Source organism: Pelobates fuscus, chromosome 1, assembly GCF_036172605.1.
Source record: "Pelobates fuscus isolate aPelFus1 chromosome 1, aPelFus1.pri, whole genome shotgun sequence".
NCBI lineage: Eukaryota > Metazoa > Chordata > Amphibia > Anura > Pelobatidae > Pelobates > Pelobates fuscus.
This window is the reverse complement of record NC_086317.1, coordinates 153,204,897-153,349,075: the sequence shown is the minus strand read 5'-3', so window position 1 is coordinate 153,349,075 and position 144,179 is coordinate 153,204,897. Positions and strand designations below refer to the sequence as shown.

Genomic DNA, 144,179 nt, shown 5'->3' with positions numbered 1-144,179 from the left:
CCCCCCCCCGTACACCCTACTACCACCTATACTTGACTCCGGACAACCCTACCGACTGCGACACACGTACTACTACTACACCTCCCATACAAAAGAGACCAGGAACTAGACGAGACGCTCACCCGATACACACATGACGAGAGAAATGGCCCTGACACCTGCACCTCTACACGTTATCACTATCAACGCAAAGGGACTAAACAAACCGGAGAAAAGATCCGGAGCGCTAAGGGACTTTCACAAGCAGAGAGCCTCAATAGTTATGATACAGGAAACACATTTTAAAAAGGGAACCAGACCCAAACTTACTAACCACCAATACACACAAGGCTACTACAGTGACTATCACGGGGGTAAAGCTAGGGGAACAGCGATCCTACTACATAAAAGCGTGCCGTTCCAGGGGGGAACAAGCATGACGGATGAGGAGGGCAGATACTTGTTCCTTAAGGGGAAAATAGCTGAGCGCCAATACACATTCGCGACAATTTATGTCCCCAACACGCGACACTACCGCTTCCTCAAGCAAACACTCCGCAAACTCATGGAGTTCAGAGAGGGGACCCTCGTACTGGGAGGGGACTTCAACATCGCACTAGACCCGACATGGGACACATCATCAGGCTCCTCCCATATTCCCACGCAACAACGGCAAAACATTAAAACCTTACTCCGCAGCCACCGCCTGGTTGACTGCTGGAGAGCACACCACCCAGATACAAAGGATTTCACCTTCTTCTCCCACCCACACAACTCATACTCCCGGATAGACCACATATACACCACACAATATGACCTCTCCCTAGTCACCGAAGCCAAGATTGGAACGGCGACTTGGTCAGATCACGCACCTGTCACCCTTAAATTAAAATCACCACTTTTTCGCCCCACTACCCCGAAATGGAGACTAAACGAATACCTACTCACTAACACGGAGGTCGTAACCCATATAGGCGACAAAATTAGAGACTACTTATCCCTTAACACTGCCGAACACACATCCCCGACAATACGTTGGGAAGCGCACAAATCCGTGATACGGGGACATTACATTCAACAAGGGGCGATCATAAAAAAGAGAACCGAAATGAGACAGGCGAGCCTCCTCGAAGAAATCCACAACACAGATGACCAAAACAAACTCAACCCAGACCACACACTCCAAACCCGACTCTTACAACTCAGAAGAGAATTAGCTACGCTAATCCACTCTAAACACCACAGAGACGCCACGAGACATAAAGCTTTCTTTACCCTACACGGGAATAAGAGCGGCAAGCTTCTGGCTGCTATGCTACGGAAAAAGAGGCTACACACATACATAGACAGGATCAGGGACAAAACGGGGACCCTACACCGACTCCCGTCGGACATCATGAACACAATCCGCGCATATTATACGGACCTATATACCCTCCCGCAACCACAGACCGAACCGGCGAAGGCCCGCCTTCGCCACGCGATCCAAACATACCTGACGAGGTACCCAATGCCGACTTTAGACGCAGAAATCGCCGAAACGCTAGACGAGCCCATCACTATAGAGGAGCTATCGATAGCAGTCAAGAACACCAAACCCGGTAAAAGCCCAGGGCCAGACGGCCTGCCGGTGAAATACTATAAGACATACGCAGAAGAGCTACTTCCACCAATGGTGGAGGCGTTCAATGCGGTACGAGACGGGGAACGTATCCCCAAGCAGGCCCTGACAGCCCACATAACTGTTATACCCAAAGAGGGCAAAGACAGGGAACATTGTGGGAACTATAGACCCATTTCGTTAATTAACTGCGACGTCAAACTCTTGGCGAAGGTCCTCGCCACGCGCCTCACGAAGCACATCCCATCACTGATCCACCCTGATCAGGTGGGGTTTGTAACGGGACGCGAGGCCCGAGACAACACCATCAGGGCACTCACCCTCATGCACGGCGGCGGAAAGGCCGAAGGAGGCCTCCTCCTGCTGTCCACGGACGCGGAGAAGGCCTTCGACAGAGTACGCTGGGAATACCTTTTTGAGACGCTTGCACACATGGGACTGGGCCCCCACCTAAGGAAATGGATAGAAGCCCTGTACAGCGAGCCCACTGCCCAGGTTCTAGTCAATGGGGCACTGACTAACGCCTTCACCATCCATAACGGCACCAGACAGGGGTGCCCCCTGTCGCCGCTCCTGTTCGCTCTAGCACTGGAGCCGTTTCTCACACACATCAGACACAACGCAGACGTGACCGGCCTGACGACAGGCCCAGTACACCATAAAGTAGCGGCCTACGCGGACGACCTACTATTTGTGGTGACCAACCCTACCATCACACTACCAAACATCATGAGAGAACTACAGGCATTCGGGGACCTATCAAACATGAAAATTAACTACGGAAAATCGTATATCCTAAACGTTAGCGTACCCCACACGAGAACGGAAACCCTAAGGAGTAGCTTCCCCTTTCAATGGGCAGAGGACAAGATTAAATATCTTGGTATTTGGCTATCCAAACACTCAGAAGACCTGTTTAGGGACAACTTTGCGGTCATTTTACAGACATTTCAGAGAGACATGCGGGAATGGTCATACCCCCATATCTCGTGGCTAGGGCGAGTACAGGTCATAAAAATGAACCTCCTCCCGCGACTTTTGTACCTTTTTCAAGCCATCCCCACTGTAATCCCGAGACCCTTCTTCATCACGCTCAAGAAAGAAATGACCAGATACATATGGGGCGGGGGGAAACCTAGAGCAAAATTCTCCATACTGACCAGACCCAAAGACAAAGGGGGACTGGCCCTCCCAGATTTTCGACTTTATTATATGGCCACACACCTACAGAGAGTTGTAGAATGGTCCAAGGAAGGGGTCCACAAGCTGTGGAAAACGGTAGAAGAGACGGAGGCAGGTAGACCGATCGCGGGACTTCCATGGAGACGCGAACAGACGGACGGACACACCATGTCCGTATATACGAAAAACACCCTGGGAGTATGGCGGAAGGCCAAACGACAGGGGAACTTGTCACCATACCCCTCCCCCCTTATGCCTCTGACACATAACGAAGATTTTCCCCCAGGTCTAGACCCACGGGCTCTCAGAAACATCATCCCGAGCACATCCCCGCGCCTACATCACACTCTACAGAGTGGGGTTTGCAAACAGCTTACAGATATGCTAGAAGACACGCCCCCCACCTTCATGCACCGCTTTCGCTATGCCCAACTCCTAGCCTACATTCACACCCTACCACAGGGGTCAGCGCTTGGCAGGGAATATACCACAATAGAAAGAATCAGCGCACAACCGGACCCACTCCCACACGGGATATCCTCTCTGTACTCCATGCTACAGTCGGAACTCCTGACCGATCCACCCCGTTTCATGGGTAAATGGGAAACAGCCCTAGGAATCACACTCACGGAAGGGGAATGGGAATCGATATGTTACCTAACACACCACTGCTCCACACATAGTAAAACGCAGGAAACGGCCTACAAACTCCTGACGTACTGGTATAAAACACCGCATCTCCTACACCGAATGAACCCAAGCCTATCCAGTCTGTGCTGGAGATGCGAAAGAGAGGAAGGCACACTGAAACATATCTGGTGGGACTGCGCACTGATCACCCCATACTGGCAGGGCATACACAAAATGCTAGGGAAGTTCACAGAACGACCACCCCCCCTGGAACCGGCCGCGATGCTCCTACACCATACACCAGTTCCCCACTCAAAATATAAAAAATCCATGACCATCAGGATACTAAATGTAGCCAAACGAGTACTCCCCCAATTCTGGAAGAAACCTGTGACACCACCACTGCTGTCCTGGTTCAACCAAATGGAGGAACTAAGGATAATAGAGGAACTCACACTGACGATGAACAATGCCCCGACGACATACACTGACATATGGACATACTGGATCCTAGAGACAGCGAAACCGAAATTCCAACGAGACCTCAGGATAACCACCGACGCTCACCTCCAGCACCCAACCTAAAAACGGGAATTAAACACCCAGGGAGACGGAGGACTGATGACTGACGACGGACCGGACCACCCCCACCCCCACCTACCCATCCTTCCCCCCAATCCTACAGAGAAAACACCGACAGACCCCACTTAACAGTATGCACACACCGAAGGTCAATGCTACCCGACACAAAGACACCCCCGAGACCACCAGCAACGCCATGGACACTTAGTGACTGCACCCTTAGAGACTCAGAGAAAGGGACGGGGGACTTCCCTGGACGAACCGAAGGCCCGATCTGACGGAGACAAACAGACCGTCCTAGACAGGGAAACCCAACCTCCCGTACTCAGCTACACCCCCACAACACCAAGACACGAAACCGACCCAGGGACGTACAATAGCCCGACGACAGCACTATCACACATAACCAAGATAGGGTGCTGTATGGCACATTTAAGGATGCATATCAGTGGAGGGTATCAAACACACCACGGCTCACCATGAAGACGTAGGCCACCAACGCCACGCTAACATGGCGAGGTGGAACACGGACACCAACCGCTAAGACAAGGCTGAAAACACATTAAACACACGATAGAGAAAATGGACAGAGACACCCCCCACACCTACAAAATGAGACACACGGGTCAGTCACGGAAGTGGACTAACGAGCTTGGACTAAGGGTATGCCATAAAGTGGAACTCACCCGGCTAACCCAGCTGAGACATGACCTACTAGATACAACTATCTACTGTTAAGGAAGAAGGGGGTAGAACCTTAGAATGCTAGGATGTAAAAGATCACGACAGAAAGCTACACTAACCAAGTGCCCCAGGGCTCTTGTACATTATACATACCTGAAGCTGTAATTGTCACCAACTGGATCTGCGCATCCACGAACGTCTAGTACAGTGAGAGACCTGCGAGTCTCACCATCGAGGCAACTAATGAAAAACGACTCTAAACATGTCGATCAAAAAAGTAAGAGACCTGCGAGTCTCTATAGTACTATTGGGGACTACGAGCCCACCAGCGATTATTATTTGTTACTGTTTCCAGGGACCTGCGAGTCCTGTTCCCTCTTGCATACCTCGTATTGTAAAATCATTGAAAATACGTTAATAAAAATTATATTTACAAAAAAAAAAAAAAAAAGGTTTAAATGCACATAACCACTTTAGCTTAATGAAGAGGATTTTGTGTATAGACCATGCCTCTGAAGTTTCACTGCTCAATTCACCGTCAGGGAAACAAAATGGTTTCATTTTTAATCAGATGTAACTTACTTTAAAAGTTTTTATCTCCTGCTCTGTAAGTTGAACTTTAATTACATACAGTGAAGGGAAATAAGTATTTGATCAGCCACGGAGACCCCAATACTCCCTGAGGGCGCGAAAAGCTTCCCACAGACGAGCACAGCATAAGCGGCACATCTACGCCCAGGGAGGGGGAAAAACAAGGCGACCAGAGGGTGGCGACCTGACCCACTTACTTACTTCAGGGAATGCACTGCAAACGCTCCCTACATGCAGGCAATCACCCACAAATATCTCCCGCAGGCCGCATCCCCGGGACGCATGGAAACAGCTCCCATCGGCACCATCGACGGACCTGCTGGTACCGGCCTCACGCAAGGGCATCGGCTAAATAGGATCACCTGGACTTTCCATACAGCCCCAAGCATACCATACACGGACACAAACGTTTATAATTAAACAACAACATGCGACTAAGCTTGAACTAACAGACCCTGAAATTTAACATGGAGGGACTTTGCTCAATCCCTGCAGGGAACTGGCTGCATTAAGTGAGGGGTCCAGGACTTAACCTCTGGTATAACCATCATCTCACATGCTAATACCTATTGAGTCTTGCTTTATTATTATTAACATAATTGTATGCTTTCAATTACTGAGTTTTATTCTGCAGATTATTTTTGTATCCTGCAAGGGTCTTAGCTTAACTAGCCCTGGCATCTCTGGGCTACCTATTTAGGCCACGAGGCCTCCCGGTGGACATTTCTTGAGTCTCGCCGCTATAATTACCTAAGTTGTCATCTATGACTCACTTCAGAAGGCATATTACTAGTTTTTGGTGATTCAGATTACTGCTGTCTCCTACACTCACGATGACTCTAAACAGACATAAGTGGATAAATCTCCTTAGATGTGTTACTGCTGTGACGAAATATCCCTCTGTTCCCATGGTTAATTTACTAAAGACATTAGGTGAGGCATAGTTGAGCAGTTTACGCCACGTCATGCCACCCTCATATCTATTCTTACTGTGCTGACGCATGTTTACGCTTACAGAATATACAATCTTATACATGTCTCCAGGAAAAACTGATAGACAAATCTCTATGTATAACGTTAATTCACATCTTCTTGTTTCACGTACAAAACCTACACATTAGCTACTCGAAATAGGAACGATCTCCTATATTAATATAAAATTGTGCAAGTATTACCATGTACCCAACTGTTAATACTGTTATTGAAAAGCATGTGGATTGCCGTTGGGGTACCACATGCGCGTTGTGATATATATGTGCACTGCAAAAATTAAGAATTCAAAAAATATATATATTTGATCCCCTGCTTTAAGTTTGCCCACTGATTGGGAAATGATCAGTTATTACTTTTAATGGTAGGTGTATTTTAACAGTGAGAGAGAGAATAATTTATTTATTTTTTAAATCCAGAAAAACGCATGTCAAAAAAGTTATAAATTGATTTGCAAATCAATGAGTGAAATAAGTATTTGACCACTTTGACTTAGTACTTGGTGGCAAACCCCTTGCTGGCAATCACAGAGGTCAGACGTTTCTTGTAGTTGGCCACCAAGTTTGCACACATCACAGCATTTTGTCCCATTCCTCTTTGCAGATCCTCTCCAAGTCATTAAGGTTTTGAGGCTGACGTTTGGCAACTTGAACCTTCAGCTCCCTCCACAGATGGGATTAAGGTCTGGAGACTGGCCAGGCCACTCCAGGACCTTAATGTGCTTCTTCTTGCCACCGCTTTGTTGCCTTGGCTGTGTATTTTGGGTCATTGTCATGCTGGTATACCCATCCAAAACCCATTTCCAATGCCCTGGCTCCCTGGCTGAGGGAAGGAGGTTCTCACCCAAGATTTGACGGTACATGTCTCTGTCGGTCATCCCTTTGATGCAGTACAGTTGTCCTGTCCCCTTAGCAGAAAATCACCCCCAAAGCATAATGTTTCCACCTCCATGTTTGACAGTGGGGATGGTGTTCTTGGGGTCATAGGCAGCATTCCTCCTCTTCCAAACACGGAGAGCTGTGTTGATGCCAAAGAGCTTGATTTTTGTCTCATCTGACCACAACACTTTCACCCAGTTATCCTTTTGAATATTTTAGATGTTCATTGGCTTTCTTAATCAGGGGAACCTTGCGGGCGCTGCAAGATTTCAGTCCTTCACAGCGTAGTGTGTTACCAATTGTTTTCTTGGTGACTATGGTCCCAGCTGCCTTGAGATCATTAACAAGATCATCCCGTGTAGTTCTGGGTTGATTCCTCACCGTTCTCATGATCATTGAAACCCCACAAGGTAAGATCTTGCATGGAGCACCAGACCGAGGAAGACTGACAGTTATGTTGCGTTTCTTCCATTTGTGAATAATCGCACCGTTGTCACCAAACTGCTTGGCAGTGGTCTTGTAGCCCATTCCAGCCTTGTGTAGGTCTACAATGTTGTCCCTGACATCCTTGGACAGCTCTTTGGTATTGGCCATGGTGGAGAGTTTGGAATCTGATTGATTGTTTCTGTGGACAGGTGTCTTTTATACAGGTAATGCGCTGAGATTAGGAGCACTCCTTTTAAGAGAGTGCTCCTAATCTTAGCTCATTACCTGTATAAAAGACACCTGGGAGCCAGAAATCTTGCTATTTGATAGGGGATCAAATACTTATTTCACTCATTGACATGCAAATCAATTTATAACTTTTTTGACATGCGTTTTTTTTAATTTCTGTTTGCTATTCTGTCTCTCACTGTTAAACTATACATACCATTAAAATTATAGACTGATCATTTCTTCGTCAGTTGGCAAATGTTCAAAATCAGCAGGAGATCAAATACTTATTTCCCTCACTGTACAGGAGGCTCCTACAGTGTCTAGCAAGCTATTATCAGAATCTTTAAATTAAACAGAATTTGCAGTAAAGGAAGTGTAAACATTAGATGACTCTTTACAGGAAGTGTTTAAGAATGTTGTGTAAGTCACATGCAGGGAGGGCTGCAAAAACAATGTGATTTAACTCCTAAATGATAGAGAATTGAACAGTGAGACTGCAGGAGCATGATCTATACACAAAAACTGTGTCACTAAGCTTAAGTTGTTTTAGTGACTATAGTGCCCCTTTACATTTTGAAAATGAACTGAATGTTAATAAACACAGACTTTATAACCAACCATTGTTAAAGGACCACTACAGACACCCAGACCACTTCAGCTCAATTAAGTGCTCTGGGTGCCAGGTCCATCTAGTTTCAGAGAAACTGCTATCTTTACAATAGGGTTAATCCAGCCTTTAGTGGCTGTCTCACTGACAGCCAATAGAGGCTCTTCTAACTGTGAAAATCACAGTGAGAAGACGCTGACGTCCATAGGAAAGCATTGAGAAATGCTTTCCCATGAATGCGTGCGCGGCTCAAAGCTGACGTCGGGAGAGGGAAGAGAGATTCCCAGCGCCGAGGGAGCCCGGCGCTGGAGAAAGGCAAGAGTTTAACACCTTCAGCCCGGCGGGAGGGGTGCCATGAGGGTGAGGGGGACCTAAAGACCCTATAGTGCCAGGAAAACAAGTTGGTTTTCCTTGCACTATAGTGGTCCTTTAACAGGAGTAGTCCCAGAAGATTGGAATTTAGTGAATGTTGTGCCCATTCACAAGAAAGGTAGTAGGGAGGAGTCAGGCCAGTAAGCCTGACTTCAGTAGTGGGGAAAGTAATGGAAACCATGTTAAAGGATAGGATTGTTGAACATCTAAAATCACATGGATTTCAAGATCAGAGACAGCATGGGTTTACTTCAGGGAGATCATGCCAAATTAATCTTATTGATTTTTTTGATTGGGTAACTAAAATAATAGATCAGGGTGGTGCAGTAGACATTGCTTACCTAGATTTCAGTAAGGCTTTTGACACTGTTGCACATAGAAGGCTTATCATCTTGATGGTAAGGTATGTCTTTTTGCTGATGATACTAAGATATGTAACAGGGTTGATGTTCCAGGAGGGATAAGCCAAATGGCTAATGATTTAGGTAAACTAGAAAAATGGTCAGAGTTGTGGCAACTGACATTTAATGTGGATAAGTGCAAGATAATGCATCTTGGACGTAAAAACCCAAGGGCAGAGTACAGAATATTTGATGGAGTCCTAACCTCAACATCTGAGGAAAGGGATTTAGGGGTGAATATTTCTGATGACTTAAAAGTAGGCAGACAATGTAATAGAGCAGCAGGAAATGCTAGCAGAATGCTTGGTATTAGCAGTAGAAAGAGGGAAGTGCTCATGCCATTGTACAGAACACTGGTGAGACCTCACTTGGAGTATTGTACGCTGTACTGGAGACCGTATCTTCAGAAGGATATTGATACCTTAGAGAGAGTTCAGAGAAGGGCTACTAAACTGGTTCATGGATTGCAGGATAAAACCTACCAGGAAAGGTTAAAGGATCTTAACATGTATACCTTGGAGGAAAGAAGAGACAGGGGGGATATGATAGAAACATTTAAATACTTAAAGGGAATCAACACAGTAAAGGAGGAGACTATATTTAAAAGAAGAAAAACTACCACAACAAGAGGACATAGTCTTAAATTAGAGGGACAAATGTTTAAAAATAATATCAGGAAGTATTACTTTACTGAGAGGGTAGTGGATGCATGGAATAGCCTTCCAGCTGAAGTGGTAGAGGTTAACACAGTAAAGGAGTTTAAGCATGCGTGGGATAGGCATAAGGCTATCCTAATTATAAGATAAGGCCAGAGACTAATGAAAGTATTTAGAAAATTGGGCAGACTAGATGGGCCGAATGGTTCTTATCTGCCGTCACATTCTATGTTTCTATTTAGGTAAAGTAGAAAAATGGCCAGAGTTGTGGCAACTGACATTTAATGTGGATAAATGCAAGATAATGCATTTTGGATGTAAAAACCCAAGGGAAGAGTACAGAATATTTGATAGAGTCCTAACCTCAACATCTGAGGAAAGGCATTTAGGGGTGATTATTTCTGATGACTTCAAGGTAGGCAGACAATGTAATAGAGCACCAGGAAATGCTATCAGAATGCTTGGTTGTCTGGGGAGAGGTATTAGCAGTAGAAAGAGGGAACACCGGTGAGACCTCACTTGGAGTATTGTATGCAATACTGGAGACCGTATCTCCAGAAGGATATTGATACTTTAGAGAGAGTTCAGATAAGTGCTACTCAACTGGTTCATGGATTGCAGGATAACACTTACAAGGAAAGGTTAAAGGAACTTAACATGTATAGCTTGGAGGAAAGAAGAGACAGGGGGGATATGATAGAAACATTTAAGTACATAAAAGGAATCAACACAGTAAAGGAGGAGACTATATTTAGAAGAAGAAAAACTACCACAACAATAGGACAGTCTTAAATTAGAGGGGGCAAATGTTTAAAAATAATATCAGGTGAGGGCGGAGCCAGCAGCCATACCGAGAGGACGCATCCACCTCGAGCTCCGAAAGAAACTCGCCCAAACACCCTGAAAAAGGAAGAAAACTTGTGTTTTAAACACAAAAATCAGTCACAGGATCGCCAGATAAACATGGGGCGGCGAAATAAAAAAGCAAAGCCAGACAAACCCCCCTATGCGGCTGACATTGGGGAACTACTGCGGAGGTCCCAAAACTCCCAGAGGCCTGACATGGCGCCGCAAATCGAGGGCCTGTACCAATCGTACAGTGAGGCCACCGAGTCCGAAGAAGAAGACTATGGTATGGGAGCGGCGAGCAGACCGACCCTTTCACCCCCGAAACCTAGCCTCACAGAAGAGAGACTTACAGTTATGCTGGGAGAGCTGCGCCGTAATATAGCAGCCGACATCGGAATTTTCCGTGATGAGATCAGCGGAGTGATGGCCCGACTGCAAAACGCGGTGCTAAACACCGCCGCACAAGAATCCCGCCTAACGACGGTCGAACAACAAATTGCCACCCTGCAAAAATCACAGAAACAACACCAAATCAACATGGCGGCACTCGAGGATAAAAGGCGCGCAAACAATGTCAAAATCCGAGGCCTACCGGGAGAAGTAGAGCCTACAGAGCTGCCGCACCTACTCCGCAGACTGCTCAACACATTACTCACGCCCAAGAAGGCCAAAGAGATGCCGCTAGATAGCTGCTTCCGCATCCCTGGTCAGCACACCGGCGCACCGGAGACAGGGAACGATGTAATCGTTCGATTTCAGCATGGAAGAGATCGCTTAGCATTCATGGTGGCCGTGCGCAGTAAGTCACCTTTACACTTCGAAAACCACTCACTGACATTTTACCCAGACTTGTCCAAAGCCACCATGGACTGGAGAAGATCCTTGCGACCCCTGACTACAGAACTCATAGCACACAAAATACCCTATAGTTGGGGCTCCCCCAGGGCCCTGATCATAACCAGAGACAGTGGAACCTATAAAATATATGAAGCAACCGAAATACAAGATGTCCTACGACAACTAGCACTGGGAAGACAAAGGCCGGGTCCCACGGATTCCAATACGCAGACGACACCTACAACCTGGAATCCCGCCACAGCACGACCCTTCATACCAGCGGCCCAACAAGGAGAACCGGCATCTGCCTCGGTGCCTTGAACTCCCTGACACCGCCAAGGCCGCAAACCTTCGGCTCAGGCTCTCATCTCGAGCCCACACAAGAAGCGTTCCATGCTTATGTTTTATGTTCCACGTTTAATGTTTTGTTTATTCATGTATTTTTTACACGACTTTAAATTGATTACCGACGACCGCTGACAGCGACATATGTCCTCTCGAAAGCTGCAAGTACCTGCTACTGTATCACTACATGTTCTCCCCCTCACCCCACCCCCTTATGTATTATCAGATATTACGACAAACGACCGACTTTGCAGTCCTCAGAGACAGGGAAAAGGGGTGCAGGTCTCTCTGACCCACTACTAATCTCACAACCTTAGTCTCATCCTATTGACCAAGTGGCGACAGATGTGCCCTACCCCATCAACGCTTAGAGCAGGCACCCAAAGTCACACTTACACAGGGGTGGCACACTTGTCACTCAACACCTATAACTTACAACAGTCACTCCACAGTTCAAATGTATTATGCATATACCTATATATAAAAAGTGCTGAGTTATTGAAGTTACCACTGTATACCTATGCCTGAAAGAAATTACTTGTTTCAGCTGTTGTGGCTTGACAAGAATGTTTGTACCAACTGTGCACAAATGAAAATAAAGAATTAAAAAAAATAATAATAATAATATCAGTTAGTAATACTTTTCCGAGAGGGTAGTGGATGCACGGAATAGCCTTCCAGCTGAATTGGTAGAGATTAGCACAGTGAGGGAGTTTAAGCATGCCTGGGATAGACATAAAGCTATCCTAGACTTAAGATAAGGCCAGAGACTAATTAAAAGTATTTTGAAAAATTGGGCAGACTAGATGGGCCAAATGGTTCTTATCTGCTGTCACATTCTATGTGTATACATTTGTTGGGACAGCCTGAATATATAAATAATTTAATTCTAAGTGTATTATAGTAATATATATATAATTTTAACTTTTTTTTATATTATATGATCTTTTTTTTATTGTATTAAAATCTAGTTCTATCTGGACTAGAAAAAAACAAAACACCATAATATCTAGATTTGTTTAACCCCTTAAGGACACATGACATGTGTGACATGTCATGATTCCCTTTTATTCCAGAAGCTTGGTCCTTAAGGTGTTAAGGGACACTATAGGCACCCTGACCACTTCAGCTCATTAAAGTGGTCTGGGTGCACTGCCCCAGGTTCCTCAACCCTGAGTATGTAATGATTGCAGTTTTAAAAAATCTGAAGTAATTACCTGCTAGGGTTAACGCTACCAGACAGCCCCTAGATAGAGTGACTTCCAGGCTGTTAGTCACCTAACTGATGCTGGACGTCCTCACGTTATGCATGTGGATGTCCAGCGTCACCCAATGCTTTCCTATGGGAAAATCCTAATGCGAGCGTGGCCATTGCGCGCATGTACATTAGATCTCCCCCGCCAAGAGAAAGCGGACCTAAGCCAGCAACAAGCGACAGAAGGAGTTTTTGACGGAGGCGCAAGCTATAGTGCCAGGAGAACTAGTTTGTTTTCCTGTCACTATAGTTTCCCTTTAAGGTAACATACTGGTACAAAATTGGCCTGGCCTCCAATCACACCAGCACTCAAAAGGTGAAAGGATACTTATCCCTATTAGGGAATAAAAATATCAGGTTATTTCCAATTCAAGGTATCACAAGAACCAATGCAATGCAGTTACCATTGCTACATAATTGTAGCCCAACCAACCTCTCCCTCCCACTAAGTCAGAGAGGATAACCCAGTTATATACTATTCCTGATATGCTATAATGGCCCCTGAACCCGGTGTTTACATTATTTCCATACTTATCCCTTCTAGGACCAGGAATAAAATAAATAACGTGCCTATGACCCAATCTCCCTCAGCCGTCCCTCCCTCCCTCACACACCGCCCTTCCCTTCATGTAAGGTGTCTATCAGAAATGCGACAAAAAAAACCACCCTGATTTTCTTTTGTCTCCGCCCCTAATTTGTAAAACGCGCTATCATTGGCTGTTTACTCACGCAGCTCAGCCTGATCTCGGGGCTCTTCAATTGGACGGCACAGCTGTCAGTCAGTTTCAATCCCTCCCCTCCGTCGCGCGCACATAGTCTCACGTGGCTCCGTGACGCGTGTTTACAAACACTGCCGAGAAAGCTCACATGGTCCCGCACGTGGAACGAGGGCGGGGGGGCACGGGGGAGAGGGGGACTGGGAGGGTGTAGATCAGCACGTGAGGAACGTGGCTGTTTACGTCAGCGGTATCCGTTGGCTACCTTAGTATAGGCGGTAATTACGTCAGAGGCTGGCTTAGCTTCCCTTCCTCTGTGTGAGCCTTTCAGTCTTGGTTGAACAGTGAAACAGTATTCGTGTTACTGGTTGTCATTGTTCTTTCAGACAGCTCTGTCAGTGTTTGTGGTGTAATAGGTCATGTAGTATACCTGGTGTAGGATATGTTTAATGGGGCATCCAGTGCACATCTTAGATTTATTTGTATTTATTTTTAAATATCCCTTGACCTCTGCTGCTGGGATGAGCAACATCATGTTACCCTGCATACAAAACTAAAACTTCAGAAGTTTATTTTTAAATCCTGTTTTTGTGATGTATTATCCTGATAGTGAATGAAAATGAATTGGGGAGCAGCCAGCTCCATTTTAAAAGGGACAACTCTGAGATTATTGTGCAGAGTCTCTGTGCGTACTGTCCTCCTGGTTTATATCAAACTGACAAAAAAAAGTATGGTTCCCCTGGCAGCTACTACTGCTCCACGTCTAATGCAGAATTGGACATTAGCGGTCAGCCTATACAACGTAGTGCCTTGATAATAAACTGAGAGCTCTAACTGAACCCAGTGCCCAGCCCTTCCTTGACACCCCAAATTGTACCGTCTCATGAGGAATACCACTCTCACATTAGCTGAGCGGGATTGAGTCAATCCACCTAAACACAGGCTCTTGTAAGCTTGGATGGCTTGATATCCACACTTTCTTAGACTTATAACAACTATAGTGAGCTGATGTGGTTATGGTGCTTAAAATGTTTCTTAGTGACTTTGCTCAAGACCCTTAGACCTAGTCCTAGTAAAGCTTAGAGCTATTTTTTTTTTCCAACTAGCAAGACGTATGGTGGGATGTCTGGCAAAAAACTTTGTAAATAAATAAGTGAAAGGGTAACAATTTAAAGAAAGATGAGAGTAAACGAGAAGTATGCATGATAAAAGTCAGGGGGAAAAACCACAAAACGATTGATGGGATATATAATGAAATGGACAGGAGCTAAAGCTAAATTGTAGGGCAAGTCAGAACACAATGACAGGGGTAAAAGACATGGCAAAGGCCCACTACTGCCTTCAAGGTTAATTCAGAAGAGCATAGTTAACACATGTTTTTGACTATATCCCTTTCTTAATGCCCCTACCCTAAACAATAAGAGTGATACTTACATTTTCAATGTGAATCCAACAGATCCCAGACACCCATAAGGCAGAAAGAATTGTATGAGAATCATGACATTGCAAGTGTTACAAATCTCAAGACAGTTGTTCTGTGTGCTGTTAAAGGAACACTATAGTGTTAGGAATCCAAAACTGCCTCAGTACCCTACCCTCCAGTCATGAAAGGGTTAAATATAATAACTATATATATTGTGTATATATATATATATATATATATATATATAAATTATCAAAGATATGTCATAATTAAAAATAAATAAAAAACTTGTAATTTTTTTAATATATATATATATATATATATATTTGTGTTATGGGTACAGAGCCGTATATGGAGTAATAGATAAGTATAGGCGTAAAATAGTATAAAAGAGCAAGTCCGTTGTGGTGTGACGTAACCGATGATGCGGTAGGCCTGTAAATAAAAGAGGGCCTACCAAGGAGTAAAAGAAAGGGAAAGAAAGAGAAAGATGGAAATGTTTAGTAGTGGGAGTGATGGGAGGGTCATGCAAATTGTTAGACCTCGGACAGTATGGAGTAAGGTAAGGGGTTCCCTTAAGTAGGTAAGTAACACATATATGCTCCTCCCACAATTACAGGCCAGCCAGCCTTAATACTTGTGTTAATACTTGTGTTAGTGGACCAAAGCCGTAAATGGAGTAATAGATATGTATAGGCGTAAAATAGTATAAAAGAGCAAGTCGGTTGTGGTGTGCCAGAACCAAATTGAATACAGTCAACAATGCATACATCTTATCCAGACATTTCTTTAAAGGCATTGCCCTCTTGAACGGGTTTCGGTATGCAACGAGTATAGGCAGAAGATTTCCAACGCCCTAGTGTTTTGATAATGTGTACTGGTATGTTGACATTTGATGCCATGGAGGCTGTTCCTATCCTGAAGGAATTACCTGAATAGTTTAAGTCCTAGCTGTGTTATCAAGGATCTGACACATTGCATGAATGTGTGGGTCATAAGAATTGAGCTGTGATGTGAGAACAGTGGTTGTGAGGGGTGTTTGCTAGGGTTTTCAAGATAGGAATCTAACACCGCTACCGGGCACCATTTATTGAGGGTAGGGTAGTACGCAATTTATACAGGTAGGGTATGTTGACTTGTTTTAGTACGGGGTAGATCAAGTATGTAATTGTCTGCTTGTTTTTGTATGTGAGATTGTCTGAGGCAATGTTGTGTGTTTGTTGTTGTGGTAGTGGTAAATTCTCGTGGCCTTAGAAAGCTACGTACATGGCCGTTTTAATGACTTCATTAGTACGGGGATCGAAAGGCCTTGAATCTAAAAGGTCAGATAGGGATTGAAAAAGGTGGTTGTTAATCGGTAATCTTTGTGGAGTACGTGGGGGAACGGATTTCTGAATGCCTCTGAGTAAGGTTTTAATCTGGTAGGATGACATGAAACTATGATTGTTTGGCAATAGGGTTAGCATATGATGTTGTATGCCTGTGAGATATAATTTTATGGTGTTGTGGGATAATTTAAGTCTGAGGTGGCAAAAAGATGCAAAACCTAGAAGTGTTGTCATAACGAAATGATGGGTAATGTTATGTTCCAAAAGGAATCTTTTAAATAACACAAAAGCTCTATCGTAGGTTCTCAGTGTGTTGGCCGAGAGTTGATAATTCCTGGCTGTGTTGCAAAAGGATATCTAATCCATGATTAGATTCTGAAACGAGGGGGCAGTTACTTGAGCGGCTGTGGGCAGAGCTTGGTGAAATGCCTGCAATTTAAATCGAGATAAATTGTCAGCTGCAATATTACAGACCCCTGATACATGAAAGCATACAAAAAAAAATTGGTGACAAGCCGCAAGCCAAGTTAATTTCCTGAGAAATTTCATGATCGTTAAAGATGATGAGTGGCCTTTGTTAATAATGTGGCATGTGGCCTGGTTATCCGAGTAACAACGAACCGAATAACCTTACCACAAATGACCACAAGTCACAGCAGCCGCTACAATGGGGTAAATCTCAAATAGGGCTGCTGAAGTGGAAAAATCTTCCAAATTCTGGACTTCTGCAGGCCAGCTACCCCAAAGCCATTCATTTCCATAGATGGCTGCAAAGCCCATAATAGATGCTGCGCCTGACAAAATGGTTGGTGAATTATCAGACAATTCTGAGAGGAACATGCTCATTCCATTCCATGTGATTAGGAAATCCTGCCACATAAGTAGGTCCGCTGTGGCTTGGGCATCTAAGGTTAGTTGACAATCGTCATTGAAAAAATGTGGGAAGAGACAAAGCAATCTAGATATGAGAGCGCGCCGTTGGGGAATAATTCGCATTGCAAAATTTAAAGAACCTATTAGGGATTGTAATTCTTTACGATTGCAGGAATCTTGAAGGAGATATTGATTAATGCATGTGAGTATATTCCCTATTTAGTACTGCGGTAAGCTTGCCTGCATGGAAATGGAATCTAATTGAATGCCTAGGAAGTTAATGATAGTGTCCGGGCCTTCAGTTTTCTTAGGGGATACTGAATCCCTAATTGGTCAAAAAGGCTGATGGCTTCCCTGAGGCTACTTGGGGGAAGGGTGTTCTCTTCGACCATCAAAATTCAACTAAGTAATGGATGACTGTGGGGCATCTGTTTATGTTCCGGAGTAACCAACATAGTGTCTCCGCAAAAATGTCAAAGATTTTTGGGCTACTCTTTGACTCAAAAGTTAAGCGTGAGAAAAAATTAGTACCAGTCTTTCCATTTAATGCCATGTAGGTGCCAAAGTGTGGGATGTATTGGTAGTAGTTTTTTTTTTTTATTCTTTATTTTTGATTCGGCACGGAATGCGGCATAGTAATATACAGTGGCTCACGCAGAGGCCGATTACTAACAGTTTTACAGGTTATGTGTCATTAGACAGATGTTTTTTCAGCATATGTGATGTTAATGTTTGCCGCTCCGTGTCGTCTTTAACTGAGGGGGGCATTTCTAGCCCTTTTGTAAGGTAAAAAGGAAAAACAACAATACAATAACAGAACAATACAATAAAATACATTGAAATAAAAACGTTACATTGTAAAAGTACAGTACGTCAGGATACTTTTCATCAGTTCACGGTGGTAAAATACAATCGGTGTTGCATATATCAGGTCAGGCTTTAACATCTTCGTGTTGCATCAGTACTGAGTGTGGCCCGCTGAAACATAGCGGCCCACACCGAGACCGACCTCCTAGAAGTGTCGTGTGGCCTACATTAAATATTAGGTGTTTTTCGGTTTATATGGCCTTGGTATCTTGCCTTCCTGTGTTGTTTGTAACCACTGTGGGCGTGTCTAGCCCGTACTTAAAGTAAAAAGGACAATGCAATACAGGGAGGGGGTGGGGAGGTGCAATGTGGGGAGGTGGGGGATCACTCCGGTCTTATTTGTGCCGGGTGTATCGGGGGGTGGTTATCCGCTCCGCGAGTACTTCAAGTAGCACGGAGGGGACAATCATTCGCCGAGCACCCTGCCTTAGACCCGAATAACAAAATATCTTAGTGCATGCACGTCAGTTCCCTGCTAGATTCGTTAAGGATAGTGCGGCCTCTCACATCAAGTCACTTGTGCGTACACAGAACTACAGTATGTTTGCGAACCTTGCATACTTTACAATGAGTAGACGGGCAAAATAAACATGAAATGAATGAAACATGATATATAGACCACATGAAATATGTTCAAAACTAGTCAACCCAGCCCCTACCTCTATGGTGCCAAGCCCCTATTCTCAGGTGTCGCTTAGGATCAGCAGTGTGGGGATTGGCGTGGGGGAGGGGGCGTCGCCCAGTCTGTGTCGGTGCTGCCGGAGATCGTACCTGTCCGTTCCACGTCCAGTAAGATGGTGGTGGCAGCGGGGCGGGGGTGGCGTGTATGGCCGGGTTAAGTAAAGGCTTCTGTCACCCCTGTGAGAGGGGTCCTGATAGCGGGTCTAGAGGACCTAAGTTAGTTACGGGGTACCATGCTATACCCTGTACCCTTGGTGTAGCGGTCAGTGGAAGGAAGGTCCTTTTGAGCCCCCTATGGAGCACCGCCGTCCAAAACTGCCTCTTCCCTGGGCAAGTGACCTAGTGCTTGGGTGCCTCTTTGGGGGAGTCGGAAATCCTCTGGGACTTCTATGCCTAATCCGCGGAGGAAGGCCTTAGGGTCCGCTGTAGGTAGGAGTACAGCCGGTCTTGGTCCGTTGAATATCAGCATTTTGAAGGGATGTCCCCATGCGAAGTTGAGGCCCTTGGCCCTGACTAGGTCGGCAACGGGCTTCCATTCCCTTCTCCTGGCTAATGTGGCAGGTGCTATGTCCTGATAAAGGTGGAGTGTGGAGCCTTCCAGTGAATAAGTGTGGCGGCGTGCGCTTTTTATAATCGCTTCTTTGGTGGAGAAAAAGTGCCACCGCATTATTTCATCCCTTGGGGGGCCGTCAGGTGGGCCTCTAGCTCTCAGCGCTCTGTGTGCCCTATCTATGGTCCATAGGTGTTCCGGTATGGCAGGCAGTTGTTCTTCAAACAGCCTCAGAAGCACATTCTGTAAGTCTGCATCTTTTATTCTTTCAGCTAAGCCTTTTATTCTTAAATTTTTTCTGCGGGACCTATTAGAGGCATCTTCTAGTCCTAGTAATTAGATGGTTGGTGGTGGAGGCTGCTTCGTTGTGGGCCGCCACCACGAGGTCCATCCTCCATTCCAGGGCCTCTGTGCGCTGGCCCACTGACTGAATCTCCTCTTTAACCTCCCTTGCTGACCCGCCAGGTAGTGTCTTACCTCTGAAATAGAGTGCAAGATTTCTGCATTGGTCGTCTGCAGCGGTCTGTGCCTGTGTTCTCCAGTGTGTGGGGATTCTGGGGAGCCCGCGCTCATTTGGCCGCCGCCATCTTTTGCTGCATGCGGCCTGGGCGGTGCGAGGAGTTCGGCAACGGAAAGGGTCCCTTCCTTTGGCTTCTTGCTGTTTTTTTTATGTGAAGCCATCTTCTGGTGTATCCCTCTTGCAGTGAGCGGATTTTAGAAGCGTTGGCAGGGGTGAGTCGTTTTTTGCGCAGCGTTTCGAGTCTGGCAGGGTGCAGAGCTCTCTGCCTAAGCAGCCATCACTGTCGGCGGTCAGGCCACGCCCCTCTGTATTGGTAGTAGTTGAAAAGCGTTGACTATAGCTGTCTTGCTTAACCATGCTCCTACCCCTGCTTTAATTATAGCTGTAATGGCATTGTCAGTGGTGGCGTACTGTAGGGAAAACTCCTCTGAAGGGGTCAGTGAGTTTAGACTTGGAATTGCAGAGGTGTGGGGTGCTGACAGGTCAATGATAAGTCTTTGTTTTAAGGAGTTCTTCCCTGTGACAATACCGATAGGGTCTGTCCTCCATACAGTAAATGGTGGGGACTGGAAAGGCCCTAATAGGAAACCATCAGAAAGTTATTGTGTTAGGAGTGTGTCTACGGCGGTGGGATTCTTCTGTGCTGACTGCAAGTGATGGCATTATAGGTTCCCTGAAGGCATGTGTATGATACCTGTATGGAAACCTTCAGAAAATCCTGATATTAGTGAATCCAGGAGATATCTTGAAGGATGTTTAGACAGTAAAGCTGCTAATGTATTAATATTGACAGACGTTAAGTATGGTTTAGGGTACAGTTTATTGGGATACATGGTTTATGCATGTGCCTGGAAGCATTTAGAACAGATATGCAACAGCCTGCATGCGCTGAAGCTTCACATACCGGCATTGAAATAATTGCAAATTTGTGATTTTCCAAGGAAAATCATGGGACGACCTAACTTGTCCCTAGCAGTTTGCTAGTAACAGGAGCATAGGGATAATCCTCAACTGTGTTGGGAAAAACTGGTTGTATGAGTGGAAGATGAACAGGATGCACAAGCTGGCATCTTTAGACCTGCAAAGTGTCTGCAGAAAATTTCTGTATCTAGTTTGCTCCAATTGGTCCTATTCCCAAATTGAGAGAGAGAGAGCTGTAGACACTTTAGCTGAAAAAGACATATGATAATCATAGAAAGCTGTACCTCCGTATTTGTTGCCTAGGTCTGCCAGCTTGTGCATATACAAATCAAATTCTTCTCTTCTATTTGGGAAAACAGAGCAAACCACATCCCTATAAATACCAAAGGCTAAAACAAACTCAAGGATGGTCAGTTTCCTGTTTAACCTGGAGTCCCTAGCCTTTATCACAACCAGTATGCATAAGTCTTATTTTCTACGATATCCTGGGAGGCAATTAGGAGTGATGCCAGGTTAACATCTTTACTTTCCAGGATATCTTTTTTAATATGAGCTGGGATCATGTGAGCAGGGTTAAAGTCCTGTGAATCTGAAGTCACTGAACCACCTAAGTGAGTTTCAGTAGAGACTGGTTGAACTGTGGAGGAAGGCCCGGCTGTTGTCAGAGCTAGAGTGACCGATTCCAGTTTCTCCAATCTGTTGTTGACCATGGAGGTCATGAGTGATGATAACATGGAGTGAATATCTGCTAAATTAGCATTGCTTGGACCTTCCACTGTCTCCATATTATCTGTTGATGTGCAAAGCAGTTTGAACAGTTCTGCTTTCCTAGAGGTAGCTGGGTATGGAATCTGAGGTCTCCTGAGTTCGGTAGTAATGCGAGGGATAGTCCAGGATCTGATTGATGCTGGACTATCCATGTCTCCTCTACAAGAAGGTGTGCTGGATCTATCCGGAGTGCTGGGAGACATACATTCTTGAGACATACTAAATAACATAACGATTACCATTATTACCTGTACATATATAAGTGGTGAAAAAATTATACTAAGTTTGGTGACTGGGTGCTAGATGCCCAGAGGCTTGAGAGGCTCTATCTATGCGTAGGCGCGAGGGGATTTTGTGGCTACCGAACGTTGTGGTGGGGTGTCGGCCTCTCAGTGAATGTAACAGTTTAAGATAGAAAGGGAGTGACAGGTGAGGCTCTCTCTATGTTACTATGCGAGGCAGCTAGCTATGATTGGCTCAATGGGCGTATACCTCCGGGAATGAGGATGGGTGTTGGCCTCGCGGGACTACTAACCTAAAGCATGGAGGCCGTAGAAATGAAGTTACCTATTGGACTTCTAGGACCCTATTTGCCAGTACGCTTGAAACTGGGAAAATATGAGGGGTAGAATTTATAAGTTTGTAATAAGCAGGTGAACATACCTTGGTAAATATAGTTTTATGCTGATAAACCAGCTAGTAGCTTTAGTTGTACCTGCAAACCTAATGGATAAAACAACGTATTGAAGTATGAAACATAACATGACCTTGTCCTTATGCCTATATATATATACCGTATATACTCGAGTATAAGCCGAGTTTTTCAGCACATTTTTTGTGCTGAAAAACCCGAACTCGGCTTATACTCGAGTCAGTGTCTGTATTATGGCAATTTACATTGCCATAATACAGACAGGGGGGCTGTGGGGGCTGCAGAGAGTTTACTTACCTCTCCTGCAGCTCCTGTCAGCTCTCTTCTCCTCCGCGCCGTCCGGTCAGCTCTTCTGTCAGCTCCCACTGTAAGTCTCTCGCGAGACTTACACTGGGAGCTGACCGAGGTGCTGAACGGACGGTGCGGAGGAGAAGAGAGCTGACAGGAGCTGCAGGAGAGGTAAGCAAACTCTCTGCAGCCCCCACAGCTCCCCCCCCCCCCCCACTGAACTGCCAATGCCACTAGACCACCAGGGAAGGAGAGCCCCCCTCACTGCCATGTATCAAGCAGGGAGGGGGGACGAAAAAAAAAATCGAAATAATAAAATATTAATAAGTAAAAAAATAATAATATTACAAATAAAATAAAATAATAAAAAATATTAAAATATTAAAAAATAATAATAAAATAAAATAATAAAAAATAATAAAATAAAATATAAAAATAATAATAATAAAATTGCCCACCCCCCACAAAGGCTCTGCAACACACACACACACACACACTGCACACATACTCATACACACACTGCACACATACACACACTGCACACATACACACACACTGATCACACACACACTGCATTCATACATACTGCACTCATACACACACGCTGCACTCATACACACACGCTGCACTCATACACACACGCTGCATTCATACACACACTGCATTCATACACACACACTGCACACACACTGCACTCATATACACACGCTGCACTCATACACACACGCTGCACTCATACACACACGCTGCACTCATACACACACACTGCATTCATTATATACACACACTGTAAATAAATATTCAATTAATATAATTTTTTTAGGATCTAATTTTATTTAGAAATTTACCAGTAGCTGCTGCATTTCCCACCCTAGTCTTATACTCGAGTCAATAAGTTTTCCCAGTTTTTTGGGGTAAAATTAGGGGCCTCGTCTTATATTCGGGTCGGCTTATACTCGAGTATATACGGTATATATAAAACGTACAGGTAAAAGAGCCAAAGTGCCCCGCAAATCAAGCTACTTGTAATGTTCTAGCTCCCCCAATGTATTGACAAAAGGAAATGACTATATGCATATTACTATAATTGACAAAATTATGAAAATATTAATGAATCTAAAATGAATAGATATACATGGATCCCTAATATCATAGTAACCAGATACGTATATAATCGTAATATAGAAACGTATATGACCATGAACCATTATAAGATTATATGCCAATACTATCTAATGAATTTACCATCTATATCATAAGAAAAACCTGCTGTATTTTGTTTTTTAACAATGTCTGTACCGAAAGTGACCGGTACCGAAATGCTATCTTTCGTGCGATCGTGTGCACGAAAGTCTAGCCGTCATAGGCTTTCGTGTAGTCTAGCCGAGTAAGCTAGAGTACGAACGGGCTGGCCCCAGTTCAGGAGTTGTAAACAAAACAAAACAGATAACATAATTTTAAACATATGGACCTCGTTCGGCAGGAATACATGAATGAAACGGTTTACATGAATGAAACAGAAGCCAGTGGAACCTATGAAATATGTGAACTGTAAGCATAAAAAGATAGACCTGACCCGTGATGACACAGTGGGACCGCAAATGTGGCAAGCCGGGCGGGTCAGTGGCTTAGGGTTTTTGTGAGTATTTGGCTCTGTCCTCTGTGCTTGAAGGGAGCTGTCTGGATGGCGAAAACCACGGCCAGTGACAGGAACAGCCGGAACAAGTGAGACCTCGTGGAGAACAGGTAAGTTTTCAAGATGGCGATCTGTACGAACCGGAAGTAGTTGCATGCAAATCGTTAGTAAGGTAAGGGGTTCCCATATATGCCCTCCCACAATTACAGGTCAACCGGCCTTAATACATGTAATTTTATTCTAACTGTATTTTGATATTTATATTGTTAAGGACTGCGGACATACCGAGTATGTCCACGGCAAATAGGAGACCTGAGCTTACCTGAACCGGTGATCCGCAGCGATCAGGATCTGGGGGGACCCCAACAGTCCCCCTGCAGCAGCTCCTGCCACCCCGGCCATCCAGGGCCATGTGATCACCATGATCAAATCGCTGCAATAGGAGTCTAGGAGCTGCCAGCAGGGGGACCTTCTGAGCTGTCAGGCAGTTCCCCAGGCTGCTAAAAAGTAAAAAATAAATAAATATATTGTACATATATTATATATGTATAATATATTATAAAATAAAGCATTTTATAATATACATATATATGATTTCAATACAAGTGTGCTTTGAGATGTATACACATATATCTCAAAATACACTTATAATGAAATCATATATATGTATTATTTATGTATAATATACTATAAAATGCTTTAATTATAATATATTATACATATATAGGAAATACAAGTGTGTGTGTGTGTGTGTATATATATATATATATGTGTGTGTGTGAAGGCTTGGCCTGCAGTTGTGGGAGGGGCATGGTCCCCTATTTAAGCCCACTACTCACCTCCACCTGTCCCGTTCGTTCCTTAGCATTACTTGCCTTCACCTCTTTCCTGCTCCTCGTGGATTTTGTCCCTGCCGTCCACCGCTGTGTTCCTGCTGTGTCCCGTTCCAGCTCCGTCTCTCCAGTCGATCCAGGCCACAGCCGCACGTCTTCTCAGCTCCATGGTGCTGTAAGTTACTTACCCTGCCGTCGCGCCATGGTTGCACTCCATTGGCGTCATCGGTTGTCTTTGGTTCACTGGTTTTCCCATGTGCTTTCGTTTGTTTTCTCCCGAACGGGTCTTGCCGTTCAGGAGTTTTCTCCTTTTGCATGTTTCCCCTCTCCTCGTGGTTTTAGTCCGACCCCTACTGGTGGCTTTCGTTGTTGCATTGAAAAAAAAAAATAATAATATATATATATATATATATATATATATATCTTAAACTGTGGAGAGACAAGGGGACATACTACCTTCACGTCTGGGTTCCTTTTTTATTTTTTTATTTTATTATTTCGATTTTGTTAGAGGGGAAAAATAAAACGTTTTTTTGTCAGACTGTCTTTTAAAGAGACAGTTTGCATGTATAAAGCAAACAAACAAAAAAATATATAGAAAACGTTTACTTTTTTATTTTATTTTTATTTACGTAAATTAGAATTAAACCATCAAACCTTACAGTGGTTTCTGATTTCTGGAGTTGGGGTCTTCCTGTCCAGGTTCAGGTTTCCTTTTACCCCCGTGGCCTTGTCTAATCTGTTTTCTTTTTTCAGGTTTTTGTGCGCTGTCTCGCTGGGCTGCGTTTTGCCCTCCTTGCCTCTTGTGCTACTCTACCTCCTGGAATGTACGTTTTCTGTGTTTTTTCTTTTCTGTCTCTGGGTCCATGCTCTGGCCCATACGGGCCCCAGGCGGCCATACACCAATATGCATTCTATTACCTATTTCCAGGCACCTTCTGTACGGCCTGACCACCTGGTCTCCGACGTGCTTACTCTGCACTCCAGATACGGTCTGCCTTATGTTGCTGCCTTCGTACCTTCCCTACGTTTTCGTTACACATTTCCCCAGGTACGTCCTGTCTCGCACTTCGTTACCCCACCTAGTCTAGACGTGGCTGTCTGTCAGGGTCTTAGGCGTCCACTAGTGGTGGCTTTCTTCACCTTAGGTCAGTGGTCCCGCAAGGCCAACACCCATCCTCATACTCGGAGGTACTATGCCCCTCGGGCCAAATCATAGTTAGTTTCCTCACACGTGGCATAGAGAGGGCCTCACCTGTCACTTATGCTTTACTGGTCACCGCCACGAAATCCCCTCGCCCCAATGCATAGATAGAACCTCTCAAGCCGCTTGGCATCTAGCAGGGCCTCACCTGTCACCGACTTAGTTTAATTGTTTCGCCACCTTGTGGCATTAGCTAGCTCACACTGGTCTTACACTTGCTCTAATTTATCGCTTCTTTCTTTTAGCATGGATCAAGTACCGGAAGGTGGCGAATACTTGTTTTTGCCCGGCACTCTGGGTAGGTCTGGTACTCCTTCTCGCAGGGGAGATTCTGCTACGCCTGCCTCCTTCAAATCCTGGTCTATTCCTCGCCTCATGGTGGAACTTCGGAGATGTCAGATCCTTTTCCCTGCATCCGCTAGTAAGGCCCTCTTCACTGAAGTTCTGACAACGCTACTGCACATGCAGAGGTTGGAGCATCACGTTTTGGTGCAATATTTAAATTTCAAGCGCTATTTAAGCTGTGCTAGACCCTCCTGTCAACAGGATGCTGTTCAGATTGGGGCTGCATTGTCCCCTGCCCCTCCTCCACGACTCTGAGGTTTTTGAGGTGAGATATATTTTGTCTCTACTTTAAAAATCTCTTTTTTTGTATTCATCATTTGTCAGCTTTAACCCCTTAAGGACCAAACTTCTGGAATAAAAGGGAATCATGACATGTCAGACATGTCATGTGTCCTTAAGGGGTTAAGCCATTTCCTTGTAAAATAATTTGCTTCTGAATTGTTACACATATTTTTAAAGCTATCCTACTCCTCAGGCCTCCTTGTAAATCCTTTGTTCCCTCGGGAAGATGTTCCACTGAAGTTTCTCTTTCTCAAAAAGGTATTCTTAGTGGCTATTACTTCGGCAAAAATAATTAAGGAAATTCTAGCCCTCTCTTTTTTTTGGAGGAATTTGCCATTTTTCATCAGGATTAGGTCATTTTATATCTAAATAAACCTTATTTCTTGCCTAAGGTCATCTCTATTGGGGGAATCGAGGAGCCTTGCAAATTTTCCTTCACAGATCTGCTTCTCTCAGGAAATCAGATCACCTATTTGATTCCAAGGAAGATCACAGGGTAAAGAAGTACCATTACCAGGTGGATTACTGAGACTGTCAAGATATCGTTTGAAAAAAGTGTTCAATCTCCTCTCTATTAAAGCTCATTCCACTAGAGCTATGGCCACATCGGGGGCTGAATGTGCTAACGCTTTAATTCTTAACTTGCAACTTGCAGGATCTGCTGCTAATGTCTTGGTGCCAGATACCACAGGACATGTTCAGGGGTCTTGTAGAGACCATGCCTCAATATACTGTATTGGCAGCAAGAGAGGGACCTACATGACATTAGGCAAGTCGTTTTAATGTTGTGGCTGATCAGTGTATACCCAAAACTATCCTTTTAAATTAGAATTATCCTTCATAGGTATTTAATGTCAGTTTTCTGGTAGCTATAAGTATGTTTGGCATAAGGCTAACTTACAGAATTTTTTTTCCTCCTTCCAAGGAACTGAATATGTCCTTTTCTTCTGCAGTGTAACTTGTTTTTTGTGTAACTGTAATTGATTATTTAAAGGGACACTAAACACCAGAACATCTACAGTGAATCTGGTGCAAAGAGACCACCTGCAGTCTGACAATTGTCAGAAAAGGAAAATGTTTGCATTTGTCTCTAATACAGATTAAGTTATAGCACACACATAAACATACATTTTGCTCAGAAAGGTGATTTTAAGTAGCCCTATAAGGTTTAAAAATGCATTTTCATGTGTGCGCTGTAATTAATCTATATTATGCATGAATTTTGGTCACTACAGCAACACCATTCCTGCAAAATGCATGTTCTGTGTGTGCCCCCAATTCCTTTTTGTCTTTAGTATGTAAGTTTGGAATCCAGACCAGCTTCCCTTTTAAGTTAAACACCCCGCCCAGCCCCCAGCTTCAAATGCCCCTTTGGAGGTGACCACAGGTATATATTTGTATTGTTTTTGGATAGCAATGTCACTTTCGTTGAGCAGATATATAATTTGCATTGTGAGTATATTCAACCAAGCCCTATCACTTTAATTGTTTAGTTTTGACACTGTTTTTAATTGCTTTTATCACATTAATTTTACATTGCATATTCTCACAATGCTCTTACAATAGATTAATTAAATACTCTTTAGCTTATTTAGCATGAGGAGTATTTAATTTGTCTCCCAAGTTTGGAATAAACGTAGGACCCACCGATATTGGGGTAATGGGTATCCCCATATTTGTTTTCTTTACTATAATTTACTATAATGCTTTGCTTTTGTAGATTATCGTGTACTTCTACTTCTGTTCTCATTTCAAATAGCAGTTGTGACGAAACCACAATCATCCACTGTGTGGCGCAGTGACATCTATTGGTTAAACACTGTAATGGAACCACAATCAACCTCCTGGACATAGTCAATAGAGTCCCTAGAGGCTACTTTTGGTTGGAATACAGATTAAGTGGTATTAGTTCCATTATGATCTGTGTATCATGTATGATTGTTTCAGATATTCCAGTAGCAGGTTGTTAGAACCTGCCTTTTGGCTGCACTATTTTCTGGTACCAGGAGGACCTCTAAGCAAAGAGAGCTAGGCATGTAAGCCACAAGTACCTTTGAAAAGACAGTATTTTTTTTATTTTTATTGTGCAGGTGGTTACATAGCGTTTCCGTCACCACAACGGCTTTTACAAGTATTATCACAAATTTTCAAGCTGAACAGTGGCATGTTAACCCCTTAAGGACCGGCCTGTTTTTGCGATGTTTGTACGTTAAGGACCAGAGCAGTTTTAACACTTTTGTGGTGTTTGTGTTTAGCTGTAATTTTCCGCTCTCTCATTTACGGTTCCCATACAAGTTATATATTGTTTTTTTCACGACGAGAAGGGCTTTCTTTACATACCATTATTTGTATTATGTCATATATTGTATTTAAAAAAAAATATGGTGAAAAATTTAAAAAAAACCATGTTTTTGGACTTTTACTTGAAAAATATTTTACTTATCTACAAAAGCTAATGAAAAAACTGCTAAATAGATTCAAAATGTTGTCCCGAGTTTAAAAACACCCAGTGTTTACATGCTTTATTGCTTTTTTTTGCAAGTTATAGGCCTATAAATACAAGTAGGAAATTGCTGTTTCAATATATATATATTTTAAATGTATCAATAGTGACATTGTAACACCGTTATCTGTCATAAATCCCCGAAACACACCTAACATGTACATATTTTTTTAAAGTAGACAACCCAGGGTATTCAAAATGGGGTATGTCCAGTCTTTTTTAGTAGCCACCTAGTCACAAACACTGGCCAAAGTTAGCATTTATATTTGTTTGTGTGTTAAAAATGCAAAAAACGCTAACTTTGGCCAGTGTTTGTGACTAGGTGGTTACTAAAAAAGGCTGAACATACCCCATTTGCAATACCTTGGGTTGTCTTCTTTTGCAAATGGTATGCCATCATGGGGCTAATTCTCATTCCTTGGCTACCATACGCTCTCAAAGGCAACCTAACCAATCTGACAAATCTCAATAAAAAAAAAAAAAGTAAAATCAAGCCTTATATTTGACCCTGTAACTTTCACAAACACTATAAAACCTCTACATGTGGGGTACTGTTATACTCAGGAGACTTCGCTGAACACAAATATTAGTGTATCAGAACAGTAAAATATATCACAGCAATAATATCCTCAGTGAAAGAGCTGTTTGTGTGTGAAAAATGCAAAAAACTTCACTTTCACTGGCAATATCATCGCTGTGATATGTTTTACTGTTTTGAAACACTTATATTTGTGTTCAGCGAAGTCTCCCGAGTAAAACAGTACCCCCATGTACAGGATTTATGGTGTCATAGATAGTTACAGGGTTAAACACAGTGCTAGCAAATTAAATTATCTGGACTTTTGGCCTGGGTTGGCAGGCAGGTCCCTCGAATTGCAATCATTAAAATTACTTAATTAGGTAAAAATATTACATAAATACGCACGTATAATTTTAATATGTATACATATTTATATATTTGACGTCTACGTGTATATTTATGTAATTATGTATGTGGACATATGTATATTTCGTATTATTTTTATTTATTTATTTATACATAGATATATATATATCATTACATTCTAAGTGTATTTTGATATAAATATATATATCAATATCAAAATACTGTTAGAATAAAATTGCATATATATATATAATTTTTTTTTAATTATTAAAAAATATTTTTATTTTTTGTTATTCATTTTTATTAACAAATTATTTGTATTTTATAATATATATATATATACCATATATATAGTTATTATATATATTGTATATATTCGTGTGTAATTTAAATATAAGTGTATTTTTATATTAATATACGTATATATAAATATAAAAATACACTTAGTATGACATTATATATATGATATATATACATATATTATATATAGGTATATATAGATATAATACATGTATATATATCATATATATATATACATATTATATTTTTTTTTACACGGATTGTTTTTTTTTGTAACTTTATTTTTGATTTTTCACTTGCAGGGAGACTGCCTGTCAGCACAGACAGTCCCCCTGCAGGCATATACACAGATACCTATTGCGGTCATGTGATCGAGTGCTCACATGGCCGTGGGGTCCTGATCTGCCGAGGGGGGACTGCCCGGGCAGACAGGCAACCCCCCTGGACCGGGTGGAGAGCTGATCGCCGCCGTGGGACCGACGGCGATCAGGTAAGTAGCCCCAGACCGTTATGACGGTTCAGGACCGTCAGCGGTCCAAATGCACGTTTTACCGCTGACGGTCCTGAACCGTCAGCGGTCCTGAAGGGGTTAAAATTGCTAATTTTTTGTTTTGTAGACAAGCTAAAATTTTTTTAGTGAGTCCCTGTGAAGAGTATAATAGTCATCCGAATTAAGTAAGCATACATATGCTGTATTAGTGTAATAGATTAGGTAGTACATAGCTTGTCGTGTTAAACTAGATTAGGTTATACATTACAATTTTAGGTTGGTACATGCAGGTCAGTATGTGTAGCTTGCTGTGCGTTCGGTATCTATGGTGTCTGTCAATGAGTACCTGCTGGTAATAAACTGTTTGGACCTTCGATTAAAGTGTTAGGTAGCTTTGAGTTGCTAAGGTTGTATGTTTGAACCAGGCGTTTGGATAGCCACGGGTGTCCTGTCATGCTATGTGGGGATTCATGGTATCGGTCAGCCGTTCCTCCCCCTGGTAAGTATGTTATGTATGTGTTGGGACTTGGGTATGTCCATCAGTGCCAGCGTGTGTTGTTGCCTGTGTGTGTGTGGTGTGTATCTGCCCTGTGTCATGTTGTGTCGATGGTTCTGAGCATGTAGGCAGGTATCTGAGAGGTCAGGGGGGTAGTCCAGCATATCGTGTCCGAGGGCAGTTCGCAGGTCATCCGATGCCCTGGATTGGCAGCAGGCTTGGAGGGTTTTTTGTCCGTGGGAGGCACAGCTCAATTAGGTCATCACCATAGCCCCAGGCTGTTGTGGAGTCCCGTATTTGTATTCCACAGGCTTGTATCTTCGCAGTTGAGGCTGTGTTCACTCCTGGCTGAGGGCCGCAGAGGGTCTGGATGGGTTGGCGCCATCTGAGTTGGCGGTACTTCGTGTCGGAGGTCTCAGTCCCGGTATTCCTCCACTGTGGACCGCTGCCTGGGTGGGCCCCTCGTGCATGGCTGCGTGGCTGCTTTATATGAGGTACTCCTGGGGGACCCACTCTTTTTCCACCCCCTTTTCTCTGCTCGCAGATTGTAGCCTGTACCTCTAGTGTCCCGGGCTCTCCTGATTGCTTGTCCCGGGGTTTGTCAGGTATGGTGGTCCTGCAGTCTGTGCTCTGCTTGATTCCTCATGTAGGTTGCGCACGCGGCAGGCTTTCGGTGGCCATCTTAGGGAGAGCTGCCCAGTGTTTGCTTCGCGACAGGGCGGTCGTTTGGGCCCAGTTAGAAGCTGTGACAGTTGCCCGTGGGGAGCGGGATAACCCCCACCGGTCCGGGGGCGTAGGTTGCAGCGAGTCGCTGGTTGGAGACCTGGGAGAGCGGCAGTCTCTTCCCAGCTCAAGCTCCACTAGGCCTCAGGCCTTCATCGGGTTACTTCGATGCCTCGGGGCGTCTTGTGCGGTATCCCCGTGTGCCCCAGCAGCTGGGGAGCAGTTTGGTTACCAGTGTGAGTCGGTGGCTGCTTTTGGCTGTCAGTTTGCGCCGATTTTCGAGCTCTGATGCGGGACCTCAGACAGAGTATGTCTGATCCAGTCGGCGGTCAGGCTCTGCCCCCCGAAAAGGCAGTATTTTGAAGCACCACAGGCAGAGGGATCGATCCCTTCCTGGGAGAAGGAGAGGGCAGAGGGGATTGTATCTGCCTGGGAGACGGAGAGGGGTTTGGACCTTCCCAGAAGAAGGAGGAAAGGCAAAGGGGTCATTACCTGCCTGGAAGCTGCTGTGGTCCCTTGTAATGTAGAAGAAGAAATGAACCACATAGCAAGACAGGATCCCAAGTTGGGTACCAGTCACCCTCTGTTCCCTTTATACTATGCACTTTGCTTTATAGAATTTAGAAGTTGCTTCTTAAATAAAATACATTTTAAGATGTAGTTGGGGACTTAAATCAATGTAACCAATCAATCCATATTTAGTAATTCAAGGAGTTCCCTAAAATTAAGTCTCTCTTGCATTAACTGATTTGCATTGTGGCTTCCATAGGCACAGGGCGATGCAGGATAGCTCTTAATAAAAGTCTTAAGTTGCTTAATTTGAACTGCTATATTTATTTTGGTTTTGGAGTTCCTAAAAAGAAAGCTCTTTTATGATAAAAGTAAAACTAAATCAAATGTGGGTTCCCTAAACCTAATTCATACTTAAATAAAATGAACAAAATATTAGATGATATTAAAGCAGATTGCTGTTTTTCTGTGAACTTTCACTAGTAAGCAAATATACTGACAGTATAAACTGATACCACAGAAGTAGATGAGAAAAAATATTGTAGATAAGTTAATTGTAGTAATAGTGCTCAACCACTGGATGTCAGCATCTTCCCATAGTTTATTCTATAGAGTAGTGAGATCAGAAACAAGCTACATCTTGATTTTATAACAAGATACAGAGGCTCATATTGCATATCCCTTTCTTTACTGTCCACCAATAGCAGCAAAGAATACAAACAGAATGAAAAAATAATGAACATACAGGAACATAGGCCCTCCCCGCTCAGGTCCCAGTATAATAGGCAGCACTTCCCTTCCATTTCCCTCTTTCTTTGCTGCTTCGACACAAAGATAAGTACATGTCACACTTTCTCTCTGTTTACTTGTGTATTTACTGCTATTGATATTATTATTGATATGATTATTGATACCCTGGTTTTACACTGTATAGCTTTATCTGTTAATGATTCTATTTTATTTTTTTAGAGATTTGATTAATTGTCTTTTCTCTGCTTGCTTGATGCTTCACATCTGTGTGTTTTTTCCTGTGTGCCCAGGGTCCAGACCTCCCCTGTCATATTCTTCTGTTTATTACCCCCTTTTTCCTTGTATCTTTTCCTTTCCTCCGTCTTCCCTGTCCCTTGGTACCATTTTGCGCCCGTTTTCTCCACTGTATTCGGCTGTTTGCGTGCACGATTTAAGCCCGTTCGGCTGATTCGTCACGTACACATGCTGCTCACCTTTTTCGACAGATAGCACCATTCGCCTGTTTGCCGCGTTCGACTAATTTTGCATAAACTGCTCGTTCGTCTGTTTTTCCTTTCTTCCTTATACTAGTCTATCTATTTCCACAAATTCGTTTCTTTTCTACCGAATGTTCGTTTTTTCTTAACAGCGAATTTTCACAATTTTTTGCCGCGAATCTCGTGAGATTGCCGGTGGCCATTTTCTGACTTCCTGTCTTCCTCCCTGCCTTGTGTGCGCTTGTGCCACTGGTCTGGGCCATGGTGAGATCGCTTTATTCCTGTTTTGCTTCAGTTTTGGGTGACTAACCTATTCTATTATCTAATTAGGGATTAGGTCCTTCATTATCCATTATGCCTAAACCCAGACTACCTTCTGGATCCCCACCCACTGGGGAGTCTGATGCCCCATTTATTTTGGGTGAGGCCCCTGTCACCTCGGGCACTTCACCCACCCTGACAGATAGAACCACCCACCCTGAAGGGGCACAATTCTTAGCGCTACAGCGCTCAGTGACAGACGCCATTATGGCAGCCATGGGTTCCATGTTATCTACCCTCTCCCATACTATTTCTCAGGCCCTATTGCCACGTCCTTCGGACGAGCACTACTCGGGTTCCACGACGCCTCTATCGTGTCCTGCTGTGAACCCGCCGGGAGAGGCACCCAAAAAAGCTACCCATAAGGCCAAATCCCTCTACCTCCAGAAACACTATGACTGGCATACCTAGGTCACCCCAGAAAGCATGTCCGATCCACACAAAAGAGCCTTTCCGCGCAGAACGGGCGCAGCTATGGAAATGTGCCAGAGCACAGTTAGAGAGCGACTCTGACTCAGATATCGGGTCAGGTGAGGAGGCTAAGATTGAGTCATACAGTGACTCTGATATGAATGCTGCAGATGTGGGCTTTGACCTCCTTCCCTCTGCTCAGGCAGAGACGTCCAGAGGTGATACAGAGACTAGGCACCCCTCGTGGATCCGTTGGGTGTCCCACTCTTCGACCCGGATGACCTACACCATCCGAGGTCGGCAGAGTGGCTCCCGGCCGACCACGTTGCCACGTACCTTGAGAATTGGGTACGGCACACTTTTAGCAGAGCGGCACGTAACAAATTGAGGGTGGATTGACCCAGGCCTGTGGTGCCCAATAAAGTATGTGACACTCCTGAGGTAGACCCCCAAAATGATGCAGTTCCTCACTAAACTGGGCTAGAATCTGCCTTGAAATCTTGCCAGGATAAACACCTGGATATATTCAGTCCCCTGGCCAAATTGTTTGACTTGGCGGAAGACGCCAGAGCGGGAAACCGCATGGTTGACCCTGAAGACCTACGTGGTTGGGTCCAGAGAGCGATTTGTATTGCCGGGAGCGTTAACACCTCCCTCTCTATTGAACGGCATAAAGCACTCTTATTTAAGATTGAACCTAAACTGGCCAATCTCACCCTCACAGAAGCTGGCAAGGACGCCCAAGGTTTACCCTTCGGTGATTCCTTTATTAAAGATTTAGGGCGTTTTGTTGGGGCATTTACAGCCCTTGACAAGGCCCAAGCCTCTGAGACGGGTTTTCCAGGGGCGGTTCTCCACCAGGGCCGGCAGATTCAGGAGCCGTTTGTCCGGCTGTACCTACTTCCAATCCCGTGGCACGGGACAAGGCTCCTTCCAGCAACGTACTAACTACCAGGAGACTAATTCCCATCAAACCTTCTTCCCGTCACGCGGACGCCAGTGGCGATCCAGAGGTTTCCGGGCACCTCTCAACCCCGCAGGTGTCATAAGCAGGTGTCATAAGCAACATTTTCCTGGTGGAAAAGAAGGGCGGTCAACTGAGACCCATCATAAATCTGCGCCCCCTCAATGCCATGGTTCGGTACCGCCATTTCAAGATGGAGGGTATTCACCTGCTTTGAGATCTTCTCCTACACGGAGACTGGTTAGCGAAACTAGATCTCAAAGACGCATACCTGACTGTACCGATTGTGGTGACATCCCGAGACCTACTATGCTTCCATTGGCGGCACAAGATTTGGCGATTTAACTGCCTGCCCTTTGGCCTCTCCTCAGCACCTTGGTGCTTCACGAAACTGCTACGACCTGTGATGGCCTGGTTGCGCAGTCAGGGAGTTCATCTAATCATATACCTAGACGACATTTTCATTCGTCAACTGGGAAAAGTCGTGCCTGACCCCCGCCACTAGCATGGAGTTCCTAGGATTCCTCGTGGACTCTGGGGAGGCGACGCTGAGCCTGCCGATGACCAAGATTCGTTCCATCCGCAAAGAGCTACGCAGGGCCCTCATCCGGCCCCAGCTCACCTTGCGACAGCTTGCATGGCTCATCGGCCTACTGCCCTCGTCTATACAGGCAGTATTTCCAGGCCTGCTCCACTACAGAGCGCTGCAACGCCTGAAAATAGCGCACCTAAGAGCCGGTACATCCTAGGCGGACCTATTGTCCCTGGACAGCCAAACGAAGGACGAATTGCAATGGTGGATCCTCAACCTGTCCATGTGGAATGGCAAAGCGATCATCGGCTCGCTGCCAGAGTTCACGATCGACTCCGATGCAAGCCTCCATGGCTGGGGGGCCCATTGTGAGGGAGTTTAGACAGGAGGCTGTTGGTCGGAATCCGAATCCCGGCAACACATCAACGCGCTGGAGCTCCTGGCAAGCTCCTTCGCCATCCGCAGCTTAGCGAGGGACCGGGCCCTGACATGCATCCGCCTCCGCATGGACAACGTCTCGGCAGTGAGATATGTCAACCACCTGGGCGGTACACAGTTGGCAGTGTTGGCCAGATTGGCGAAAGACTTTTGGGAGTTTTGCCTAGAACAGGACCTGATGGTCTACGCGGAATACTTACCTGGTCTGCACAACGTTCAAGCGGACTGGGGTCATGATATCTTTCAGACACCAGCGACTGGAGATTGGACACGGATGTGTTCTCCAGTATATCGTCTCTCTGGGGTCCCTTTACCATCGACCTCTTCGCATCCCGGCTCAACACCCAACTGTCACGTTTCTTCAGCTGGAGGCCAGACCCGAAGGCGGAGGCAGTAGACTTTCTGCAAGACTGGAGCAGAGGCCTCCTGTATGCTTTCCCCCTATTCTCCATGATTCCGCGCTCACTCCTGCAGACCCGCAGACACCGGGCCGAGTTGGTCATGGTGACCCCCTTCTGGGAGACGAAGTCATGGTTCCCTCAAATGCTCGAGATGACAATGGACTATCCCCGAATACTGCCGTTGTTCCACAAATTGCTGCTGGACCCGATACAACAATGTCACCCCCTCCTGTTGGAAGGCTCCCTTCCGTTCCTGGCATGGCGGATCTCCGGGAGTTTTGGACACGACTAGACGGCTGTTGGCGGAAGCATGGGCTCCCGGCACTAGACGGCTTGGCGAGTCAGCTTGGCGAGCTTGGGCTGGCTGGTGCCTGGCTAGGGACGCGGATCCCGTTTCGGCTCCTGTAGCCATGGTCCTGCAATTTCTTACTTCCCTCTTCGAGGCGGGGAAGGCTTACCGGACTATCAACCTCTACCGGTCTGCCATCTCTTCGACTCATCAAGGCTATGACGGATGCCCCGCGGGTCAACACCCCTTAGTGTGCCGACTCCTCAAGGGCTCTCGATTCTCCCGGCCACCCAGGCCTCGCTACTCCACGACCTGGGATGTCTCCGTTGTGTTATCCTTTCTCTCATCCTGGCCCGCTAACTCAGCACTCTCCTTAAAACAATTATCAGCCAAGTTAGTTTGCCTGCTCTGCCTTGTCTCATGCAAGAGAGTCTCGGACGTCAGAGCTCTGGACTTTGACGCAAAGTCATACACCCCAGACGGGGTAACGTTCAATATCAGTCGACGGACAAAGACCTCTATCAAATCGGTGTCCTACCTGAGTTTCCCTACCACTCCGCCATTGTGTCCAGTGGCTTGCCTACACGAATATGAAGATCGCAGCAAACTTCAGCGTACCGCTGTTTCTCCACAGCAGTTTTTATCCTTTCGTCCTCCTTTCCACCCGGTCTCTAGCACCACATTGTCATGCTGGGTGAAGTGGTTATTGTCCCAGACGGGCATTAATACCACGGTCTTTGGCGCCCATTCAGTCCGGGGGGCCTCGGCCTCTTCGATGATGACTGCAGGTGCGCGTCTGGAGGATGTCATGAGGACAGCCGATTGGTCAAGGGAGTCTACTCTCCGGGAATTTTACTTTCAACCGGCCCCGCATACATTTGCTGCAGTAGTGGACCAGCTTTAAACTTGCAATATGAGCCTCCGTGTCTTGTTATAAAATTGCATGATTTTGCTATTACATGACGAAAAGTCTTGATTTTATTAAAGACACGGAGGCGAGTATTGTGCCATCCAGGTTATATTTTCTAATGTTATGTAATTTTTCCCACCCAGTTTGTTGTATGTTGGAACGAGCTACATCGAATGGTTTGGTACGGTAAGTGGGGCCGTGTCGTAATGGTAGTGTTTATGTACCTTGATTTGTTAATCACTCTGAATTGTGGGACTGTATATATGTGGGATTTTTCCTTAGTCTGGCCTTGAAATTGGTTGCAAGTATCGACTTTAACCTGTGGGCTCCTGTTCCTTTATGTTTTCACAGCCTGATCTGACGCCCCCTGCTGATAGACTTTGGTCCTATGTTCATCCGGTCGTGCTTCCCTGTTGTTGAAGTGTTATCCTCTTCAGTTCTAAGTTGTCTACTTATTGGACATTATCGCTGTTCTTGGTTTGGACATTATTTTCTACGGTCGCATCTTCAGAAAGAGGGAAATGGAAGGGAAGTGCTGCCTATTATACTGGAACCTGAGCGGGGAGGGGCCTATGTTACTGTATGTTCATTATTTTTTCATTCTGTTTGTATTCTTTGCTGCTATTGGTGGAGAGTAAAGAAAGGGATATGCAATATGAGCCTCCGTGTCTTTAATAAAATCATGACTTTTCGTCATGTAATAGCAAAATCATGCAATTTATATATCTATAATTCCTGATTGAGTTATCCTACATTTAAAATTATCACTAGAATCACTCACACAAAATGTTTTGCATTATAAGAGATTAAGCAGTGGGTCTAATGAGTATCCTCAATTCCTCTACATTACGATAGAAGGCAAATCAGGAAATAAAATTGCTAGAGAGGAGGCATTTGTTAGTGGATTGCTATCCTGAATTTATACAAGCAACTATTCTTGGTCAGTCCCATGTTAACAGCCAAAACGCTTGGCGTGATTACCCTTCATGATAGCATACCATTTGAAAAAGTAGACAACCTGAAATATTACAAATGGGGTATGTCCAGTCTTTTTTATTAGCCACTTAGTCACAAACACTGGCCAAATTTAGCGCTTGTGTGTGAAAAACGAAAAAAAAAAAATAATTTAAACGCAAATTTTTGGCCGGAATTTGTGACTAACTGGCTACTGAAAAAGACTGGACATACCACATTTGCAATACCTTGGGTTGTCTACTTTTGCAAATGGTATGCCATCATGGGGGTAATTCTCATTCCTGGGCTACCATACGGTCTCAAAAGCAACGTAACCAATCTGGTGAATTTCAATGTGAAAAAAACAAAACGCAAGCCTTATATTTGACTCTGTAACTTTTGAAAACACCATTAAACCTGTTCATGAGGGGTACTGTTATACTCGGGAAACTTCGCTGAACACAAATATTAGTGTTTCAAAACAGTAAAACGTATCACAACAATTATATTGTCAGTGTAAGTGCCATTTGTGTGTGAAAAATGCACACACCACAGCACCTCTCTCACACACAGCACCCCCTCACACACACACAGCACCCCCCATACACAGCACCTCACACACACACAGCACCCATCTCCCCACACACACACACAGCACTTCTCACACACACACAGCACCTCTCACACACGCAGCATCCCCTCTCCACACACACAACACTCCTCACACACACACACCACTTCTCTCACACACAGAGCCCACCTCCCCCCAAACACAGCACTCCTTACACACACAGCACCTCTCTCTCACACACACACACCTACACAAAGCACCCCTCCCACACACACACACACAGAGTACCACCCCCGCACACACACACCACCCCTCAGACACACACATCACCCCTCACACACACACAAACACATACACTGCACTCCTCAATGTAGTATGTGTGTGTATTCTGCAGTCTGTATGTATCCAGCAGTCTGTGTGTGTGTGTGTGTGTGTGTATTTAGTGGACTGTGTGTGTCTGTTCAGCACACTGTTTGTTTTCAGCAGTCTGTGTTTGTGTGTATGTTTTCAGCAGACTATGTGTAGTATTCAGCAGTTTGTGTGTACTCAGCATTCTGCCTGTGTGTACTCAGCATTCTGTGTGTGTATTCAGCAGTCTGTCTGTATGTGTATTCAGCAGTCTCTGTGTGTGTATTCAGCGGACTGTGTGTACATATTCAGCAGTCTGTGTTTATGTTTGCGTGTGTGTATTCAGCGGACTGTGTGCATGTATTCAGCGGACTGTGTGTATGTATTCAGTGGTCTGTGGGTGTACTCAGCTGTCTGTCTATCTGTGTGTATTCAGGTTTAATTTCCGTGTTGGCACTTTGAGGGAAAGAAAGTTGGCATGTATTGCGGTTTGGGCACTCAGACTTTAAAAAGGTTCGCCATCACTGCCCTATGTGCTGCTGCAGGAGCTGAATTAGGCTTAGGAAGCCTATGTATCCTGTCAATTGTTAGGTCTAATTCCATGAAATACAGACAAATTACATTCTGTAGATAACACTGCAATGCATTTTGTTCCATCGAATATGAAATGCCCTGAATTCTAACATTATTACTTCTGCTTCGATCTTCAATGTCAGCAAGCTTTTCGGTGGCAAATTTTAATTGGTGTTCGAGGATCTGCACTCGGTTTCGAATTTATCAGATCAAATTGCAAGTCTTGCAACATCCCCACGGAGCATTGCGAGCTCTTGCCTGAAATGAAATATTTTTGATCATGTTTATTAAATTCTGTTATTGTCAATTTTGTGGTGTGGACTTTCTTCGAATTAGTTCATGGTAATTGAGATGAATTCTTGTTATCACATGAAAATGTTCACTTTCGGTTTCTTCTTTTGTCATTTTGTTTTTTGTCTTGTATTAATCCATAAACTCCCAATGGATTGCCCAAAGACATACTAGGTATTTCAGTGACATCGGTCAAAGTTTATAGACTTATTTGGTTTTTAGCAAGTGCTTTGTTGATGTTGACGTATGTTTTCTAAAAATTAAGTTTTGTGTTTGAGTAAAATAATTACTTCTACCATTGAATTTCATAGTGCAAATAGATTAATATGAATTTTTAATTTCAACATTGTTCGTGTGAACTCTGACATTTGTTTTGTTTAGGGAATGTGTAGGGGAAGCCTGAAACATAGTCATGATTGTAAACTATGGTGGTCTGTTCATCAATTACAGGATTATCCATTGAAATATCATCTATAGTATTGTGCTCTATTACTTCTTTTCACTAAATGCCAATTCAAGTGATAATACATTTGGCCTAGGAAATTTAGTTGGTATTGTATCACTTATAAGAAACCATCTAGCTCAGTGCTCCCCAACCTTTTTATCGCCGCGGACCGGTAAACGTTTGATAATTTTTCCGTGGCCCGCTTGTTTTGATTTAATAAGACAAAAAAAAAAAACAGTCACATATATTAAAAAAAACACGCAGACACATACATAGTCAGAAAATCACAAACACAGTCACATAAAGACATAGACTCAAAATTGTGTGTATGTGTGTGTGAGCGGTGCAGTGTGTATGTGAGGGTGGCAGTGTGTGTGAGAGTTGCAGTGTGTGTGTGTTTGAGGCGGTGTGTGTATGGGGGGCAGTGTTTGTGGGGCAGTGTGTGTAGTGTGTGTATGGGGGCAGTGTTTGTGGGGCAGTGTGTGCAGTGTGTCTATGGGGGCAGTGTTTGCGGGGCAGTGTGTGTGTGTATGGGGCAGTGTTTGTGGGGCAGTGTGTGTGTGTATGGGGCAGTGTTTGTGGGGCAGTGTGTGTAGTGTGTGTATGGGGCAATGTGTGTAGTGTGTGTATGGGGCAGTGTGTGTATGGGGCAGTGTTTGTGGGGCAGTGTGTGTAGTGTGTGTATGGGGCAGTGTTTGTGGGGCAGTGTGTGTAGTGTGTATGGGGCAGTGTTTGTGGGGCAGTGTGTGTAGTGTGTATGGGGCAGTGTTTGTGGGGCAGTGTGTGTAGTGTGTGTATGGGGCAGTGTTTGTGGGGCAGTGTGTGTAGTGTGTGTATGGGGCAGTGTTTGTGGGGCAGTGTGTGTAGTGTGTGTATGGAGGCAGTGTTTGTGGGGCAGTGTGTGTAGTGTGTGTATGGGGCAGTGTTTGTGGGGCAGTGTGTGTAGTGTGTGTATGGAGGCAGTGTTTGTGGGGCAGTGTGTGTATGGGGCAGTGTTTGTGGGGCAGTGTGTGTAGTGTGTGTATGGAGGCAGTGTTTGTGGGGCAGTGTGTGTAGTGTGTGTATGGGGCAGTGTTTGTGGGGCAGTGTGTGTAGTGTGTGCATGGGGGCAGTGTTTGTATGGGGGGTAAGGAGGCATTTTTAAAATTTATTTATTTAATTAAAATTAATATATTCATGTCCCCCCTCCCTTCTTACCTTTACTGTGAGGAGGGGGGACATTTCTTAGTCCCTGGTGGTCCGGTGGGGATTCCCTGGTGGTCCGGTGGTGGTGAGATGAACTCTAGCCCAGTAACAGGGCTAGAGTTCACTCTCGCGAGATTTGGAGCGTTGCCGTGGTTACCGCAGCAACGCTCCAAATCTCGCGAGAGGAGGACCCGGAGGAGCTGCAGGTAAGAGCTCCCGGGTCCTCTCTCACTCCCTCCCCTGACGGCTATCAGCACAGTGCCTGCGGACCGGAGAGGGAGATCTCTGATCTCCCCTCCGGTCCGCAGGCACATTGCAGGGCTGGGACTTGGGCAATGCCAGCCCTGCATGAGGCGGCAACTCGCACACCCCTGGGCGGCCCGGTACCGTTTGATCCACGTACCGGTCCGTGGCCCGGGGGTTGGGGAACACTGATCTAGCTCTTGCAATCGATATAAACTTGTTTGCATCAAAGATTTATTTTTATTCTTCAAAATTTATTGAGAGTGAAACATAATACAATACGAATATGCAGTATCAACGTAGAGCATACGTACATATGTTTTTTGCAAAGATAATGGGAAGCAATATTCTGAACAAGCCATTATAAACAAGTTCAGCAAATCACAGCAACAAGTTCCAGCAAAAAAGTAGCATCTTGGACAGGGCATAATGAGTGTTCTCGAGCAGCAAGAAGTGCTTATTGAGAAGTAAGTGTAAGAAGAGTTTTAGAGTAAGGTAAGGGTAAGGGTGTGAAGGGGACAAGGGGCAGGGGAAAGAGAGAAAAACGATTTAAATAAGATGGGGGGGTGGTCTAGCTATCCATGTGAAGGGTCACACTGCAAGTGAGATCCTGGTTCACATTATATAAATAGAGCCTTTTGGAGCGTATTGTTCTCAGATGGGAAATAAAAAGAAATCTCTGGCATCTCTAGAACCAGCAGGCCCAAATGCAAGCAAGAAAGCGGGCAAACTGGATAAAAAGTTTAAAGAAAAAGCCAAAGTACTGGCGTTGGATGCTGAAGACAGCATGGCGCTGCCAATTTTACCACACAGCTTTTTACCGAGGAGCCAAGCACTGTCAGATCAGTTGATATATTCCAGAGAAACACAAAGATTATATTAATGGTATATGTTTATATTATATTTATATGGTGTTGGGGTGTTAGTGAGACACCTTTGGTTAACTCTAATATACTGGGTGATTTCAAAGACAAGATCACTAGGATAATGTTTGATATTTAAAACGTGCACTTGTTCTTTAAAATCATCTCTTTCTGTACAATTTCTTAAGATTCTCATTTGTTGGCCTTTCGGGATATTGTTAAGCCAATTAAAATGATGGCAACTAGAATATTCAATAGAACTGTTTACATCAGTGGATTTTAAAAAAAAGTTTTATTTTGTATGAAACCATCCTTAATAAAAAAAAGTTAAGTCTAAAAAATTGATCTATTTTTCCTGAATATCTGCTGTGAACTGAAGACCATAAGATTTAATATTGATAAAATTGAAAAACTCTTCTAGAAGTGCTCTTTCACCTTTTCAAATGATTAGGACATCACCAAATGGGTTATTCTTCCAGATGTTCTTGGATTCCAATTAGCCACAAAGATATTTGTGTAGCTAGATGCGAACCTGGTGCACATCACTGTCCCACAAGTTTAAAGGTAATATACTCCGTCAAAACAAAGAAAATTGTGAAACAGGATAAACCTGATGATGTCCAAAATAAAAGTGACCTAAGATTCATGCATAGTTTGGTCATTTTCTAAAACTTTCTTGAGCCTATATGCCTTTTTCATGGTCGATAACTGTATATAATGAAGCAACGTCAACAGTGTCCCATATGTATTCTTTTATCAAGATTAGACCTTCTACTTCTGTGATGATCTGGGACGAATCTTTAATGTATGATGGGGCTTTCCTTACATATTGTTGTAAATAAAAATCAACATACTCTGAGACGTTGCTTGTCAAAGATTCAATACCGCTGATAATTGGCCTACCTGGAGGATTATCAAGTCTCTGATGAATTTTAGGCAGGTAATAAAAAACTGCAGTCTTTGGAGATTTTATAAAAGGTAATCAAGCTCATGTTTATTTATAATCTGATCATGTAAACCTACATTTAAAAGAATAAATACCGTATATACTCGAGTATAAGCCGACCCGAATATAAGCCGAGGCCCCTAATTTTACCCCCAAAAAATGGGAAAATTTATTGACTCGAGTATAAGACTAGGGTGAGAAATGCAGCAGCTACTGGTAAATTTCTAAATAAAACTAGATCCTAAAAAAAATATCTTAATTGAATATTTATTTACAGTGTGTGTATAATGAATGCAGTGTGTGTGTGTATGAATGCAGTGTGAGTGTATAAATGCAGTGTGAGTGTATGAGTGCAGCGTGTGTGTATGAGTGCAGCGTGTGTGTATGAGTGCAGCGTGTGTGTATGAGTGCAGCATGTGTGTATGAGTGCAGCGTGTGTGTATGAATGCAGCGTGAGTGTATGAATGCAGTGTGTGTGTATGAGTGCAGTGTGTGTATGAATGCAGTGTGTGTATGAATGCAGTGTGTGCAGGGCCGGCCTTAGGGGTGTGCGAGCTGTGCGGCCGCACAGGGCGCCATGGTGCAGGGGGCGCCCTGCGGCCGCATAGCTCACACGGCATGTCTGTTAGCCGCAAGGCTAACAAGGCATTTGCCTTGGGCGGCATTTTCCAGGGGGCGGCAAAAAAAGCCGCCCCCAAATGCCCAAGGCAAATGTCTTGTTAGCCTTGCGGCTAACAGACATGCCGGGCTGCTGATGACGTCATATTCCGGCTCCCAGCCTCACTCTGCGTCGCGCGAGGGAGCTGAGCAAACCGCTCAGAGGAAGTACTCCCTCGCCAGCCGCCCGCCAGCGCTGCCCGCCCAGCCCAGCAGCCACTGGACCACCAGGGAGGAAGAGACCCCCCTCCCAGCATTCCCAAAGGTAAGGAGGCTGGAGGGGGGTGTCTAAATACATTTTTAAAAAATGTGTTAATGTGGGTGAGTGTGTGTGTATGTTAGTGTGTGTCTGTGTCTGTTAGTGTGTGTCTGTGTATGTTAGTGTGTGTCTGTGTCTGTTACTGTGTGTGTCTGTGAGTGTGTTTGTCTGTTAGTGAGTGTGTGTGTCTGACTGTGTGTGTGTGGCTGTCTGCCTGTGTGTGTGTGACTGTTTGCCTATGTGTGTGTGTGTGTGTGTGTGTGTGTGAGACTGTCTGCGCGTGTGTGTGTGTGTGACTGTCTGCGCGTGTGTGTGTGACTGTCTGCGCGTGTGTGTGTGTCAGGATCGGGTCAGGGATCCAACACGCAGAGTACAAAGAGTAGCTGATACGTATACCGGTCCTTAGAATGGCCGGACTTAACGTATAACTACGATAGAATGGTCAGAGACAAGCCGAGGTCGAGGGAACGAGAAGACAGGTAAGCGAGAGACAAGCCGGGTCAAGGATAACAGAAAGACAGGAGAGTAAATACCAAAGCCGGGTCGGAACCAAAAGACAAGAGAATAACAAAGCACTGTGTGACTAGGCGGACTAGAACCACGACAGGGCAATGGGTGAATGAGAGAGCCACTGTTAAGTATCCTGGCTAGGGAGAGAAGACACGCCTCCGGCGAGTCCTGATTCGTCTCCCGAGATTTGAGTGACCGGACGTTCCGGGTTGGCGTCATGACGTCTACCTCCGGTCCTCCTGTTATAAAAGGAAGTGACTCCCTCGCGGCCGGCGTTAGCAAGACCGAGTGAACCGCGAGGGGCCGAGGAGACATGCCGTCCGGACGGATAAACTTCTAAGTCTCTACCTCTCTCAGAGGTAGAGACCTCAGGTACCCTGACAGTACCCCCCCTCTCAGATACGCCCACCGGGCGGAAGGAGCCGGGGCGAGATGGAAAGCGGGAGTGAAATGCCCTGCGAAGGCGAGGAGCATGAACATCCTCTTGTGGTACCCAACTCCTCTCCTCAGGACCATATCCCTTCCAGTCAACTAAATATTGTACTCTCCCCCAGGAGACACGAGAATCAATAATGGAGTTAACCTCATACTCCTCCTGACCCTCCACCTGAACAGGGCGCGGAGGGGCGATTGTGGAGGAGAATCTGTTACAGATTAGAGGTTTCAGCAATGACACGTGAAAGGAGTTCGGGATGCGTAAAGTAGCAGGGAGGGCTAGACGATACGCCACTGGGTTAATTCGAGTCAAGATCCTGTAGGGACCAATATAACGAGGAGCGAATTTCATGGAAGGAACTTTAAGACGAATATTCCTAGTACTCAACCAAACTCTATCGCCTGGAACAAAATTCGGAGCCGCCCTTCTACGTTTGTCAGCATGTTTCTTAACCAGTACAGAATTGTGTAGAAGAATCTGTCGAGTCTGATCCCACAACTTCCTCAAATTGGCCACATGGACATCAACCGACGGCACTCCTTGGGAAGGAGAAACCGAGGGAAGAATAGATGGATGAAAGCCATAGTTCATGAAGAAGGGGCTTGAATGCGTAGAGTCACAAACGAGATTGTTGTGCGCAAACTCCGCCCAAGGAATCAAACCGACCCAATCGTCCTGGTGTTCGGAAACAAAACAACGTAAGTATTGCTCAATCTTCTGGTTGGTTCGTTCGGCAGCTCCGTTAGACTGAGGATGATAGGCGGACGAAAAATTCAATTTGATGCCTAATTGAGAACAGAACGACCTCCAAAAACGTGAAACAAATTGGGAGCCTCTATCAGAAGTGATCTCCGAGGGAATCCCATGCAAGCGAAAAATCTCTTTAGCAAAGATTTCCGCCAATTCAGGAGAAGTCGGGAGTTTAGGCAAAGGTACGAAATGTGCCATCTTGGTAAATCTATCGACTACGGTGAGGATAACCGTGTGCTTTTTAGAAACAGGCAAATCCACAATAAAGTCCATTGCCACACAGGACCAAGGTTTGTCAGGAATTTCCAGAGGTTGTAGAAGGCCACACGGAAGTGAATGCGGTAGTTTAGTTTTAGTACAGACCACACAAACTCCGATAAAATCCTTAATATCCCTCCGTAACGAAGGCCACCAGAAATCCTTGGAGATCAAAGAATACGTCTTGCGAACACCCGGATGGCCAGCCACCTTACTCTCGTGAAGACACTGTAAGAGCTCCAATTGGAGTTCAGGAGGAACGAAAAGTCTGGAAGCCGGAGTCAGTCTAGGTGCCAGATGCTGCAAGCTCCTTATCTGATCAAGAAGCGGAGAATGGACTTTGAGAGTAGTGTTAGCGATAATGTTACACCTGGGTACTATAGAGGACAAAACCGGCTCAGATACGGCAGCAGGTTCATATTGGCGAGATAAGGCGTCGGCTTTAGAATTCTTGGAACCTGGCCTATATGTGAGTACGTAGTTGAAGTGAGTGAGGAATATGGACCAACGAGCCTGTCTAGATGATAGATGTTTAGCCTCTCCAATATAGGATAAGTTTTTATGATCTGTCAAAATAGTAACAGGATGCAAAGTACCCTCCAATAAATGTCTCCATTCCTTCAAGGCCATTATAACCGCTAGTAGTTCCCTGTCACCAATGCCATATCTGCTCTCAGTACCTGACAATTTTTTGGAAAAGTATCCACAAGGATGTAAAGGCTTATCTACACCCAACCTTTGGGACAGAACAGCACCTATACCAGTCTCAGAAGCGTCAACTTCGAGTAGGAAAGGTAGTGTAGTATCAGGGTGAACTAAAATTGGTGCGGAAGCAAACAGCTCCTTGAGTGTCCTAAAAGCCAGAAGTGCTTCAGTAGACCAATTCTTAGTATCAGCCCCTTGTTTGGTCATATTGGTGATGGGAGCAATGATAGAGGAGTAACCCTTAATGAAACGTCTGTAGTAATTGGAGAAACCAATAAATCTCTGGATAGCCTTGAGTCCCTTAGGTAAAGGCCAATCTAATATGGATTGGAGCTTCTCAGGATCCATTTCAAACCCCTCCCCCGAAATTACATAACCAAGAAAGGTAGTTTGGGATTGGTCAAAGCTGCATTTCTCTAGTTTGCAGTATAAGCCATGCTGAAGAAGTTTATGTAAAACCCTTCTGACTTGTCCGTGGTGAGTTTCAATATCCCTGGAATGTATAAGTATATCATCAAGGTATACAATCACACAGTCATCCTGAAACTCCCTAAGAACCTCATTAATAAGGTCCTGAAATACCGCCGGGGCATTGCAGAGACCAAAAGGCATTACAGTATACTCATAGTGCCCATAACGAGTATTGAATGCAGTTTTCCACTCGTCACCGTCGTGGATTCTCACCAAATTATAAGCACCTCTAAGGTCTAACTTAGTGAAAATTTTAGAACTTTTTTTTTTTTTTTTTTTGACAATCTGAATGTTTATTTGGATTTTATCAAGACAGTATAACATAACAAACAAATAAGCAGTTATAAGGGAAAGTGCGTAAACATACACAGTGGGAGTTGTATATCGAAATAGGTGAATTTTAGAACTTTTTAATCGATCAAAAAGCTCGGTGATCAAGGGGATCGGATATACATTTCTGATGGTTATCTTGTTAAGACCTCGGTAGTCAATGCAGGGTCTTAAAGAACCATCCTTCTTTTTAACAAAAAAAAATCCAGCCCCAGCAGGCGAGGAGGATCTTCTAATGAACCCCTTGTCTAGGTTTTCACGAATGTACTCCTCTAGAACTAAGTTTTCATTCGTAGACAAAGGGTATACATGACCCCTGGGGGGCATGGTACCAGAAAGTAAATTAATTTTGCAATCAAAAGGCCTATGTGGTGGCAAGGTATCAGCCTTTCCTTTGTCAAATACTGCCTTTAAATCTTGATACAAAGACGGTATCTGTACTTTGGTAGAGTCGGTAGCGTTATTAAGTGAGTTGACACTACAAAGAGGTAACACTTTCTTTAAACAATTCTCTTGACATCCTGACCCCACGAAACTATTTCCCCTGATCTCCAATCTATAACGGGGTTGTGTCTTTTAAGCCAGGAGTATCCCAGGACTATGGGAACAGAAGGAGATGAAATGAGTAGTAGGGATATTTCCTCCTTGTGTAGAATACCAGTAGTTAAGTAAAGAGGTGTGGTCTCCCGGAAAATCACAGGCTCAACTAAAGGTCTACCATCAATGGCTTCAACAGCTAAGGGTGTCTTCCTTAACTGGGAAGGGATAGTGTGTTTGTTGAGAAACTTTTGGTCGATAAAACTCTCAGCAGCGCCGGAGTCTATCAATGCCATAGTCTCTAAAGTTCCCTTCTCCCAAGTTAAAGAGACCGGTAATAGGAGTCTATGTTCTTTGTAGTTATGAGTAGAGGACAAAATCGAAACACCCAAGGTCTGTCCTCTAGAGAAACTTAGGTGCGAGCGTTTCCCGGACGACTGGGACAGCTCAAACGTACATGACCTCTGGACCCACAATACATACACAGTCCCTCCCTTCTCCTGTACTGTCTCTCCTCCTCTGAGAGACGAGTAAGGCCTAGCTGCATAGATTCTGAAACCTGTGGATTTTTGGTTTCAGAACTTTGAAATGATGGTGCTAGTCTAAAGGAAGATTTACTGGTTCTATCTCGAGTATTCTGTCTCTCCCTTAGACGTTCGTCAATACGAGAGATAAAGGAAATTAAGTCCTCCAGATTCTCGGGAAGCTCTCTTGTCGCTACCTCATCAAGTATTACATCAGATAAACCATTTAAGAATACGTCTATATAGGCCTGTTCATTCCATTTTACCTCTGCCGCCAAAGACCTGAACTCTAGTGCGTAATCCACAAGTGTTTGGTTGTCTTGTCTAAGGCGCAACAGTAACCTGGCTGCATTGACCCTCCTGCCAGGAGGATCAAAAGTTCTTTTAAAAGCAGCTACAAAGGAATTATAGTTATAGACTAATGGATTATCATTCTCCCACAACGGATTAGCCCATCTCAGAGCTTTCTCAATGAGTAAGGTAATAATAAATCCCACTTTTGCCCTATCCGTAGCTCGAAATGAATACTGATCTGGTTCAAAAAGCCACGACACCTCTCAGGAGAACCAGCATAACGTACAGGTGGGGTAACTCGGGAAGAAGCACCTACAGTAGCTACCTCTAGCCCTGAACCCACAGAAGAAGCAGACATATTACGCATCTCCTCAGGTGGATTAATAGGACGAGACAGCAGCGCCTGTAGTGCTAGAGCCATCTGATCCATCCTATGATCCATGGCGTCAAACCTAGGATCAGGAGAACCAAGCTGACAATTTGTACCTGCAGGATCCATGGCCCTGTCGTAATGTCAGGATCGGGTCAGGGATCCAACACGCAGAGTACAAAGAGTAGCTGATACGTATACCGGTCCTTAGAATGGCCGGACTTAATGTATAACTACGATAGAATGGTCAGAGACAAGCCGAGGTCGAGGGAACGAGAAGACAGGTAAGCGAGAGACAAGCCGGGTCAAGGATAACAGAAAGACAGGAGAGTAAATACCAAAGCCGGGTCGGAACCAAAAGACAAGAGAATAACAAAGCACTGTGTGACTAGGCGGACTAGAACCACGACAGGGCAATGGGTGAATGAGAGAGCCACTGTTAAGTATCCTGGCTAGGGAGAGAAGACACGCCTCCGGCGAGTCCTGATTCATCTCCCGAGATTTGAGTGACAGGACGTTCCGGGTTGGCGTCATGACGTCTACCTCCGGTCCTCCTGTTATAAAAGGAAGTGACTCCCTCGCGGCCGGCGTTAGCAAGACCGAGTGAACCGCGAGGGGCCGAGGAGACATGCCGTCCGGACGGATAAACTTCTAAGTCTCTACCTCTCTCAGAGGTAGAGACCTCAGGTACCCTGACAGTGTGTGACTGTCTGCGCGTGTGTGTGTGTGACTGTCTGCGCGTGTGTGTGTGTGACTGTCTGCCAGTGTGTGTGTGTGGCTGTCTGACAGTGTGTGTTTGACTGTTTGTCTGTGTGTGTTTGACTGTTTGTGTGTGTTTGACTGTTTGTCTGTGTGTGTGTGTGTGTGTGACTGTGTGTGTGTGTGGCTGTTTGCCTCTGTGTGTTTGGCTGTCTGCCTGTGTGTGTGTGTGTGTGTGTTTGTGTGTGACTGCCTATGTGTGACTGTCTGGGCAGACTAGATGGGCCGAATGGTTCTTATCTGCCGTCACATTCTATGTCTGTGTGTGTGTTTGTGTGTGGCTGTCTGTGTATGACTGCCTGAGTGTGTTTGTGTGTGTGTGTGTGTGTGTATGGCTGTCTGCCTGCCTGTGTGTGTGTGTGTGACAGGGTGTGTGGGAAGGGGTAAGGAGTGGGGGAGGGGGGGGCGCTGTGAACATTTTTTGCACAGGGCGCCCAAATGCCTAAGGCCGGCCCTGAGTGTGTGTGTGTGTGTTGCAGAGCCTTGGTGGGGGGTGGGCAATTTTTTTATTATTATTATTATTATTTAAATTTTTTTTATTATTATTATTTTTTTTTATTTATTTAATTTAATTATTATTTATTTTTTTATTATTATTTAATTCTTTTTTTTATTATTACTATCTTTTTTTTTTCGTCCCCCCTCCCTGCTTGATACATAGCAGGGAGAGGGGCTCTCCTTCCCTGCTGGTCCAGCATTGGTAGTTCAGTGGGGGGGAGGAAGGGGGCTGTCAGAGCTGTTACTTACCTCTCCTGCAGCTCCTGTCAGCTCCCTCCTCCTCCGCGCCGTCTGTTCAGCTCCCTCTGTCAGCTCCCAGTGTAAGTCTCGCGAGAGCCGCGGCTCTCGCGAGATTTACACTGGGAGCTGACAGAGGGAGCTGAACAGACGGCGCGGAGGAGGAGGGAGCTGACAGGAGCTGCAGGAGAGGTAAGTAACAGCTCTGCCAGCACCCTTCTCCCCCAGTCTGTATTATGGCAATGCAAATTGCCATAATACAGACTATTGACTCGAGTATAAGCCGAGTTGGGGTTTTTTAGCACAGAAAATGTGCTAAAAAACTCGGCTTATACTCGAGTATATACGGTAGTTGCTTTTTAAGATCTTTCATTGTGCTCACTTTTAATACTTTATAAGTCGCTGTATCTCCCAAGATTCTAGACGCTTCGGTCATATAATCCTCTCAATTTAAAATGACTGTCCCTCCTCTCTTATCGGCTCGTCTAATGACCAAATCATGATTTTCTTTAAATTGTTTTAACACCAATTTTTCTTTTTTTGTTTCGATTTTCTTTTCCGCCTTCTTCAGAACATGTATCTTCAAGCTTGAGAAAGATCCCTTGTGGGATTGAAACGTTGCACTTTGTTCCAATAAACCTGCTGAATTGAACCTTGAGTGCCTGGACTACAATTTTTGCTCAACTATCACAGGAGGGGTAGTCAACCCCAGGTCTGGTTGCACCAGGATTGTAATAAGTGTGCGGTATTCCTCTCTTTTTTTGTTTATACACTATGAGCAAGGCTCAACTATGTGATAAGCCTGAGCAGCTACAAAATATCTTGTTTTTGTCCAGCTATCTGACCAGCCTGTCCGCATCCGGGCTCATGGCCCTCGTGCTCTCGCCCCTGTTGTGGGAAAGTGCTTTGCCCATAGTAGGCATTGGATGAATCATACGCACAAACTGGGCTTATGATCACTCACCTCTTTCCTCTTCTAATCGTATACACACAGTTTGTCTACTTATACCACAATGCTTCTCTTAATACACCCGTGCTGCCTATCATATAAATGTATTGCAAATGCTCTTCTGTATACTGTCTCATATTTGTTATCACCAAGCACAACAAAAATAAAGAATTATAAAAAAAAATATGCTGCTCAACAATAAGGGTTGCAGTTTGTGTGTTCTTGTAAATAACTGTCAACATGAAAATCAAAGGTAGCAAAAATACATAGTGTAAACATGTTTGAAGCATACAAATATCTGTTTTATTGACACATGCCAATTTTTTCTGTTTTCTAAAGTGGCATCATAAGAATATACATACAAAATATACATATTTCTGTGATGTTTTTAATGTGATGTGAAAAATTACCTCTGGCATATAGAGAAGTGAATATAATATAATTCTCGCTGCCTAGGACTGTGGTTCTTAACCATTTTGTTTTGTTTTGAGAAATACGATGCTCATTGAATTAAACTGTACATTGTGAGTAGTTACCTGTGGCCTGCTGCACATGATGTGCATACGTGCCTGTCCCTAATAATTGTGACCCATTGGAAATGCATGAGAATCCAATTTTGGGTAACAACTCAGAAGTAAGGAAGCACTGGTCTAGGAAATGCATAGTCATTGCTTAACTCTCATACAGGAGAAGTCCGATTTTACCCTACCTTGCCATGATTAAAATTCTTTCATTGTTCTGCATTATGTATAACAATATATACAAATGTATATGTTTATTTATTCATACATACTGTATGCATTATGGAGTGTCCACCAATTCGCCCATTGCTTAATAACACTTAAAGACTTACACAATACTGTTATCCTCTCAGTTACATATGGAATGACCCCCCTCCCCCTCACCCCCCAGCCAAAGAAGAGAATCAGGTGGAGTAATAACAGAGCTTTGATACACTATCACATCCCAGGCACTGCATCTTTACAATATAACTTTTTATACACGTATGATATCAAATCCCACACACTGTAGACAATTTTTTTTTTTTTACTATCTTTTTTCCCCCAGTAACTAGAAGAAGACTCGATATAAAACAGAGAAAAGAATACAGCATATTACCTACCCATTTTGCATCTCTACCCTGTTTAAATTATAGAGATGCTTATTTTGACCAATATTTAGCTCTCATATATACTGCAAACACTTTGTTTCAATGGATATCATACAATGTGTTCTTTCCTTTTTCCATGCTGATACATAAAGATTTTCAGCAACAGCACAATGCGATTCCCCTTGGACCCACAGATCCCGTCTATGTCCCTCCCCTCTTCTGCGAATATCATTACTCATTTCACTTTATAGCTCAGTATCAGACACAGCTTGTTTCTTGGTTGAGTGGCCATTGGTGGTACTTGGGGTGATTGCCTGGCCTTTTCCATTCTCCTTGGATCCACTGTTTGGTTTGTTCTGATCATAGGTAGACACACACACCAAGGTGTTGCCTTGACTGTCCGTCTCTGTGTAATCTTCACCCTAGACAGACACACAAATGGCAGACAAGGTTAATGTGGAAGACATCACATCTGTCAATCAAGTTACAGTTCTATTCAGTAATGAAGTGTGCCGCTTTTAAAAATGGATTAAAATGGGAATTTAGTGAACAATCTTTAGTGGCCTACAGGGACATTATACAAAAGCCACAATGTGTTGCACAATTGCTTCCTAAAATGTAAAGTATTTACTGCTACCAAACTTTGTTTTATTCTGGTTTATATAGATAATTGGAATAATGCTACTAGGAGCAACAATTTTATTTTCTATCAAGCAGCATCTGAGATAGTTTCAGTATTTTTAAGCACTAGATGATGAATATAAACTATTATCCAATTGATTATGCTGAACTTTCCAGACAATGGCCTTGATGTGGTATTTTCAGATAAGGTTTTCAAATGATGAATCTGGTAGAAACTTTGCAAATGATTTATCTACATCCATAAATTAATTGCGACTTCTGTAGATAAATCATTTGGAAAGGTGTTCTAACAAATTGTAATAATTTGAAAAGCTTACCCCCCACCCAAAAAAATTATTGGAGCCACTGTCAGCACAATAAGGAAGTTGCATTTGGTTGAGCAGATCACTCCCGTGTATGATGGTGCTCATAAAATGCATTGCACAGGGTAGCAGAGATTTGAATATTTCCTTTGTACCTATATGTCCCACATATGTCTCAAATAAATAGGATGACTGACCAGCCTATTCTCTTAACTGAGGTCACTGTGCCGTATAATCTTATCAGATTAATTCCTTAAATGCAAGAAAGAAAGTAGATTATGTACCCCCTCTTTTTGGGGGTGTAAGAGTATATACATCCTTCTTTTGTTCATGTGCTAATTGTTCTACCCAAAGAGCATTATCCAATACTCATGCAGAATGCAATAAGAGCAAGGTTATGAAAGAAATGTATAACACACAGTACACAAAATCAGTTAAATATTATATGTATATATTTTATTAAAACCAGTAATATTAGTGGCAAATGTCAAATTGGTTAAAAGTGTACATGAAAAGAGAATCCTAAACATATGCATAGATATATGCTAAACATTTCATTAAACAATTTACTTAGGTCTTAGGTCTAATGGACTAAAGCATTCCGTTTCAACATGTGCATAGAATTAGGAGAAGCAATGAACTAATTATGGTAGAAATATAACACTCTGTTTATACTGGAGGATCTGTTTAAAGATATATGAGGCATTGGTGCTTATTTATTAGTGTCAGGGTTTCTTTACACTCAAATTTGCTCATTAACTAAGAATTAGTTATAATTCGGTTATAATATTTGGTATTCATTTATGTGACATTGGTTTCAAAATTCTTGGGGTTCCTATTTAACACAGATTCATCTGAGATCTATGTGAAACGTGATGAAAGCTCCCTAAAATTCAGCTTGCAACAATTCTTTTGTCAGCTTAGATTTGTCAACTTAGATTTTAGCTCTGCAGCTAAATCCCAAATGAAATCAGGTATTATTTAGCCCTGAAGATTAAAAGTCAGATCTTATCATCAAACAGAAAAGTATCCAGTTTCTCTGATGTCAGATAGAGCCATGTGGACTTGAGTTGCCCTTAAATTATATTTTATGACTCACTATGTTTGTTTCCTTTTTTTAAACAAAACACTCCAAACACCATGACCACTACAGTGTGATGTAGTGGTTATGGTGCACAAACTGTCTTTTGCCCCCCCACCTCATTGTAAGTAGTCAAAGTCATTTTAGAACGGTTTGACTTCTTAGCTGGGATCTGCCAGGTGCCTCCTCCATAGTACTGCTGCATTGTTTCTAACAACTTTGTCCTCTTTTTCTCCAGCAGAATTTATCCAATCTGCACTGCAGATGTAATTATATTTTACAATATATAATGGACAGCATACACAAGTCTACAAGTGACACAATTCCAGAGGTTTATGTCTGTGTTTTAGGCCTCTATTTGGACATTAAAATAGTCAATTGGTTCTGGAGTGGATTGTTCCTTTCAACCATTTTATTTTTCTTCTTCTTCTGTATTATTTGCAATATTCGTTTAAAAGCTCTCTCCCGGAACTCTCTCTCCTAGTATAATTATTAGTCTTTAGCTGTTTTGATACCCTCTCTGGTTATAACTTTCAAAGCTTATAGCGTTAGATGAAACAGGTCAATATGCCTCAACCCAAATAGAGTAGAGGAGATACTCTACAGATACAACATGGCAAACTCAATATTATCTGCATAAAATAGTGTTTTTAGTTCTCCATCTGACTTTAATTTTAGGTGTTTGACTAAATTCAGTAGCAAGCTTAGCTACCGGGAGTTTCCACTAAGTTAAAGAAACATTCGAAGCACCATAACCACTAGAGCACCTTAAGTAATTATCGTGACAGGAGTGCCATGACTGTATGTAATCAAATTGTTTTAGAACTGCCTATTTTAGAACATCTTAACATCTAGATGCTCACACCAAGCCACCTCTACCACAGCTAGAGAGCATGAGGCTTCTGCTTAAGTGCTTCCGATAGCTCTCCTGAGAGGGCTAGCAAATTGGTTAAGAGCATCAGCGGATCGCTGTCAGCCAATGAGCTAATTAGAGGTCAGTAGCATAACCCAGCAGACCCCAGTTAAAAAGTCAAACCATTTTAAAACAATGGCAGAGAGCCAGGAAACTCCCGGCATCATAATAACTACAGCTCATTGTAGTGGTTTTGGGGCTTTAAGCTGAATTCTGCCAGATGTGAACTGGTGAATTAATGTGCCTGGTTTTATTACTGGGTCTAGGAGTGCTTATACCATTTTAAAGAAAAGTTCATTAAAAATAAACAATAAAAAATCTGAATGAATATGTTGTGCAAATTAAAGCCATATTCATGGTTAAGAGCAATGGTAAAATCACTGCCTTAGACTGGGAAACCCAGGTACAAATCCCGGTAGACAACTTTACCAGTAATTGTCCTTGGGCAAGACACCTAATCATATATATATGTGCTTATCTCAAAGCCTCATAGATTGTAAGGACATATGAGCAGGTCCTTCCTCACCCCTTTCTACAATTATAAAGAACATGTTGATGTTGTCTAAATAATACTGACAAATGCTGTTTTTTAGAGCACTGCATGTTTCCAAAATATGTGAGTGCCACTTCATATTTTCTTACAAGTCATTTTGGTTGTCTGAAAATAACAGTTTCTCTCTTGCATATCTTAAAGTAAATTCACATTTGCAGTCTGATGCTCTCTGTCTGCTGATTAGGCACTTATGTCTCTTTTTTTATATCTTGAGTTTGAGAAAGTAGTCCTCATTATCACCTCTACTCCAACATTAGACCATAAACAACAAAATGGATCGAAAGCTTGCCTAATACATGTCTTGTCCCCCCCCCCCCCCATCCCCCTCGAAACACAGTACCATATAGCTGTGACAGTGATGTCTCAAACAATTGTAAGCTAAACTTTAAGGTCATCAATATCTGTTGCTTTCATGTATATAACTCCATAACCCAAATTTCTATTAAGAGTCCATCATTTTATGACCAGGCTACTGTAATTGTCTAGTCTCAGCTGTAGCAAGACCTTCACATAAACTGTTCTTCTATGGAAGTGATAGTTGCTTGTTCCCTCTCCCCAGTAAATATTATTGATGTGTTTACTATGGTTTATAGTGCAGTAATGGTAAGTAAAAAAGAAACTTACCACCACTGAACTTCCACGTTGTTGACACACCTGATACCTCAAACATGCTTATACATCTACAGAGAAATCCTGTATGAGTCCATGCGCATTTGGGCATTTCTTTAACAGTAATACAAAACAGAGGGCACTCAAAAACAAAGAATCAAAAATACCAAAGATACAATAAAACAACATGGTTGACCAGGACTGTGATCTCCAAATAGGTTAGAAGGATTACATTCCTTCAATATGTGTACATGGCTAAATATTTAGATAATAATTTAGTTAAGGGATAATTTAACTTTTATGAAGTACCGTTGGAAAGAAAAAGAAATACCAAATATAAAATTTATTTTTTTTTCTCTACATAATGGACTGCATTTCCTTGAAACTGTGATCCCACCAGATACTTAGCTGCAGAAGGCAGATAGTATGTAGTCATTTGAGAACGAGATGCCGTCCCAAGAGTTAATACCTTCCGGATATTGTGCCATATTAACATTAAAGTACAGTGCTTAAACACTCAGAGTTACAATAAATCAAATTTGACATATTTTGCATCAATAGATATGTTCTTAATCCTAAAATTAAGCTTGGTTCATTTAGCATTTGGCCCTCTGCAAGTCTTATGCATAAAGATATTTCTAAATGATATATTAACATCTATATTCTTGAATGTAGTGTTCATAGAATTTGTCAAAACCTTGGACTTGATTGATTCCTATGCTTCCAGTGTCATCTTCTGTTGTCCCTCTACAACGTGTAAGTTATTTGTCATTTTGCCAGCTATATGAACTAACCAATCTTTGCCTGCCTGGGCTCCACCTCGTTGTGTTGGACAAAAAGTAGCCAGCTAGGATCAGAATGGCGATCAGAACTCCACAGGTGATGAGCGCAATCATAATCTTTTGAGATCTTGTTTGATGATCCGAAACATGTCCCCACTTCAGCTGTAAAGAAACAGAATCTGTTGATTATCTTGTATCACAGTAGTTAAATATCTTGCAGAACTAACCATCCACAGGTTACTCATTTTCATTTTTAGGACAGTTACAAATGTATTTATATTCATTAAAGGATCACTATAGTCACCCAGACCACTTCAGCTCAATGATGTGGTCTGGGTGCCAGGTTCCCCCAGGGTTTAACCCTGCGGCTGTAAACATAGCAGTTTCAGAGAAACTGCTATGTTTACATTGCAGGGTTAATCCAGGCTCCAGTGGCTGTCTTCCTGAAAATCGGATTGAGCATGCAGAACGTCCATAGGAAAACATTAAAAAATGCTTTGCTATGAGCAGTTTGAAAGCGCGCGCGGCTCTGGCCGCGCATGTGCATTCATCTCCACTCGGGAGCTGACGTCGGAGGGGGAGGAGAGTTCACCAGCGCCGAGGGAGCCCGGCGCTGGATTAAGGTAAGTGGCTGAAGGAGTTTTAGCCCTGCGGGAGGCAGGCCCTGAGGGTGGGGGGGACCTAAGGATTATTTGTTTTCCTGACACTATAGTGGTCCTTTAAGAAAGTTGGACTGGGCACATATAAATGGTGTTAGGGTAGATTTATTGGAAAAATCTAGTTGCAAATGAATTGACAAAATTGCAAAGCAAGGTGCAGTCATTTCTAACGTAAATACTTAAGTTGAGGATGCAGTAATAAAGTAAAACTGGGTGAAAGATAAACATATTGCTTTCACGCAGATATAGTTATTTTTTTTTATTTTTTTTGACTAACAGGAATCTTTTAAGGGTTGGTTGCTTTTTGCTTATATACATAAAGCACTACGGAATCTGTTGGCGCTTTATAAATGGCAATAATAATAATAATAATATACACATGCTGACTGACAGTTTTGTTCAGCTTTATTAACATTTACATAAGAAATTATTTAAATCTATCTGTCAACTAAAGTGAACTTGTCAGCTTCACCCAGAACAGTATAAAAAAGCCTGTGTTTATATTTACATGTTTCCCATAAGTATGAGCAGCCCATAATATTAGGGTGTGCACCCGAAGAAAATGAACCTGTCAACTTTACTAAAAATTACTAATTTAATAAAAGAGTTGCAAAACGCACATTCTTACTCCTTATAACAAGGTATACAGAGCATTTCTTCAAAACATCATAAGCTAATCCAAACTTGCACTAAGTGCTCACAGAGACCTAAACAGGGGACAGGGAGACAGTTGGTTCTGCGTTAGGGTGGGCCTGGACACACCTGGCACACCCCCTGTGCACTCCAATGATGTTTTCACTGGTTCAGTCCTATTTGACGTTTTTTTTTTTTTTTTTTTTTTAACAAACCACCAATGAAGTAGAACGTCGATTTGATGACAGCTTGACTGAAATGCACTGCTATATCTTATAGCATTACTAACATCATAAAGAGGCACTCATATATCTAGGAATTATGTAATTGAACAAAACATTGTTAACTTTCTTATGTGATGCTTTATTTTATTCTGAATGTATTTTAAAATTTTAGGCACTGATATAGTCCAGTTCACTCCTGGCACAGACAGGGCACAGAATGTACTGACGATGGAGAGACATTGTTTCTTTTTGTCTACTTCCAATGTTCAGTAGGAGAAAAGGGCAGAGCTTTTAACAATTATTGACAGGAAGCTAAGATTGGAGGCACTTAATTCCAGGATTAAGGTATTTACAGTGGTGTGGATTTTTATATTGAATATTATGTTTCATACCTCATAAAAACATATGGGTCATAATATAAACATGGGAAGTAGATGCTCCCTTTTAAATTGCTTTTTACTTAACGTACTTATATTTATTAAATGTCTGCATACAGCACATAAACTATTATTATTCTCTTCTGGCTAGTGTAAATTTGCCCCGCCTAGCTTAACCCCTTAAGGACACATGACGTGTGTGACATGTCAAGATTCCCTTTTATTCCAGTTTGGTCCTTAAGGGGTTAAGGAAGTAAAAGATATGTCCTTGAATCTAGACAATGGACTTTTTGTTTTACCATAATTTCATTTTACAGTTGTCTAATTTAGAAAACTGAAATTCAGCTGAACACGTTACATTCCAAAAAAAAGTAAGGAGGTTGTGCCAGTTTTAAAATTAGGCTTTCAATAGCCTCAAAATGAACCCCGATACACCCTCACTTAAAATCCCCCTTTATAAATGTATTACGAAAAAGCCAATGAGAAGTTATGATAATACCAACATTGCCTCATTCTAATTATATATTAATCAGTTTCTAGGAAGTATATTACAGGCCATTCGAGTACATGTAAAGTATGTTACTTGGTAGGTGCCCCAGCAGAGCACTGGGGTGAGAGAATATTGATCTTTAAGGCTAAACTGAACGGTCACATATGAAATAACACAAAAGCAGCTTATTCAAGGTTAACAAAACACATAATAGCTATAGCTGAGCCAGTTCAAATTGTTAGCAGATCCATTGAAATTGCCATCAGGTCCTTATTAATGTTGTTTCTTTGCAAGTTTTGTTAAGTATGTCTGCAACTCTGCAAGCAGGATAGATGTGCCCCTTTGCCGGTGAGCCAAATATATTGGGCGGATCCAGTAATATTTAATGGTTATTAAAATTGAACTAATTCAGGAATCAGTTCCACAAAGAAAGCAATGGACCTTTGTGACTAGAGCCAGGATTTCAGATGGGATGCATAATTTATGATGGAGTCTGTATAGATTAGCAATGTGTTTTCTAGAACGTTAAAATAAAATAAAAAGTGATGGAAAAAATAGATACATAGATAGACAGACAGAGATGCATGGACAACCTGTAAATACTGATGATTATGAGTTGACAAATAATAACATGTAAGGGGAGGACACACAGTCTGCCCTCTCATGCATTAGTCCTACCCCCTGGGGGGCAAATCCAGGTAATGTGGTAAAATGCCAAATACCGGTAGATGAAGGACTCCTTAACTAATTTAGAATTTGAAGAAGATGACGTTAATGTTTATATGATCATGTTGACAGTATCGCACTCTGTACATTTCACTGTAGGCACTTGAGGGTTAACTATCCTGAGTGAAGTACCCATTTACACTTCCCTAGGATTCATTGTTGGTTTGATTTGAATCTTGCATTTTAATATATTAATGATTTATTCGTAGACAAACATAATTACAAGAATTATTATTTATTTTTTTGCAATTTAAACTCAAGTTAACATAGCTGGGTGTGCCCAATTCAACCGTTATATATCATAATGCATAATTAAATGTGGGACACAAGAAAATACTGTTTCCATATCCCAAAATGGAAAATGTTGCCCGTGAATACATCACTCTGCTCTAAATAGGGCTTCCCCAGTGTGATAAGCTGATGTCGTCATGTTTTTTCACCTATAATAATCTTTGGAGACTTTGACCATTTTCCCTTAACAACCTTTGATGATGTATAAGGTTGAACAACAGAAGGAACAGAGGTCTCCATTTTCACAGATATTTCTATCATCATATCACATAACATTTTGTCTATAAACTCTTAAATCGATACAACTCAGTCAAAACAGGTTATTACATGGTGTGGACCAGGGCCAAGTTCCCAATGACTGAACAACAATACATGTGTTAAGGATATAGATATAGCTGGGAGCTTGCACAACTGTTCTTATCTACTTGAAGAGTGTTTGCATTCACACACTAGGAAGGAAGTTATTTTTAGGATAAGGTCCAAGAGCTAGCAGTGTGACCTTTACTAAAAACATTCTCCAATAACGAAACATTTTTGTTTTGTTTTTTCATGTTCAAGAAAGAGGGCGGTGAAGTATGTTTTTACTTCCTATGACCTCGTACATGTTTTTGGTGTAGAAGAAGTCTTGGCAACATTTTTTGTTGGACTGAATTCAAATAATTTATAAATGTTTTTTCCACTTATAAAGGCACCGGAGCAGCCATTGCACTCTACATTTTATACATGAAATACAGCTGCATTGACAATACATTATAAAAAAAAGTTTACAATAGTGTATGTTTTATACTACACTGGCCCACCTTCACACATTTCTATGGACCTATTTTTACCTCTTGTAAATCTTTAAACCATACCAATTCTACTTTGAGGCCTAATAAAATTCCTTTTTTTTTTTTTTTTTGTCACCACGACATTTTCAATACACTATAGTAGAAAAGCAGGTGCTCCTAGATAAAAAAAAAAAAACTCAACTTATTATTTCCATAGATTAAAAGAAACAGACTTTATTTCACCCATTAGGGTAAAAAAAAATAAAAACAGTGCAAAACATGCAACATAGCACAGATTTGCATTGGCAGTAGCATTCCGGGAGCAAAGGGAACATTGTTTATTTTTTTTTAATTTTTTTTTTTTTGGATTTTTTACTGTCAATCTTTCTTTTATTGAGGTATAAAATTTACGGGTACAGAATAGAAATGGGAGACAATAAAAAGTCATACAAGATGGGGTATCACAGTTCACTATACATTATCTCCGAAGATTGTCGGCCTCTTTTTTTTTATTTAAGTAAAGTGTATTAAAAGCGTTGTTTAGCGTTAAGTGCCTGCGTGCTTAGTGTCGGGGTACGTCTTGTAGTAGGAATTAAGGCACCTCAAAATGTGAGTGTGTTGAGCGTGGGACCTTAGTTAGATGAGCTCAAATAGGTGTGCGTGTCGTAGCTGGGTGTGGTTGACTAAGTTGCTAGCGGAGAGTGCAGCAGGTAATGTGCGGTGTGTTTCATGCTGTGTTACGCACTCTGGGTGTTTGTTTATTTTTTTATTCTTTTTATTAAGACTTTGTTATGATTATACACAAAATTGCATATATAGTCCTATTGTTGCCATAGTGCTGCTCCCACTGTAATTCTGTGAGTTGCTTTCTTCTTTGTGTGTTTTGTACTATTTTTATTGCTATATGGGTGAAATAAAGCCTGCTTGTTTTAATGTATGGGTATAATAAATATTTAATCTGGAAGCTCCTGATTTTTACTATATTGATTGCTGTTGTAAAATGGACTATCCTGAAAGGAATCCCAGTGAGTATATGCACTGACTGAGGTACATTAACTGGACGTATGAACAGAAATGTACATGAAAAGTAATTTGGCTAGACCCAGTCAGGTAATCACTCTGCACCCTCCATCTCTTTCTTTGATACTTCATGACTAGCTCTCTGAGCATGGTTGATCCCTCCTTACCCTGCTCTGTCCTCTTCACAACCTCCTCCATGCAGTTCCAAGGCACTAGTGCTGTGTTGGTGCTAGAAGGTGGGAATATGATGTTCCACACATTTTTTTGCCACCTAGCATTGCAAGGTACTAAGCAGGCTTAAGAGACAGAAGACTGAGAACAGACTCTAAGAGAGATCAGCCACTCTGTGCCTAAGATTATTCTAAGCAGCTATCCCTGGTGACAGCCTCTTGGTTTACACCAGAGATAAAATGAATTAATCACAAGGTGTTTCGGAGATGTCTCTGATCTCCGTGGGTTTGTTCCCTCCAACAATGCTGTATCATGGGAGTGTAGTATGAAAACTATTGCTCCAGTATAGCTGGGAATCCCTGGCACTGTATGTTGGAGGGACTGGTATGGCCACTATTGGGGGAAATTGTGTCACATTATGAGCCTCGGGAGTTGAAAGGTTGTGGCCCACTCAAAGGTATATCCCACCTTATAACTCAATATTTAACCTTTTAAACATTTAAAACACACACATTATAAAACTGATAAAAAATAAAGTTACCTGAGGGTTATCATTGAATTGTTTTTGACTCTCTTTAAAAGCTGGGGATTAAAAAAAAAAACATATCAGGAAAACATTGATTCATATAATATATTGACAATAAATCTATTATGCTAGGAATCTGTTTCCGTAACAAAGTTGAGATATACTGTAAAATGTAATAAAGAACCAGTCAGTTATGTAATTATTATTTGTTTTATTATTTATGGGCAGCACAGCATCTCACTTTACTTAAGTAGGAATTTGAAGTACATTTCAAATTTAAGGCCAGAGTAGCTGTAGTAAAAGCTTATCTCACGTATTAAATTTTTACTAGATCGGCTCTTTTCACCAAAATTTTGAATTCACTTTGAATTCTTTCTTTAGTGAATAACCTAGTCCATTTCAAGCCTAGTACAACTGCTGAAAACTATATGCCATGAAACACAAGTGCATTACATCATGATGCATAAAATATACAGTGGATTTCCATTCCATTTACGCTCCCAGCAAAATGTTAGAAGTAATACCAATATCTGGACACGCCTGGAGGTTTCTTTTAAAGTATTTGAAGTGCAAAAGTAAAGACCATGTTTACAAATCTTAAAGGAAAATCCCAAGACATATTACCGGGCCTTAGAATGGCCTAATTTAACGTATAAAGGAAAAAAAACACAAGACAGGATAATGACAAGAATGCAGAAATCACGGAAACAATGAACAAGCCAAGGGTCAAGGAATGGGGAATTCAGAATAGTCAGGAGCCAAGCCAAAGGTCAAGGAATACAGAGATCTGATAGTCAGAAGGAAAGCTAAGGTCAAATACACAAGAATCAATAACAGAAACGCGCTCTCGGATAACCACAGTGGAAACCACGACAGGGCACAGAGAAATCGACAAAACAGGTCTAAATAGTCTAAGGTGCTCCCTGATTGGCTGCAGGGAAGCATGTGATCGTGAGCGTGTGTGTGTGGCACACCCACACGTTTAAAATGAAATTGCACTTTAAGGGTTAAATTGTAAACCTTTAAAATCAACAAAGCTGCAGCGGCCGGCGTCTCTAATGATTACAGACTCGGCCGCTGTGTGAGGGGGAGGAGCCACCACCGGAAGTGAGTGTTGTGCGGCATATCCATTACCACGTGGAAATGCTGCCAGACCGAGATGTGCCCGCCGGGACCCATACCGCTCTCTGGCAGGAGCGGGCCCAGTGGGCGGTGTGACTCACATACACTGGCACACACAAAGATAAACAGATAAACATATACATACACAGGCATATACACACACTAGCATGCATACAAACAAATACCTACATACACACACACAGATACACACAGTGACACACATAGATAAACATACATGCCTATTCATGCACACACACACTGGCACACACACATATACATGTAAATATATATACATGCACAAATTGACACAAACACACAGATACACACATACCTGTACTTACATAAACTGTCATGTACACAAATACACATACATACCTATACGTACACACTGGCACACACACAGATACACACATATACCTTTACATACACACACTGGCACATACAGATACACACACATACCTATACATAAACACACGGGCACACACACAAATACACACACACACACACACACACACACATACCTATACATACAAGCACAAATACACATACATACTTACACATATACATACTTGCACACAATCAGATACTCACACATTCCTACAGATACAAACACTGACACACACTTTTATACACACATTCCTACACATACACAAAATTCAAGTTACATATTGTTAATCACCCCCCTGCTTGCATACCTTTTGGTTGCATGAAAGTGACTTCCTGGGGCTGGTTACCACTGATAGGAGTCTGAGGCTCTCTGCCTCCAGTGCTCCCTCCTTACCTTTCCTCCCTACCTGTGTGATCTATAAGCTGGAAGGTAGTCACTTCCTTCCACCACTGTGTGCACATATTAAAGATATTAATAAGATACTCAAAATAAGGTAAAGTCTTGGCGCCTATATATGCAGCACTAACCTCCCCTGGGGCTCAGTGAGAAAACATTCTCACTTGCATATAAATATATATGTGTTTACCTTTTTGTTTAAGTTTGCATCACTTCTTAACTTGGACGGTTGATATATTTGAGCTGACTGATAATTGTTTATTGGTGAACATTGTTCCTTTGTTCTTATGTCTTTATTGAAAAACCAGTAAAAAATTGAAACATGAAAACAAAATAAGTCACATTGTTCTTGTTCTAAATTACATTTCAGTTACATAAAATGTATTGGTAAGTCATCTAACATTTTTCAGAACACTCCACTCACACCCCTAAAAAGTGTCCCTTTTTTGTGCATTTGAAATGTAGGGATGTATGTTAATTTTATGCTGCAACAAATAACTAGAGATGAAAAGTTCAGTCTGAAACAGTCTAGATACCTTGGCTATAGTAACTTTATAGCAGATGTGTTATAATGTTGGCATGAACAGCCTTCACGGAGATCAGAAGCCAGTATAATGCTGCAAAATGAACGCCCAGGGTTACACATTTAAGAAACATTGCTCCATACTGCTGTATGTTGAAGATCTGCCAACATATTGTAGAGCAAATACTTACTTAAATAATGAATGCCGCCCTCTGAAGTATGTGCGGCGAAGCCGCGCATGCGCACAAGGGAGCAATGAAGCTTCCAAATGGAAGCGTCTGATTGCTCCCTGCTCGCGCCCGCCTATTTCGTCATTTTGACAAGGCTCCCGGCGCTAGAACCAGGTGAGTAAAAACTGCTGCCTGGAGAGTCCCTTTAAGTTCCTTTAACCTTTCCTTGTAAGTTTTATCCTGCAATCCATGAACCAGTTTAGTAGCCCTTCTCTGGACTCTTTCCAAAGTATCAATATCCTTCTGAAGATACGGTCTCCAGTACTGCGTACAATACTCCAAGTGAGGTCTCACCGGTGTTCTGTACAATGACATGAGCACTTCCCTCTTTCTACTGCTAATACCTCTCCCTTTACAACCAAGCATTCTGCTAGCATTTCCTGCTGCTCTATTACATTGTCTGCCTACCTTTAAGTCATCAGAAATAATCCTGGTCAAATGAGCTTACAATTTATGAAGAAGGGGTATGGACACGCAAGAAGAATAACAGAGGGGAACCTTGATTGACAGATCAGATTCGTGTGTTGAAAATTTAGTCAAAGTGGTGTGTGGTAGAACTGAACAGTGAAGCATGAGCTGAACTATGGAGGTGAAGGGACTAAGGAAAGCAAGTGTAATGAGAGGAGCATCACCAAGGAAGATGATAAGCTTCCCTAAATAGGTGTGCTTTCAGTGTCTTCTTAAAGGACTGGAGGCTATGGGAAAGTCTCAGGGCACAGGGTACAGAATTCGATAAGAATTTGGCAGCCTTTAAAAAATGATGAGAGCTTGCAATGCAGGAACGAGCAGATGTCAAAAGAAGATTACTTGCAGAGCAAGAGGAAATCTAGTGAGGAGTGGAGTTATTGAAGGATTTCTATTTGAGTTGGATCATGAAGGGTACAGGGAGCCAATGTAATGATTGGTAAATGGGTAAGATGTGGGAGTAGCAGTCAATCAGGAAGATGAGCGTGGTGGCAGCATTCATTACAGACTGAGGAGGGGCCATGCGGGTATTTGGAAGGCCAATGAGTAATGAGTTGAAGTAGTGAAGTTGGGAAATATGACCTCAATGGATGCCCACTTGGCTGTAGAGAAGAAGCTGTCTAAGTGCGGGAGTGCAGGTAAGTAACAGATTAAATTAATTTGTTATGAAAATCGTAGGGTAGGGGCTGAAATCTAAATAGCCCAACTTACCCTAGGGGCTCAAAGTAAAAAAAAATATAGTCCCCCCACAGTGTTCCATAGTGTTAAAAAGCTGAGATGCATATTCCTTGACCTCTTTATCTAAACCCTAACTGTAAGTCCCTCTAACTTTATTGGAAAGCATGTACTGTTGTATTTCATGTCATTACAGCACGGGCACAGCAGTCTATCATGTCAACATTTTAAAATTGAATCCAAGTGGAACAGTGGACTAGTTTGGCAACCTATTGATGAAACAATAGATTACTCGTCATTTACTCGTCAAAGTAATTTCCATGTGTCTAGCTGAAAGATTTCAAAACCATTTCAAGTTTCTCTTACCTTTGAATTTTTCTGAAGCAGTTGCAATCCACAGAATACACTGGGGATTTACTTCTGAGTTGTAAAGTGTAAGGCTACTATCGTCACAAAGTAAAGATTCCAGTTTTCTCCTGTCATCTTCTTTCAAATTTTGCTGCATGGAGATTGAAACAAAATAAATAAATTAAAAAAAATAAAAAATAAAAAATAAATATATATATATATATATATATATATATATATATATACATACATGTGTATATCAATGCTATAAGTATAAATCTTGCCCCAAATACATACATAGACACACTTTGCAATATGGGAAAATAACGTCATAAGTGGGTTATAGACATGTTGAGGCACTGACTGTGAAATTTCCATTAATACATGCTTCACCATTATGTACCATTTATGTCACATTCATTTCTGGTGTTAGACTTAAAGGATCACTAAAGTCACCCAGACCACCTTATTTCAATGAAGTGGTCTGTCTGCTGTCATCCTGTCCTTGCAGGGTAATATACACTTCTAGTAGATGTCTTCCTGACAGCCGCAAGAGGTGCTCCCTCCTTCAGAACCAAGTAAAAGCTCATAGCAGATTTAATTTGTTGAGTGTAGTGTTTCTATGGAAGAATTACATTGGAGGAGATCACAGAAGACATCAGCAGCATTCCGACATATTCGAAGACTGAGCACGTGGCAGAGGCAGAGCAGTCTCAGCACTAATCAATCTTTAACTTTCACTTTACATAGCAAAGGGGGCACAGCAATAGAAGGAAACCTATAGTCCCCAAAATATATATTGTTGTTTTTGGGGCGATAAGTTTTCTTTACTGTTAAAGATGATTTTTTTATTTCATTAGTGGGGTACAGGCAGTGGCGTACATACCGCGGTCGCAGCTGCGACCGGGCCCATCACTCCAGGGGGCCCGGCCCCACCACGTTCAAGGGGTCAATCGGGTGGCCTATGCTGTTAGGGCCTCCCGATGGAGATGGATTGTCAGGGGGCCTGGTCAGCGCTGCACGTCACTCCTCCCAGCTAACACACAGAGCCCGCAGAAGGAAGCAGAGGAGGGCGTCAGAGTGGGAACTCTGACTACCATCACCCTGAGCCACCACTGGACCCCTAAAAGGTAGGAAACAGGAGGGTGACTTAAACATTGTGTGTGTGTTTGTTTGTATGTGTGTGTCTGTGTGTCTGTCTGTGTGTATGTGTGCCTGTCTGTTTGCATGTATGTGTCTTTGTATGTGTGTGTGTGTCTGTCTGTGTCTGTCTGTATGTGTCTGTGTGTGTGTCTATCTGTATGTCTGTATGTGTACATTTATGAACAAGTTGAATCATTATCCTCTATCAAATTAATTTAACATTAGATATAAATGTTCAAAATACAAAAGATTTTACAAAATGTTTATCCCTATAAACTTTCTATTTTTATACTTTATTTATATATCCTATTTTTATACTTTATTATGTATTCTATACCACATATTTAATTTCTACAACATAAGAATGTTTTATTGGTAAATGAAATGTGTATTTGGAATGACTGAAGCAATAGACAGAATCACGTCTCTGATGAAGTAGGGCGCATTCCCTACGAAACGCGTAAGACAGATCTTCATAGCAGAATACAGAAGCAGACCGCGTTCACCAGCAGCAGTTCATTCTTCCACGCAGGACCTTTGGCAACAACTGTAACCGGAATTGTCCGTTCTGCACGTCTCCCGAAGTGAGGCTTTTGTTCGGGACGTGCACTCAGACCCACGCCGTCCTCACCAGCAGCCGGAATACAGACCATCTGTCAACTCAATCCAAATCCATCTTCAAACAATTCGAAGGTCCTTGCTGTCATTTGACAGTCTGGTAATGCACTTCTGAACTACATCTGACCCATATTTTTTGCATTTTTAACCTTTTTTAACTCTTTTAAAACGTTAAATACACTGGCATTTTTTTGATAAATATATCCAGTTTTTTTTTGCTTCAGTCTATAGCGATACATTGTTTATATCGCTAAAGCTAACAGTTACATGTACTGTATTGCTTAACATTAAGATACTTTTATCTTTGATACTACAAAGTATATTATTTGGAACAGGCATTATCTACCCCACATTACATTGGGGATTGAGACACCTGTTCTGCACATATTGGCTGCATACCTTTCCAGGAGTTCAATTTATTTATCTTACCATATTTCATTTTATTATCCTTTTTTTATTTCATTTACATTTGCTCTTTATATTTATTTATCTCTTTTCTCCCCTTTTTTCATCTACCTCACTTTATCCATTTCCCCTTTCTATCTACCTGTTTTTTATCCATGATCCCTTATTGCATTTAAAGGCATATCACACATATTGAGCATTTAAAGGCACAGCACAATTTAAATTTTACTTATTTTATTCCACATATTTTATTGTCCATACACAGTACTATAGCCATTAGTCACTAGCCAGCTCCTGGAGTTTACCCACTGCATTCTAGAGTGTTTTTACATGTATGTGTGCCTGTCTGTTTGTATGTATGTATGTGTGTCGTGTGTGTGTATGTATCTGTGTGTATGTGTGTGTCTGTCGGGGGGAGAAAGTGGGTGGCGGAGGGAGGGGGCCCACGGATCAGTTTTGCACTGGGGCCCCATGGATTGTGTGTACGCCACTGGGCACAGGACACACACCTGTCAGTGTATTACAAATGAGTATTGCAAGCTTATATGGTGAGGGTGACCCAGAAGACTCCCAGCCTTTACCTCTGCTGGGTCCTCTTGCAAGCCCCGACAGTCAGAGCAATACGGCAGATTACCATGGCAACGCTACAATACTAAACATTGTTGGGGCTCACAAGAAGAGCCTGCACCTGGCAGAGTTGCACGCAGGAGTCTCTAGTGTACCACCAGATCACAAAGAAAGGTAGTGTCCTTCTGCCAGGTCCGAAATAAGAAGCAGGAAGGGGGGAATACACTTAAAAATAGGTAGAAAATTAACTGCTCTTCTTTCACCCCCAAAGAACACAGTCACTATCCCACACCACAAATCCACGCACACGCAAGCACTGCATCTACTTTACACACACACACACTCACTGCGTCCAGTATAGACAAACACTTCCCCCATTGGAAACACACACACTGCTTCCTCTGATGATCTGATCACTGATGTTGCAAGATATTGCAATTGTGCACGCACACCTGACTCCTGCATGCACAATGCTTTTTTTCCCCATGATTGGCTAGGCTGCCCTCCTGCCCCTGCTGGAGTAAGAAACGCAGGCAAGAAGAAGCAGCAGATAAATATGAAAACATTTCATTTTTAACTGCTTTTTCTGCTTTTGATTGATGCAATGAATGAGATAACTGTCTGAAAAGGATGAATGACCTTTTAAACAGTTTGGTTACTAACAGCACCAAGGCACTCCTGGCTCCATAACCCCTAAAGTGGGATGTAATGGTTTTGGTGCTTGGAGCGTCCCCTTAATATATATTCACCTTAAAGAAATTTTAATAATAACAAAGGGAATTGCTCAGCCCCTGTCCCCTTGCTCAGCCCCTGTCCCCTTGCTCAGCCCCTGTTCTTTTGCTCAGACCCTCTCCCTTTGCTCAGCCCCTGTCCTTTTGCTCAGCCCTTCTTCCCTTGCTCAGCCCCTATCGTTTTGCTCAGCCCCTCTCCCTTTGCTCAGCCCCTGTCCCGTTGCTCAGCCCTGTCCACCTTCCCCTGTCCCATTCCTCAGCCCTGTCCCTTTCTCAGCCCCTGTCCCTTTTCTCAGCTCTGTCCCCCGTCCCTTTCTTCAGCCCTGTCCCTTTCCTCAGCCCCTATCCCCTTCATCAGTCCCTGTCCCCCTCCCTCAGCCCCTATCGCCTTCCTCAGCCCCTGTCCCCATTCCTCAGCCCCTGCCCCCCCTCATCAGCCCCTGCCCCCCCAATCAGCTCCTGTCCCCCACTTTCAGCTCCTGTCCTCCCCTTTCAGCTTCTGTCCCCCTTCCTCAGCCCCATGCCCCCCACCACAGCCCCCATAACATCCCCACTACAGCTCCTCTCCCTGAATTGCAACCCATATCACCCACACTACAGCCCCTTTCCCAAATTGTAGCCATCAACCTACTTCATCCCTTATCCCCCCACTACATTTCCTAACCCCCCAATTACAGCTCATAACCTCCATTAGAGCCCCTGTCCCCCCACTAAAGCCCCTATCCCCCTACTACAGCCCTGTCCCCTTACTCAGCCCCTGTCTACTGGCTTTAAAAATGTGTGTGTGTGTGTGTGTGTCAGTATGTCTCTTTGCGTGTCAGTAATCTGTGTGTGTGTGTGTGTGTCAGTATGCCTGTGTGTGTGTGTGTGCCAGTATGCCTGTGTGTATGTGTGTGCCAGTATGTCTGTGTGTGTGTCAGTATGTCTGACTGTGTGTGTCTGTATGTCTGTCTATGTGTGTGCAACTATGTCTCTGTGTGTGTACCAGTTTGTCTGTGTGTGTGTGTCAGTCAGTATGCCTGTGTGTGTGTCGTTATGTCTGTCTGTGTGTGTCAGTATGCCTGTAACAGTGTGTCCGTCTGTGTGTGTGTTAGGGTTGCCACCTGGCCGGTATTGCAGTAATACCGGCTATACAAATACCGGTATTTTTCTGAGTTTAGACTGCAATACCAGCGCCGGGCAGTAGGTTTGTGTCTGGAGAGAGGCCGGCATAGGAAGTTACTTTCTCTCCCTGTCTCTCTCTTATCACCAAATCCGCAGGGAACAGCTATACATCACAGAGCACGTCCAAGCAGGCAGCAGGTAAGTGAGGGATGGGGGAGCCCCTGAGAGAGCCATTGAGAGAGACACTGGGGTAGTGGGAGCCCCTGCCAGAGACACTGGGGTACTGAGAGTCCCTGACAGAGACACTGGGGTACTGGGAGGCCCTGAAAGAGAGACACTGGGGTACTGGGAGGCCCTGAAAGAGAGACACTGGGGTACTGGGAGCCCCTGACAGAGACACTGGGCTATTGAGAGCCCCTGACAGAGACACTGGGGTACTGGGAGGCCCTGAGAGAGAGAGACACTGGGGTACTGGGAGCCCCTGACAGAGACACTGGGCTATTGAGAGCCCCTGACAGAGACACTGGGGTACTGAGAGCCCCTGTCTCTGTGTGTGTACCAGTTTGTCTGTGTGTGTCAGTCAGTATGCCTGTGTGTGTGTCAGTATGTCTGTCTGTGTGTGTCAGTATGCCTGTAACAGTGTGTCTGTATGTGTGTGTGTTAGGGTTGCCCCCTTGGCGGTATTTTACCGGCACAGACGGTATTTCTGGCCGGTGCCGGTATTGCAGTAATACCGGCTATACAAATGCCGGTATTTTTCTAAGTTTAGACTGCAATACTGGCGCCGGGCAGTAGGTTTGTGTGTGGAGAGAGGCCGGCATAGGAAGTTACTTTATCTCCCTGTCTCTCTCTACTCACCGAATCCGTGGGGAACAGCTATACATCACAGAGCACGTTCAAGCAGGCAGCAGGTAAGTGAGGGATGGGGGAGCCCCTGAGAGAGCCATTGAGAGAGACACTGGGGTAGTGGGAGCCCCTGACAGAGACACTGGGGTACTGAGAGCCCCTGACAGAGACACTGGGGTATTGGGAGCCCCTAAAAGGGCTGACAGAGACACTGGGAGCCCCTGACAGAGACACTGGGGTACTGGGAGCCCCTGACAGAGACACTGGGTTACTGGGAAGCCCTGAGAAAGAAACACTGGGGTGCTAGGAGCTATGATGCAGACAGGGATGTGACGCAAACAGCCTGTTGCTGCTGAGTCTTTTGAGTGAGCACTCAGAAGGGCAGTGCAATCTCCCTAAACTGTAGAGCAATCCTTCTATACAGCAGAATCAAACTGTAAGTCGTTCTGTGATTTTTCAGAATTTTCCTTGTTTTAAATTAATTTTTTCACTTATGTCACTCCTTGTGACTTATATCCAGTGATGTCATGCATACATAATATATTATGCAAATTAGCATGGCCGGTATTTTTTTTCAAGAAAGGTGGCAACCCTAGTGTGTGTGAGTGTGTGTTTGTGAGTGTGTGTCAAATCAGCAAGTGTGTGTGCCTGTCATTGAGTGTCTGTTTAGGTGACTGCCCCACCTTTCAATCACATGGGAAAGGTGTTTTTACTCTCCTCTTGGTGCAATGGGCCACTTTTCCCCCCCCCAGGCCTAAGGCTGCCAGCCCTCTCCTGCCCTTTCTATTGCTCCTCAACCCTGTCTAAACCCTCCCCATCCTGTTCCCTGTCTCCATTTATATCTTTCTTTCTTTGGTTCCTATCACAATCCTCCTTAACATCCAGACTGCTTTCTTCTGCCTCAACATCTGTCTCCTTCCACTTTCATTAATTCCCAGTTCAAATGTCATTTCACATACTTGAGCAAAAACATTTCAGTTTGAGTGCCTCCTCGGGCACAAGTGACAGCAATAGTCCTTTCCTAATCTCACTTCCTGTTTATCTTTTAAAAGTGTGTGATCACTTACATTGTTAAAAATACAGATATGGTAAGGAAATGTCGTGCAATTTAGGCCTATATGTGTATGAGATAAGTCAATTCTGATGTATTACTGTATTTTTCTTTTAGGGGCTGTTGGGACACTTGTTTATGTGCAGTAAGCCCAAACACTATGTAGGAGAAAAGGAATGCCATTATGTTTCCTAATGGGGTCTCGGTTTTCCTCCACATCCTTGCATCATTTATAGAACAATTATAGGAAGTGGGCAGAACTGACCATCGGGAATATTTGTTTGTTAAAGACTTAAGTAGCTGGGAAATAGGAGCATGTTTACTGAGTTTTACTATGCCTAGTAAACAAAATGGTGAAGATGACGCATAAGCACACGCAAATCTACAATGACAATCCAACAAAGTGGCTAAAATTACAACAAATGTGCTAATTTGATCTGGACTTTGTAGATCTGAAATAGCTATCATCAGTTCCCATATATGTGTACCACCATCTCTTTTGACATTTGTGGGAGCCTCCATTTTATAAGAACCTGTCTTTATAATACAATGGCATCTTTAAGACACAAAGATACTTACACAATTAGTTCTCTCATTATATTCAAAGCAGACCACCTCTAAATTTGGATTCTGGTTCACAAGGGTTTCACATGTCTAAAATGGATATTAATAACAAAATAGAAATTAAACATAATTTTGTTTGTTCCAATCAATTCTCTTCAAGTTTACTAGATATATTTTTAATTTACTTGTTTGTCTTCTAGTATCTAGTGAGCTTTTTTAGGCTTAAGTCTTTTCTACTGTTTTCCACAATTCCCTCCGCCCTTGGAAAAAAAGGCTGGTTGGATTTAAAAAATGCCAGAGTGTAAATGGTACAAAATAAAATTAAATAAACATCTGTGAGTCCCTATGTTCCCTTAACAACTAAGGCCAGAGGAATGAGTGGTTAATAAAATAAACCTGCAGATACCACTTTCCCCACATATCATTAAAGGGGCAGTCACTGTAGTAGTTAATGTGTCAGAAGAACTCTGGCGCTGTCTTCCTGGCAAGAGTCAAACCATTTCCACTAAAAGTACCGTCCCACAAGGATAAGGAAATAAATGATTTTAAAAATGATTAAAAATATATATACACACTTTTCAGTGACCAGGGGCTTCAGTCCAAGTGTTCATATCTATTGGCTACTCCAACATGTGTTGACTTACACCCCTTCTAAATCTCCAGCCTATACATTGCCCTATGTTAAATCCTAAACGTTAATGTTTTCTATGAATTACATTATGAAACCAAATCTCATTAATTTAAAGAATTATATAAAGCTATCCTTTGCATTAACCTCAGTCTTTCAACATTTCACCTGTGCAATTGCAATAAATTCCTGCATCCACAGCAATTGCCTCCACACTAGGTTGTATAACTAATGCCAACAATGCTGCATTAAGCTGTCACTGTCACAAATGATATATTACTTTCACTCACTATTGCAGGGAACTCCAGGCTAACAATCAAAGGATGCCTAAATCACACACAGGTGTTTTCAGCAAGCCATTCAGGGATCCAGTCCTGGTCAGCTGCTCGCTACCAATGCCCCTACCATCCAATATATATTCAGTATACTGAAGTAACAAAACACACTAAAACTGCCCCAACAAGGTTTAATAAGGTTTAGCACTGTTTATTGTCCACTGGGGACATAACATTGAAGTTTACTTAGAGACTTACTCAGCTGACTTTGTCACATCAAACAGGGTATTTATCTCATACTTCCTATTATTACATACCTAAAGGATCACTGTGGGCACCATAACAACATCATAAAAATTAAATTGTGGCGGTTATGGAGGTTCATGGAGCTTACTTACTTTTAAGGATTAAACTGCTCATGAACTGTTTAACCCCAAAGTCTCCTCTCGAGGGCCATTTCGCTCTGGCCTCTCCAATATCTGCTTTTTGAAAATGTTCACAACAGAAGCCTCGGGCTGATGCAGGTATGGGCGATGATGATTGGCTTAGAGCGGTTACGTATTTTTCTCAAGCCATTTTGCAAATGTTTACTACTGATTGGCTTAGAATGTCAGCTAACCGTTCTAAGCCAATCAGCAGCACCCTAGGCAATGGGTGTCCGAGGCGTTCATTTTGAACATTTTCAGAAAGCGTATGTTGGAGGGAGCAGGGCAAACCACTGGAGAGGAGACTTTGGTGGTTTAACCATCGTGAATGGTTTAACTCCTAAAGGGACCTTGTGGTACTTTGACAACTTAATTTCAATTAAATTGCTATGGTGCCCAGAAGGTCCCTTTACGTTTTGCTTAATTGTTTTTTGCTTAATTGTAAAGCTAATATGAAACGAATAACACAGACAGAGTTATTTTCTAAAGGGAGATTTAAAATAAATGCAAAGTGAATTTGAAATTCAAATTGGAAAATTCACTTTGAATTCTCACTTTAGCAAGTAACTTTGGAAGTATTCTCAACAGAGACTGCTTCACAACTTGGTTGGCAACAAAGTAATTCAAAATACAAATTGTAACACCTGCAAAAGTATTAGAATATTAAAACTAGTATTGGTAAAACATTATGTAAATATACATTTAATAACTTAAAATCTCGCGACTCAAAAGAGTTCATATTAAAAAGATGAACAGCTTCCTTTTAATCGAATAGAATTGTAAAGCAAGGCCACATGCATTGAGAGCAAAAGGTTTTCTTGAAATAAAAAATAAAAATAAAATAGCTGACGTGATTGAATATAATGTGCATACTTACAATCTGACATTTCTTGTTCTCCTCCGTTGTGATGTTCGTAGGGATAGTGGTTAAGGCAGATTTTTGTGTTGGGTTGACTTGTGATTCAGTAGCTTTAGCTGTAGTGGTAATCGTTGATGTGTTTTGAAAGGATGTAGTTTTATAAGACTCTGTAGTGCTGTTATCAGTGAAGATTGTGCTGTTATTCATAGCCGTTGTCAGATCAGACGGAGTTGTGTTACTTGTTTTAACTGTGTTAGTTGTTCCTGGAATTTTCATGAAAATATGTAAAAAATTTCAGTTTTGTTATATAATTATACCAGGTATTAATACAAAACAGAAATACGTAACCATTAAATTCAACCTCGGTGATAGTGAATTCACAGTTCTATGCTCACAATCTGACACTTACCGGGTTATTTACTAAAGTGAGAATTCAAAAGAATATTTTTGGTTTGACAATTTTGACCTTAAATTGTAGATTCACCTTTGAATTCACTCTGAATTCTTGCTATAGTAATTAACCCTGTTTATTTACCTTTGTTTAGAAATATTACAAAGGGAGATGAGGATCCTGTGCAATACTTTTATATCAAAATTTATTATTTTGAATTCATTTTTTTATTATTAGAAAAGGTACGAGAAGAAAACCCCACCTCACCTATATGTATTTAGTGGTAAAGGGATGGGTAAACACTAAAATTGTCTTTAATCACGGGTCTTTTATTCCAGGGGTTTGGGGTCCCAGGGGCTGTAGTTTGTATGGCGAGCTTTTGGCACAAAGCTTTAACATGCACTATTGCTCATATATACAGTAGTAATTCTCACATACAAAACCATTTACTGTTGGTTTCCACACACTGAATTTTTTTTTTTTCCTTTAATTGGCCACCAGGTTTTTACACATCTCAGGATGGATTTTGTCCCACTCCTCTTTGCAGATCCTCTCCAAGTCATTTGGACGTTTGGCAACTCGAACCTTCAGCTCCCTCCACATATTTTCTATGGGATTCAGGTCTGGAGACTGGTCACTCCATGACCTTAATGTGCTTCTTCTTGAGCCACTTCTTTGTTGCCTTGGCTGTGTGTTTTGGGTAATTGTCATGCTGGAATACCCATCCATGACCCATTTTCAATGTCCTGGCTGAGGGAAGGAGGTTCTCACCCAAGATTTGACGGTACATGACCCCGTCCATCGTATCTCTTTGATGCGCTGCAGTTGTCCTGTCCCCTTTGCAGAAAAACACCCCAAAGCATAATGTTTCCATCTCCATGGTTGACGGTGGATATGGTGTTCTTGGGTTCACAGGCAGCATTGCTCCTCCTCCAATCACGGCGAGTTGAGTTGATGCCAAAGAGTTTGATTTTGGTCTCGTCTGACCACAACACTTTCACTCAGTTCTCCTCTGAATCATTCAGATGTTCATTGGCAAACTTCAGATGGGCCTGTACATGTGCTTTCTTGAGCAGGGGGCACTGCAGGATTTCACTTGTTCATGGCGTAGCGTGTTACCAATTGTTTTCTTGGTGGCTATGGTCCCAGTTGATCATTGAAACTCCACGAGGTGAGATCTTGCATGGAGCACCAGACCGAGGGAGACTGACAGTTATTTTGTGTTTCTTCTATTTGAGAATAATTGCACCAACTGTTGTCACCTTCTCACCAAGTTGCTTGGCGATGGTCTTGTAGCCCATTCCAGCCTTGTGTAGGTCTACAATCTTGTTCCAGCTCTTTGGTCTTGTCCATGGTGGAGAGTTTAGAATCTGATTGATTGCTTCTGTGGACAGGTGTCTTTTATACAGGTAACAAACTAAGATTAGGAGCTCCTAATCTCCGCTCATTACCTGTATAAAAGACACCTAGGTGCCAGAAATATTGCTGATTGATAGGGGATCAAATATTTATTTTGACTCATTGACATGCAAATCAATTTTTAACTTTTTGACATGTATTTTTATGGATTTCTTTTTGTTATTTTGTTATTATTGTTTTTAAAATTTTTGTTATTCTGTCTTTCACTGTTAAAATGCACCTACCATTAAAATTATAGATTGATCATTTCTTTGTCAGTGGACAAACATACAAAATCATCAGGGGATCAAATGTTTTTTTCCCTCACTGTATGTCTAGCCATTCTTTCTCTGTTACATAACAGTTCTTAAATAGCCATCTTATCCAGAGTGCTTTACAAAATGTAGATACTAACCATATTGTTATGGACAGAGTAATATACCATTATGTAAAATTAGACAACTGGTGCTGAAGAAAAAAAAGAACTTTGCCTATAGACTTAATATGACTCCCGTCGTATATTTATACAACTGGCTATTTGAGACAATCTGTGAGCTTACATGCTACAGGAACAGTGTTCGTGCTGATAAAAGCTAATGAAGAAAAAAGGATTGGGGGCACACCCAAAATATGCATTCTGCAGGAATGGTGCTGCCGTGGTGACCAATATTCATACATGTTACAAATTAAATTACAGCACAAACATAATAATATAAATAATATATTAATAGTCTTATTAGTCAACTTGAATTCACCTATCTAAGAAAATAAATCTGGGGATTCAGTTGCACCATATTGCCGTATGTTGTTAAACCCACCACTACATTTGTCTCCCACATTTGGATTTAGTGTAGAACCCACCGATATTGGGATCCTGGTGGAACTGAATCCCTATATTTGTTTTCTTAGATAGGTGAATTTAAGTAGCCTGATAGGATTATTAGTACATTATTATGTGTGTGGCGTAATTTAATTTGTATCATGGATAAAAGCTAATAAGTCTTATTACTTTATTAGCACCAACACAGAGCGAAGGATTATATTTACTGGTGCCATTTTTTTACTGTGTTTATTTTGCTGGTCACATTGTTTTCCATTTTATGCGTGACTGGGCTAATGTATAAGCATACAAAGGAATTTAAAGGGACACTCCATATCCAAAGTACAAATTATATATAAATCACTGTTTAGATACTGTTTTGTTCCCTAAATGCAATTTATTGCTGCCTCTTAAGTTCAGTGCAAGTAAGCTAACCAAACCAGGAGATAAAGGGGCCTGCTGTCTGCTTGAAAAGGTAGGGAGGTTTAACCAGATTAATTTATAAAACTGCCAATTTCTATTGAAAACTGCACTTTTTCCAAACTGAAAAAATAAGACACACTTGACACATAAAGCTTTCCAGCAAGCTAATGTGTTTTAGGAGTCTGGGGTGTCCCTTTAATTGTGTGACGCTAGGATCAATCACTCAGCAGTGTGTGAAGCTTGGTAGTTTGAAAGAGAAAGCAGGAATTAGTAGGCTGAGACAAAGAATGTAAACAATGGGAAAGAAGAAAAGGTAGAGGAGATCAATTAAGATGGTGTAAAATGTATATTCTAAACAAATACAATAAACATAACAAAATGTGTATAAAAGTGACCCCTAATTTATCACTTAATTATGGGTCATCAAAGTGACTCAGTATTTATATCAATGTCAGAGAAATTCTCATACATTACTTACCCAGGTCTTTGTTTTCTATTGTAGAGGCTGTGGAGATCGCAGAGGCTGAAGAGACTACAGGGTGACCGTGTGTGGTCAGTTGAGTGTTATTCTTTGTTTCAGCTATTGTTATTGTTATAGTTGTAGGCCATTGTGTGGATATGCTCTGGGTTGTAACTGTGTTTGTTGTATGGGTAGTAATTGGGGTATTTACAGTTGAGGCATCTGTGAACAAAATGTAACACATTTGGTCAAATGTTTGTGATTTCTACTTCTGTTTTATTATATTTCCATCATTAACTTTTAATGTGAACACAGAAAAAAAAATAACATTTAGGCAGGAATAGCGTGCAATATAGACATTAACCCCTTAAGGACACATGACATGTGTGACATGTCATGATTCCCTTTTATTCCAGAAGTTTGGTCCTTAAGGGGTTAAGGGATAATACACAACAAAACAAATGCACCTGCTTCGGACTTCTCTGTCTGAGGGAAAGCAGTTTATGAGCCACTGGAAATAGTATAGTAATAAGTATGCTCAATATACACCAAAGGCTCATATTGAAAATTAGGATTTAGATATGAGTTGAATAGGCCCAATTTGGTATATTTATTAGTTCCACAGGGAATCATAATTCTACCTATATTAGGAGGCACAAAGACATTTGGAAACACAGATTGGTACATTTATTGGTTGAGTTGCTTTAAGTTGTTGGTAAAGTACTCGACTGGGCAAGCTGTGGCATTGATTTAACCCCTTCAGGACCGGCCTGTTTTTGCGATGTTTGTACGTTAAGGACCAGAGCAGTTTTAACACTTTTGTGGTGTTTGTGTTTAGCTGTAATTTTCCGCTCTCTCATTTACGGTTCCCATACAAGTTATATATTGTTTTTTTCAGGACAAAAGGGGCTTTCTTTACATACCATTATTTGTATTATGTCCAATATTGTATTTAAAAAAAAAAATAAAATATGGTGAAAAATTAAAAAAAAAAACATGTTTTTGGACTTTTACTTGAAAAATCTTTTACTTATCTACAAAAGCTAATGAAAAAAACTGCTAAATAGATTCAAAATTTTGTCCCGAGTTTAAAAACACCCAGTGTTTACATGCTTTATTGCTTTTTTTTGCAAGTTATAGGCCTATAAATACAAGTAGGAAATTGCTGTTTCAATATATATATATTTTAAATGTATCAATAGTGACCTTGTAACACCGTTATCTGTCATAAATCCCCGAAACACACCTAACATGTACATATTTTTTTAAAGTAGACAACCCAGGGTATTCAAAATTGGGTATGTCCAGTTTTTTTTAGTAGCCACTTAGTCACAAACACTGGCCAAAGTTAGCATTTATATTTGTTTGTGTGTTAAAAATGCAAGAAACGCTAACTTTGGCCGGTGTTTGTGACTAAGTGGCTACTAAAAAAGGCTGAACATACCCCATTTGCAATACCTTGGGTTGTCTTCTTTTGCAAATGGTATGCCATCATGGGGCTAATTCTCATTCCTTGGCTACCATACGCTCTCAAAGGCAACCTAACCAATCCGACAAATTTCAATTAAAAAAAAAGTAAAATCAAGCCTTATATTTGACCCTGTAACTTTCACAAACACTATAAAACCTCTACATGTGGGGTACTGTTATACTCAGGAGACTTCGCTGAACACAAATATTAGTGTATCAGAACAGTAAAATGTATCACAGCAATAATATCCTCAGTGAAAGTGCTGTTTGTGTGTGAAAAATGCAAAAAACTTCACTTTCACTGACAATATCATCGCTGTGATATGTTTTACTGTTTTGAAACACTAATATTTGTGTTCAGCGAAGTCTCCCGAGAAAAACAGTACCCCCATGTACAGGTTTTAGGGTGTCATAGAAAGTTACAGGGTTAAACACAGTGCTAGCAAATTAAATTATCTGGACTTTCGGCCTGGGATGGCAGGCAGGTCCCTCAAATTGCAATCATTAAAATTACTTAATTAGGTAAAAATATTACATAAATACACATGTAGAATTTTAATATATATACATATTTATATATTTGACGTCTACGTGTATATTTATGAAATTATTTATGTAATTATGTATATGGACATATGTATATTTCGTATTGTTTTTATTTATTTATTTATACATAGATATATATATCATTACATTCTAAGTATATTTTGATATAAATATATATATATATATATCAAAATACTGTTAGAATAAAATTGCATATATAAATATTTTTTTATAATTATTACAAATCATTTTTTTTTTTTGTTATTTATTTTTATTAACATATTATTTGTATTTTATAATAATATATATATACCATATATATAGCAATTATATATATTGTATATATTCGTGTGTAATTTAAATATAAGTGTATTTTTATATTAATATACGTATATATAAATATAAAAATACACTTATGACATTATATATATGATACATATACATATATTATATATAGATATAATACATGAATATATATCATATATATATATATATATATACACATATTATTATTTTTTTTTTTTACACTGATTTTACACTGTTTTTTTTTAACTTTATTTTTTTGATTTTTCACTTGCAGGGAGACTGCCTGTCAGCACAGACAGTCCCCCTGCAGGCAGATACACAGACCCCTATTGCGGTCATGTGATCGAGTGATCACATGGCCGTGGGGTCCTGATCTGCCGAGGGGGGACTGCCCGGGCAGACAGGCAACCCCCCTGGACCGGGTGGAGCACTGATCGCCGCCGTGGGACCGACGGCGATCAGGTAAGTAGCCCCAGACCGTTATGACGGTTCAGGACCGTCAGCGGTCCAAACGCACGTTTTACCGCTGACGGTCCTGAACCGTCAGCGGTCCTTAAAGGGTTAATAAGCTTTCCAGATGATTCAATACTGTTAGTAAACGTTCCAAATGATTTATCCACAAAGTCCCTGTTAAGTCTATGGGAATGTTTGTAGATAAGTCATTTTGAAAGTTTTTCTAATTGTATAGAATCATTAGGAAAGCTTATTATAGGCCTTGATTTAATCTTGAGATGTCCAAATGATTTAATATTTGTTTTTGATAAACTTTTATATTTAATTTTCAACCTATTAAAATATCAAAAAATCGACCATATAGTAAACAATCTATCAATAGATAAAAAATATGGAAATATTACAAAATGTAAATATTTGTCATAATAAATAATTTTAAAAAAATCCAACAATATTAATTTGAGGCCTATGTTTGTAATTTAAGATCTGGATATTTACAAAAGCACTTTCAATGGGTTTACCAAAAGTAAAATCCATAACTCATGAGCACTGTAAAAGGGCTGGATTCTCTTTACAGAGTAAGTGCTTACTCAATTTACAGAATAGCAACCCTTCCTTTGAAATCTAAAATTATTCAGCTATTTATTAATTATTCAGCTATAAGAATCCAGCACTAAGACCTCAATTTAATATTGTTGGGTAATCTTTCTACATGATTTCAAATTTTTGTATAGAGATTTAAAATAATTTAAACTTGTGAAAAATATTTGAATTTTCTAATATATTTTTTTTAATTTATGTTGTTTTTATTATGATTTTTTTTTTTATATTTCAATTTGTTAAAAAAAATTTTTAAACGTTTATCCAAAAATATTACAGAATTTGTTTTAAATATGTTTATTGGTATCATATCTTGAGTACTCTTATCAGACAGATTGTTATGAAAGCAAACGGTCGCCTGCGCAGAGGCTTAGGTATCGGTTCAAAAAGGTCAATGCAGAACATCGCCTGCGCAGAGGCGAATTAGTCAGTACATATAAACATATATAAACTTTGCAGGAATGCATTAGCACATATTTCCGCACAAACTGCGCATAATGAACAGATGTATTATGTTACGCTAGCTGCTCGTGGGCGTTAAGCTTCATGGTTAAGTATCTGATAACTGCGCTTTGCGGGTTCAAACCCATATATGCCTTAGTAAAAATGCTAAGAACGCCAATAGTGCAAACAACTGTATGCATGGTATACAAGCTCAGAGTAAGGTATCGGTTCAAAAGGGTTAGTGCAAAGTAACACCTGCGCTGAGGCGAGTTAGGCCGTACATATAAACATATATAAACTTTGCAGGAATGCGTTTGTACATATTTCAGCACAGGCTGCGTATAATGAACGGGAGTATTATGTTACGCTAGCTGCTCGTGAAGCTGCATGGTTATGTATCTTATAACCGTGCTTTGCGGGCTTAGACACCTATTATGCCTTAATAAAAATGTAAAGAAACTAATAGTGCAAAAAACTGTATGCACGGTATACAAGCTCAGATTAAGGTATCGGTTCAAAAGGGGCAATGCGGAATATCACCTGCGCTGAGGCGAGTTAGGCAGTACATATAAACATATCTAGACTTTGCAGAAATGCGTTTGTACACATTTCAGCACAGACTGCGCATATTGAACAGAGGGATTATGTTACGCTAGTTGCTCGTGAGCGTGAAGCTGCATGATTATGTAGCTTATAATTGCGCTTTGCGGGCTTAAACACATGTATGCCTTAATAATAATTTAAAGAAAACCAATAGTGCAAAAAAAAAATTAAAAAAAATGATGAAATATACATGCTGTTAGGTAAATTAAGCGTACATCTGGGCAGTACCTATGTCTAACTACGCGTGCAACTAAATAACAAGGATACAGTATGTTTCTGATTAGACTGCTAAATTAGAGCTTATTATTATTTTTTTATTTTATTTTCATTTGTTTTCCCTTTTTTTTTTTTGGCTGGGTAAGGCCCTGGTCCTTAAGTACAGGTCCGGGCGGTCAATCTTTAAATACAGCAGCATAATAGAGCATCTACATATGCAGAGTACGCTACAGGTATGATTTAGCTTGACAGAAACTTTTGTTTTCCTGTCTGAGTATGAAGCATTGAAAATGAAATATGCAAGATATAGGAGGCAGTATAAAATAATAAAGAGATTGTGTGTATCCTGATCTAGTTCTATGGGACGAGAACTGGTGAGTCTCTCCACTGGATGTGGCTTTGTTGTGCCTGGTGGGAAGCATTGTCCAGCGTGGGGTTGATGGCCCCCTATGGCATAGCCGTGCGGGCTCCTCTTTGCCGTGGCCTCTTGCTGGCTTGTGCTCGGGTTGCAGATTTTTGCCAGGTTGGCTGTTCAGTGCAGGGTCCCTCCAGCTCCCCCGGTATGGCCAACCCCCTCAGTGTTCCACTCCAGGCCTGCTCTGGCCGGTCGGCTGTGAGTTCTGCAGTGCTGTGGGCACTCAAGGACATCGGCAGTCCGGAAGACCCCCACCCCTGAAAAGTCCCCGGACCCCTTGCCCCCTGCACCTCCCCAACGTTTGCAGTACCCCGTTGGAGCTCCAGCCCCATTATGCCTCACCCTTCTCCGGTCACATACATGTCGCCGGTGTTCGCCTCCCCGGCCACCGGTCCGCCGGGGGTCCAGCTCACCTCGGCTCCACAGGGCTCACAGAGCTGGGGGCAGGCCTCCCCGGACCACCACCTAATCCAGGGGTTAGAGCCGGCTCCATGCCGACCATTCTGCTGCCCGGAGGGGTCCATCTGTGGAATCCGTCTCCCTGGTGGGCCAGGGTGTCCCCGCGTGACTCCTGGTAGTGTGCGCGTTTAGCCCCCATCTTGGCTCCACGTGGGAAAGGGGTCCCCAAAGTGCGGCCATTCTGCCTCCAGTCTCCGGAGATTTGACTCGAGGGCCGGGATCACCCCCGCCGGCCCAAGGGGGGGGAGCGGGGCCGGGTCCGGTTCCCCCTCTCTCCCTCAGCCATCTGGTCTCGTGGCTCCTGCCGTCGCCGTGTGCGGGTAGGCCTCTTGGGCTCATCGTGTTCCGGTTGTGCGGGTTGTGCGGCGGTGGCTTAGCAGGTGTCCCTGCGTTTTGCTGCTGTGTCTCTCCCCTGCTCCAGGTGGGCTTTTGGTGCTTTATTTTGGTGTGTTTTGGCGTGTTTAAGCACCCCAGAGCCGGAGCTGGCATGGATGGCTGCCGCTCAGCTCGGCGGCCCGGCCCCGCCCCCCAAAATATTACAGAATTTGGAAAGCTTATCCAATACTAAATTGAGGCCTAAGTGTCATAGGGTCAAGTGCTGGAGCAATTTAACATTTCTTAACCCATTTATTTATGACATTTACCAGCAGCTATTACTATGGCAGTGCCACCTGTACCTTTTTTAGATTTAAGACATTGAGTGAGCATGCTATCTTGCTTGATAATCAAAAGAGAATATTTAGTCCATACTACTATGAAATACTGAATTGAAGAGAATCCAATAATTTACGAACAAGAACAGCTGTCTAGAGAACCATCGGAAAGTCAGTATGCACATGTCTGCAATGACAGTCTATATTGTTCTAGATTCAAAGTGGAACATTTTATTGGGCATTTTTTCATACAGATTAATTTTACTCTGAAAGTAAGAAAGGATTGAGATAGCTTAGTGAGTAGGTCTCCAGCTGCTAGATATCCCAGAGTCGTATTGCTTTTTTACCCAATCAGTATATTAAGTTGGGTAAAAAGAAATTGAGACCCCAGGCTGTGACAAGCAACTAAATGTAGCTTTCCTGATAGTTGAAGTTGAATATAATTATTGTATTTTTGCATTCTGCTTTGACCATTCAAATGAAAATACAACTAATCAGTTACATACTGCTATTCAATTTCAGAGGGGAACAGGGAACAGAAGCAATACCCCAGTGATACATATCTCATTATATCTTTGGAACTCAAATCCCTTTTTTTTTCTCCATCTGTTTATCCCTCTTTTGAGTTTGGCAACAATGAGGATCATTCTTCAGAAAATATATGCAAAACTTAGCACATACATAAAAATATATTGTGCTCTTCCTCTATATGACATACTCAAATAAATTGCTATTACATGCCTCTTAAGTGCCCCTTTATAATTGAGACGTTCTCTATTTTGGTCCCTCTTTTCTATCCTAATATTCCTCTTTTCTAGCAGCTTTATATTGTTGGTGTGTCTGAGTGAATAACAGAGCTCCACAGCCATAATAATCACAGTAATGTGTATTTTTTTTTTCATTCCAATTTTTATTGGTATATTAAAGAAAAAGTACAATAGAGGAAAAAGCACAGAAGTCTCATGTTCAGTAGCGGGATGACAAAGTTCACAAAATTCTAATACATTCAATAAACAATCTTTGAACATTGAAACTAAAGTATAATATAGTAAAGTATAATATAGTAAAGTATAATATAGTCAAAATGAAAAATATGCATAGGACGGATAAAGGTAAGATTTTACAACTTTTCACCAAATGTTCCTGCTATTTTATAGTACTGATCCCTTTTAGTAATCAGTGAAACTGTTAAATCACCATAATGCAATCAAGTTACAAAACAAAAAAGAAGATTTTGCTCATAAGCCGCAGGAACTAGTGTAATCGAAATAGTGCCTGTCATCATATATGCTCCGTCCGGAGTATCAGTATTTTTTTTTTATTCTTTATTTTTGTTGTGCATCAGTTAGACAATCAGGCTTGTTATGCCACAACAGCAATACAGATATTTCAAGAAGTATAATACTGTTATATGTAATAGAACCGCACATTTTTTTAAATATTGAACAGGCTGTTACAATCAATGTCAGATAATGAGAGGGCAATAAGAGTGGTTGAGACAAACTATGTGGGCTGACATTAATGAAGTCCAAGAAAAGAAAATAGTGTAACACGCTAAACTGTAGTTAATTCTGTAGCAAAGTAGCCGCTGGGTACTATTCTCGGTGTAGGAGCATGTGAAAATAACAGATTGTTAAAGGGCCACTATAGGCACCCAGACCACTTCAGCTTAATGAAGTGGTCTGGGTGCCAGGTCCCTCTAGGATTAACCCTTTCTGCTGTAAACATAGCAGTTTCAAAGAAACTGCTATGTTTACATGTGGGTTAATCCAGTCTCTGGTGGCTGTCTCATTGACAGCCGCTAGAGGTGCTTCCGCGCTTCTCACTGTGATTTTCACAGTGAGAAGACGCTGCCGTCCATAGGAAAGCATTGAGAATGCTTTCTTATGAGACTGGCTGAATGCGCTCGCGGCTCTTGCGCATTCAGCCGATGACGGCAGAAGAAGGAGGAGATTCCCCAGCGCTGGAAAAAGGTAAGATTTTAACCCCTTCCTCATCCTAGAGCCCGGCGGGAGTGGGACCCTGAGGGTGGGGGCAGATGTTGTCAGTGAGTCATAGCTTCTCTGAGAGAGCCTGTCGCAGGAACTTTGCAGTGCGTCGCCACTTACAATTGGTGGTCTTCCGCCTAGGTAGGTGAAGTGGCAGGATTAGGCTCTGGGTAGTTTGCGGCCATCGTGGCCCCTTGATGGGGGCAGGAGTTTTGCGGTTTGCTGTGCCTGGCGGCCTCTCTTCCAACCCCAGTATTTCACACGCGCCGTCCATTTTCGGTAGCTGGGGAGGGGGAGTAGCCAATCGTTTTTCCAATTGGGACCAAAAGCTTGCCAATGTAGCGTCCAGCTTCAGCATGAAGTAACTGTGGAGGTCCGGCAGTTCTCTGCCCTGCAGTGACGTGGATTGCACTTCCATTACACCTCTCTCTAAGAAAGTCAGGTATGGAGATTTAGCAGCAGGAGTAGCCGCTTGAGATGGTCCAGCGGGGACTGGGATAATCCTTACTGGTCCAGGGGGTGGGGCAGCAGTGTACGGATACCACCCAGCCAGCTCTAGATCTCTGAGAGCGGATGTCTCTCCTCTAATTCTTGTGTAAGCCACAAAGCCTCAAGTCGGGCAAATCAGTTGCAGAGTAGCTCTGATGAGGTATCCCCAGATTCACCGTTGCTTCGTTAACACCGATAATGCTTAATTGTGCTCCTGTGATGAAACAGGCTGGGTATATCCCCCGATTTTCTCTGTCACACGCAGGAGCTCTTGCAACCCCCAAGCCTGGTTTTCTTAACCGGCAGGCTCCGCCCCATCAGCGAAGTTAGATGATCATAGTAAGAAGAGGTAGTGAGAGAAAAGAGAGTAATGTGCATTTAAACTACCATAAATGTGTTTAGAAATCAGTCTATAAGATCTATCCAAATAAGTAATATTTTAATGCATTATTAATGCAATGTATTGAGAAAAAAAGAGTAATTTACCGCCTGAAGTGCTCTTTTAACTGTCAGGGTTATTTACTAAAGTGAGATTTCAAGTGAATTTAAAATGTTAAGGTTTAAATAGCTGAACTGCAGATCCTTCTTCCGCCACAACCAAACAAAAGACAGCCCTCAACCAGGTTCTACAGCTACAGTTACCATTTGGGAACAAATATGTATTAATGCTATGCTGCCTCCTAAATGTAAACCCATTTCCATGTGTTACAAGTTAATATCAGACAATATGAATTTTTCAGAATCCGAATATGCTAAAAAAGGACAATCTGAGCTCCAATGCGCCATTCCACCAGGTCTATGGGGAACTATGGTCTGATACGATCCTCGACCCATATCGAGCAACACCGCAAAGTACTCTACAGGTGGTACTTCATTCCGTCCAAACTACACAAAATGCTTCCACTCACCCCCTCAGTCTGCTGGAGATGCAATAATGCTGAAGGCTAATGATTCACATAATGTGAAAATGCAAAATACGTAGACGGCACTGGAAAGCAGTTAATAACCTCATAGTAGCTGTGGTGACAAATCCCATTAAATTAGTTGCCCTTACCTGACCGTGCAACAGCTGATAACGGGAGCCTGGAAACCCCCCACACCTCTGACACTGTCAACATTGATCAAAGACATAAACAGACAGTGCAGCTATGAAGACTGCTTCATGGATATCGGGAGATAACTCACAATTGTAAAATTGTTAAGGCCACAATTGTAACCTGCTGAAATTGCTCCCGTTCCCACTTATTGGCGATACCTACAACCAACTCACTATACCACTAACATAATTGCCCTAACTTGGAACTGTATATGGCTCATTTCTCCAGGGTTCATCATGAGATACGGTCCTTTGGAGAATATGTCTAACAAGTTCATTACTACATGTGAACACTATGAACCATGTCTGGGTCTATCTTATAACATGTTTTGTGATTATAACATGTCTTGTGCTACCTACTGCCATTGGTGCTGCTTCCCTCCCACCCACCACCCCTTTATTTCATTCTATACCCTTCAGTATCACAATAAGTAAATATTTCAAATGAAAAATAACTAAACTGGAAACATTATCCAAATCAGCTATGCTTTCAGTTTAGATACTCTGGCGTTTAAATTTGAAACTCGCCTTCAATTACTTACAATTTTCACTTTTGAAAATAATCCTGTGAATGTTCAATAGACATTGTCATTAAACGTGCTGTTTGTTGTAAACTATCAACATATTTTTCAATGACTCTTTGCGACTGCAACAAGCCAACAGCATACTATTTATTTATTTTTTATTTATGTTATAAAATAATTTACCAGAAAGACTATATTGGGATTTCTCCTGTTTTTGAATATGGACTAAAGATTTCAGACAAGAAAAAAAAAAAATCCCCCATCTTAGGCAAGTTGCCAAAAGTCGAGCAATTACCAAGAACATTCCACACGTTTCCTTGTTGGTTAGTCCACTTTTAGAAAAAAAAATTTTTTCTAAGAGCTTAAAGTCAATTATTAAAAATGTGTCCTGAAATAGCTTCATGCATTGAGAATGTGTCACTATTAATAAGCTTGGGAAGTCTCATACTTAACCTTCAGGTATTTTGCTAATATCTTACAGCTGCCTGTAGAACATCTGTCTGCTCTTCATGTTCTATCCATGAATTATATGAATACTTTTATATTAGAATATGATACATATGTATCACCAAGATAGTTCACATGCTGCATAATGAGAAGAATAACAGTCACAAATTTAAACATACCAATAACAAGAGTTTAAAGGGTTCCTATACAACCCACCTCCTTTGGATCCCCCCTCCCACTGGGCTGAAGGGGTTAAAACCCCTTCAGCCGTTTACCTTAATCCAGTGCCGGGCTCCCTCGGCGCTGGTGAACTATCCTCCCCTGCCGACGTCAGCTCCCGAGTGGAGCCGTATGTGCATGCGCGGCCAGAGCCGTGCACACATTCAAACCGCCAATAGGAAAGCATTACTCAATGCTTTCCTATGGACGTCCAATGTGTGTTCAATGCCACTAGAGGCTGGATTAACCCTGCAATGTAAACATAGCAGTTTCTCTGAAACTACTATGTTTTCAGCTGCCGGGTTAAAACTAGGAGGTCCTGGCACCCAGACCACTTCATTGAGTTGAAGTGGTCTAGGTGCCTATAGTGGTCCTTTATTAAATATTTTTGTATTATTGTATTTCTTTGCAGTGCCTCAATCAGAATTGCCAAGCTATTGTGTGGTGGAATCTCGGTAAAAATAAATTTAGTAGGCCGAGATTACCACGTGGCATGTGTACGTGCATATGCTGACGTATCGATCAGTTGGTTGCACGAGGCAAGATACGATCAGTAGTGTACGGAGCATGTGCAAGAATACAGGATGTAGTATTCCCCTCCTCCATTGTGCTGGACAGGCCATGCGGTCAAGCAGGAAGTTAATTCTTATTTGTATTGATTGGTCAAGAGAATGTGCGGGTGGAGCTTAATATGGGAGGAGTTATGTGCCTATATAAGGAGCCTGCACTATTGTCCGGGGCTCAGAACTTGCTGTATTTTGGTGACGTTAGTCCCTCTGAGTCCCGATCGGTGATCCAATAAAGAATCTCTTCCTTCCTGAAGAAACCTGTGTCCATCTCTCTGTGCTTTGCTTCCGTCAGTTTCTCCGGTATCATTTGGTGCATTGGCCGGGAAGCTCATCGTTCAACGGTAGCTGAGAGGCAGAGGCGTGAGACGGTCTATCTTTGCCCACGTTCTCTACGGCTGCACCCCTGAACTTCTGCGTGGACCTCCCTTCGTCTCGGCGCCACTGGTCTGTTGTCCAGGAGATCATCGGCCTCTACGTAAGAAGTGCTGGGGTGTCCCCGTCGATGAGTGTGAACTCAGGTTCAGGAACGAGGAGGTAAGACAACTGCTGTTTTAGACGGCAGACCCACTAGGGGTATACCGATTGTGCGGTAGGCCCATAAGGGGTTATTTGTGTATGGAATCTGCCCCCTCTGTCGGAGGGAAGGAGCGAAGGCGCACCGCTCAATCGAACGCTCTTTAGTCAGACCGTTTGATTTGGTTAGTCAGGCGGGGTCCTGTGTAAATAGCCCTAGCCGGACACCGGTGTCTTGTCTAGACTAGCGTTCTAGGGTGTATATTACGTTCGCTAGGTCGGAGGGACCGGGAGACTAAGCGGCGCCTGTGTAAATTCGGTTCGCTAGCTCTCAACCTATCTTGGCTAAGTGGGAAGGCGTGTAAATTTGGAACCCACTAGATTTTTGATAGTAATCGACTAAGAGGCGCCTGTGTAAATTCGGTCCTCTAGCTCGCTATATGTGGTGCTTGGGCAGTGTGGCTAACCAAAACGGGTGTACATAGTTTTAGGTAGTCCATTCAAGGTACTGGCCAATAGTTTAGTTGGGAATTGTAAATGTGTTAAAGATTGTTTAGTAAAGTGTATATCTTGTTAGATAGCATGAGCTCAGCCGTCTAGCGAGAGTGTTAATAGTGTGTTGCTGTATCATAGTGCACGGTACCATAACCCTGTATATTTACTGACACTGTATATAAGTACTAATCATTGTCGTCTATTGCATGTTTAACACCATAACCACTAATAATTGTATTGTGACCTTAAATTGTGCTTTGACCTATGCTAACCGTACTGTAACCGCTATTTGTAAAAGACGATGTTACTGGGGTGTGTTATAGACGGGTAATTCATATATAGAGAATTATAGCGTGGGTGACTGTATAGTTTCGCCAAAGGGCATAATATTGATTATCTAGTGACTGGTGTAACAGCTGTGTGTGTACGGGAATTCCCTGAGTGTTTATTGTGTTATTGTGTACGTTTCACTTGGTAACTGTACCACGTGGTGCTGTTGCCAGAGGAAACGGGTGTGACTGTTGAATAGTACGCGTGCATAGTATTCGTTGTCAACGACGTTCCATTGATAAGTATGGGCGCGTCGCAGTCAACGATTCCGGATCCCTTAGGTTGTATGGTGAAGAATTTTAAAAAGGGATTCAAAACATGTGATTTGGGGGTTAAAATGTCTCCTGTACGTTTGGTCACTTTGTGTACTAGGGAGTTGCCTACTTTGGTTGCGGCATGGCCGCCACGTGGCAGTTTGGATCCAACTCTGGTACAGCGCTTACACGTGGCTGTATCGGGTAGGCCTGAACTTTACGGGCAGTTTCCTTATATTGATTGTTGGAGACAGGCCGTAAATGACTCGCCAAAATGGATTCAGACATGCCACGAGGAGCAATGTCGCCTCATGGTGGCTAGGACTTGTTTGTCCACTAGGACTGGTGTTAGGCCCATTTTGGACACGCCCCCTGAGTCCGAGATCCCTTTGCCGCCCCCTTACTTTCCTTTAAGAGGAAGTGACGCGAATGCAGGAAGTCCTGCACCCCTTCCCCCATTGCCCCCATCCACTTCCGCTTCCTCCTCCAGTACAGAATCCACCCCCTCTCGTACTAAATCTCCCCTTCCGGAACCAGAACCAACCCCCATTAGATCTGAATATCCTGATTTGGCGCCACTTCAGACTTCCGGTCAAGCTTCTTCTAGCTCGGCTCGAAGTGTTCTATTTACTAACTTTTCCCAAAACCAAGCTCCCACATCCTCATGCTTTATTACCCCCCGACAGGAACCTCTAACTGACGCCGCTCTACGTAGCCGCCTACTAACCCGACAACTGACCGGTACCCAACAATTAAAACATTATCAGATGCCTCTTCGTCTGAATCCCGGGTCAGCCTATATTGATGCCGCAGGTCAAATGGCACATGCTGACCCAGTCTTCGTATATGTCCCGTTCACGACAACCGATCTCTTGAATTGGAAGACCCACAATTACTCGTATACTGAGAAACCACAAGCTATGACTGATCTGTTCACCTCAATAGTTCAGACACATAACCCGACATGGGCTGATTGCCAGCAGTTATTAATGACTTTGTTCAATAATGAGGAAAGGACAAGGATTAATCAAGCGGCCATTAAAGCGCTAGAGGATAGAGCCCGTGCTTTGAATCAAGCCAATCCAGCAGCATGGGCCGCAACACATTATCCTAACACCGATCCCGACTGGAATGTAAATGGTGCTGATATGGTTCAACTCAGAGCCTATAGAGACGCTATAATTGCTGGCATGAAAGCCGGAGGAAAGAAAGCCATTAATATGTCGAAGACAGTTGAGGTGATTCAGAAAAGTGATGAAGCGCCCAGTGTCTTTTATGACCGATTATTGGAGGCATACCGTTTGTATACCCCCTTTAATCCGGAAGACGCAGATAATTCCCGAATGGTGAACTCCGCCTTTGTCAGCCAAGCTTACGGAGATATTAAGCGCAAGCTACAGAAGTTAGAAGGGTTTGCAGGTATGTCTATCACCCAACTAATGGAGGTAGCGAATAAAGTGTATATGAATAGGGAAACAGAAAGTAAGAAAGAGGAAGAGCGCAAGATGCGTAAAAAGGCAGATATGTTAGCGGTAGCGATCGCAGGCGTAGATAGACGGGGCCCAGATAGAGGCGATAGTAGATGGAATAGGGAGCCTTTGAGTAGGAATCAGTGCGCGTATTGCAAGGAAGAAGGGCATTGGAGGAATGAGTGTCCACAAAGAGAGCAGTACGAGAGAGACCAACCCAGGGCAGGTTACGGAAACTTTAGAGGCAGAGCGAGAGGTAGAGGAGGCCCCGGAGGGAGTAATGGTAATAGAGGGAGCAATGGGAACAGAGGAAGTGTTAGGGAAGATAGGTATTTTCCAGCAGCGCAAAGGTCCCGCGATAGAGAAGGTAGGGACTTTGTAGGATTGGCTGACACGGTCATGGAGGACTATTGATACCGACCGGGCTCCATCCCCCTTGGTCGAGCGGAGCCTATGGTCGATGTATCAATAGGGGGAAAAAGGAGTGCGTTCATGATCGACACTGGTGCTGAACATTCAGTGGTGACTAACCTAGTTGCTCCTCCATCTGGAAGGACTATTACTGTAATAGGAGCAACTGGAAGAAGTGCTGAAAAACCGGTTCTTAAAAGTCGACTCTGTACATTGGGAGGCCACGTAGTAAAACATCAATTCCTTTATATGCCTGAATGTCCAGTCCAATTGCTGGGACGTGATATGCTATCTAAGTTACAAGCGCAGATTACGTTCCTACCAAATGGAACAACATCCTTAAAGTTTAATGGACCTTCAGGTATTATGACATTATCCGTACCAAAGGAAGAAGAGTGGCGACTTTATACAGCGTTGACTAGCCAAAACCCTAGGAGTGATGAGTCCTTATTCAACATACCAGGAGTTTGGGCAGAGAACAACCCACCAGGACTGGCCCGCAATATTCCACCTATTAAAATCGAACTAAAACTTGGGGTTTATCCAGTGAGCCTAAGACAATATCACATCCCGCAGAAGGCTAAGAAGAACATCCAATCTTATCTGGATAAGTTCATACGGTATGGTATCCTAAAATTCTGTACTTCCCCCTGGAACACCCCATTGCTGCCTGTTCAAAAGCCCGGTACAGATGAGTATCGACCTGTGCAGGACTTGAGAGCAGTCAATGATGCGGTTGTTAGTATACATCCAGTTGTACCCAATACATATAACCTGCTTGCTTTAATTCCGGGCGGGGCTACTTACTTTACAGTCTTAGACCTCAAAGATGCCTTCTTTTGCCTCCGAATTGCCGCAGAAAGTCAATGTATTTTTGCTTTCCAATGGGAGAATGCTGTAACGGGCTCAAAACGCCAAATGACCTGGACAAGACTGCCCCAAGGGTTTAAAAATTCACCTACCCTATTTGGTTCAGCTCTAAGTCAAGATCTACTGGATTTCGAGTCCATCCCAGGAGAGTGTGTATTGTTACAGTATGTAGATGACTTATTGATAGCAGCAGTTACAAAGGAAATATGTCAGCAAGCAACGCACAATCTACTACACATTCTCTGGAAGGCAGGATACAAGGTGTCTAGAAAGAAGGCTCAGTTGTGTTTGCCAACTGTCAAATATCTGGGATTCCATATCTCTGAAGGTCAAAGAATTATGGGGCCAGAGAGAAAAGAAGCTGTGTGCCAAATACCGATACCCAAGAATAGAAGACAAGTGTGAGAATTCTTGGGGGCAGCAGGCTTCTGTAGGATATAGGATCTGTAGGATATAGGCTTCTGTAGGATATGGATTCCCAGCTACGCGATACTGGCAAAACCTCTGTATGCAGCTATCAAAGGTACAGAGCACGACCCCTTCTTATGAACAGCAAACGGCATTTGAAGATGTGAAGAAGGCTTTGATGAGTGCCCCAGCATTAGGTCTACCTGATCACACACGACCATTCTACCTGTATGTACATGAGCAAAGAAGAATGGCTGTGGGAGTATTGACACAGTACTTGGGATCATGGCAAAGACCTGTTGCCTACATGTCTAAGCAACTGGATGCAGTGGCCAGCGGACTTCCACCTTGTCTAAGAGCCGTAGCTGCAGCCGCCCTGCTAGTAGCTGAAGCCGATAAACTCACTCTGGGTCAAGAACTTTATGTACAAGTCCCACATGCAGTACAGACGTTGTTGGATTACAAAGGAAATCATTGGTTTAGCAATAGCCGTATGACCAAGTATCAAGCAATGTTGTGTGAAAACCCAAGAGTGCATTTAGAGACTGTAAACACCTTAAATCCAGCTACCCTTTTGCCACAACCTACTGAAAGTCAACATGATTGTTTGGAAGTAATGGATGAAGTATTTTCAAGTAGACCAGATCTTCGTGATTTTCCCATCCAGAACCCCGATGTTCAATATTACACCGACGGCAGTAGTTATGTGAAAGAAGGGATCCGCTATGCAGGATATGCAGTAACAACAATTGACAAGGTGATAGAAGCTCGGCCACTGGCGAAAGGAACATCAGCACAAAAGGCAGAATTGATAGCACTGACACGAGCGTTACAATTGGCTGAAGGTTTAAGAGTGAACATCTACACGGACTCCAAGTATGCGTTTTTAACCACTCATGCCCACGGAGCTTTGTATAAAGAAAGAGGACTATTGAATTCAGAAGGCAAAGAAATCAAATACGCAGCTGAAATCCTACAACTATTGGAAGCAGTGTGGGAGCCGAAAGAAGTCGGTATTATTCATTGTCGAGCGCATCTGAGAGGAGATGGTGATGTAACCAAAGGAAATCGGATGGCAGACAGTACAGCTAAGCGTGCCGCTGAATCGGGAAGACAGGAGTATGTGGGGCATATAGCTGCTCTTATACCAACTCCACTGTCTCAATGGACTCCAGTTTATACAGCTCAAGAAGAGGAGTGGTTAAAGACTGAACCTGGAAAGTATTTGGAGAACAAATGGTATCAGTTAGAAGATGGAAGAATAGTCATTCCAGCATCACTAGCGGTAGAAATTGTCCAAAATTATCACAACGGGACACATTCTGGGAGAGACAGCACAGAGGAATCTCTCAGAAAACATTTCTACATACCAAGATTGTCCAACTTGACTCAGGCCATTGTACGAAGATGTGTAACGTGTGCTAAAAATAATGCAAGGCAAGGACCAGTAAAGCCACCAGGAGTCCAGTTTATGGGGGGACTCCCCATGTCCGATTTACAAATAGACTATACAGTGATGCCTAAATCGGGTGGACATCGTTACCTGCTGGTAATTGTGTGTACCTATTCAGGCTGGGTAGAAGCATGTCCTACTCGTACAGAGAAAGCAGGAGAAGTTGTGAGATTCCTGCTACGAGAAATAATACCCCGATATGGACTACCCTGCTCTATAGGATCGGACAATGGTCCAGCTTTTGTTCATCAGTGCCTACAACAACTGACTCACATGCTTGGTATAAAGTGGAGGCTTCATACGGCATATAGACCCCAGAGTTCTGGTAAGGTAGAGAGAATGAATAGAACTATTAAGAATCAGTTGGCTAAAATGTGTCAGGAAACCCAACTTAAGTGGAACGTTCTCTTACCCATAGCTTTATTGCGAATCCGCAGTACCCCTACCAGAAGGATGGGCCTCTCTCCTTTTGAAATCATGTATGGGCGACCACCTCCCGTACTTGGTAACTTAAGGGGGGATTTGAGTCAGTTGGGAGAAGGAATTACCCGGCAGCAGGTTGTAGAGTTGGGTAAGACTATGGAGGAGGTACAGAAATGGGTACAAGATAGATTACCTGTGAATATTTATCCCCCAGTTCATAGTTACCACCCAGGAGACCAAGTGTGGATTAAAGAGTGGAATAATGTACCGTTAGGGCCCAAGTGGAGAGGTCCTTATGTTGTTCTTTTGTCTACCCCTACAGCGATAAAAGTAGCCGAAGTGACTCCGTGGATACATCACTCCAGGGTTAAACCAGCAGCAGTCGATTCTTGGCAAGTTACAGCAGATCCAGAGAATCCCTGCAAGATCCGGTTAAAACGCACGACTCAGTCGGAGTGACGAGGAACTTTGTGGATTACAAAATTTTATTGTTTCAGAGACTTGGTACGTGAGTGAGAAGGCCATAATAAAGCCTGTCCGCCCACCGACGTATAGTGTATAAGCCAGGAAAAGTCTCGAAGGGACTCCTGTGAAGACGAGCAGAACTCCATTCCCTGCAGCCCTTACATCCTGGAAGCTGAGGTGCCTTCGCACGGACGAAGACTGAGGATGACGACGAAAGATGTGTTCTTGATAATGTTTATTTATGTGTATTTTTATATTCAGGAAGGTAGAGGTACCGACACTCCTAGCTGTGAGGTATGCATTAAGACTACAAGAACAGGTAACCATATTTCCCAAACCCTAATTTGGCATTCACAATACGAGTGTAAAGGAGATGTATCAAGATGTAGATACCTAAATATAGAATATAGTGTGTGCCATTTAGGAGTAGGAGAACCTAAGTGCTTCAGTCCGGAGTATCAACCTCGTACAATTTGGTTGACTCTCAGGAATGGAGATCCTCAGGGGACCCTAATTAACAAGACAGTATTAGAATCCGTACATTCTTCGGGTGTTCTGCTATTTGATGCGTGTAAGGCGATATCAAGTGGTAGAAAGCCGTGGAATGTATGTGGGGATCTTAGATGGGAGAGGACGTATGGGTCTAACGATAAATATATTTGTCCCAGTAGTAAAAATAAATATGTGAGTCCTAGATGCCCAAATAGAGATTATAACTTTTGCCCATATTGGTCTTGTGTGGGGTGGGCAACTTGGGGACAGACAGTAGACAAGGACATGATAGTGACTAAGTTGCCTACCAGCCCATATTGTAAGTCTATGGAATGCAATCCAGTCCATATACTTATAAACAACCCCGACAAGTTCTTAGACAAGTATGGTAATTTATTTGGGTTTCAAATATATGGGACGGGTTTAGATCCTGGGACAGTATTGTTTATAGGGATAGAGACTGATACGGTATCCTCCCAGACTCATCAAGTATACCATTCCTTTTATGAAGAGATGAGTATAGATAATAAGATCCCCCATAATGCTAAAAACCTGTTCATTGATCTAGCCGAAAGTATTGCCGGTAGTCTTAATGTTACCAACTGCTATGTGTGTGGAGGTACTAACATGGGAGACCAATGGCCTTGGGAAGCAAAGGAGGTAATGTCCGGTTCTGAGGCAGTTGATCAATTAATATCTACACAAGCCGATTATCATATGAGTGTTAGAGGTAAATCTGAGTGGAGATTAAAGACCTCCATCATAGGTTATGTTTGCATAGCAAGGAAAGGAATGATGTATAATACTTCTGTAGGAGAATTAACTTGTCTAGGGCAAAAAGCTTATGATGACGATACAAAGAATACAACTTGGTGGTCGGCTTCAAATGTCTCAGAACCATCTAACCCGTTTGCTAGATACGCCAATTTAAAGGATGTGTGGTTTGACCTATCCATCACATCTACCTGGAGAGCCCCAGCAAATTTGTACTGGATTTGTGGTAAGAAAGCCTATTCGGAGTTGCCACAGGACTGGGAAGGGGCATGTGTGTTGGGTATGCTCAAACCATCCTTCTTCTTGTTACCTATTGAAACAGGTGAGACTTTAGGTGTTAAAGTATATGATGTGAATCATAGGAAGAAAAGGGGACCCATAGAAATAGGCGCCTGGGAAGATAATGAATGGCCTCCCCAGCGTATTATAGATTATTATGGGCCAGCCACGTGGGCAGAAGATGGTACCTTTGGTTATAGAACCCCTATTTATATGCTCAACCGTATTATACGATTACAGGCGGTGGTTGAGATCATTACTAACGAGACATCACAAGCGCTTAATCTTCTAGCGAAGCATAATACCAGGATGAGGACAGCAGTCTACCAAAATAGATTAGCCTTGGATTACCTTTTGGCAGTAGAGGGAGGTGTATGTGGGAAGTTTAACCTGAGCAATTGCTGTCTTCAAATAGATGACGAAGGGCAAGCAATAGCTGAGCTTACTAGCCATATGGTTAAACTAGCGCATGTGCCTACTCAGGTATGGAAAGGGTACAATCCAAGCAGTTGGTTTGGTAGCTGGTATGAGTGGTTTGGAGGGCTTAAGGCAGTGGTAGGTGGAGTCCTACTGATTTTAATGTTGTGTCTACTCCTGCCGTGTCTTATACCCTTAGTAGTTAGGTCTGTGCAAAGCCTGATAGAAAATATAGCAGAGAGGAAGGCTGCTGCACAGATAATGGCAATTTATAAATATAAGGCTCTAGATCAGGGAGAACCAATGCAGGAAGATGAGTGTTGAAGATTCACATCATAAGATAAGTCTGGTCTGGTTCAAGGTAACTTGCGGTGTATGCAAACTAAGGTTAAGTGATGCCTCAAGTAATTGTGAAATATCAAGAGGCATCAAAGGGGGGAATGTGGTGGAATCTCGGTAAAAATAAATTTAGTAGGCCGAGATTACCACGTGGCATGTGTACGTGCATATGCTGACGTATCGATCAGTTGGTTGCACGAGGCAAGATACGATCAGTAGTGTACGGAGCATGTGCAAGAATACAGGATGTAGTATTCCCCTCCTCCATTGTGCTGGACAGGCCATGCGGTCAAGCAGGAAGTTAATTCTTATTTGTATTGATTGGTCAAGAGAATGTGCGGGTGGAGCTTAATATGGGAGGAGTTATGTGCCTATATAAGGAGCCTGCACTATTGTCCGGGGCTCAGAACTTGCTGTATTTTGGTGACGTTAGTCCCTCTGAGTCCCGATCGGTGATCCAATAAAGAATCTCTTCCTTCCTGAAGAAACCTGTGTCCATCTCTCTGTGCTTTGCTTCCGTCAGTTTCTCCGGTATCAATTGCATGCACACAACTGAATTGATTTGGTTACATTATTTTCTTATCATGTTTTGTGATTGCTGCATCTTGACGAACACACTATCTTACATTCCATTGAAATGTGTATTTTCAAGTCATTTCTCAAACTGTGTGTTAGGGTGCTGGTGCAGACAGTTAGCTAGGTGGCTGCATTGAGGCTGCCAACGACCAGTACACACGGCAAAGTTAGCAGCTGTCTAGCAGCAGGGAGAAGTAAGCGAGCACTGAAAGTCTCTCTGATAAATGCTCCTTTTCTGTTTCCAGCGCACATCGTCACATGATGGCTATGGCCAGAGCCCAGAGTAAACCCCTGCATTTGAGCTCTTTCCCCCCCCCCCCCCGCCTCAACCAGCTGACTTTTCAGACAGGAAGAGGTTACTCACTGCATTCAGAGTATCCACTGCTCAGGTGTGCATTCAGAGTATCCACAGGTGTGTCTGTGTGCCTGTGAGCCTGTGAGCTTGTCTGTAATGAGCTTGTGTGTGTGTCACTCAGTTTGTGTGATTTATTCATGTGGACATGCTTTGTAAAATATATTTTCCACAATTATGCCATTGACACACTAATGCTGATATTCTATTGTCGGTGTGAGCATGGAGGATTGTCCTGCTTTGGGAAATGGACAATCACAACAGACAGGTTGCGGTCTGGAGGAGGGTGTTACAGCACTATAACTTCCATGAATCATCTGGTGCAAGGTGCCTGGGCCATCTGGACTACTTTGGTGGAAAATGATTTAAAACCTTAAAGGGACACTATAGTCACCAGAACAACTACAGCTTACTGAATTTGTTCTGGTGAGTAGAATCATTCCCTTCAGGCTTTTTGCAAGAGCACGGTCTTTTCAGAGAAAATGCAGTGTTTACATTACAGCCTAGGCATAACTCCACTGGCCTCTCCTCAGATGGCTACTAGATGTGCTTTCTGGGGCAGTGCTACACATTGTGAAGCACTGTCATTCCATTTCTAGACCCTCTACATGCAGACACTGAACTTTCCTCATAGGGATGAGAAGATGCTGATTGGCCAAGACTGTGTTTGACCTGTGCTGGCTCTGTCCCTGGGCTGCCTCATTGACAGTCTCAGCCAATCATATGGGAAAGCATTGTGAACAACACTTCTTACAATGTCAGCCAAGCAGGCAGATCAGGGTCAGGCAGCTGCAGACTTGAACAAAAGTAAGATTTTGGTGTATTGAGTGGGGCCAGATGGGCTGGATGGTGGTTTTAACACTATGAAGTCAAGAATAGTGTTCCTTTAAATTAAGACAGTGCCCGGGACCTAAGATGAGCTTTATATGCTGCCTTGAGTGTTCCTTTAAACATATGTATGTGTTTTTTGGGGGTCACAATCTCGTTGTCAGAATGGTCCTTACTGAGATAAATTGTTGTCTTGAGCATGTAACCACCCCACCTTCAATTGACACAGTGACATATTCGATAACTATTGTTTAATCACACACTTGGCATTGTAATGATGCATCGGATTTAGAGGCTGAAGCCCTGACTGTATTATTCTTTAGCCATAGATCTTCAGGGGCATATTTTTCCTCTGTCACTTTTTAGTAGGTTGGTGTCCATCCTAGTTATACCAGTGCTAATTTTAACTGCAGTACACAGGAAACAGTGCTGGAGTGGTGGAAGTGAAGCAAGTCTGTGCAGATTTGTAGAGTTATTATTATTATATGAGAATTAAAAGTGAATTTCATATTTATGGCTAAAGTAACTGAACTGAAAGCATAGCTGAGTTAGGGAAATATTTTTTCTGATTTGGCTATTTTAACCTTAAATTTGAAATTCACTTTGGATTCTCACTTTAGTGAATAACCCTGCAAGTCTCAATGAAATGATTGATGCATTCATCATAGGGATGAACTGGCGTTATCCTTTGACTGACATTTCCAGTTAACGAGCTCGACCTAAACTGCAAGGCTTAATTCAGGACATCTTTCTTGGTATGATGAGAGGAGACGTCGAGAGGCGCCCAGCAAATCCCAAGTAAGAAGTCAAGCTATTCTAAATATGTTGACTACTTACAATAGGGGGTTGCCAAGGCAATCCTGCATACCCAATTTTTGTGTCCTGTTCAGTCGTCGGGCTATAGTTCCCTCCTGTTGCACTTTTGGGGACACCAGGGAAATGCCCACAACATTCCTACCACAATAGCAATAGGAGTTTGCATGGAGCAGTGAAAGCTTTCACACCAGGACCCACCTCTTTTTTGTAGGTTCACCCATTTGCGGTCGGAGCTAGTGATGCAATTACATCACTGACACGCCCACTAACACCCCCCCCCCCATACTCCCCCCAATGACAACCCGATTCGCAGGACACCAGAGTTGGAAGGTATGTTTCTGTCACCATAATCACTATAGTGATTATGGTGTTTTGAGTGCTGCTTTAATTAGCATGAGCCATTTTTGAGGCGGTGTAAGATTCCACTTCAAATATTGTTGTGTTATTTATTTTAATGAAACTAATACAAATATTGTATAGCACTGGAACTGTTAAAACAAAATATCACATTTTACACCAAAATAGCTGATCTGGAATGTTTTCAGCTCAGACACTTTTTCAGCTCCTTTGGTCTAAAATTTCAACTACCCTGATCAATTCTTGCCTATTCTAGGTTTAATGAATAATTCTTATAATCAGTCATCAATCATCAGTTTAGTAATGATGCTTTATGCCTGAACAATTGTTAAAACTCACGTGTAAAAATGTTTTTATTTTCTATTAATACATACCCACCCAACTTTCTGTTACCAGCAATAAGTCAGCATAAGCATTTTCCCCCTATCATCTGAATGCCTCTCTCGAGCTGTGAGTTCTGTTGGATCTAGACCTCAGTGACTGGGCTCTGCGTTTAATCTTACAGTTGTGTTTTTAACGGGCATTTGTTTTCTTAGCCGAGAGATTAAATTGAATCCAAAACAAAACTCATGGTTAAGGCATGGCAGTGACGTGATGGAAGGAATGGACAGCTAGGTCTGGGATAGCTGCAGACTCAGCGGTCTCACAGTATGCGAGGGTTAAAGGTGGGGTAAGCAGCATACGAAGTTCATGCGCTGCTGTCTGTCAGTAGCAGAGGGTCAAAGTAATGTCTGATAACTGTAAACTTATAAAGTGCTTGTTCGCATACAGTCAGGAAGTCAGTAGGTTAATGTGCCAATTATTGTACATATGTTTTTACAAAATCAGATAACGTCTTGAATTTAATGTGTATTTCACGTCAAACTACAGGCTACATGCAAAAATAATAACAATCCAATCCAATGTCATATGTCTGTCAAATTTCATCTTTTTTCTCACTTATATGTCTTCCCAGTAGGCTACTCTTTTTGTTTCATATAAAAATCAAAAACACTATACAAGTTCAATATATAGATATTTGATTAAACAAATGTACTAGTTACATCTAGGTCTGAAAAGGAAAGGATTGAGCCACCATGGTTTCTTGGTTACCCATCACTTGGTCAGCACTTCACAATGATCGGAAGCCAATAGTGGCACAATCAGTTTTTCCATCATCATTTTCAATGAATGAAGCTGAGGAGCTGGTTCTCTTATAATACAGGGACTCAAATGTTTTACTTTTTCTGGGAACTCCTCCTGAAGGTGATGTGAGGACCAGGATTGGATGAGAGAGCTTACCCATTTACTAAAGTCCTCTTGTGCCTTCCCATTTGTAAAGTCATTCTTAACCGGTTTAACCCTTTCCTGTATCCCCCAAAATGCTGTGATCCTGCCCCTCTTCACAGATATCAGTAAAGAGGAAGCTTCTACTTCCACATTAGCATTATCATGTATACCAAGTTTACATGTCTCAATGGATTTCATCTGAAGTTGGACAAAATTGATTGATGCAGAAAAGTAATTTGCGCTTTGTCAATACCTGTAAAGATGGGTCAGATCGTCTGAGTGGAATAGACAATTGGTTGCAGTGGTTATGGTGCTGCGAGTTGGCCCTTTTAAAGAAGAAATCACTGAAGAGGGATAGAATGCTTTCTACAAATCATGCCAACAGAACCAGGATGCACACTCCTATGTACATAATTATTATACCTGGTTGAGTGCAAATCTTACCTATGTTCTCCAAGGTATAGGACCACAACATAAATCCCGATGCTGGGATGACGTCTTATTCCAGTGGCCAGCTCACTACAGGGCACACGAGGGAGCTGTCCAGGAGGAGCACAGTATGTAAAGTGCTTACTGCCTCCCTCGTGACACAGCAGCACGAACGGCAACCAAGCTGCACGTTGGACACCCCTGCTTTAAAGTAAATCTCCTTTTTTCCAGTATAAATGTGTGAACTTATGTCCTAAGTATAGTCCTGTTTATGAATAGATTTCCAAACAATGGTTTGTAGTGTCCCTGAATATATATGTACAATGCTATCATATCCTCTCTGAGGGACCTTTTTTCTAAATCAAACATATTTACAATTTTTAACCTTTCTTCATAACTAAAATTTTTCATTCTCTATATTAATTTGTAGCCCTGCACTTTTTCTACAAATACATGACAATACCTTGGTCTTAGCACCTGCTGATTCACATTGCACATTGTGTCTGGTTTGTTGTCTATAACAATTCCCAAGGGTGTACATTGCTTGTGCATTAGCTACACTAAATATTAGACTTGGGCATTCGTATTTGTACGAATTGATTTTTTTGGACGGAAATCAGCATTTTCGTCATTTCGTACGAATAACGAATGGCTAGACAAACGAATGAATGGACAAACAAATGGGCGTAAAACGAAATTCTTCCATGAGCCTTTCGTTTGTTTGTTCATTTTGCCTTTTTTATTACACTGTTTGTGTAATTCAAGAAGCCGAACTAGTAACCAAATGAACGAATGGCAAATATTCATTATTTGATTCGTTAGTTCTCTTCACTCCCATCAAATCTGATGGGATTCATGCCCACTCGTTTCTCTATGTTAGCTGCAGGATACAAAGAACAAAGCTTATAACAATGATTGACAGGGATCTAAGATGGAGGTGCCTATTTGCTGCATAACAAAAAATAGAGAAAATTTATGCCAAACTTACCGTAATTTTCTTTTCCTGGCTATTTCTCATGGCAGCATCACTTATGGGTAGCTCCTCCCTTAGCAGTCACAGGACAGGAATTAATTAGATTAATTAATTAGACTGATAGGTATAAAGAGTCCCTCCTCCCCTTACACCACAGTCCAATTATAAAGCTGAAACAAAAAATGGGCGGGAACCCTGATGCTGCCATGAGAAATAGCCAGGAAAAGAAAATTACGGTAAGTTTGGCATACATTTTCTCTATTCCTGGCTAATCATGGCAGCATCACTTATGGGTAATACCCAAGCTCACAGAAATTAGGGTGGGAATAAAATTATGATAAAACACACAGAACAAATTATTATGCTATGACTGAATTTAATATCAACGGGACAAAGAAACCGTAGACAAGACACTCTTCCCAAATGAGGTGGAAGGAGCATCCACATCTAGTTTGTAGTGTTTCATGAACGTCATCGGGGAAGACCAGGTGGCTGCCTTGCAAATGTCATCGTATGGAACCTCTGCCCAATTAGCCCATGAAGTTGACAATGCTCTGGTTGAATGAGCCTTTATCTTCAGTGGAGGAGAGCGATCTTTATTGAGATATGCCTTTCTGATTACAAGAGCAATCCAACGCTTCAACGTAGATAGAGAGGCTGCCTCCCCTCTCCTGGCCCCTGAAGGCAAAACAAAAAGCTGGTGAGTTTTCCTGTAAGGAGCAGAACGTTCAAGGTACACAGACAGGCAGTTCATAACATCCAAACGTTGCCACTTGATCTCCTCTGGTGAAGAAGGATTGGGGTAGAAGGATGGCAGGACCACCTCTTGAGATAGATGGAAACGAGAGACCACTTTAGGCAGAAATGCTGGATTAGGTTTCAGGCACACCCTATTGTGGTAGAATTGTAGACAAGAAGGCAAGGTGGAGAAGGCCTTGATCTCTGAAATTCTCCTAGCGGAAGTAATTGCTACTAAGAACAATATCTTGTAAGTTAGGAGGACAGCATCCAAATTCACAAGAGGAGCGAATAGATCCTCAGTCAGGTAGTCGAGAACAAGCGGAAGGTCCCAAGGAGGGGTAGTGGATCTCGAAGGCGGTCTCAACTTGAAAGCTGCCTTGAAGAACCTGGAGATCAATGGGTCTGATGACCAAGAGGTGTTGCACAAAGCTGACAGGGCCGAAGACTGAACTTTAAGAGTGCTGATGCTAAGACCCTTATCCAGACCTTCTTGCAGGAACTCCAAGATTTCAGTGTTGCGAGGGCGTACGAAGTCAACTCGCTTGGCCGAAGCCCATTCCTGAAACACATCCCAGATTCTATGGTAGCATGAGGACGTAGAAGCCTTCCTTGAGTGTAAGAGGGTATTGACCACTGCTTCTGAAAGGCCTAACTGTTGAAGTCTCTCTTTTTCAAGACCCACACCCCCAATTTGAGGCGTTCCGGATGAGGATGGAATATTGGACCCTGCGTTAGCAGATCCTTCAGAACAGGCAGGGGCCGAGGCTGTTCCTGGCTCAACATTGACAGTAGGGGAAACCACGGCCTTCAAGGCCAAATTGGGATTACGGCAATAACCTTCTTCCCTTCTGACCAAACTTTTCTCAGGAACCTGGGTATCATGGGTAGGGGAGGGAACGCATACCCCAGATCGAACGACCAAGGAAGAGATAGAGCATCCTGGCCCAGTGCCTGACTCTCTGGGTGGAGGGAGTAGTAATTCTCCACCTGGCGATTCCTGAACGAGGCCATCAGGTCGATCTGGGGCATGCCCCACCGATGGGTGATCCAAGCAAAAACTGACTGGTGAAGTTTCCATTCTCCCGGGAGAATTTCTGTTCTGCTGAGAAAATCCGCCGCTACGTTCTCCGAGCCTGGGAGATAGATAGCCTTCAGTCCCTGGAGATAGGTCAGGCCATTTCCATTAGAGGAGCTAGCTCTTTTAAGAGCTGCTTGCTCCTTGTGCCTCCCTGGTTGTTTACATATGAGGCCACCGCTCGGTTGTCCGTCTTGATCAACACCCAGGAATTCCTGATCTTCGGAAGGAACACCCGAATGGCCTTGGAAATAGCTCGTAGTTCTCTTAGGTTCGAGTGGAGCCGACTTTCTTCTCGAGTCCACCACCCCTGAGTCCACGAGGAATCGAGGTGGGCACCCCAACCAGAAGAACTGGCATCTGTCATAATAACGGTCCACGGAGGCTCTTCCAAGGGAAAGCCCTTTGCTAAGTTCTTCCCGTTCTTCCACCAGTTCAACTCTCTTCTTACTGGCAGTGGCAGAGATATCTTCTGATCCCAATCCGTTTTTTCTCTGTCGAACTGGAGAAGGAAACAACTCTGTACCGGGCGAAACTTCCATTGGGCCCACTTCACCAAACCTATCGTAGACGTTAAAGAACCCAGGAGACTCATGACTTCCCTTGCCGAGGCCCTTTCGAGAACCTGGAGCTTCTTGACTTTGTCTTGTATCTTCATGACCCTCTCTGGAGACAAAAACACACGGGCAGAAATGGCATTTATCACCGCTCCGAGGAACACGATGATCTGAGACGGAATCAGGGAGCTTTTCTCTATATTGAGAAGCCACCCGTGATCTTGCAGGACGTTCATTGCCATTAAAGTATGATGCTCCACTATTCTTTGTGAAGGCCCTATGATGAGTATGTCGTCCAGGTAATGGAATATCTCGATACCTCTCATCCTTAATGACGGCAATCAAAGAGACAAGGACCTTCGAGAAAGTCCTTGGCGCTAAGCTGAGACCAAACGGAAGCCCTCGGAACTGGAAATGTCTTCCTAAAGCCCAGAACCGAAGGAACTGCATGTGATTGCTGTTTACAGGGATTTGGTAGTAGGCGTCTTTTAAGTCTATGGAGGTCATCCAATCTCCTGGTTTTACGCACTTTAGGATAGTCTGTAAGGATTCCATTTTGAATGTCCTTACGTCTAGAAAGGCGTTCACTCCTTTCAGGTTCAGGATGAGATGCCACTTTCCCTGGGGCTTTGGGGCCAAAAACACAGTGGAATACATCCCATGGAACCATTCGTGAGTAGGGACTTCCTCCAACACCTTCTGTTCCAGCAGAGTGGAAATGCAAGTCCTCATGGCCCTTCGTTTGACACCTTCTGACACTTTTGATTTTCTGAAATGGGCAGCATGTGGACGAGAGGAAAATTCTATCCTGTAGCCTTCTTTTATGATTGAGGTGACCCACTCGTCTGTGACATTTGCGGCCCATACCGGGTAAAAGAACCACAGTCTTCCACCCACCGTACCCGGATGGGCCCGAGGACCTTCAGAAGGTCTTCCCGGAGGTTCTGGCACCTCTACCTCTGGAAGCCTTATTGGAAGAGGAGTGAGAGAAGGACTTCCACGAAGAGTTCCTGGAATACTCCCTTCCGGGCTTGTAGCTTCTACTGTCCCGAAAGGACCGATCCTTAAATCGCCTGGTTTTCCAGGAGGAGGAAAAACTCTTTCTGCTGACTTGTGGAAGAAACGCTTTTTTCCCATCAGCAGCTTTCTGAATGGCATCCTCCAGGATCTTACCAAACAGGAGGTCCCCTTGGAATGGGAGACCACACAAGGACGCTTTGGAGGCATAGTCCGCCCCCCAGGAATGAAGCCATAAGGCCCTTCTGGAGGCCACCGATAGGGCCATACCTTTGGCAATCATGCGAGTGATGTCCAGGGAGGCTTCAGAGCAAAATTCAGTAGCAAGGCTCAAATCCTTGAGACTTTCCAGGAGATGTTCTCTACGGACACCTTGACCAATATCTTCCTCCAAATTAGCGAGCCAAACTCTTAAGGCCCTGGAGAGAGTGGTCAGCGCCACTGCCGGATGAAGGGCGGAGCCTAGCGCCAGATAGGCTTTAATTAGGTCACCATCCATACGCTTTTCCATAGGTTCTCTTAAGTATGCCATGGAGTCTATAGGAAGCGTGGTCTTTTTAGCCATATGGATCACTGCGGCATCAACCTTGGGAACCGAATTCCAAAGGCAGCAGTCCATGGCAGAATAAGGATAAGTCCTTGTGAATTTGTTTTTCAAGGTGGACTTCCTCTCCGGCTTATTCCATTCCTGAAGGATCATGTCCCTTATAGAGGAATGTACTGGGAACATTGGTCTATTAGGTTTCAAGTCCTCAAAAAACCTGCCAGCCTCTCTCAATTCAGATTTTTCTTCCGTGAGGCTAAGAGTGTCTCTGAGGAGGGTAATAGGTCGATCTATAGATTTAGAGTCCAGAGACCTGGAGGCATAGTCAGCCTCCTCCTCCCCCTCATCAGAGACCTCCCACAGGTCAGGATCCTCCTCAGAGCTGGAAGACTGAGGTTCCGCTCTGCGTCTCTTAGGAGGGCCACCACATCCCGTGGTAGACTTAAAGCCCTCAGCAATTGCACGGGAAATCCAAAGCTTAAGGTCGTCCTGCGGTGAAGTCTTACTGGGGACATTAGCCGCTTCCGACAAGCATTCCCTGCAGAGGTTCCTTCCAGGTGGAGCAGGTGATGAACAACTGATGCATCTGTTGGTCTTTTCTCTGGATTTTCTCGCTGGAGAATCCAACTGTTTGCTGGGGCTGAAATAAAGCCATATATAACATATATTACAGGCTCAGTATGGCACTCTTTTAACAACCCCCCCATGAACAAAATAAATGGCTCACCTATGTTTTCTAGAGAGGGATCTAGCAGAGGCAGAGGGAGAGTCCATACTATAAAAGGAACAAAGGCAAAATCCGAAACACATTCCTAATAAGTCCAAAAGGGCAAACTGGAAAGCAAACCCAAAGCGCCCAGCAAAAACCATGGAAACAGGCAATCCTACCTCATAACGGCAGAAAACACACTCCAGGCAGCCAGGAGACAGCAAGAAGGAGAACTGGCGAAATTCAGACCGCAAATCAGAAGATCCGAACAGCTGACAGGCAAGTGTCAGTATTCCCCTGTTTAAATACCTCTGCGCCCGGTCCGCGCATGCGCAGAGCGCTGGAACGCACGCCATGCGTTCCAAGCCTCGCGGCCGGCGCGAGGCACTTCCGGGTTCGGCAATTCCGCGGCTGGAACGCACACCGCGGCAAAACAGCAACGCTGGCCGAGGAAGAGCTGAACACAGCCCCCACAAGGACAGAAACTCCCAGAAAGCCCCTAGGGGCAACCCAGGGCATGCAGGCAAGAAAACACAACTCCCAATAGAACACAACAGCACCCTCCAATAGGAAGACTGCAGTATGGATCCCCAAAGCACTGCCAGCAAGGTAAGGGGGGGGGGGATTTCAACCCCAATTACTAGGGGCACTTCCAGAACAAGGGGAAATTTTTAAGGATAACCAACCCCAGGAAGCTTAGAACAGTGTCTCCCTCATAACACTAGATATACATCCCACGCAGCAGTTCAGTACTTACTCTGAACCTGACCCAGTTAGTCCTGCTCATGCAGGCTGTTTACTGGGTCCTTCAAATGAAGAGAGGCTGAACTTCATTCGGAACGAACCCACGACAAACGCAGGAAGGTGGCCATAAAATAAAAACCAAAAAGTCCTGTAGAACTTGCTAAGGACAGGAAAAAAGACTGTGGTGTAAGGGGAGGAGGGACTCTTTATACCTATCAGTCTAATTAATTAATCTAATTAATTCCTGTCCTGTGACTGCTAAGGGAGGAGCTACCCATAAGTGATGCTGCCATGATTAGCCAGGAAAATTTAATTCTGCATTTCTTTATTTACACCTCACAATTAAACATTTGTTAAGGGATGAATAATCATTACATTAAAATGTGACATATCAAGAAAAATTATTTGTTTAAAAACACTATCTTTCAACATGGAGATAAGGCTAACCGATAAACATCCTGTTAGCCATTACTTGCCTACAATTTGTGATCCTAAGTCAGGCCTTAAATGGAACATTTTCTCAGTCCCTTCTAAAATTACACTAATTTTGCTGTCCTCGTTTCACCGTTTCCTGTAAAATAACAAATTGTATCCTACGCTCACAAATCTGCCTTATTGTAATGCCAAACTATGGATAGTCAAACAAGAGAACAGGAAAGCCCTTGTGAATAATAGTGAATTACATAAAATAGGAAGATCCAAAATAGATTTTAGGGTTTCATCTTCTTCCATATTAAGCGAAAGTTTGGAATCTGTTCTAAATTAGTCAAAGAATAAGCCTGTGACATGTGGAAGGAACTGATAGGGCCCTCTGCCCTCTGGAAAAATCTGATAGCATATCCCCTTTACAGAGAGTGCCAGACAGGATGCCAGTTCAAAGGGATGAGAGATATACAAAGGAAACTGAAAGGCACTATGACTGCACCATGATTTGGTACATTGGTATTTACTCAGGCTGAACTTTCACTGATAAGACTACAAGGAATGCAAGAGTGGCTAAACTTAAGGTGGTATGTGAGTCATTATTAAATCTATAGCAAGGATGAAAATTTGTAAAAGGGTCATAACAGAGATGAAGATTTGTAAGTGAAATGATTAAAAGGAAAAATAGGCTTTTAATTTAGCCTGTAATAAGCACAAAAACAAATATTTACATAAATATTAGCAAAACAGCTCTTTAGTATGAAAGTAGGACTGAGTGCATCAATGAAATGCGGTGTCTCTGTGACAACAAGGATCACTATTAACACTCCACCAAGAGGTAATCCTTTTGTGCTAAGCTGAGTGGGTGTAGTGGTTATGGTGCCAGGAGTGCGTTGGCACCTTCCCATGCAATGGTGACTGGTAATGTTTTAAGAGGGAGGGGTACCAGACTCCTCCCCCAGAACTTGACTTTACCCTATACAGTAAATAGATACTCATGAGATACCCATACAACAGGTTGAGCAGAGTATTATACACTTGGCACAATAAGGAGATGACATAGCTATCCCACACAGCCAGGATCACGGTAATGGATTACACAGAGCTGCAATACAGAGATTCCCACACAGTACTCTCTCTCTATCTTCCTGGCCCTCTCTTAGCTCTCCCTTCTATGATCTCATCTTCAGTAGTGCTCCTGCTATGATAACTTAGACCATGAACAAAGAGGCCAATAGCATGCCTCCTCTCATGGACAGCTGGCTCTGCTGCCCGAATGGCAACTCAATGGAAATTCTGTAAATTACTAGGCATCCCTTTAAGAGGCACCACCATGGAGGCCAACAATACCTCCACACAATAACTACACTGTGGGTTCGACTTCAGGTGTATCCCTAACCCCTCTGAGCTTGTTCTCCCTTTACCCTGCAAAGATGTAACTCTTTTTCCCTCCCATTCCTATATCCATTTTCAATTATTCCCTTATTTTCATTGTTCCTTTACATCAGGAAACTCACCACTGCCACGATGTCTCTTAATGTACTCAATATACCTTTTTGTACCCAACTCCATACGTAACAGTGATGTTTATACTACCTGCACCTGTTTTATGATGTACAACCAAGAGATACACTCTTCTTTTTCAATATCAAAGTGATTATACTTTTCCTTTCTTTATTCTGTAATCCCTATTTCCGATGAACCAAAATTTGAAAAACTATAAATAAATAATTTATAAAACAAGAAAAGGACACTAGGCATGTGCATAACCTACTGAAACAGGGACGTTTTCACCCTCCCCCTCCCCCCCTTTTTCACATGCCTTATTGCTCTCCAAACAGCAATTAAGGAGGGGGGAGGAACCCTGCAGAAGTGAAACCTATTACAGAATTAAAGAGACAATCCAATTTTAGCGAGTAATGGCTGGTTGGTAAAAAGTAGCAACATTAGAAAAGAGTCCAAAGTCTTGAATTGGGGCGAATTGTTGAAAGAATTAGAAATGTTTTGACAAAATAGCTAAATTGTAAAATTTTTCCACCTTGATTGTTTTTAATTATTTGCTTAGCTTGCCAATTCTCCACTGGTTCAGCAAATGCATCCAGTTGAGCTATCCTCTCATTTTCACATTTGTCCAAAGATACAGATGTTGTTATGATCCAGCTTAACAGTTCACATTCTAGTTATTTTGCCAAGAACAGAACCTAAAATCCCAAGTTTTGAATATGTTATAGAGTTGTATAAGCTTACCTATGTAAATAGGGCGTATATTACTTTATTTACAGATGGAAAGCATGTTATCAGAGCACCAATTTTGCAAACAATAAAAACAGTAAGTTCCAAGACAGTCCCATAACGGAGAAACTGGAAACAGGAAAGAAGCCCAAGCCTTGACAAAGTCTTGTTTTAAATCGAAGCCTTGCTGTACACTGTTCCTTAATAAAATACTGCCTGTTTGAGGAAACTACTGGGTGTGCCTGGGCTTCTTTCTATTTTCCAGTGTGGCTTTCGGGTCTGCCCTCTTTTCCTGGAGAAATCTGCTGGGAATACTCCCTTATTCAACATGGGCACTACTCATACTTTGTACTATAACTGAGAAAAATCAGTCATTGCAATCTGTAATACAATTATATTTGATCTTGCCCTTCTGTTATAAACCAAGCGTTAGCCACTATTTGTAGAATTTTGGGATACAGACATATGTATATTGGACACATTATATATGTGTATACATTACACATTAAATGTTAACTCTATTCTTGTGTTGACTTCAGTGCTGCCAGTGAACCATGACATGGGCTTTGCGGGTAAAAAAAAACCACATTGTAATACCCACCTATCTACCCCTCCTACGTCCCTTTGGCCCCGCAATTTTCCCTACCCCAGGCATGCTCACCAATGGAATAATCACAGCAGCTGCAATGCATTAACTGCAAAAGATATATAATAGGCGCTTGCTAAAGACTAATATAAAATACAATTATTTTATTAATGCAATGCATTAACTGTAGTTGCTATAACAATAAATAGACGAACAACCTGTAGGAGAGTTTTCCATCTCTCTCCAATCACTCGGCCATGTGGGTACACACTAACCACATTTCGCTATATCCTGAAAATTTTGTGATAGTTGAGAATGGAGTTAATTCTGCCAACACATTGTATAGATAACAGTTATTCTTTAAGTGAGCATGCTAACATTAACCACTACAGCTAATTGTGGTGATTTTTTGACTGCCCCCACTCCCTCATTTCTGTCAAATCACTTTTAAAGGTTCTAAGTAAAACAGGACCTGCCCTGCACCAAAAGAAACCACTTGAATACTGCTAAGGTAATACGGAACTTACTGACTTTCTACATTAATATTAACCAAATACAAACGTTCACAACAATGATGGTAGATGCAAAATACAAAACACAAATGATGGTCGATGGTAGAGGTAGCATAACACATTAATGCTGGGATAAGAGAGAGCTCCATCTTATTTGGGCTGGATTTTATTTGTCCTTAACAGCAAGGTTAAACCTCTGTTATTTTTGTAGATCAGTGGTAAAAATATCCAAGCAGTACAAGACGAAATAATTTGATAAGGAAGTTTCTTTCCGTTGTACATAAAATCTGATTTTGAAATATAGTCCATAAACTATTAAACCTAACTAATTTTATCGCTGTGTTCATTGTGCAAACACCAGCAAACAGAATCTTGACTAGTTGATTTCACATAGCGACAAAAGACTTACATAAGCATATCAAAAAGGATGGTTAGGAATCACAGATAAATGTGTTAAAGATAAAGAGGGAGTAAGAGAAATAAAGAGAGTGAGGACACTTTCATTATAGTATAATAGTGATAGTGTTCTGTTACATAAACATATACTCTTTCTCCCTTCTCTGTCTCTTCCGCGCTCTCTCTATATGTGCAGACACTGATTGCAGAGTGAATATTTTTAAATATCTACATATACATACACATTTACTGAAATCACATTGTATGTGCAATGGCATAAGATTATCTCTGTTGAAATACCTTAAAATTCTTCACCAAGATAACATTAAAATGGGTCTCCCTTCGACTAACTCCATTATTTTCAGGATTTTAAAGATGCTTTGTCACAAAAAAACAAAAACAATTTTGGGGCATTTCATAGGAATGAAAGCATGTGTGGCATGTTTCATTAAAATTGATCATCGACCCCCAACTTGGTCCAAAACATAACTGCATACCTGTAGATATTCAGCAATAGCTTTACTGCATACCTTTGTCAATGACGTTTCCTCTGTAAATCTCTATGAAAATATAAATAAAAATGATATCCTATGCAATGCTCATATTGATTGTGTTGGAATTTCATTGACATTCCAACACAGTCAAAATATATCAAAAGACATTGCAGGGGCTGCTTTATCTTATAGTAGGGCCTACTTTATCTTATAGTAAAGCCTAAAGTTAACAATACTGCCATCTAGTTTTGTCGATTCCATAATTGTTGCAATGGGTGTGGGTAGCAGGTATTGTCTTGCTCATCGTGAGACATGATGGCCTCCCATGGTCTTGTGGGATCCTCCACAGACATACGTGTTGCACTTTTGTGCATTACAGCACTGACTGTGGCTCCTGATGGATGAAGTGCCAAGAGTTAAAGAAAGAAGATGGTGGTGCCCGAAGGGGACACAACTGTTTTAATAGCCCATGCAATCTAAGAGGAGTGCAGAATGTTTTGTACAGAGTGCTAAAGCAACCACATATTACTCCCAGATATATTTCTCCTTGGTGGTGGTAATACACACTTTTGTTATGCTAGAATTGATTTTCCATAGAGATCTGTTATCTGATTTTTCTCAGGAACCTACATGCACACTGGCTGAGTAGGACAGTTTGGTGAGGGTCTCCAAGGCAGGAAAGGGCTGACAAAGGAGAAGGAATTAAATTGCACCCCAGACCACAAGCATATATGAAATAAAGGATGCAACATAATTAATCTTCTGATATAAAGGAAATGGAGGAGATTTGGGATTTCTGTTGACAGAGTACTGCAACAGTGAGAGAGCAGACAGGAACTGGGAAGAACCATTGCAAGCCCAGCACTATGTGGTTTTGTTCTTGGGTTTATGGCCTACGCTCTCTATATTCTCAAAGCCTAAACTAGTCTCTGAGATATTTCCTGGGAGATTTCCGTTTCTGAACCTGCCAAACTATGAGTATATACATTCCTTTCTAACATTTTAAATGGACAAAGAGGGGCACTTTTACTGTAGGGATGTGATTGTGGGGCTGTTCTGAGAAATTTTAGGTGAATTACATATCAGCAATTTAAAAAAGAATAATGCATCTTGTTTATACAGAATGAGTTCCAAACACACAGCAATGTACATATATCAAACCCACATATCACACACATCATCTGTGCAGGACTATCTACATAGAGATCTGTAAATGTTCTGCTCAATTCATTTGTATTTTCCCCCAGGTCAAAGAAAATCATCTGGAAGCTAAGCAAAATTAGCCTTACAATGAGGTTTAGGCTAACATACCTATCAGAATTGGGAGCAATAAAATCAGGATGGGTGGGACTGAGGGGGGATGCCCATAATGTGCCCGCTGAAAGGCCTGTTTGGCATCCCTTAACCTACAGGACCTTGCAGAGAGAGCTGCTGATGCACTCTCAGCAACATCCTAATGCCTGTGCACAGTACGTCTACTATATGTTTGTGCTGTGTTGCCCATGGACAGATACCAGGACTGGACAGAACCCAAAATTCATGTATGTACGTAGTGGGGAATTACGATGCAGCATAAACATAACTAACCCCATTCAACCCCCCAATAACGACAGACAACTTAGTATGGATGAAAAGGCCACAGCATTTATTATTACATAAATAAATTACTGCATAACACATCCATACATTTATTTATTAAATCTCTTCTTTCTGTAACCAAATTGTTTGAAATAAATAATCATAAATTAACATATATACATATATAACTCAACACATAGTGTTATACAATGACCCAACCGTCCTTGCCAATAAACATACAGTGGTTCCTAATCACCACTTCCTCTCACCTCCCCCCTCGTCATAAATCATATCCTTCCAATGCTCGCCATCAGCCGACCTTATCCACGCTCGATGGGCACGACACCTCAGGCAACCTAATGTTAACCCTTTGAAGCAGAGGAGGTTGAGACCTGCAAACATAATGAAACTTACTCCATCCTTAAACATAACCCCTCAAACTTAATTGGCAAGGACATACCCCCAGCTCGCTGTGACTAACTAATCCTACAAGTGGTGGGCGGGCGGGAAGCTGTTTGCTGGCCCGAATCCCAAGTGGCACTGAGGTAAGACCTCCCCCACACTAACTCACATAGAACCTAACCCCACACACACTTCCCAAGACACTCCAACGCATCTATCCCCACACTCCTATATGTGCCCTTGTCCGCTTAGCTGCGCTATCTCCCCAGGGCCTGTACTGTTGCCTCAAAAATGGGGGAGACTGGGATTACAGGGTTCAATACAGAACTTAACAGAGTTAAAAAAAATTAGAATTAAAGAGACACTATAGTCACCAGAACAAATACAGCTGAATGTAGTGGCTCTGCTATCTGTAGCCTTTCCCTGCAGGCTTTTCAATGTAAACATTGCCTTTTCAGAGTTGCTGATTGGCGCAGCACATCTGCGTAATAGCTAAGATCATCAAAATCGATTATCTAAGCCACAGAGATGGAGCCAGCCACTACCAAACTATAGCGCAGAGGGGAAAAAAAGTGAGTTTGACCTTTTTTTAGCAGGGGACCCAAGCTACATAGGCAATATAGGCTCAGGAATACATGTTTATATTTTGGACACTGTAGTGTTTCTTTAATGTTAGGGTTAGATATGTTTATATTTGGAGAATTATGATACTGGGAGTTACAGTTATGGCTAGAATAAGATCCAAGTGTAGTGTTTTAGTATTATTTTTAGAGTTATGGCTAGAATAGAGCAACTCACTGTAACCCTCACTTTACTTACCTTGCAGAGACTCCCCGAGCAAGCCTCTTCAGCCATCAAGCATTGTGGTTCCTGAGAGATCAGGTAACCAATCTGTAGGGGTCACATATTTTAGAAATACCCAAACAATTGCAGTTTACAGAAAAACTTGTGAAAACAATAGTGAATTAAAAGCAGAATGACTGCAAATAGGGTGTAGGCAATCCTTTGACAGAAGTGTATTGCGACAAATTTTAGATGCTTTAAGATTCCAGAACTCAAATAACAAGAAGAGCCAAATCATCAAGCATCAACAATTGCGCAGAGACACACAAAGTGCCAAATTAATTTTACAATTTCAGAGAGTGATTACATTGTTTACAAATGGTGGGTTTGCTGTTTATTTCGTGGTGGATATTCGTTAGTATTGGCAGTTATACAAATTGAATATAAACAATTTAAATCTGTCTCCTACACTCCTTTCTGAAAATATTTAATTTAAGGAAGGGTGTTTCCTCAGTTGCCAAAGTGCTTGAGAAATAATTGAGAATAGGACAATAATGTATGCATTGATCTTCAGGTCATAGAAAGGTTCACTTGAAATTATTGCTGTCAATTTCATTTTATTACATTGTAAGTGACTATATCATGTTTACAAGCCTTTTGTGCTTATTATTTATTATTCCACAAAACTACGCTATTGGGGAGATTTATAAAAGTTTCCAGTATTTAAAAAGTGGAGCAAAATATGGAGAAATCACAGTGGAAACCAATGGAATGTTGCCAATTTTGCTCCTTCTAGAACATTATTTCACTTACCCCCTGACACCTTTATAAAACTACCCATGCTTGTACTGGGTTATTGTACAAATAAAATGTCCCAGTTTTTTTCCCTGCAAATAAAAAATAAAAAAAATGACACACACACTTCAGTCTTGAAACATGGGGAGTGTTGGTTGCATAAGTGGGGGGCTTCTGTAAGGTGCTGATACATGTCGAATTGGGAGGTATGAATGCGGGCTGTGGATGAGGAAGGGCGACTAATGAATCCATGGCAAAAGACACAGGGCTAATTTTAACTTGTTCCACATATACAGACTTAAACCCCAACCAAAATTCAACCATGTACCACTTCCTATGACCAACCTTAACCCCTTAAGGACCAAACTTCTGGAATAAAATGGAATCATGACGTGTCACACACGTCATGTGTCCTTAAGGGGTTAAAGGGACACTATAGTTACCAGAACAACTACAGCTTATTAAATTTGTTCTGGTGAGTAGAATCATTATCTTCAGGCTTTTTGCTGTAAACATTGTCTTTTCAGAGAATGCAGTGTTTACATTACAGCCTAGTTATAGCTTCACTGGCCACTCCTCAGATGGCTGTTAGAGATCCTTCCTGGGTCATGGCTGCCTAAAATGCATCCAAACATTCAGTATCTCCTCCCTCTGCATGCAGACACTGAACTTTCCTCATAGAGAATCATTGATTCAATTCATCTCTATGAGGAGATGGTGATTGACCAGGGCTGTGTTTGAATCATGCTGGCTCTGCCCCTGATCTGCCTCTTTGTCAGTCTCAGCCAATCATATGGGGAAGCACTGTGATTGGATCAGGCTACCACTTCTGATGATGTCAGCAGACCGCTTGTTTTTCTGAGTCTAACAGCATGCAGAGTTACAGCTTCAGGCTTGAATACAGTAAGATTGTGCTATATGTATGGAGGCATGAGGGCCCAGGGGGGCTAGCTGGTGGTTTTAAAACTCTAGGGTCAGGAATACATGTTTGTGTTCCTGACCCTACAGTGATCCTTTAGACCATAATATGTTCTATAAATGATGTTATCACACAAAATCATTGATTTCAGAGTATAATTTAAACCTATATTCATAAGCTTTACACCTGATGTACTAACCACACACCTAATGCATTGGTGGAGGTATTTCTTTCTAATTATTACAGGGGACAATTTAAGTGTGAAAAAAATTAGACCCGGAACTTTTTATGAATCTCTAGCCAAGCCAGCCACTTCTAACAAAGCCTCTTAGTGATGTTATATGGGAGAGGCCTAGCCAGAAATTCAACAGGTTCCATGCAAAAGGAGACACTTTAGTGTGACCCAAACTCAGATCTACTGATGGGCAGAATGCTGTTGATGTGTTCTTGGACGGACTAAATTCCCTAAGTATATATTGCACAGTGAACCTAATGATGCACTTGATCTGTCTCTTCTGGGATTTTTGGTCACCAGATTGACACCAAAAGCTGAACAGTGAGAAGGGACTCCAAAATCAGAAGGAGTGGTACAATACAATGTTGAAAAGCAATGACTGCACTAGCTAAAACTAAAATGTATAAGTGATTTAAAGTGTCTCTGTCACCTCAAACTCACCTTTCTCCTATTGTTTCATCTTCTCTTCCTCCTTCAGAATCTGTTTTTATTGTCTTCTGATCTACTTCTCTTTAAAACACAAGACAAATTAGGGTCTACTCTGTTTTATGTATTTTTCTTACACTTGACAACCTGGACAAAGAGTGGAGCTTAGGGCAAACTCCACTGCCTTTGATAATTGAGAAAGTAAGTGGATCATGCCTTAAAGTGGCACCATCACTCCTCTCCCCCGCAAAAAAAAGAGTTTTCATAAATATAGAATCTTTATGTAATACTCATTGTGACTGTGTTGGAATTCCAACCCGGTCAAGAGATATAGAGACGTTTTAAGACTCAGGGTGGAGTCCAACAGTCAATCCCGATCACCAGTGGCATCTGCAGGGAATTGGCTGTGTCTATGGAGGATCCCATGGTCTCACGGGATCCTCCATAGACCTTAATGTGCATGTGCGAGAGTTCAGGAGTGACATAACCTCCTATGAAGAGAAGCAGTGTGAGAAAGATGGTGTCACTCACAATGGACAGGTTCAAGTAAGTAATCTCACCTCTACCTTACTCCCCCGGCCACCGAGTCCCCAACGGCAATGTCATATTCAGAGGACATTGCAAAAAAGTCCTTAGTCATTGACAGGACCGCTTTAATCTCCACCCTTTCTCAAGCGTAGGAAAAATCACAAGACAAAGTAGATTCTAACATGCCAAATGTTTTAAAGACAACTAGATCAGATTCTGAAAGAGGAAGAGAAGATGAAACAATAGAAGAAAGGCAAGTTTAAGGTTGCAGAGACACTTCGAGCACTTTGCAAAAGTGTGCATTTACTGTCCCCCTGGAGTTTATCATTCATTTTATTAAATAACTAAGGAATATGCATCCAAATCCGAATCATCCAAAAATATGGATAAACATATGCTATATACTTTACATTATATCATACACATATTTTATTGTGTGTTGTTGCCTCATATGAATATTTTTGGGGGTTTTGGATATGCATGGTAAGATTGCACATATCTACAGAAAAGGTTAATGCTTTATAAATATCACTTGAAACAAAAATGTAAACAAAAGAGCTTTAGTGCAAGACAGTCCAAGTTTGGACCCCTAGTGCATTCCACTTTATCACCCTGGTGTGTGGCAAAAAGGGTTGGGGCATATGAACTATAATTCTGGATATACACAATGTCATCTTTTCATATGTACAATGCAAACAGTTTTTGTATGTGTGCCCAAGGCCAAGGCCGTTGAGCAGGTGCACAACATGGAAGCAATTACCGCAGTTGATGCTAATATACAATATAGCAGAGAGAGAGAGAGAGAGAGAGAGAGATCCATGGCAATTACTGAATTGCAAATCTAATTCAACTTCCTCAGGAAATGAACATCCTTAATGAGGAATTATAATGAGCATTATGCATGTACATTCACAAACACACACACACACACACACACACACACATAAAAATGGATAGATAGACAGACAGACCAAGGCTTGTACAGGTTCATATTGCTTACAGTGCCAAAACATATAGCACTGGTCTATTACTTCAGCTCCTTGAGTATTTTGGTAGTCTGCTGGACGAGTGTAATAGAAACTGGCTACTTAACTGATACTGTTGTTCAGTATCCCTGGTACTTATTTAAACCTCAGGGTTGGATGTTTGATTCCCAGTAGGTTTAACATATCTTTTTCATTCTAATTAAAAGTTTGATATTAATATCTATAACATATTTCGATATTATTTCTGCTTGTTTTGCATAAAAATATATGTTTTTAAAAAATGTTTTATTGCCAAGCACTCAGCATGTAAGATCAGACCACCTCTGTCCCCTATCAAATGAAGGTCACACCCACTACACCCAGCACGAGATATTTTAAAAAGGGCAACGTATGGTAGATGGAGGTGGTTTACAGCTAGTGAAATAAGTTGTGAAGTTAAAAGTAGAGTATCTGAGCAAACAATCAGCCAATAAAGGATTTCTGCAACACTAAAAAAAATCTTAATGAAGAGATCTTCATAAACTAAACAAAAACAAACAGCCTTCTCATTTACATTAATGTCGAAATGCTGCAGGCAAATAAACACATATTACTCTCGCATACCTTTTCAGTCTTCGCAACAAACATAGACTTTGCCAAATTCTCAATGCCAAATCGAATTCAGAATTGTTTGTGTTTTCATTCTGTGTATTTCTTTGTTTGTTTGAGATTCATATACGGTAATTTAAAAAATGCACACTAATAGCTGTAATTTAGTTCATGTTATTGTCACGCCTCAATTCAATCATCAAAAGTGACCGTCTACTTGATCTTTACATATACAATACATATGAATGATTCTTTACATAAACTGAGTAATCTTTGAACACTATTTTTCTACAGTAATCCTGGCAAGATCAGCTGATTATCCTTTGTGATTTATATTCCTTAGTTCATAAACTGAAACCATGAAGTTGTGTAAAGAGATTATATAGGCTCAGGAACTAGTGAACGTTAATTGTACACTTTCACATAAATGCTTTCTTATTATTGTGGTTATAATTATTACTCACAGGAACCATTTAAAGTCCATCCAAGTTAGTACAGTTAAGGTTAAATGGTCACAGTAAATTCAATATCCCACACAATTCAATTATAGTACTTTTAATATCGCAGCATAATTACCATAATTATTTTTAATAATGTAATATGTCCAGATATGTCATTTATATAAGCTTAAAGCGAAAGACACTTCTCTCTGGGACACTATTTTCCAATAAAACACTGAAAATCACCTGTAGCTTAATATTTTCCTTATCTGATGCTCTGTTTTCTTTTAAATGTATCTTATTTTTTTAGCAAATGACACCACAATCCAGCTTAGTCCAGGCACAGCCAAGGCACACATAGCGTATCTCCTCCTCTGCATGCTACCAGGTGTAAAGGACAGAACTCATAACAATGACTGACAGCGGGCCAAATGGTTGAACCCATCTGCAGGATAAAGGTGTTTTGATTTCTGCATTTAGTTTTATTTGTCACACCTCATTAATACATATTTGTTATATATATGGGATATGTACACACACTAATGTTTCATTCAACCCAAAAAAAATAAATCATATTTTTTGTAGAGAAAGTACAATATGAGGTTATTTTCCTAGGAATAAAGTGAACTATTATGTGAAAAGTGAAATTACCATTATATGATATTGTATCATTTTAGCATTCTGTTGCTATGTTATACAGTTAACTGCCTTCCTTTGTGCTATATAGTTACTTTTCTTTCTGTATAGTATTACTTTATAGGAGTTCCGCAAGCTTCGACACTCCAGATGTTTGGGACTACATCTCCCAGAATGCTCTTACAGCCATAATGCTGGCAAAGCATCAGGGGAGATGTAGTCCACAACATCTGTAGTTCCGAACCTTGCCTACCCCTAGACAGTATATAATTAATTTTCACTCTGAGAAAGGAATTATTTGATGTAATTTTCTGTTGCTCTACATTTGCACATTATAAAAAATAAAAATAAAGCTATTTCCAAAACACATAGTAAACACATCCCCAAAGCCAACTGTGAACATCCATAATGAGCTCACCTCCAAAGACCCCTCTGAACATCCCTGCTTGCTGAATGTATAAGTACGTTTTTTTTGTTTTTTAGGTTTTTTTTTAATACTTACCAAGTAACGTCAGGATGCTTAGCAGACAGCAAAAAAACTGCCATCTATTCCCAGCGCTGAGACGGCAGGAAAACATCATTATCCTGGAAGTTGTGATACAGAGTAACAGATGCAGTGAGTCCTGGCGCTCAGGAATGCTAACAGTGCAAGTTAAAGTTTCCCTGGGTTAAGCCTGCATGGAGAGAGTGTGTCTGTGTGTGAGTCTGTGCAGCAATAAGGTGGAGTCACAAATGTACCATGTTTCATATGTTTATACTCCCCCCCCCCCTCCCCATCCTCCCATGATGTAATTGCTAGGGTAGAGGGATAATTAACCCTCCACATTAATGTGCGTATATATTTCAGTAGTAGGCTTGGACATTAATTCAGTAACAGTACTGTGTGAGCAGTACATTTTATTAGGGTGTGCAGCCATGGATGATAATTTTTTTTTTTATTTTTTTTTAATACGAGGTGGGCCAAAATTCAGAATAGGGTTTGAGAAGTCAATAACTTTTTTTTTAATTAATGAACCAATTTCATTGATATTACATACAATGAATGCTTAACGCATATGGAGGTTTGTTTGCCTAGGTACGGAAGATGACATCTTTTAAATGAGCTCCATTTGCCGCCTCTTAAAGTGGGCTCTTTCTATTGCATTGTTTGTAACATTAGTTCATTTTTTGAAGTTGTAGCACTTTAATTTCTGCACGGATAATCTCCTTGAGCTGCTCAAGTGTACGCTGTTCTGTTCCTCAAAACATTGCATTTGTTTCTGAATCAATGGTTCTGACATTGAAGTGGTGAAAGTAAACTCTTTGCATCAAAATAATGGACCTGCCATTTTGAAAATAATACTCCACTATATTAACTCATTGTTCCTTCATAAAATTACCCATGATGAATCCACAAGACTCCGTTATAATGTGCACCTGCAACAAAAAATGTATCTACTAAAAAATAAATGATTAATCTGTCAAATCCTCCTCTGAATTTTGGCCCACCCTATATAACAGTTTTGGAAATATAAACATTTGTGTAATGTTCTATAACAAAAGGCAGTTTTTTTAATTCATATTTTGAATCACATTTAAGCTTAATTGAATTTATTTAATTGAAAGATTTAATTTTATTAAAACTATTTTAAAGTTTATCAAAATTAAACTTAAAGCTCAAAGTCCCACATTTTTGTGATTCTTATTTTCAACCAAATGAGATACAACAGTAAAACAGATGCAATGATGCAACAGTAAATACTTAATCGAGACAGAAAGGACAACTTGGAACTGTATTAGAGTGTGTGTGGGCACACCTGGCACACCTCTGCTACACGGCTATGGTAGAGCAGGGATTACCAATTTATTTTTCCAAAGGAAAATAATGCACTAACAACGTGGAACACCAAAAAAATTTTGGCGCCGTAGCACAGATAGTAAACAGATAGTAGTACTTAGGAGCAGGTGTGCTTTTGTGTGTACATTTGGTGTTTGTATATAATGTTAGCGTTTTGATACAGGGGTGTGTTTGTATGTAATGTTTGCATTTGCGTGCAGGGGTGTGTTTGTATGTAATGTATGCATTTGCGTGCAGGTGTGCTTAGGTGTAGTGTTAGCTATTAAATGTGGATGCACATTTGTGTGTAGTATTAGTGTTTGAGTGACGGGTGTGTTTGAGTGTTTGTATATAAATTTAACATTTGAATCCAGGGCTTTTTGTATGTAATGTTTGTGTTTGCAGGAGTGTGTTTGCATGTTGTGTTGGTGTTTGATTGCTGGGATTTATGCACATATACATGTTTGATTGCTGGGATGTATGCACATATTGTCGCTGTACGTATGCCACGTACGTACATATGTACGTACATACACAAACAAATTAACAAACATATAAAAAAAAATTGACACATACACACACATTCATATACACACTGACATATACATACAGACACAATGATACACACTTTGACACATGCACAGACCTTGACACACAGATACACACTGGCAAATACACACACCAATACACACTCACATACACACAGTGACACATACACAAACCTTGACACACAGATACACACACTGACACACATTCAGACACATACACTTTGACCGACACACATACACTCTCACTGACAAACACACATACTATTTGACAGGCACACATACAAACACATATACACTCTCACTGGCAAACACACATACACTCTCAGTGACAAACACACATGCACACACAATGACAAGCATACATGCACTCTCACTGACAAACACACTTACACACACACTCAGTGACAAACACACATACAAACTCCTTAACACACACATAATTTATCTTTTTTTAAATTTCACTCCACCCAGCCTCCCTACCTTTGTGAGTGCTGGCATAGAGTCTCTATATCCCTGGGGTCGAGTGGGGCTGCTGGGTTGAGCAGCTGGTGTGCGGTCCCTGGGGTCCAGTGGGGCTGCTGGGCTGAGCAGCTGACGTGCAGGCGTACAGTGCGGGCGGCGAATCAGTGATCTTCCTGCTCAGTCTCTTAGTGATGCCGGTGCCAGAGTGACATCATATATCAGCTCTGGCATCACTGCGGTGCGTGTGAGGGAGTTGAGCAGGGGAAAGTGCTCACCTCAATTATCAGCGGCACCCGACCAGGCCAAATCGCGGCGGCCATTTTGTTTTGCCAAAATTGCGACGGAACCCCATTTGTGTTCTCGTGCCAGGCTTCAGCAGAACACCAACTGGGAAACGCTGGGCTAGAGATTTTGATAAGTCACCTTGTGTATGTTGGGTACAATATTGTTCTAGTGTAAACATTCCATTTGCAAATGAAACCATCAATAAGATGAAATAGTTGCCATTAGAAAAGCATGGGGCAATTCACTGATTCCTGAATTTTAAATAGTTGAAAACTGGCTTGCAAAAGTAAGGTTTAGTTAACTGGTGTGTTGGGGTGGTTTTTACTCTTAATTATGGTAATTCATTTTTTAAACTCACTGTTTAGTTAATAAGTTAGTTAGTGGCCGAGTCGATGCTCTTGATATTTGCAGAGCCTGGTTTTGATGATATATCTTAACCGCCACATCTATAATCAGGCAACTACAGTGCTCTGTAAATTCAGTGCTCATCAGGTTTCAGCTATCTGGAATCTCGCATGGACCTATAGATTTCAAACTAAGGAAGTTTGGGAAGGCTGTCGATGCACTTTGCATCATAATCATCAGGGTTCAGGTTTAAGAAAATATTTAAAAAGACTGAACCCTCGCTAGCCCTAAATTGCCTTTTCTAAATGTTTTTCCACTACATAATACAGCCCTTAATTTGGACTGTTATATTGTTTCTTCCAGACTAGAGAACTTTTTATTTTTTTTTCGTAATGGTGGACAACAATTGAGCTTTTTGAGTAAATTCACAGAAACTCACAGTGAAAAATCCAACGGCTATTCAGATAACTCATAATATAACTACCATCTGAATTGCCTTCAGTCCGTTCCAAATCACATTTGATTTGATCCAACAAATAGCTCAGGAAGGATATCTCAAAATATTCCCAAAATAGCCTCACAATAAACAACTCAAACAGCCAAAGGGTAAAGCAAATTTAAAAAGAGGTCCCAGGGTACTTAATAAATCATGAAAGAGCATAAACTGGCCTTTCCTCTCAGGTCATCTCATGGGCAACAGGTGAGGGGTTAAAAACAGTGGAACTCCCTGAAAATCAGAAGAATGCTCAATGCTGAGACACTCCAATATGCAGAGGGTGGAGAAGTGAAAATATCAAACGGGCTCTGTGGTATGTGTAATGAGAGCAAGATAACAGTTTCAAGCTGGTGGGGAGACCCCTTCATCCATCCAGTACTGTGTGATGTCGAGATAACTCAATTCTTGCATATTGACCAGTGGAGGGCTGGCGGCATGACGTCTCTATTTCTTCATCCCATATTTTAGCAGGTATTAATGAAATGATTGTTGTGACACTTTTTCCACTGTTGCACTAATCTCTTGGCTAGGGTCTATTAACATTGCAAGGGTCTTGTGTACCCCTTTAAACAAGATGGAGCCCTAGGACGCCATCAGCCAATATTCTCTACATGGAAGGCTACAACAAAATAATGTGTCTGTGGATCCCCTATTAATCAGAAGAGAGCTACTTTATATATAAATTCAGCCCTAAATTGTTTAATTATGAGTCCCCCTTTTCTGTTGCCTACGAGAAACTGGACCTAAAAATACCACTGATTATGTCACCCTTGTTTATTCAGGTACATCCTGCATGTGATATAAGTAGGAAATTAGCTGCTGTGTAGCATGAACAACATGGAATAAGTGTGGACTGAGAATGTAGCAGCTTTATGACTGTGAGAAACTGATCATTCACTTGGAGACGCCAAGATTAGAGTAAACACCATGGAAATTTCAAAGTATGCACATAAATGTGTAGGCAGCTGACACAGTTTGTTAATACTCAGATTATCACAGGCAGTTTTTCAACTAATGCACTAAGTGCAAGTTTACATAGACAAGCATGAAAAATCTGTAGGATAATCTACCAAAGGTGTTCAGGAAATGGAACACCACAGATGTTGTGGAACCTCTCGGGAGAAATACTTTGTATTCTGCTCCAGTAATCAAAATGAGAAGGCTATGGTGGCTCTATGAATAAACAAAACATACAAACAGTAAACAGCAATAAACATATGTATGATTCTCAAGCTGTTCTGTGAATGGGAAGCCACTGATTAGTTTAGAGCATCAGCTGACTGCTCTAAGCCAAGCAGTTGCATTCCTGCCGGCTGCAGTCCTATGCTTCCATTTTGAAAACAGGGGGAGAAGAGCCATACAGAGGGTTGAGGGGGGGAATGGTACACAGAAGGTTGAGGGTGGAAAGAGGCATACAGAAGGCATGGACGGGAAGAGGTGCACAGGGCTGAGGGGTAGAGAGGCACATATAGGACTAAGGGGAGAAGAGGCACACAGGGCTGGAGGAGAGAGAGAGACACAGAGAACAGAGGGGGAAGAGAGGCACACGGAGGACTGAGAGGGAAAGGCACACAGGTGCTGAGGAGGGAAGAAAAGACACAGAGGACTGAGGGTGGGAGAGGCATAAAAAGTTGGGGGAGAGAGGAACACAGAGGACTGAGGTGAGAGGCATACATGGGGCTGAAGGGAGTAGAGAGGCATGCAGAGGGCTGAGGAGGGGATAGGAATACGGAGGGCTGAGGGGAGGGCAAAGAGGCACACAAGAGGGCTAGTGGGACAAAGAGAGGCACAGAGGTATACACCAACTTAAAACCCCTCACAATAGTTTTGATGCTTGGAATGTTCTTTTAATTGTGTTGATACCTTAAACCTTAAAAAAATAAATATCAATGAATGTGAGTCTGCTCTCAACATTGCTCTCCAAGAAGACTGTCAGTGCGCTAATCAAATATAGCGATCATCCAATTAAATGCTTTTTATACAGATCCTATCGCTATTGGCGATCTGACTTTGACTTGAACAATTATTCAAACAGATTAAATCAGGAAGCCATCCTAGCTGTCAGCTTAAGTATCATGGAGTGTTCCCAAATTAATTCATATATTCTTATTGAAATTGGTGCTTTTATGAATGGGGACTGCCAATTAACCCCTTTCCCAGGAAGCTGTGCTTATGGGATCTGGGGTGTCACTTTAACCCCTTAAGGACACATGACATGTGTGACATGTCATGATTCCCTTTTATTCCAGAAGTTTGGTCCTAGAGGGGTTAAGGAGCCCAATCTTCATTTTGCACAGTTATTCTTTAGCTGTAATCCATATTGTACATTTAGACCTTTATTAGGCTCTTTCCAAAGTCAAATAACTCTCTGCCACAGAGGGAAAAGTAGTGCTACTACAGTAAACAGTGTATTATGAATGGTTGCCAGTGGCCTGAAGAATTATGATGTATCCCTTCCAAACAATAGGACCCAATGAAAAAAGTATTTAGTAATTTGTAGTTCATGTTTATTGTAGATACAAATTAAAAGAACCAGTTGAGCAATGCATTTTTCTAAATTATTATTCGATGTGAATGTAGTTTTACAGGCAAATGTACAGGATATAAGAGAATGGACAAAAGCAAATTCACTATATATAGTTCTCAGTCAAGATGCCTCAGCAGCTTCAGAAAGATAATGACAAATACTTATAAGCTACACTGAAAAGAAAGGCATAAGATCAGGTATATGTTGGAAGTGGAAATGGCAGTAATGCTTTTTCATTTCTGCATGACACCATGACATTGTGGTTAGGAAACCTGGTGATTTGTTGGAAAAGGAATGTTCACATGTAGCTGATGAAGGAGAGTGAGTGGTAGGGAACGGGAGATATAGCTCCATTGGAAGGCAGGAGTGATATAGCCCAGGAGGGGGTGGAAATAATTTAATAATTCCTGGACCAGATGGCATTCACCCCAATATCTTATTGCCCTATAACTTAAAAAAGAGAACATGTTAACATTGGGTATTTCTAAACTCAGGACAACATTTAAAAAAGATTTAGCATGGGTGTTTTTTGGCGGTTGTAGATGCGTAACAGATTTTGGGGGTCAAAGTTTGAAAAAGTGTTTTTTTTTTAAATGTCTTCATCATATTTTATAGTAAATTATATGATATGATAAAAAATAATGGTATCTTTAGAAAGACTATTTAATGGCGAGAAAAACGGTATATAATATGTGTGGGTACAGTAAATGAGTAAGAGAAAAATTACAGCTAAACAAAAACACAGCAGAAATGTAAAAACAGCCCTTGTCCTTAACGGTAAGAAAATTGAAAAACAGTCTGGTCACTAAGGGGTTAAACTAGTTTCTGTTTAAACATCTGTACAAACTTTGATAAAACCACATCTTCAAGCAGAAAATTCCACATCCTTATTGTTCTTACTGTAAAAAAATCTCTTTCCTGTGCATTGCATCCTATATATAGTCCTGTTTATGAATAGATTTCAAGGTAATGGTTTGTACTGACCCAAAATTGTATAATTATATCATATCCCCTCTGAGGAGCCCTTTTCTAAACTAAACAGATTTAAATTTGTTAATCTTTCTTTATAACTAAAATTTTCCATTCCTTTTTATAATTCTGTATCCCACCTCTGCACTTTTTCTAGGTCCATAATATCCTTCTTTAGAACAGGTGTCTAAAATTGCACAGCATATTCAAGGTGTGGTCTTAACAGTGATTTATAAAGAGGCAAAATCATATTTTCATCTCACTGAGTCAGCTGTGGGTTTATATAGGTATAAGCATGTCGTCACGTCACTTTATTCCTATACTTCCTAATCGATGGCAGAAGCATGGGTTTGGGAGTTTCCATAGCAACCAGGTAAGGGGGCGGGGGCACACCCGGATGTGCAGACCATGTCTAATTTTACTTTGGTTTGTATATGTTTGTAGTCGTATAATATGGAACATAGATTAAGACTATTTTATGATAATTGTCAGACTGATAAATACTTTTTATGTTCTAAATGAAGCATGTATATGTGAGGTTGGAAAAATGTGATAGAAACTGTGTACTGTATACATTTCGTAGATATCCAACTATGTTTGTGAATATTCATAAATAAATAAAAATTAATTTTGGGAAAAACAAAAACAAAAAAAAACAACCTCTCTCCATAATCTTGCAGTTCTCCAAGGGAAATCCTGGTTTTGAAAACCTACTTTAAAATAGCTTACTTAAAAGGGACTATGTTTAAGCAAATCTAAGTGTTTACTTTAGAAACATCAGTCTCAGAGGGAATATGATAATCCTACACAAATAATGAGATGTGGCCTGCTGCAGATGAAAGGGTTCTCTCCAGAAAGAATTATAAAAATGTGAATTTATCTGCTGCCTAAAGTGGTTGAGTTATCAAATTTCATATAGGGTTTTTTTTTTCCTAGATCTTTGTGTTTCTTTGTAAAAACAAAATATTCTGGCATATAATAGTTAATATGTGGGGTAACAGCTTGTTGACCCAATAAGAGATCTGACTCTGTCATTTCAGAATTCAGAAATATTTTTTTCCAAGTTTTGGGCATATCTGAAGACTGTTGCCTATTACTCTGGTTTTGGATCAATCACAGAAACAGATGCATGTAAGACTACATGTGATGGACCTGAGTCTTATAATGAGTTTTACTAGGTCACCTCACTGGCTATAGGGGAGATAGACACATCCAACTGGCCATGCCTTGGACAGCTGAGAACCTTGATGTATCTGCTATGCAAAGGCAGCTACAATATGGTTACTCTCGATAGATAGTGTAACAGAATAAGACGGGAGGAAATTATTATCATGCTGAATCACTAATGAATGGGGATTTGATATTAGTGATCACAAACTCCATTATAGCTTAGTGTTTCTATTTACTTTATCTTGCTTTGTCAAGATAAGACAGCCCGAACATTCTGAAACATACTAAAAAAAATGCATATTTTAAAGCATTTTAACTGCACATTTCTGCATCATAGTTTTTTAGAGACAGAACAATTTTTTTGCATACGTATTTAGAAAAACGAGCTGCAGAATACGGTGAGAATCTGTACTTTTTCATCAACTGCTACTCTATGTCACTGTCACATCATCTCACAGTATCACTGGTAAGTGTTTGTTCCCAACTACACCCATTTGATCATATTTGTGATTATCTGTGTCTGCCACATGGTCTTATTTATCTGTGCTCACATGATAGAATGTAAGCTCATTGAGCAGGGCCCTCCACCTCTCTGTTCCTGTACGTCCAGTTGTCTGGTTACAATTACATGTCTGTACAGCGCTACGGAATCTGATGGCGCTATATAAATAATAAAATAATACTATTACTAAATATAAACATATTTCATGACAATGCATAAAGACCGGTGATGCTTGCTTCTTATTAAATTGCTGAGCTAGCATTTCACGTAGGTTTTGCCTTTGAGTTTGTTTTCACTATTATTTCAGTGTGGAGTTACAACTCACACAATGCTTTGCATGTCTATAGAATTCCTTCAGAATAACAAAGCATCATGGAAGTTGCAGTTTTAAAACATCTGGAGATCTACCTTGTGGACAACCCCGCCCAAGATTGTCTAGGAATGCCAAATCGAAGACAGAGTAGGGTGAATATAGCTAAGACTCCCAGCACCAGGGCATCAGATGAAGGATATTAGGATGCATTGGCAACAGATTCAGATTCCATTGTGTATTTTTGATTGCTGAATGTCAAGTCCTCAAGTCTTGGTTTCAAAGCTCACCTATGTAGATATCAGACTGTGCTACATCACATTTCTTGGATGCAGGATTAGTAAGGGCTGTGGAGCACGTCCACTGCATTGCATCTATAGACTACAGAGATCTAATTATATTCATTTTTTGGGTGATCTTTTACCTGGTGGACACTAAATTCATCCATATTCAATGGAGTAACTATTTATGTTCAGAAGGATAGACTGCAAAAAGTTGAATCCCAACAAGATCAATCAAGACTTGCGAGCCAGTAGATGAGGCACCACAAGTCCTTGTGCTGCATAAACCACTCTGTATTTATAACTGACATCAAACATGAGACAAGCATATCACTTGTATTCAAACAAATCTGAATAAGAATTGGTTGAATTGCAGCGACCTTGTGAGTTAAAACTGACACCACATGCATAAAAAATTGTCTTGGACCAAGGGCATGTAGCTCTCAGAGACCTTGGTATCTACAGAGATCAGAGCTACCATCCTTGCATCATTTTATGTAATCATTGATAACAACAAAGTGGCACAAGCAATAGTTGTGCTACTGCAATGTGAATGTACCGTTGCTTTTGTTTCTGTTATTCTAAATATAAAATGCATTGATTACCACTCGGATTGTTTGTGTGGACATCCAGAATGCAGGCTTACATTCCAGAAAGGTGTAGTTCCAGCAAGAATTATTCTATCAAATCGCTGGGCTGAGGCACTGCAAGCAGCGTCTACAGTTATATACAATTCAATTTGCCAGATGTTCCTTTTTCCTCTCTTTGATAGAGGTGTCCAGTGGAGAAACTAATCATTGACTGGGAACAGGTACAAAGTGGGTGCCATTTTGGTTCTGCTTTCCCATACAAACATCTGCATCTTCCATATTCTGTTGCGTTCATGTATGGTTCAGCCTGGAAGTTCATTTAAAAGAAAATCAATTTATAAAACACAGCGTTTTATGTGGGATCCCTTCTGCAATGAATTACTTTCTTTTTAGAGCATGTGTAGCTGTCCACAAGCACATGGCAAATATAGCTATGTTTGCACAGAATACTATCTGTTTAAATGAGCCAGTGCAATTTTAATAAAATGGGGCAAGGAGTTAATTTTAAAAATTGAACTTTCCCACAGCAGCCTCAACTGGCAATACCAAAGTAGAGTCACACTCTAGTCCTCCCCACCCACAACAAAGGTTAAACCAAACTGGGCTGCTTTTCGCGCTCTCCCTACAGCTGCCAAATTGCTTCACAACCTAAACAGATCCACATGTGGGCTGCACAGGATATCAAATTTACTGCAGATCAAAACATTTATCGTGTCACTAGTCCCCTGTGGCTGTCTAGATGCTTGGATTGGCCCCCTTACATAGGTAATGCATTCACAGAGTACTGAAATGTGATGATTTTTTTTTATAGTGCAAGTGAGCAGAAAAAATATTATATGTTTATTTATCCAACAAAAATGTTGGAAAAAACATTAACGTAATATGTGTCATTTAATGAATGGACTTTATTTAAATGCAGATACTATGGTTTTCTTTTTTGTTGTTGAAATTTTCCACTGAGATATGCAAACATCCCAACATCTCAAATGGACAGGGGTACACTTTCATATTAGGGGTATGAGTAGGGTTGTGTGCAGAGCTGTGGCTGTACTGAAAAATTATAGATGACTTATTAAAGGACCAATATAGTGCCAGGAAAACATACTTGTTTTCCTGGCACTATAGGGTCTCTAGCCCCCCCCCCCCCCCACCACCACCCTCTGGGTCCCCTCCTGCTGGGGTCTAGGAGGTGGAAGGGGTTAAATCTTACCTGTTTTCCCCCGCCGGTCTCCCTCAGAGCGGGGAACTCTCCTCCTCCTTTTCGCCGTCATTGGCTGAATGCGCTTGCACGGCAAGAGCCGCGCGCGCATTCAGCCAGTCCATAGGAAAGCATTCTTAATGCTTTCCTATGGACGCTGGCGTCTTCTCACTGTGAAAATCACAGTGAGAAGCGCGGAAGTGCCTCTAGCGGCTGTCAATGAGACAGCCACTAGTGATACCGGAGAAACTGACGGAAGCCAAGCACAGAGAGATGGACACAGGTTTCTTCAGGAAGGAAGAGATTCTTTATTGGATCACCGATCGGGACTCAGAGGGACTAGCGTCACCAAAATACAGCAAAGTCTGAGTACTGAATACATAGAGTACATTCCTTATATAGCACTGTAGCTCCTCCCACAATTAACTACACCCACACATACCCTTAACCTATTTAATAAATAGAGTCTAAACTCATCCATCCGGTCTAACCACGTGGCTCATCTGATACAAAGGAGAGGGACGCGTGATTCCAGTTCTTACATTCCTGCACCTGGTCAGTACAGTGATAACAGTATCTTAGCTACGTGTAATTAACTAACTGATACTACAAACACATATACATACATATGCCTTGTGGCAATCTTAGCCTGCTAAACTTGTATTTTACTGGAATTACATCACATTCCCCCCTTTGATGCCTCTGATATTTCACAATTACTTGAGGCATCACTTAACCTTGGTTTGCATATACCTCAGGTTACCATGAACCAGACCAGACTTATCTTATGATGTGAATCTTTTAACACTCATCTTCCTGCATTGGTTCTCCTTGATCTAGAGCCTTATACTTATATATCGCCATTATCTGTGCAGCAGCCTTCCTCTCTGCTATACTTCCTATCAGGCTTTGCACAGACCTAACTACTAAGGGTATAAGACACGGTAGGAGTAGACACAACAGTAAAATCAGTAGGACTCCACCTACCACTGCCTTAAGCCCTCCAAACCACTCATACCAGCTACCAAACCAACTACTTGGATTGTACCCTTTCCATACCTGAGTAGGCACATGCGCTAGTTTAACCATATGGCTAGTAAGCTCAGCTATTGCTTGCCCTTCGTCATCTATTTGAAGACAGCAATTGCTCAGGTTAAACTTCCCACATACACCTCCCTCTACTGCCAAAAGGTAATCCAAAGCTAATCTATTTTGGTAGACTGCTGTCCTCATCCTGGTGTTATGCTTCGCTAGAAGATTGAGTGCTTGTGAGGTCTCATTAGTAATAATCTCAACCACCGCCTGTAATCTTATAATACGGTTGAGCATATAAATTGGGGTTCTATAACCAAAGGTACCATCTTCTGCCCACGTGGCTGGCCCATAATAATCTATGATACGCTGGGGAGGCCATTCATTATCTTCCCAGGTGCCTATCTCTAAGGGTCCCCTTTTCTTCCTATGATTCACATCATACACTTTAACACCTAAAGTCTCACCTGTTTCAATCGGTAACAAGAAGAAGGATGGTTTGAGCATACCCAACACACATGCCCCTTCCCAGTCCTGTGGCAACTCCGAATAGGCTTTCTTACCACAGATCCAGTACAAATTTGCTGGGGCTCTCCAGGTAGATGTGATGGATAAATCAAACCACACATCCTTTAAACTGGCATATCTAGCAAACGGGTTAGATGGTTCTGAGACATTTGAAGCCGACCACCAAGTTGTATTTTTAGTTTTTTGCCCTAGACAAGTTAATTCTCCTACAGAAGTATTATACATTATTCCTTTCCTTGCTATGCAAACATAACCTATGATGGAGGTCTTTAATCTCCACTCAGATTTACCTCTAACACTCAAATGATAATCGGCTTGTGTAGATATTAGTTGGTCAACTGCCTCAGAACCGGACATTACCTCCTTTGCTTCCCAAGGCCATTGGTCTCCCATGTTAGTACCTCCACACACATAGCAGTTGGTAACATTAAGACTACCGGCAATACTTTCAGCTAGGTCAATGAACAGGTTTTTAGCGTTATGGGGGATCTTATTATCTATACTCATCTCTTCATAAAAGGAATGGTATACTTGATGAGTCTGGGAGGATACCGTATCAGTCTCTATTCCTATAAACAATAATGTCCCAGGATCTAAACCCGTCCCGTATATCTGAAACCCAAATAAATTTCCATACTTATCTAGGAACTTGTCGGGGTTATTAATAAGTATATGGACTGGGTTGCATTCCATAGACTTACAATAAGGGCTAGTCGGCAACTTAGTCACTATCATGTCTTTATCTACTGTCTGTCCCCAAGTCGCCCACCCCACACAAGACCAATATGGACAAAAGTTATAGTCTTTATTTGGGCATCTAGGACTCACATATTTATTTTTACTACTGGGACAAATATATTTATCATTAGACCCATACGTCCTCTCCCATCTAAGATCCCCACATACATTCCACGGTTTTCTACCACTTGATATCGCCTTACATGCATCAAATAGCAGAACACCCGAAGAATGTACGGATTCTAACACCGTCTTATTAATTAGGGTCCCCTGAGGATCTCCATTCCTGAGAGTCAACCAAATTGTACGAGGTTGATACTCTGGACTGAAGCACTTAGGTTCTCCTACTCCTAAATGGCACACACTATAGTCTATATTTAGGTATCTACATCTTGATACCTCTCCTTTACATTCGTATTGTGAATGCCAAATTAGGGTTTGGGAAATATGGTTACCTGTTCTCGTAGTCTTAATGCATACCTCACAGCTAGGAGTGTCGGTACCTCTACCTTCCTGAATATAAAAACACATATAAATAAACACAATCAAAAGCACATCTTTCGCCGTCATCCTCAGTCTTCGTCCGTGCGATGGAACCTCAGCTTCCAGGATGTGAGGGCTGCAGGGAATGGAGTTCTGCTCGTCTTCACAGGTGTCCCTTCGAGACTTTCCTGGCTTATACACTATGTGTTGGTAAGCGGACAGGCTTTATTATGGCCTTCTCACTCACACCTGTAACAATAAAATTTGTAATCCACAATAATTCCTCGTTACTCCGACTGAGTAGTGCGTTTCAACCGGATCCTGCAGGGATTCTCTGGATCTGCTGTAATTTGCCAAGAATCGACTGCTGCTGGTTTAACCCTGGAGTGATGTATCCACGGAGTTACTTCGGCTACTTTTATCGCTGTAGGGGTAGACAAAAGAACAACATAAGGACCTCTCCACTTGGGCCCTAACGGTACATTATTCCACTCTTTAATCCACACTTGATCTCCTGGATGATAACTATGAACAGGGGGATAAATATTCACAGGTAATCTATCTTGTACCCATTTCTGTACCTCCTCCATAGTCTTACCCAACTCTACAACCTGCTGCCGGGTAATTCCTTCTCCCAACTGACTCAAGTCCCCCCTTAAGTTACCAAGTACGGGAGGTGGTCGCCCATACATGATTTCAAAAGGAGAGAGGCCCATCCTTCTGGTAGGGGTACTGCGGATTCGCAATAAAGCTATGGGTAAGAGAACGTTCCACTTAAGTTGGGTTTCCTGACACATTTTAGCCAACTGGTTCTTTATAGTTCTATTCATTCTCTCTACCTTACCAGAACTCTGGGGTCTATATGCAGTATGAAGCCTCCACTTTATACCAAGCATATGAGTCAGTTGTTGTAGGCACTGATGAACAAAAGCTGGACCATTGTCCGATCCTATAGAACAGGGTAGTCCATATCGGGGTATTATTTCTCGTAGCAGGAATCTTACAACTTCTCCTGCTTTCTCTGTACGAGTAGGACATGCTTCTACCCAGCCTGAATAGGTGCACACAATTACCAACAGGTAACGATGTCCACCCGATTTAGGCATTACTGTAAAGTCTATTTGTAGATCGGACATGGGGAGTCGCCCCATAAACTGGACTCCTGGTGGCTTTACTGGTCCTTGTCTTGCATTATTCTTAGCACACGTTACACATCTGCGTACAATGGCCTGAGTCAAGTTGGACAATCTTGGTATGTAGAAATGTTTCCTGAGAGATTCTTCAGTACTGTCTCTCCCAGAATGTGTCCCGTTGTGAGAATTTTGGACAATTTCTACCGCTAGTGATGCTGGTATGACTATTCTTCCATCTTCTAGCTGATACCACTTGTTCTCCAAATACTTTCCCGGTTCAGTCTTTAACCACTCCTCTTCTTGAGCTGTATAAACTGGAGTCCATTGGGACAGTGGAGTTGGTATAAGAGCAGCTATATGCCCCACATACTCCTGTCTTCCTGATTCAGCAGCACGCTTAGCTGCACTATCTGCCATCCGATTTCCCTTGGTTACATCACCATCTCCTCTCAGATGCGCTCGACAATGTATGATACCGACTTCTTTCGGCTCCCACACTGCTTCCAATAGTTGTAGGATTTCAGCTGCGTACTTGATTTCTTTGCCTTCTGAATTCAGTAGTCCTCTTTCTTTATACAAAGCTCCGTGGGCATGAGTGGTTAAAAACGCATACTTAGAGTCCGTATAGATATTTACTCTTAAACCTTCAGCCAATTGTAACGCTCGTGTTAGTGCTATTAATTCTGCCTTTTGTGCTGATGTTTCTTTCGCCAGTGGCCGAGCTTCTATCACCTTGTCTATTGTTGTCACTGCATATCCTGCATAGCGGATCCCTTCTTTCACATAACTACTGCCGTCGGTGTAATATTGAACATCGGGGTTCTGGATGGGAAAATCACGAAGATCTGGTCTACTTGAAAATACTTCATCCATTACTTCCAAACAATCATGTTGACTTTCAGTAGGTTGCGGCAAAAGGGTAGCTGGATTTAAGGTGTTTACAGTCTCTAAATGCACTCTTGGGTTTTCACACAACATTGCTTGATACTTGGTCATACGGCTGTTACTAAACCAATGATTTCCTTTGTAATCCAACAACGTCTGTACTGCATGTGGGACTCGTACATAAAGTTCTTGACCCAGAGTGAGTTTATCGGCTTCAGCTACTAGCAGGGCGGCTGCAGCTACGGCTCTTAGACAAGGTGGAAGTCCGCTGGCCACTGCATCCAGTTGCTTAGACATGTAGGCAACAGGTCTTTGCCATGATCCCAAGTACTGTGTCAATACTCCCACAGCCATTCTTCTTTGCTCGTGTACATATAAGTAGAATGGTCGTGTGTGATCAGGTAGACCTAATGCTGGGGCACTCATCAAAGCCTTCTTCACATCTTCAAATGCCGTTTGCTGTTCTTGGGTCCATAAGAAGGGGTCGTGCTCTGTACCTTTGATGGCTGCGTACAGAGGTTTTGCCAGTATCGCATAGCTGGGAATCCATATCCTACAGAAGCCTGCTGCCCCCAAGAATTCTCGCACTTGTCTTCTATTCTTGGGTATTGGTATTTGGCAGACAGCTTCTTTTCTCTCTGGCCCCATAATCCTTTGACCTTCAGAGATATGGAATCCCAGATACTTGACAGTTGGCAAACACAACTGAGCCTTCTTCCTGGACACCTTGTATCCTGCCTTCCAGAGAATATGTAGTAGATCGTGCGTTGCTTGCTGACATTTTTCTTTTGTAACTGCTGCTATCAACAAGTCATCTACATATTGTAACAATACACATTCTCCTGGGATAGACTCGAAATCCAGTAGATCTTGACTTAGAGCTGAACCAAATAGGGTAGGTGAATTTTTAAACCCTTGGGGCAGTCTTGTCCAAGTCATTTGGCG

At 42.1% G+C, this 144,179-nt stretch overlaps 1 protein-coding gene across 1 annotated transcript; it reads right to left on the bottom strand.

Moving 5' to 3' along the window:
* Positions 1 to 53,646: 53,646 nt before the first annotated feature.
* CD34 (CD34 molecule) lies at positions 53,647 to 127,647 on the bottom strand. The gene is made up of 8 exons (XM_063450985.1): positions 127,439 to 127,647; positions 82,120 to 82,323; positions 78,628 to 78,872; positions 76,438 to 76,512; positions 69,412 to 69,544; positions 65,262 to 65,302; positions 59,372 to 59,521; positions 53,647 to 54,899 (listed from the first exon to the last, which is right to left on the bottom strand). Exons 1-8 carry the CDS (start codon positions 127,515 to 127,517, stop codon positions 54,723 to 54,725), a joined length of 1,104 nt encoding a protein of 367 aa, XP_063307055.1. The 5' UTR covers positions 127,518 to 127,647; the 3' UTR covers positions 53,647 to 54,722.
* Between the last annotated feature and the right edge of the window lie 16,532 nt (positions 127,648 to 144,179).

What these genes read in the sequence shown, in the direction of transcription:
- CD34 (XM_063450985.1), bottom strand. Translation starts at nt 127,517, where the DNA reads ATGATGTTTTCCTGCCGTCTCAGCGCTGGGAATAGATGGCAGTTTTTT. An exon ending in AATAGAAAACAAAGACCTGG is followed by an intron (nt 78,873 to 82,119) that starts GTAAGTAATGTA and finishes TGAAAATTCCAG; the next exon opens with GAACAACTAACACAGTTAAA. An exon ending in AATTCAATGATAACCCTCAG is followed by an intron (nt 59,522 to 65,261) that starts GTAACTTTATTT and finishes GTTTCTTTACAG; the next exon opens with CTGAAGTGGGGACATGTTTC.